The 101,879-nt window shown below is 39.4% G+C and overlaps 2 protein-coding genes across 2 annotated transcripts in view; one reads left to right on the plus strand and one right to left on the minus strand.

The window, feature by feature from the left end:
* The window catches only part of LOC114667361 (gastrula zinc finger protein XlCGF57.1-like), an 11,010-nt gene extending 8,390 nt beyond the window's left edge, over nt 1-2,620 (plus strand). Inside the window, exon 3 of the mRNA XM_028822635.2 lies at nt 350-2,620. Coding sequence (XP_028678468.1) covers nt 350-1,452 — 1,103 coding nt within the window. The 3' untranslated portion in view covers nt 1,453-2,620. The remainder of the gene's footprint in view (nt 1-349) is intronic.
* A 22,593-nt stretch (nt 2,621-25,213) lies between these two features.
* Nucleotides 25,214-95,854, minus strand: LOC114667189 (gastrula zinc finger protein XlCGF57.1-like). The gene is made up of 3 exons (XM_028822405.2): nt 95,461-95,854; nt 90,354-90,529; nt 25,214-27,159 (listed from the first exon to the last, which is right to left on the minus strand). Exons 1-3 carry the CDS (start codon nt 95,852-95,854, stop codon nt 25,903-25,905), a joined length of 1,827 nt encoding a protein of 608 aa, XP_028678238.2. The 3' UTR covers nt 25,214-25,902.
* Between the last annotated feature and the right edge of the window lie 6,025 nt (nt 95,855-101,879).

Raw genomic sequence — 101,879 nt, forward strand, 5'->3', positions numbered from 1 at the left:
ACTCAGTCTGATGGACTTGGTTGTTCTCCTCTGCTCTTCAAAGGGTGCTACGTCTTTCTTATAGCGTGGTGAACTACACACATATTCCTAGATGTGCTCTCACTAGTACATTTTATAGTCTAAGAATAACATCACTTCTATCATTATTTAGACCTCATCAGCACATTTGCTGATGATTTGTGTTCTTCTATCTTAGTGAAACTGTCACCGGTTTATCAAAAGCTAGTATCAGGGTTGTAGCATTGTTATGTGTTGGGTTTATTAGCCAAGTTATCTTACACTAAATTGTTTAGCTTTTGTCAGATCTGTGTTTAAATATTGTTCTAAAATTGTGTGTCAATTTCTGCAGATTTACAAGATGGTGGAAGATCCTCTTTGTCTTCGTTTCCTCAGATTTCCTTCCACTGCAGATCAAAACAGACGGTGCTTGAAGAAAACATGATGAAAACAACATCGGGATCAGAGTTTTCAATACCGACCAATCTACAATATCATTCTGTGCCTGTTGAGGATTTAACAAATACAGACACTGTGAACATTGACAACAAAGACAATCAGGGGAAACACTTATGTTCTGAGTGTGGCAAAAAATTCTCAAAAAAGGTCTATCTTGAAATCCACGCTAGAATTCACACTGGAGAAAGGCCATTTCAGTGTATTGAGTGTGGCAAACGATTCTGTCATAGAAGCTATGTCTGGCTCCACACAAGAACTCACACTGGAGAAAAGCCATATTGCTGTACTGAGTGTGGAAAACAATTCTCAAGGAAGAGTCGTGTTGAAACCCATATGAGAATTCACACTGGAGAAAAGCCCTATGAATGTAATGAATGTGGCAAACAATTTTCAGTCATGAGCAATCTTCGGAGACACACACGAATTCACACCGGGGAGAAACACCATAGCTGTTCTAAATGTGGGAAACGATTCTCACTATTGGGTAATCTTCTGAACCACAAAAGAACCCACGTTGAAAAGCCCTATCACTGTCATGAATGTGGAAAACAACTTGCAAGTAGGAGTAGTCTTCGAAGACACACAAGTATTCACATTGGAGAGAGAAAATACTGCTGTTTTGACTGTGGTAAACAATTCTTACAGTTGGTTGATCTTCAGGCCCACAGAAGAACTCATACTGGAGAAAAGCCTTACCACTGTAATGAATGCGACAAACAATTTTCAGTTAAAAGCAATCTTCGAAGACACATGAGAATTCATCTTGGAGAGAAGCTGTGTTGCTGTAATGAATGTGGCAAACAATTCTCTACCAAACACAGTTTGCAGAAACATTTGAAGTCTCACTTAGGGAAGAAAATGAGAAAACTGACAAAAAGGAAACTGGAACATTTTGGAGAAACCAACACAAAGATCCCCAAGAGTGAAGTGAAGAGGCAGGATGGAGAAGTAAACTATACACAGACGGAAAACGCACAACTGAAAGAAAAGGAATAGTTTGAGGCAGCAGCCAAAGTAATAAAACACATTGTCAGAAGAGCTAACAATTGTAAGACAACAGGTTCAGACATCATGCCCAACTTGTGGCTTACTCAAAACTAACATGGCCAATTGTGAAAAGAGTCTAATGTGGCCAACTTCAGGTGATACCACAGTGGCCTATCACAGGAGCAACTTCCTTGTGTTCAGACTGAAGCAAACCAAAGTGCCAAAAAGCTTCCATTCCCGCACCCTGCCTCTCCACTGTACATAAACCGTCAACAGTTGTCAATAGGTACAGAACATATAATAACCTGCATCAAAATAAGTAGATGTGGCAGAAAAACAGAAGGGAAATTAAAAATGACATACTACACACATTAATTCTTCAGTGGCTAGAACTTATACTACTGTCGTAAACATTATGTAGATCACTATGCTACACTGGCAAACAACCATGCAGCTTTACCTTGACAAAGACCAGATTACAATTCCAAATATTTAGATATGATGCAGAGTATTCCTTGGAGATGCTTTATTACCTTTCTTGTGCTAAACCCACAAAAGCACCCTTCCTTAATGACCTCTTTCATGGAATTAACATCAGCACTTGAAATCGATGGTCTCTCTTACTTGTTCATCACCTGCAACTGTCCAGCTCCAAAAACTGACACCTCGACTACTCATCACTCTTACTAAAACAAATCCCAAATGACATCCTAATATTAAATTCATCCAGTAAAAATTACTATCATGCGAAAATATAAACCTGGATGAAGAACGTCCTTGGAGATCTAAAGCCAATGAATACCTGGGGGATAAAAGACAGTGAAGACGTGATTCACAAAGCCCAAAATGTCTAATGAATGTAACCCTTACAGTACATCACAAAAATCAAGCCAAACACCTTCATGCCATCCTCGTCTATTTAACAGCTTCAGGTAGGCCACCAAGTGACCTTCATAAACTGGAAACTAAAATAAGAAAATTTAAGTTAATCAACTAAATGTGTAAGAATCAACACACTTGAAGAACCTATATCCATAGATCTGAAGGTGAAATAGGCCTAATGGACTACAGATACATACCGAGCAGCAAATGCTAGACTGCAGGTCTACCTGATGTATTCTCAACATGCACAGAAGGAAACCCACCATAACGTAAAAACTTTGAGTAACTGTTCCATTTAAAAAAAAAAAGTACAACAGAAAATCCGCTACTTTTATTACCTCTGTGCAGATCTTGGCAATACATTTTCATTCGGCAACAGAAGCAAGATTTTTAAAAACTGGAGCAGCAGAAAATGGAAAAACCATCAAGACCCACTAGTATATCACTAATTATGCTGACCTCCTTCCTCCAACTCACATGGCCCAAGAGCTTATTCATTGATGGCTTCAAAGAGTTGAAATAAGATGGAAAAATCAGTAAGTGGTGGTTCTGTTGGACAGGGCTGGAGACAGTAACCATTCTGATAGTTGGTTGCAAGGTATTGATGGGCACACCAAGGATGACACAAATTTGACAACTCTTATACTTGACAATCTGTTAATATACAATATACCATCACCAGAGAGACATTGAGACAAGACCCCAAACTAGGAGCTGCTCGTCACAAAAGACACAACAGTTGTGACTAACAGGAAAAACTGATCTCAACAAATTGGACAAAACCTCAGCTGTGAAGTAAAGGGTTGGATTAAACCAGGCTAGTAAAATTTTCCATCTAAAGAGACTACTTAGTGATGAGGCTGGAGGGGCAAACAGAAATTTGAAAAATTTTGGGGGAAAATACCAAGATTATATCAGTGGTGCTGGGATTAACAGAACTAATCAAAATAAATGTCTGGGCTATTGTTGATATCCTACCAGTAAACCTCAGTCTGTATGCACTGAAAATAATGCAGGAGCCACACTGAGCTGTTGTAGCACATTCGGGGTGGTGCGAGGAAACGGGAAATGTTCAATGCATGAATAAACACATTGAAAAATACATTTAATAATGAAATATACAGGATATGCAATTAATGATGGTAATCAATGTTCCTGATGAGGGTGTTGTCTCTTTCTCCATACACATTCTGACAACCTGGTGTGTAAATTCTGCATTGCTCGACGTAACACGTCAAGAGGAATGCCTGCGATTTCCTCTTCAGTCCTCCTTTTTAAAATCGGCAATGTTTCCAGGATGTGTGCAGTACCACTGTCCCTACAGAAAAAAAATCACAAACGATGAGATCTGGGGATCTTGGAGGCCATGGAATATCATCGTTGTGTGAAATGATGCGCCTTCCAAACAATCCTCGAATAGCTGCCACTGATTGTCAGGCAGTATGCAAAGTGGTTCCATGGGGGGACTTTTTTTTTTTTTTTTTTTTTTTTAAGGCTGAACCCATTTCTTCAAAATTACGCAGTTGTAATTGCATGAGCAGACGGGACACGATCATGATGTCCTAACTGGTAATGATGTTGAAATTCCCTTTGCACAGCCGTCACACTATCGCCATTCTTATAAAAGTCTTTCACAGTGACTGCTCGTTGTGCACCACTCCACTGCTCCGTTATAACTAATGGCAAGGGGTTCTAAATGAGGTCGCATTGGTCCCAAACAACTGCCGATGTTCCAGGGTCGCCAACACCTAGTTCCAAAATTTCCCATTTCCCTGCACCATGACTAACCAGTGAAGCTCAAGCCTGTCTTAATGGTGCACAAAACAGATATTTCTGGAGAAAGTAATGACTAAGAGAAAAGAGGTATAGCTGTTCTGAATGTGGAAGATCATTCTTTACAACGGGGACTCTTCCAAAAAAAGATATTGTTTTGACTTGGGCAAACAATTCTTAATAATGAACAATCCCGTGAGATCTAAGGACCCTAACCCTGAATGTTCAAATTCCCATCTGACTTCCTTGATGAACTGTGACGCTAAGCTGAAGGTGGAGCTACTTATCATTTGGGGATCAGTCATCTATAAATGAATTCATTCTGATCAAATTTGCTTTATAGTCTTCATGTTGCACAAAAAATATCAAGAGCCTCCTTTAGTGTTAGTGTTGCAGCTCCAAGGTACAGAAAAAGCCATTTGACTTTATGAATTGGACCTTTCTCTGGAAGTGTGTTACTGTAAATCCATTAGGGTTTACTGAGAATTTTATTATGAGCCAAGACCCTTTAGTCCTTTCCTAAATAGTTATTTTTACTCTTTTGGATGGTTCCTAACCTTTTCGAGTTTAGAAAGGTGTGAGACAAGGCTGTCCATTATCCCCTTAATGCCCCTTTTGTGCAACAAATTTATAACATAAGAAATTTAACAAATGAAAAAATTCAGTCCATCCAGCTTGTTTGTTTAGCTAATAGCTAAGCTGGCCCGTAGTCTGACGACATTTAAGTATCTGGGTCAAAGTTTCTGCTTCAACTACATCCTTCTGTAGTTTAAGATTCCCACAGTTCTTTGTATAAAGAAGTGCTTCTTAGCTTCAGTCCAAAATGCACTTCCCCTTTATTTCAACTATGTGATTAACCATTAATACTAGATCCCCTAAAGCCTGCAAATTTTCATTGCAGCTTCTTAGCGCCATGCCAATTGATACGCGTTTTTATTTTTTGTTTCCCTGCATTTAGTGCTTTGAGTACTGAGCTGCTATTATTATTATATAATAAAAACAAACATTTGATTTGAGTCTAACAGCCTGTGTAAATATATGGTACTTGTAAAAGTTAGCGCTGAAGGGATAAAAGCAGACAGATATTACTACTGCTATTTTCCAGGTAGAAGGCAATTCACCTAATCTCCAAATGATACTATAAAACTCTGTTACTTTAAGAGATGTTTTTGAGCATGCCATAGCAAATTTAATCTTTTTCCAGAGAACTCTGACCCATACTTCCTTCTACCTTTTTAAATTATACATAGAGAAATCAATATCTATAATACTATCACTAAAAGAGCTACCGTATATACTCAAAGATAAGTCAAGACATAATTTTACCATATAATTTCTGGTGTTTATAATGTCGGTCGTATAAGTCGAATGCGTAAAACTGACGCTATTGGTCCAAGAGATTATGCTATGCTAACGCACACCTGAGAGAGTAACAATGCAGCACACTGCCTTTATTTTCTATGTGTTGTGCCTACGTGGTGACCACATGGTAATACCCAAACTATTCTGAAGCGACATTGGTACTGTTTTCTCACACCCTCATACACCTTTATCATAAGAGCATCCCTTATCTACGATGGAGCGTTCGATCAGAAGAAAATATGAAACTGGTTTTAAATGAAAAGTCGTTGAAGTGGCGAAAGAAATTGGTAACTGCGCTGCTGCAACAAAATTCGATGCGTCTTTTGTGTTGCATTTTTGAACGGGCATATAAGAAGGGGTCTGATTTTATGATCAATTTTTTTGGGTTTCAAGACCCAACTTATACTTTTTTTTGTTCTTTATTTCGCCTTGTACAATGTCTTGTTTTAGGAATTTGTTAGTTTTCGCATACCCCTTGTGGTCAGAGTGCAGGGTCAGCCATTGTATAGGGTGGTCCAGATCTAACTATGCAACTTTTAATGCAATGCAATAATTGCATAGTTAGATCTGGACCACTCAGTATATACGTGAGTATATACGGTAGTTTGAATTAATTTTGAATATTATAAAGTTAATTTCCTACATTCTTTAGGTTCATTACTTAAATTCTCCATGCTATGAACAATAACAAAAAGATTTAGCTAATATTTCAGCCTTCTCATCATCTCCCTGCTCAAGCTTCCTCAGCTCTCACGATAAATAGCCAAAGTGAGGGGGGCTCCATCCACAAAACACAAAGAATATAAGGATATTTAAAGTGACAGAAAACAGTAAAGTAACAGAAGATAATACAAGTATAAGACACAGTATAATTCCTAATTAACAAAAAATGTACATAAATACCCAATGCTGAAATTCATCTTCCTCTGCTCTTCAAGTGCTGCTATGTCCTTTTTGGATTATGGTGACTAGAACCGCACACAATACTCCAGATGCAGTCTCATCGGTGCATTATGTAGTCTGAGTGTGATGTCCCTCTATTTGTGTGTAACAGTTTTTCTGATATAACCTAACATTTTATTACCCCATCACTCTGCAGAGTGTCCACTTACAATACTATAAAATGATGTCCTATGTTTTTCCCCTGTCAGATCTCCCCTAAAGCTTTAACCTGACTAGTTTGTATAACGTCATGTCTGATTACAGAATCAAGTGATATAAATCTGTTCTCCTCCCCTTCTTCACAAATTTATATATACAGTGGTGTGAAAAACTATTTGCCCCCTTCCTGATTTCTTATTCTTTTGCATGTTTGTCACACAAAATGTTTCTGATCATCAAACACATTTAACCATTAGTCAAATATAACACAAGTAAACACAAAATGCAGTTTGTAAATGGTGGTTTTTATTATTTAGGGAGAAAAAAAATCCAAATCTACATGGCCCTGTGTGAAAAAGTAATTGCCCCTGAACCTAATAACTGGTTGGGCCACCCTTAGCAGCAATAACTGCAATCAAGCGTTTGCGATAACTTGCAATGAGTCTTTTACAGCGCTCTGGAGGAATTTTGGCCCACTCATCTTTGCAAAATTGTTGTAATTCAGCTTTATTTGAGGGTTTTCTAGCATGAACCGCCTTTTTAAGGTCATGCCATAGCATCTCAATTGGATTCAGGTCAGGACTTTGACTAGGCCACTCCAAAGTCTTCATTTTGTTTTTCTTCAGCCATTCAGAGGTGGATTTGCTGGTGTGTTTTGGGTCATTGTCCTGTTGCAGCACCCAAGATCGCTTCAACTTGAGTTGACGAACAGATGGCCGGACATTCTCCTTCAGGATTTTTTGGTAGACAGTAGAATTCATGGTTCCATCTATCACAGCAAGCCTTCCAGGTCCTGAAGCAGCAAAACAACCCCAGACCATCACACTACCACCACCATATTTTACTGTTGGTATGATGTTCTTTTTCTGAAATGCTGTGTTCCTTTTACGCCAGATGTAACGGGACATGTGCCTTCCAAAAAGTTCAACTTTTGTCTCATCAGTCCACAAGGTATTTTCCCAAAAGTCTTGGCAATCATTGAGATGTTTCTTAGCAAAATTGAGATGAGCCCTAATGTTCTTTTTGCTTAACAGTGGTTTGCGTCTTGGAAATCTGCCATGCAGGCTGTTTTTGCCCAGTCTCTTTCTTATGGTGGAGTCGTGAACACTGACCTTAAATGAGGCAAGTGAGGCCTGCAGTTCTTTAGACGTTGTCCTGGGGTCTTTTGTGACCTCTCGGATGAGTCGTCTCTGCGCTCTTGGGGTAATTTTGGTCGGCCGGCCACTCCTGGGAAGGTTCACCACTGTTCCATGTTTTTGCCATTTGTGGATAATGGCTCTCACTGTGGTTCGCTGGAGTCCCAAAGCTTTAGAAATGGCTTTATAACCTTTACCAGACTGATAGATCTCAATTACTTCTGTTCTCATTTGTTCCTGAATTTCTTTGGATCTTGGCATGATGTCTAGCTTTTGAGGTGCTTTTGGTCTACTTCTCTGTGTCAGGCAGCTCCTATTTAAGTGATTTCTTGATTGAAACAGGTGTGGCAGTAATCAGGCCTGGGGGTGGCTACGGAAATTGAACTCAGGTGTGATACACCACAGTTAGGTTATTTTTTAACAAGGGGGCAATTACTTTTTCACACAGGGCCATGTAGGTTTGGATTTTTTTTCTTCCTCTTCCTCTTTTTTCTTCACTGTTATTAATCATTAGCACTAATTTTATTACTGAGGACGTTGTTATTTAACTCCACCATGTTTTGAAGGATGTTAAGAAGCCTCTCTCAGCTTGCTCATCTCTCCCCAGTCTTTCACCTGCCAGTTGGCAGTTATCAAGATGAATATTGCTTATCATTTTAAATTTTTTCAGTCCCATAACCCCCCACCCTTGTCCACTCAGCCATATGGAGGGTCTGCTTTACCTGATTTAGAATTCTATCTTTGGGCCTACACCTCCATCCGATTTGGAGTTAACCCACCATTTTAATTCCCTGCTGAATATAATTTGGTATCCTACCCTAACACATTCAATCTGTATCATTCCTTTCTATTTTTTGAAATTAGTGTCACACTTCTGTAAACTCAGTGTTTTAATTTTCTATTATCATAGCATATGGCATTCGATTGAAGGACACCAAGGCTCCTAACCGAGCCGGCACTCCTACTTGCCTGTCCTTTTACAACAAGGTGTTTCAAGTCGGCAGAGAATTAATGTCCTCCCAACTTGGGCATCAGCACACTCGCCGTGCCAGTTCTGTAAATCAGGGGGTCCTCAAGTTCAATCCAACCATACGCTGCTGTTTTTAGTCCCAACCATTTTCACAGTCTGTGAGTAATTTTACCCTTCAGTATTAATCTTCTTGTTTTAAACCGGTGACCATTTATCTTCTGTTATTTTGCGCTCTGAAAAGTGCAGTCATGTAAGGTTTACAATTACAGAAAACATTATTTAGGTCATAGCTTTAAGTGTTTAGCTGTGTTTGGTCATTTTCTTACTAATTCACTTTTTGCTGTGGAGTTGCTCTCTTAATTGTATCTGAATACTGACAATAAACAATTAGCGGAGTGGACACTGGTGCAAAGGGCACTGAATGCTAAAGGGCTGAAGCTGCTTCTGCTTTACCCACTTTTGAGTTTATTAACATATGATGACTTTAAAAAGGAAAAATGTCATTTTTGGACATTTTTTGTTACTTTGATTTAACTGGCTATAACTTCATCATCCTTCACTCAATATTCACCCCTCAAAATAAAGGTGAGACATTACTCCTTCAGCTGCAACATAAGTTATGTTGTTCACATACGTTAACAGCAGAATACATTGCAAAATTCAGTAACATTTTCAAGCTTCCAAACACTACAAATGTGCCAGTGAATGTGTAGAAAGCAATAGAAAACAAATTGTTATGAAATATCTGCCAATAATGTGTCTAGTTTTACTGTTTGAAGCAGTACAAAAAAGTTTTTTCTCTGCGTTTACTGTTTTCAAATAAAGCATCCATAACATTTTATCCATTATTAAAAACCCATGGCCTTTGTATCATTCTAAAGGGCAGATCATACTCCATCAGAATGTATAGAATTGGTAAAGAAAGTACAACACCAATTACAACAGCAATTGTGGTACAAGATTCAAAAATATCTTTACAAATATACAGTGGGTTCGGAAAGTATTCAGACCCCCTTCAATTTTTCACTCTTTGTTATATTGCAGCCATTTGCTAAAATCATTTAAATTAATTTTTTTCCTCATTAATGTACACACAGCACCCCATATTGACAGACAAAAAAAGAATTTTTGAAATTGTTGCAGATTTATTAATAAAGAAAAACTGAAATATCACATGGTCCTAAGCATTCAGACCCTTTGCTGTCACACTCATATATTTAACTCGGGTGCTTTCCATTTCTTCTGATCATCCTTGAGATCACCTTCATTTGAGTCCAGCTGTGTTCGATTATACTGATTGGACTTGATTAGGAAAGCCACACGCCTGTCTATATAAGACCTTACAGCTCACAATGCATGTCAGAGCAAATGAGAATCATGAGGTCAAAGGAACTGCCTGAAGAGCTCAGACATAGAATTGTGGCAAGGCACAGATCTGGCCAAGGTTACAAAAAAATTTCTGCTGCACTTAAGGTTCCCAAGAGCACAGTGGCCTCCATAATCCTTAAATGGAAGACGTTTGGGACGACCAGAACCCTTCCTAGAGCTGGCCGTCCGGCCAAGCTGAGCTACCGGGGGAGAAGAGCCTTGGTGAGAGAGGTAAAGAAGAACCCAAAGATCACTTTGGCTGAGCTCCAGAGATGCAGTCAGGAGATGTGAGAAAGTTGTAGAAAGTCAACCATCACTGCAGCCCTCCACCAGTCAGGGCTTTATGGCAGAGTGGCCTGTCGGAAGCCTCTCCTCAGTGCAAGACACATGACAGCCCGCATGGAGTTTGCTAAAAGACACCTGAAGGACTCTGAGATGGTGAGAAATAAGATTCTCTGGTCTGATGAGACCAAGATAGAACTTTTTGGCCTTAATTCTAAGCGGTATGTGTGGAGACAACCAGGCACTGCTCATCACTTGTCCAATACAGTCCCCACAGTGAAGCATGGCGGTGGCAGCATCATGCTGTGGGGGTGTTTTTCAGCTGCAGGGACAGGACGACTGGTTGCAATCGAGGGAAAGATGAATGCGGCCAAGTACAGGGATATCCTGGACAAAAACCTTCTCCAGAGTGCTAAGGACCTCAGACTGGGCCGAAGGTTTACCTTCCAACAAGACAATGACCCTAAGCACACAGCTAAAATAACGAAGAAGTGGCTTCACAACAACTCTGTGACTGTTCTTGAATGGCCCAGCCAGAGCCCTGACTTAAACCCAATTGAGCATCTCTGGAGAGACCTAAAAATGGCTGTCCACCAACCTGACAGAACTGGAGAGGATCTGCAAGGAGGAATGGCAGAGGATCCCCAAATCCAGGTGTGAAAAACTTGTTGCATCTTTCCCAAGAAGACTCATGGCTGTATTAGCTCAAAAGGGTGCTTCTACTAAATACTGAGCAAAGGGTCTGAATACTTAGGACCATGTGATATTTCAGTTATTCTTTTTTTAATAAATCTGCAACAATTTCAAAAATTCTTTTTTTTGTTTGTCAATATGGGGTGCTGTGTGTACATTAATGAGGAAAAAAATTAATTTTATATATATATACAGTGCATTCGGAAAGTACTCACAGCACATTTTTTCCACATTTTGTTATGTTACAGCCTTATTCTAAAATGGATTAAATTCATTTTTTTCCTCAGAATTCTACACACAACACCCCATAATGACAACGTGAAAAAAGTTTACTTGAGATTTTTGCAAATTTATTAAAAATAAAAAAAAATCGAGAAAGCACATGTACATAAGTATTCACAGCCTTTGCCATGAAGCTCAAAATTGAGCTCAGGTGCATCCTGTTTCCCCTGATCATCCTTGAGATGTTTCTGCAGCTTAATTGGAGTCCACCTGTGGTAAATTCAGTTGGTTGGACATGATTTGGAAAGGCACACACCTGTCTATATAAGGTCCCACAGTTGACAGTTCATGTCAGAGCACAAACCAAGCATGAAGTCAAAGGAATTGTCTGTAGACCTCTGAGACAGGATTGTCTCGAGGCACAAATCTGGGGAAGGTTACGGAAACATTTCTGCTACTTGAAGGTCCCAATGAGCACAGCGGCCTCCATCATCCGTAAGTGGAAGAAGTTCGAAACCACCAGGACTCTTCCTAGAGCTGGCCAGCCATCTAAACTGAGCGATCAGGGGAGAAGGGCCTTAGTCAGGGAGGTGACCAAGAACCCGATGGTCACTCTGTCAGAGCTCCAGGGGTCCTCTGTGGAGAGAGGAGAACCTTCCAGAAGGACAACCATCTCTGCAGCAATCCACCAATCAGGCCTGTATGGTAGAGTGGCCAGACTGAAGCCACTCCTTAGTAAAAGGCACATGGCAGCCTGCCTGGAGTTTGCCAAAAGGCACCTGAAGGACTCTCAGACCATGAGAAAGAAAATTCTCTGGTCTGATGAGACAAAGATTGAACTCTTTGGTGTGAATGCCAGGCGTCACGTTTGGAGGAAACCAGGCACCGCTCATCACCAGGCCAATACCATCCCTACAGTGAAGCATGGTGGTGGCAGCATCATGCTGTGGGGATGTTTTTCAGCGGCAGGGACTGGGAGACTAGTCAGGATAAAGGGAAAGATGACTGCAGCAAAGTACGGAGACATCCTGGATGAAAACCTGCTCCAGAGCGCTCTTGACCTCAGACTGGGGCGACGGTTCATCTTTCAGCAGGACAACGACCCTAAGCACACAGCCAAGATATCAAAGGAGTGGCTTCAGGACAACTCTGTGAATGTCCTTGAGTGGCCCAGCCAGAGCCCTGACTTAAACCCAATTGAGCATCTCTGGAGAGACCTAAAAATGGCTGTGCACCAACGCTTCCCATCCAACCTGATGGAGCTTGAGAGGTGCTGCAAAGAGGAATGGGCGAAACTGGCCAAGGATAGGTGTGCCAAGCTTGTGGCATCATATTCAAAAAGACTTGAGGCTGTAATTGCTGCCAAAGTTGCATCGACAAAGTATTGAGCAAAGGCTGTGAATACTTATGTACATGGGATTTCTCAGTTTTTTTATTTTTAATAAATTTGCAAAAACCTCAAGTAAACTTTTTTCATATTGTCATTATGGGGTGTTGTGTGTAGAATTCTGAGGAAAAAAATGAATTTAATCCATTTTGGAATAAGGCTGTAACAAAAACAAAATGTGGAAAAAGTGATGTACTGTGAATACTTTCCGGATGCACTATATCTATATCTATATCTTATATATATCTCTATAGAGAGAGAGAGAGAGATCTCTATATCTATCTATCTATCTATCTATCTATCTATCTATCTATAGTCCTCCCTGCGTGGAGTTTGCATGTTCTCCCCGTGTCTGCGTGGGTTTCCTCCGGGCGCTCCGGTTTCCTCCCACAGTCCAAAGACATGCAGGTTAGGTGGATTGGCGATTCTAAATTGGCCCTAGTGTGTGCTTGGTGTGTGGGTGTGTTTGTGTGTGTCCTGCGGTGGGTTGGCACCCTGCCCGGGATTGGTTCCTGCCTTGTGTTGGCTGGGATTGGCTCCAGCAGACCCCCGTGACCCAGTGTTTGGATTCAGCAGGTTGGAAAATGGATGGATGGATATACACTGTAGAAATATATATGATAGAGAGATTAATTTCAGGGATGCTGTGGCTCACCATGCCTTTGATTTACAGAGCAAGTTAGCCCGTGCATAAGTCCACTTGTGAGGAAAACTAGAAATACTTTTTGTAAATTATTTATTTTTCACATAGTCTTTCAAGCTTCTTTAATTGTTTTGAAAAGTTTTAATTTTTCATCTCAGTTTTATTAATTATTTACCATTTTATATGAATAGTTTTCACTTACAATAATTACCTTGTTCCTTACTCTCCTTGGTTCTCTTGGTTCCTTGGAATGGGTGATGGATATTCAGGGCACATCCTGTCCATTTCACTAAAGGTCTATCGCTAAGGAGGATGAAGAAGAATGGGTTATTCAGAGATCCGGGTTGTCAATTATAAAATTTTGCATGATTCTGACAGTAAAAACATGCACACTCCAACAAAGTAGGAAAATTCATATACCAAAAAAAAAAAAAAATCAGATTTATTGAATGTGACATACACACATTTTTACACGATTTACCTTTAGAAATCACAATCATCTCATAAATGTACATATGTGATCCCTGCTAAATTGCTATCCTGGGACAACCATGCATGGACTATGCCAATGAACCTCATACATATGCAATCACAATGCTGCAGACCTTCATTAGTGGTGAGAGCCGCCTCCAACCTGACACATCCACTTACCGCCTGCTGAGTTTGAGGTATTGTATGGCACTCTTTTCACCGTATTGAAGCTCCTCTCCTCTGCGCTCTGGGAAAAGCATAAGTTACCAGCATCTAAATGGGTAGCCACTATCACCTGGCACATGCAATGACATAATTGCAGTTAGAATGAATGATAAATTGTGGGTTCACCAGTTACATTACCATTAAGCCAGCCATCATGTAAAGCACCTTAAGCAATCTGAATTTTGCTTCAAAAAAATGATTCCTAAGTTGAACCAGCTGAGTGAACCAAGACATTTGTCAGTCTCACCCTGGCATCACAGTTGACTTGTGTATTTAATTAAATTAACTGCTTATGGTTAATAATAGCAGCTTCATTCTTGTTAGGTTCCCTTATTGCAATATGAGTGTTGTCCATTGCTCTTATTATGTTGGGTAAACTGGACACGGCTGCTAATTGCCTTTTTATCAATGCAGAACCACATTATGTTTCATGTATGTACACCTACACCAAATGAAAACTGAATGTTCTTCCTTGGTCGGTTAATGGCTTCCAGCCCAGTGGGTATGGCGGAGTGAAGCTTGGCTGAGATATTCCTGACCTGCCATCTAGTTCCCTGAGAAATGGCAACAGGCAGCCAATATAAACTGATAAAAAACTCAAAAAGTTCTTCAGTGGAAATACTCAGCATTGGCCATCTTTTAAAGGAACTAAAATAGTCTATATATCATATGTACTGTATCACTTTTGAGGTTTACTGTGTTTGTCACACCAAACAAGAACGGCCTTGTGATATGAATTATTATGCATGCGAGTCATCATTTAGGTGGTCATCCTGCATTTCCCTACCTGATCGAAGGTGCCATCAATTACAAGTTTCTCCACGATATTGTCTACACATGGATCAGAGCTGATGTTAATATATGCAAGTTCTCCTGTCTGATTTTCTTTTATTAATACTGACATTTGTGTGGGTAGCTACGTACATGCATTTCAAGCCTTTTTGTGTACACATAAGTTTTATACATGTGATCCCTAGATTTTTACCTCCCCATTATTAGTTACTTTGTGACTGTACTTGAGTATGTTTAGAGAATAATTCTGCTTTACTTGAGTATCACAATTTTGGTCTACTTTTACTTTAGTACATTTTCACACACAAATGGCTTCTCTCTCTCTCTCTGTATACATACATACATACATATTATATATACACACACATTACTGTGCAAAAGTTTTAGGCAGGTATGAATAAATGCTATACACAAAGAATGCTTTCAAAAATGCAAAGTGTTAATCATTTATTTTCATCAATCAACAAAATGCAGTGAATGAACAAAAGAGAAATCTAAATCAAATCAATATTTGGTGTGACCACCCTTTGCCTTCAAAACAGCATCAATTCTTCTAGGTACACTTGCACACAGTTTTTGAAGGAACTCTGCTGGTAGGTTGTTCCAAACATCTTGGAGAACTAACCACAGATCTTCTGTAGATGTAGGCTTCCTCACATCCTTCTGTCTCTTCATGTAATCCCAGACACACTCGATGATGTTGAGATCAGGGCTCTGTGGGGACCATACCATCACTTCCAGGACTTCTTGTTCTTCTTTACACTGAAGATAGTTCTTAATGACTTTGGCTGTATGTTTGGGGTCGTTGTCCTGCTGCAGAATAAATTTGGGGCCAATCATATGCCTCCCTGATGGTATTGCATGATGGATAAGTGTCTGCCTGTATTTCTCAGCATTGAGAACACCATTAATCCTGACCAAATCTACAACTCCATTTGCAGAAATGCAGCCCCAAACATTCAAGGAACCTCCACCATGCTTCACTGTTGCCTGCAGACACTCATTATTGTACCGCTCTCCAGCCCTTCGACGAACAAACTGCCTTCTGCTACAGCCAAATATTTCAAATTTTGACTCATCAGTCCAGAGCACCTGCTGCCATTTTTCTGCACCCCAGTTCCTATGTTTTCATGCATACTTGAGTCGCTTGGCCTTGTTTCCACGTCGGAGGTATGGCTTTTTGGCTGCAACTCTTCCATGAAGACCACTTCTGGCCAGACTTATCCGGACAGTAGATGGGTGTACCTGGGTCCCAGTGGTTTCTACCAGTTCTGAGCTGATGGCACTGCTGGACATCTTCCGATTTCGAAGGGTGATAAGCTTGATGTGTCTTTCATCTGCTGCACTAAGTTTCCTTGGCCAACCACTGCGTCTACAATCCTCAACGTTGCCCGTTTCTTTGAGCTTCTTCAAAAGAGCTTGAACAGCACATCTTGAAACCCCAGTCTGCTTTGAAATCTTTGTCTGGGAGAGACCTTGCTGATGCAGTAGAACTACCTTGTGTCTTGTTGCTGTGCTCAATCTTGCCATGACATGAAACTGTCTTCCACAACCTCACCTTGGTAGCAGAGTTTGGCTGTTCCTCACCCAGTTTGAAGCCTCCTACACAGCTGTTTCTGTTTCAGTTAATGACTGTGTTTCAACCTACGTGTGACATTGATGATCATTAGCACCTGTTTGGTATAACTGGTTGATCAGACACCTGACTAGAATCCTACAAAATCCCTGACTTTGTGTAAGTGTACCTATAAGAATTGATGCTGGTTTGAAGGCAAAAGGTAGTAACACCAAATATTGATTTGATTTAGATTTTTCTTTTGTTCGCTCACTTTGCTCACTCTGTATATCCAATTCATTATAATAACTATTCATGGTGGCTCTAAAATCTGTACTAACCCCTACTCTCTCTTCTGTTTCCTTTTCTGGTGTCCTTTTGGTGGTGGCTTGTGCCACCACCATCTACTCAAAGTACCATGATGTTTCAAAAATGATGGATGGATTAAAAGCCAGAAGTCTGTGTAACCATCACCATCAAGTGACTCCGTGAGAACCCTAACTACAAAGAGGACCATTTCATTTATGTTAGGTAGAATGCCCAGAGGGGACTGGGCGGTCTTGTGGCCTGGAACCCCTACAGATTTTATTTTTTTCTTCAGCTTTCTGGAGTTTTTTTTTGTTTTTTCTGTCCACCCTGGCCATCGGACCTTACTCCTTTTCTATGTTAACTAATGTTGTTGTATTTTAATTTTGTATTTGTCTTTTCTTTTTCTTTTCTTCATTATGTAAAGCACTTTGAGCTACTTTTGTATGAAAATGTGCTATATAAATAAATGTTGTTGTTTGCATTTTGTAAATTGATAACAATAAACAATCATTATTTATATTTCTGAAAGCATTCTTTGTTTACAGCATTTTTTCACACCTGCCTAAAACTTTTGTACAGTACTGTATATACATACACACACACACACCCACATACAGTGCGTATAGAAAAGAATCGCCCCCTTTGAAATATTCCCTTTTTTTTTTGCTTTACAGCCTTAAATGAAAACACACAAACCAATATTTTCTCCCAGCTTTACTTACTCAATGCAATTTATAACATCCAAGTGAAAGATATCACAGCTACAGTTCAGAAGAATTTTAAAAAATCAAAAACAAGAAATCCTGAGATTAATAAAGGATCACCCCCATCCTAAACTCAATCAGGTGTCAGGTGTGTGTATGTGTATATTATATATATAGTAAAGCTTTAATATTGTATATATTTGCTTGACACATACAGTAAGTTACTACAATATTAAACCAGAAAATAAAAGGGCTATGCCAATACTCACAAAGTTCTATTCAGTCAATTACCTAAAATACGGCTTAGAAAAATTTGCATCTACTGTGCAATGCCATGATTTTTAAATGTGTGCTGTTGATACTAACAGCCGATTATCCACACAGCCACTCCATGTAGGCCTCACTACAGAATGGGGCAGAGCCAAATGGTTTAGATCAGCTCATCCTTAAATGGGGGTACAACCCCTTATTAGTGCCCTCCTCACTTAATTAGGATGTCTGCTGGGGCTGAATGTCACTGCTTCAAGTTATAGTTACTTGCTCATAATTTACGTGATTGTAATATGACTCATACGCAGAAAAGGTTGTGATTTTTTTCTTAAGTTAGCAAGAACTTTTAATTTTATATATATATATATATATATATATATATATATATATATATATATATATATTTATATTCACGGCATTCGTAGTCTGTGTCACAATCTGATTGTATGGGTGGTTACCTACCAGGTAACGCTTGTGGTTGGCCAGCAATCTGCTAACATCCGCCACGGTGCCCTCAGTTTGTGAGGAGCAGATCATAGAATGGTTGAAATAGTTTACTGTCAAATAAATGCAAAGAGTACGCGACACGTGTTTCGCCCTCATGCCGTGAATGTAATTACCCCGATCTACATGCTGTCAAATAAACGAACCACACGCCGTGGTGCAACGTTAGGGGCATCGCCTCTGGCGCTGACGTCCGAGGTTCGATTCTCGAGAGGGAGTGCAGTGGAGTGTGTACACCTGATGAGCCCAGAATGAGGGCGAAACACGTGTCGCGTACTCTTTGCATTTATTTGACAGTAAACTATTTCAACCATATATATATATATATATATATATATATATATTGTTCTTAATTTTGCCTTATATCTATCTATCTAGATATCTACAATTTCTTGTATTAGGAATTTGTTAGTTTTTCACATACCCCTTAGGGTCAGCCATTGTACAGCGCCCCTTGAGAAAGTACAGGTTAAGGGTCTTGCTCAAGGGCCCAGCAGAGTAGGATCTCTTTTTGGCAGTGACGGGGATTCGAACCAGCAACCTTCTGGATACCAGCGCAGATCCTTAGCCTCAGTGCCACCACTCCACCCCTAAATATATACGCTAATATAAAATAGTGCACAGCAAAGCAGTCTAGTGATAGCACTCCTACCTCACAACAAGGAAACTGGGGTTCAAGTCCTTGGTGTTCACTGAATGGAGTCTCCATTTTTCATGTGGACTTCATCTGGGTGCTCCACTTTCCTTTTACAGTCTAAAATCCTGGACTGGCAATGTTAAATTGGCCTCATTCTGTCAAGGATTTGTTCCTGCCTGGCGCCTGATGCTTGCCGAGATGGGCTCCAGCTTACGTGTAAACCTGACTTGCATATTTAGGTTTCAAAAAAGGATAAATTGATATAAAACAGGGAGAGATCCCACACTTACTTGTACGTTTAATACTTTAACATACAAATATTGATTACTTTAAAATTTCTACTGGAGTAGCCTGCTCAGGGGCAAACTTACTTTTACATGACACACTTTTCAGTAATGTATCTCTATTTTCACTCAAGTATGGCTTTACACATCACTGATAGCAAAACATGGCTGTGTGGCTCAGAATGTATTGAAAAGGAATGATCTGCAGTCTTCTTGCCTAGAACATCCAATTATAGCTCCAGCATTCTTTTTAAGTTTGAACTTATACTATTAGGGTGTTGTAATGTGTTACCCATTATGGATGTAATAAAAAGTCAAGCAAAATGACACATTTTATTGGCAAACTAAAAAGATTACAATATGCAAGCTTAAGTTAAGTTTGCAGGTGATACCAAGAGAGGTGGATTAGCAGATAATTCAGAATCTGTTAAATTATTACAGAAGGACTTGGACAGCATACAGGCTTGGGCAGATTTGTGTCAGATGAAATTTAATTTCAGTAAATGTAAAGTATTACACATAGGAAGTAAAAATGTTATGTTTGAATACACAATGGGCGGTCTGAAAATCGAGAGTACACCTTATGAGAAGGATTTAGGAGTCACAGTGGACTCGACACTATCAACTTCCAGACAGTGTTCAGAAGCCATTAAGAAGGCTAACAGAATGTCAGGTTATATAGCGCCTTGATGTGTGGGGTACAAGTCACAGGAGGTTCTGCTCAAGCTTTATAACACATTGCTGAGGCCTCATGTGGAGTACTGGGTGTAGTTTGGGTCTCCAGGCTATATAAAGGACATAACAGCACTAGAAAAAGTCCAGAGAAGAGCGACTAGGCTGATTCCAGGGCTACAGGGGTTGAATTATGAGGAAAGATTAAAAGAGCTGAGCCTTTACAGTTTAAGGAAAAGAAGATTAAGAGTAGACATGATTGAAGTGTTTAAAAATCATGAATGGAATCAGTAGAGTGGATCAAGATTACGATTTTAAAATGAGTTCAACAAGAATGCGGGGAAACAGTTGGAAACTTAAGAGTAAATTTTGCACAAATATTAGGAGGTTTTTCTTTACACAAAGAATGATAGACACCAGGTAGTGTGGTAGACAGTAAGACTTTAGGGACTTTCAAAACTCGACTTGATGGTTTTTTGGGAGAAAAAAGTGGATAGGACTGGTGAGCTTTGTTGGACTGCATGGCCTGTTCTCGTCTAGAGTGTTCTAATGTTCTTTTGAGACAACTCAGGCCCCTTCTTTAGGTAAGATTCGAAGAAGGGACCTGAGTTGCCTCGAAAGCTTGGATATTGTAATCTTTTCAGTTAGCCAATAAAAGGGGTCATTTTGCTTAACTTCACATAGCTTTGAATATAGGAAACCCTCATGATCTTGTAAGCTTTAGTGTTCTCACTCTTGTTATGCTTAACCTCCCTTATCTAATATCTCTGCATCTCTGCCACTCAATAAATTCAGTTTGTCACAACAGTTTAATTTACGTGTCAATCAGCTACAACAGTAGATTAATATTTGTTATAAATGGTACTGTGTGGCAAATCCTATGCCTAAGGCCCTTTCTTGTGTGTAGCTCTGCTCATGGACAGTGGTGTGGTAGGTAGGCCATGAGGACTTTTCACCAGTTGACTGCTACTTTTCACAGTCTGACATGGTGTGCAATGTAAACACAACTATTTTCTCACAATGACCCTGTGCAAACGTAGCACCAAAATCATTATAAGATAGATATGTGGTCACATCAAAGACTAAAAGTTCATCTACCACAATCACTGGTCTGGTAACATTCAGTTGCATGACAGAACTTTAGTTGTTTTGTGCAGCTTTTTTTGTCCAGTAAAATGCGGATCAATTATATGAAGAGGTTAGCCAAAAGCAGAATAACTGTGAATTAACTTGGATTAGAAAGTATTCAGCCTAAGAAAATGGTACAACAGAACTGAGGAGATAAAATGCTAAAATGGCAAGCCATAGAGCAAAGGTGGCCAACTCTGATCCTAGAGAGCCGCAGTGGCTGCAGGTTTTTTTCCAAATCAGCTACTTATTAGAAGTCAATCCTCACCAATCTTATTTAATTTCACGGCTTGTAACTGTTTTAACTCTACTATGTCATTCTTAAATCACAGAGTTTCTATTTTTTTCCCTTTCTAATGATACTTGTATCATCACTTTCTCTTCAGTTTCCTTCCGAGGACTTAGACCAAAAAGTGAACAATGAATACACAGGAGTGGAAACGGAGACAAGCTAGATGGAGAACTGCTGCTTCCTTTGTCTTTTGCATCTTACTGCTAATAAGGAGCAGTTGAAACAATGAATACTGCTGTTTAAGAATAAAATGAGCAATTAAGGGTGCAAAATCTTAACAAGAGAGACAAGTAAAATGAAGCAAAAAAATCAAAACTTGAGCAACAAGTGCTTCACCAACAATGAATGATTTGTCATGAAGCAACTGGGTTGGAACAAACATCTGAAGCCACTGCGGCCCTCCAGGACGGACGTTGCTCAGCCCTGATTTAAAGGGTCTGAGTCTTAAATAGCAAATAAACTGAAAGTAGCTAATTAGTAGTAAAAACTAGTCACTAATTAAGAAAATGGTTAGAATGAAAACCTGTAGCCACTGTGGCTCTCAAGGTTCAGAGTGGGCCACTCCTGGCATAGTGTGTCAAGCAGAGTATCAGTAGGGGCAAGAATTTAGCTACTGAATATCCTAATCCACAAATTACACTCATCGGCTCTTGTATTTGTTAAAAGTCCCAGTGTAGCCATTAGTGTGACCAATCTGATGGACTGGCTTTGGGACTGCCATTGTGGTCTAAGTGGACATAGGAGGTGAATACAAGAGCTTTCTGCTGTTTTTGATGCTCCAAAGTATCTGAAGTTTATTGTACAAAAGTAATGAGCATACTTCTCTCACAATTAAAGTTTTTTTTTTTTTTTAAATAATGATGAAATGAAAAATTCTCATTTCGATACGTAAAAATAATAATAAAAAAAAAACAACTAATTGTCACCTATTCTCTCGGAGGCACTGGTGGGTGAAGGTTTTTTTTTTTTTTTTTTTTTACACACACACACACACACACACACATTATATATATATATATATATATATATAGTTATGTAAAAAGTAGAAAAAAAAAGATAATGTATAAAAAATACGCACTCCCTTGGAAGTTTACTAATTTTACTTTACTTATTATCACCTAACACTGCATCACAGTATATTTCATTTTGCTAAATCAACAGAAAAAAAAGACTCTTTAATGTCACAATGAAGTACTAGGGAGTTGTACCGTGTTAGCCATTATGAACGTAGAGAAAAGCCAAGCAAAAGGACACCTTTTATTGGTTAACTAAAAAGATTACAATATGCAAGCTTTCGAGGCAACTCAGGCACCTTCTTCAGGCAAGTTGTAATCAATTAGCCAATAAAAGGTGTCATTTTGCTTGGCTTTTCTCTGTGTCACAATGAAGAAAGATCTCTGCAAAATTGGCCTGTTAGTTACAAACATAACACCCAAAATAGTTAATTGAATGAGTATTCAGTATTTAGCAGAGGTGGCTTTGGCAGCCATGACAGTCTTGAGTGTGTGTGTGCGCGCAGAGGTCTCTCTCTCTCTCACCATCTCTTATTTCTCCCCAATGTTCTTACCAAAGCTGCTTGAGCTCTATCAGGTGTCATAGGGACTGTGAATGAACAGCATTTTTCAAGTGCTGCCACAAATTTTCAATTGGATTGAGATCTGGACAATGTTGATATCCTGGTGTGTGTGAAAGAGTCAATGAGGTTTTTAACCCATTCCTGCATGGCTTTGGCTTTATGCTTGGTGGTGTTGTCTTGCTGGAAAACAAATCTTCTCCCAGAGCACATGTTTCTCACAGACTCATCAGCTTCTCCTCCAGGATTTCCCAGTGTCTTGTGGTAAAGCTGCAACTACTGAAGCACCCAGGTAACAGCTGTCTGCACAGTCTCTCCTATGTCTGTCACTGTAGCCTGTAACTTCTTCAGAACTATTACAAGTCTATGGATGGCCTCCTTCACTAGTCTCCTTCTAGGATGATTATTTAGTTTTTTCTGGACTGCCTACTCGAAGCAGATTTCCAGCTCTGCCATACTCTTTCCAATTCTAAATGATTGATTTAACTAGATATTCTGTGTGAGATTTTCTTGTCTCCAAACTCTGCCTTCTGCTAGTCAATCTAGTTTTTATGAATTTGCTTGGAGTGTTCTTTTGCCTTCATTGTGTAGGGTAGGCCACCATATTGACTCAGCACTGGCCCTTCCACATAAAGGTGCATTTAGACTACAACCAGCTGAAACCTCAGACAGGTGACCTCCACTCAACTAATTCTGTGACTTGTAAAGCCTACTGGCTGCACCGGTTATGATTAGGTGTGTTATATTAAAGGGGGTGATGCAATCAATTATTTTTGTTTTAGATTTGTTTTCAATTTGGATCAATTTACAGAGATCTGTTTTCACTTTGACACTAAAAAGAGTCTTTTTTGTTGATCACAGTCAAAGAAATTTCAGTGTCGTAGAACAACAAAATGTGAAACTTCCAATGGGGTGAATACTTTTTATTTTATAGGCACCATACACAGGAATTCAATAAAACTAAAAGGATTAAAAGCTCTCTGTGTCACCAGTCATTTAACTCTCAACCAGCCAGCCACAACCAGAGAGGGACTATGCCCATAGAGGCCCGTGGTCACCGCCAGGGGGCACCTGGACGTCAGTACCAGGGTCACCCAGAGTGCTTCCAGGTGCTCATGCGGCACTTCCGCCACACCAGGAAGTGCAGCAGGAAGCTTACGTCCGGGTGGACATAAAAGGGGCCGCCTCCCTCCAGTCATCAGCTGGAGTCAGGTGGAAGAGGATGAAGCTCGGAGGAGAGGAGAGGACAAGAGTTTGAAAGGCCTGGACTGAGGGTGTATGGTGCAGAGGCACTGGGTTGTGTGCAGGACACTATTTATTTTAAATATTGTAAATAAACGTGTGTGGCGATTTGAACATTGGTGTCTCCCTGTCTGTGTCGAGACTGATCTTTCCACACAGTATTCATTATTTAAGCAAAGTTAACGCCTTATCTGTAAAATGTAACATACATACTTTAATGTATTTCATCATGAAAGTGATATCAAGTATAAATCTAAGAATTCTAAATGTGCAGCGAGCTGGAATATTATAAATTGAATGTGTTCTGTGTGGCTATCTATTGCTGCTTGTCGCTGCCGTCAGTGCAGTAGGAAGTCCCAGAAGCGCGTTGCGATTTAACAACTGGGTTGGTTTTAAGATGACGTTTACGACGGTCTGCTTTAATGATAAACTACGGGATTAAAGTGGACATTTCGAGATTCTATCTGAAATTTCCACTTTAACCACAAAATAGACATTTTCATTATGTCCTTATTTTTTTTTTCTCTGTGGCTCAAATATGCCGGTGTACATTCTGACGGTATTGAAAGGTACAAAAAAAAAAAAAATTAAAAAAAAAAAAAAAAAGATGGCACAGAAGATGGTGAGACTTTTAAAATGTATTGTGTCATTACAATGGGGAATAGGCGACGCTTGAATATCAAAACACCACAAATGCAATTGTATGTCAGCTTTTTGCTTCACCACATCGAACTGCGCACATCGATCCTGGAGGATCCTAAAAGTGGCTTGGAGTGGCAAGAAATTCAGGCTGGAATTCAGGGTTTGAATGTGGAGAGTTGTGATGATATTCCAGAAGAAGATGACATGACTGTATTTGGATAAATGTATATTGTTGTATATGAATAAATAGAAGATATCCCCTGAAAATAAGCCAGTGTGTATATTTTGGAGTAAAAATTAATACAAGACCTGGGAAACACTGTATTATATATATATATATATATATATATATATAAAAATAGCCTTTGGGTAAGATATTCCTTTAACTCCAGACAGAATGCCAATTAAAAAGTTTCCTTGGAATATTCCACCATTTCATTTTTCCTTTTATAATTGTGGTTTGGCCTTTGTCGTGGTGGAGAATCAGGGATGTTTGCCAGTGATGCCTAGTGATATAAGTGAAATTTTTCGGAACTGAGAATATTTTATCCAGTTTAACGCATTTGAGTATACAGCTGTGAGGTAACTTATCAAAGGATTTTTATGCTTGATCCACACCACACTATTACTGTTGTTGCTGTTTTTTTTCCCCTTTCTTATAGCACCCTTACTTTAGTTCACAATAACTGTTCTTTTGTGATTTATGACCTTCTCGTTGTTGTTCTGTTTAATTGCCAATCACTTAGATCCTGGTGATTGTAAATCCTATCTGTGTCCAATGTGAATTCTTGTCTAATCCATCAAACAGTTAATTCACAAAAATCATTTACCACATTCATTACACTGATATGGCAAACAATTGACAATGGACAAAAGCCCTATTCAGAATAAAAATGAGGGTTCTCTTTAGCATGAATTCTTTGGTGGTTCTGCAGACGGCATTGGGGTTCTGCCTTTCTTGTAGTATTCAGTGATGTCCTTAGTTACCTTAACAATATCTGGTCTGAGGCCTTCTTTGATCCTCCTTCTACTGCTACATTTTCTAATTCTGATCCAAGTGACTGTAAATTCTTATGTTAACTGCTTTTAAGAGAGTCAGTTATAGGGTTGGTAGCTTTTTGCTACTTGGGCTTTCTCCAGTTTGGTCAAAGGAAAGTTGCTCCTGTGATGGGTCACTGTGGTATCACCTACATTGGACACATTAACCTCTTTTCACACTTGGCCATATGTTGATATTGGGGGTTAGTTTTGAGTATGACACAAGCTGGGTATGGTGTCAGGATCTGAGTCAGTAGCTCTTCTTGGAGTGCTATTTCTATTACTTTGGCTGCTGCTTCAAACTATTTCATTTCTTTTACTTGTGTGTTTTCTATATCTGTGTATAGATTACTTCTCCATTCTGCTTCTTTTGTACATTCTTGGGTAGTGTTGTGTAGATTTCTCCAAAATGTTTCAGTTTCCTTTTTGTCAGTTTTTTCATTTTCTTTACTCCAATGTAGCTTTGAATGTCTCTGAAAACTACATCTGGTAGAGAATCGTTTGCCACAATCGTTACAGCAATATGGCTTTTCTCCCATGTGAAGTCTTATGTGTCTTCGAAGGTTACTTTTAACTGAAAATCGTTTGCCACATTCATTACAGTGATAGGGCTTTTCTCCAGTGTGAGTTCTTTTGTGGCTGTGGAGATCATCCATTTGTAAGAATCGCTTACCACATTCAGAACAACAGTATTTTCTCTCTCCAATGTGAATTCTTGTGTGTCTTCGAAGATTGCTCTTATTTGAAAACTGTTTGCCACATTCATGACAGTGAAAGGGGTTTTCTCCAGTGTGAATTCTTTTGTGGCTGTGAAGATCATCCAACAATAAGAATAGTTTACCACAGTCAGAACAGCAGTAATTTTTCTCTCCAATGTGAATTTTTGTGTGTCTTCGAAGATTGCTCTTATTTGAAAATTGTTTGCCACATTCACCACAGTGATACGGCTTTTCTCCAGTGTGAATTCTTCTATGGGCCTGAAAATTACTCCTGTTTGAAAACTGCTTGCCACATTCAGAACAGCAATATGGCGCTGCTCCAGTGTGAACAATTGTGTGGTTCTGAAGAACACTCCAGTGAGTGAATCTCTCACCACATTCAGGACAGCGGTACGGCTTCTCTCCAGTATGAATCCTTGTGTGACTTCGAAGACTGCTCATTACTGAAAACCGTTTGCCACATTCCTTACACTGGAATGGTTTTTCTCCCGTGTGAATTCTTGTGTGGGTTTCAAGATGACTCTTTACTGCAAATCGTTTGCCACATTCAGAACAGCCATAAGGATTCTCTCCAGTGTGACTCCTTGTGTGGAGCAAAAAATAGCTTTTATCAGAGAATCGTTTGCCACATGCATTACAATGATATGGCTTTTCTCCAGTATGGATTCTCATGTGGGTTTCAAGACGGCTCTTTTTTGAGAATTGTTTACCACATTCAGAGCAGAAGTGAGACTTCCGTTTTGTAGGAATACAATGATTACGTTCTTTTTTAGATTTGCATTTCAAACTTTTTGTTTGCTCATGTTCAATATACAAATCAATTGAATTTGTGCTGTTCACCTCATGTTGAGAGTTCACAGCAGTCATAGAATGATATTGCAGGGTTGTTGGTATTGAAATTTCTGATACAGACATTGCTTTCTTCACGTTTCCTTTAAGTGCTGTCTGTTGCGATCTGCAGTGAAAGGAAATCTGCCGAAATGAAGACAAGGAGGTGCTCCCATCATGTTGAATACCTGTAGAAATTCACAAATGCACAATTTTAGAAGAATGTTTAAAATAAGATCCGACAAAAGCCTACTATTTAGATTAAGATAGCTAATTCCTGCTCAAATTAACCCAACTCATAACAATGCCCCAAACACTGATGCTAACTTTTGTTAAACTAATGACAGATCCACTAAAATAGAAAAAAATGAATTAACAGTGACTGATAACATCAGAAAATGCATGTAGGAGGTCTAAACAGAAAAAACAGAAGTGCATAATCAGAAACAGTGAAGTCTATTCTCTGGTAAAAGCCACAAGAGAGAGCATATAAAATTGAGAAAGAATAAGTCAGAAAGAAATATGCATTAAAAAAAGAAAAAAAAGAAAAAATTCTCTTATATATAAACATCTATGCGTGGAAGTGTGTGTGTCAATCTGGCCCGGAAGTGTGAGGCTACAGCACGAAGCTCAAAGAAAGTGACTCTGTTGCCAAAGTGAAACCGCCAAATAAAGTGAAAGTTGCTTTGCCGCTAATACACAAACGTGGTGAGCCCGTCGGCAAAACGAAACCTCGGAGGAGAGGGAAACTTGCTTAGCCGCTGACAGAGAAGCAAAGCGTGCATGTTAGCAAAACAAAACCGCAGAGGAAAGTGAAAGTTGCTTAGCCACTAATACACAAGCGAGGCGATTGATTGATTGAAGTGCCAGAATCCATGGTTTCTAGGACCCTGGACTTTTTACAGCTAGTCAAAAATAAAACTGCTTCAGTATAAAAACTTAGAATTATAATGAACATACACAAGCACTGCGGTGGGTTGGCACCCTGCCCGGGATTGGTTCTTGCCTTATGCCCTGTGTTGGCTGGGATTGGCTCCAGCAGACCCCCGTGACCCTGTGTTCGGATTCAACGGGTTGGATAATGGATGGATGGACATACACAAGCAGTCATAGAGTCCAAGTGAGAATGTGGTTGGATATTTCAAAGGGATTTTATTTCATACAATGTTGTTTTGTTATACACTGATGTCACTTTGTGTTTCAGTTTTATGGGTACTACCATCTTGTTTATGGTTACTAGGGCCATTGCCAGTCACATGACCTATCATGACAAAATTTCTATTCCTTAATATAAGATGACAACAAATAAAATTGAACATAATTTGCAAATCTAAATAACAGGTTCAGAATTTCAAATCTAGTTTCGCCAGTGACTTTTTATCTTGTGTATTTAGATTTTAGGTTAATGGCAATTTTTGTCTTTCAGTTTTGACATTGGCCTACTTTTTCCAACTATCCCCTGCACTTTACTCTTCATCACATGCTTATCTTGAAAATCATTGTCCCTTAGGAGATGCCTTTTAAACCACACTACAACACTAAGAGCAAAGTCACCTGTCAAATAACCATTTACATCCTTCTCGCCTAACAGCTCTGTTGACAGTATGCACAGTAAAGCTCCAGGTCCAGGCAGCAGCTCCAGTTGCATACTCACAACATGATCTTCTTTGACACCTTCAATATGTCCCTAACTCTCACCGTAATCACCAGCTGCTTTAAGACAACCAACATTGTTTTCTAATTCCAAAATGCCCTTCTAGTCACATGTCTCAATGAGTATGCTTGTTATACCGCACATATGAAGTCCAGGGTACCTGATGCAGAGAACTTGTGTCAGTTTTGCAATCACATAAACCATGATATTTCCAGAGCCATTAACGCAGCAATAACCCACCTGGACAACAAGAATATGGGGTTTAGTTCAGCATTCAACACCATGAATCTCCAGATGTTAACATCTTGTGTGACTGGATTGGCAGGCTTCTGACTACTTGAGTTATGGAACACACATCTAGGAATAGAACTCAGTCTACCTGAGCATCCTGCAGCGGTATGTTTAGTGCACTCCTACTGTCCTCCTTCATTTGTGACCTGAACTCCATTTTCAAGTTTACAGATGACAACAATAGTGTGGCTGAGTGCTATCATTCAAGAGGCCACCTATTGCAAGGAGGTTCAGCTGCTTACTGACTAGTGTAAATACAAAAATCTATATGTCAAACAAAGAAGCCAATCATCAACTACAGGAGATTTAGTGGTTGCAGTGCTTCTATTTACATTCTGGGAGTCAGCACTTGAAAGTGGAAGCATTGGGGTCCACATTACTGATGATCTCCTATGGTCCCTCAACACCCTCTATCTTCTTAAAGACTCACCACAGTCCTCACTTTTTGGGAAGTCTGGGAATATTAACCTGCTATCAGATGCCTTCCTAATTTCAACAGAGGCACAGTGGTGGTCATACTGAGGAGGTGCTATGACAGACACCACCATGTTTGTCCTTAGCAGCATTTTACCTAACAATTTCTATGAACAGCTGATTTATAGCGGAACCCACGATACCAAAGGATTTTCTGGAGAGACACAATACCAAAGTCCAGTCGTCTCCTCAGGTCACTGGATAGCGTCCATGTCTCGCAACTATGTAGCAAGACAGGAAGCACCAGGACTCTAAAGACTTGGACATTGGTCACACACACCCATTTCCAGCGGCCTTATGACCCCCCCATGCTCTCCCAATCCCAATCCATCTACTGACTTCATAGGAAGAGTCATCAGAGACATGAATGTCACTGCCAAGTTAAGTAAACCTCTCAACAAGGTCAACACTCTCTCTGCAGACAGACACACTGCTGATGGTTGTGCCCAAGAGGTCATTAAAGGCCTGGATCTTGGTTTTTATCCAGGACACTCACAAACCCAGACACTCAGACTCCTCGCTTACTCTCTCGAGCGCCCTGATCAGAGCCTCCATTGACTCTGTTAAGATCATAGAATCGTCAGCAAAGTCAAGATCTGTGAATCTTTCTTCACCAACAGATGCCTCAGAGCTGCTGGACCCCACGACCTTGCCCAACACCCAGTCCATGCAAGCATTGAACAGAGTAGGAGCAAGAACACACCCCTGACAAACCCTAGAATCAACTGGGAAAAACATAGAGGTTCCACTCTGCACAGCATCAGAGTATAGGCTGGGCATGACATCCAGCAACCTCAAGGGAATCCCGCGACCCTCAGGATGTCCCACAGGGCAGCTCCATCAACTGAATTGAACGCTTTACGAATATCGATAAAGGCTACAAAGAAACTCTACTGATATTTGTGTTTGAGCTCCATTAGAACCCTCAGTGCCAGGATGCGGTTGATGGTAGACTTCTTAGGCGTAAAACCAGACTGTTCCGGTCGCTGGTAGGTGAGCAAGTGATCACGGATCCTATTGAGGATGACTCTAGCAAGGACCTGACCAGGCCCCAAGAGCAGTGTTATCCCCCTGTAGTTGCTGCAATCCAGGCGATCACCCTTCCCTTTCCAGATAGGGACGACATGTCCCATTTTCCAGTCAGCTGTGATGATGCCAGTTTCCCAAATGGAAGCAAAGACTGCTTGCAATGCCCAGAGGACAGCCTTACCACCTGCCTGGAGAAGTTCACCCCAGATACTACAGATCCCTGCAGCCTTTCCCCCGCCTCAGCTGGTTCACCACCTGTGCAATCTCAGCGAGACTGGGTGGTTCACAGCTAATTGGAGGATCAGCCTCAAGGACCATGGACCCAGAGATATCCAATGTTCTAGCCAGAGGATCAGTTTTGAACAACTGCTCAAAGTAGCCAGCCCAGCGAGTCACAACTGCAGTGTCATCCGTAAGGACCATCAGCCGACCAGACTGCGGCTCTCCGAGGAACAGATTTAGATGTGCGTAATGCTTCGATTCCTCTGTAAGCAGGACGTGGGCCTCTAGACCACAGATGGTGTGTCACTTGCGCACAGATTCCTCTAACAAACGCCTCTTTATCTGCCCTCGGAGCCCTTGCAGCCATCCTTTTCAGTTCCCGGTACAAACCAGAGTTGCCACTGAGCCATGCGCTGTGACTCCTCTCAATGATATCTAGGGGGCCCTGCAAGATGAAACGCCTCCTTCTGGGAACACCAGTAACACCAACACAACCCTCAACAACCTTCAGGGTCTTGTCACGGAAGGTCTCCCACATCACATTAGGATCAGCATTTACACCCAAATCTGCAAGTTCCTCACACAAACTGCGTACAAACTCATCACTACATTAACAACTTTACTTTTATAATCATATGTTAGTTTTTGTTTTTCAGTAAGATATTTTTTCTCATATATTTGAATTAGATTGGAATATTGAACTTCAATCTGACAGCCCTAGTTTGAATATTCAGTAAATATTCAAATAAAGGTTAAATATTCTAGGTGCTACGTGTACTGTATATTTGCACTTCAGTGCATTTAATATTATTAGTGATTCCCCCAACCAAGAGGTGCATCTGCAAAGCGTGAAATGTTTAAGATTTAGGCACTGTTGTTTAAAAGATGCAAAACAAAAAAAGTGCAGCCTTCAAATGAATGGGATGCTTGAAAACAGAGTGATTTACAAAAAACAGAGCTCTCTGTGCATACAAAATGATAAGATCAAAGTGGAGCTTTTTGGTTTTTGAACAGTGAGCTTAACACTAGAATTACCAAAGCATACGAAAAAACTTGTAAATCCGGCCCACCTTAAATCCCTTCGCACCTCTCCGTCAGAGAGGTTTTTGTTAACATAGTGATGTTTATTTTATTGCAAAAGCGTAAAAAAGAGAGAGAGAAATGAGTACACAAGAATTACCAAAGCCTATGAAAAAACTTGTAAATCCGGCCCACCTTAAATCCCATCGCACCTCTCCATCAGCGTCTTTTGTCCTGTAAATGTGCCAATAAAGACAAGCTGCAAGCAGCCTGCTATTCTAATCCCCCCACCACTGCAAAACGTGCACAAAGTTCTGCCAACTCATGCCTTGATTACCTGGGAGTGAAAACTGAAAATGGTAAATATAGGAGGCAGTCAGGATTGAACCGGGGGACTCTTAATTATCGTCCTTGAACCTTTTGTGAAAGTTTTATTTGATCTTTGGACTTCAGGTTTCACACATTCTATAGTTTATGCCTACATTTTGTAACATTTATTGTAACATTTATTACTAAAATATGACAAAGTTTCTGTTTTAACAATGTGTTTATACAGATTACTGTAGAAACGAAACACACATGAAATGCATGTGTTCCAAATAACGATCTATTATTTCCATTCTAAAACTCCAGCACTTCACTCCCATATAATCAAGGCATGAGCTGGGAAAACTTTGTGCATGTTCTGCGGCTGTTGGGGGGATGGAATAGCAGGCTGCTTGCTGCTTGTCTTTATTGGCACATTTACGGGACAAAAGACGCTGACGGAGAGGTGCGATGGGATTTAAGGTGGGCCGGATTTACAAGTTTTTTCATAGGCTTTGGTAATTCTAGTGTTAAGTATTGTGTACTCATTTCTCTCTCTTTTTTTTACGCTTTTACAATAAAATAAACAAGAATAATATTAAATACACAACAGTTCCACCTTAGGTAAATAATAATTCTTTATATTTATATAGCACTTTTCTCACTACTCAAAGCATTCTTCACACAGGGTGGGCCTGGGAAGCAAACCCACAACCTCCTTACTGCAAAACAGCAGAGCTACAACTGCACCACCTGCATGGATCTTACTGGCAACCCCCCCCCCCCCCAAACTTGTATTATTTTTTCCCCCCACTTACTTTCTCCAGATTTATTTGATGATGGTTGATTTTCCAAGGCCCTATTTGATGACATTTCCTCATCGGAGTCAGATTTCACTTTGACTGAATACACCTCAAATGAACAGCATCTCTCTTGACATTCATACCAATGAGCAGACTCTGAATGGAGGTCTTCTCCTTTGACGTTGTCAGTAAGTACATGTTTCTGTGTATCAATCAGGAAGGACTTGACACCCTCTTCTTTAATGCCTATTGTTTCAGAGTCACAATCCTCATCCTTAATGCAGAGCCTCTCCGGTTTAGGGTGATCAGATTCCCACTCACAGTCCTCCTCCACCTCCCTTTTAATATTAACAGCAATTTTCTCTACAGTATACATGTCAGCATGGCACATCTCTGTTGTATCCATCTAAGAGTTATTGAAAATGTCAGCTGCCTCTTGCTCCCTGCAAAAAAACAAAAACATTTAATTCAATCTGAACAGTACCTTCAGGATGAGAATAGCAGAAACAGAGCTCTCAAATACCTCCTTCATCAAGCTTTAGGGCATGTCAGACACTTTACACACACCCTACCACATCTTGTCCTCAGTAATTCATAAAGTTTCATGTCAAATTATGAGGAATAAAATAAGTGTAGTGTTCAGGTACAACAGATTAGAAGATGAATATTTGTGGGGCAGAACTGTGAGAGACTGCCAATATTTGACACATAACGTGGGTAGGAAAAGTGTAATATGGCAGGCCAGCAAAATAGTTTCAGGTGCAAGTTTAATGCAAATTGCGCTTGCTGTGATCAGAGTATTTACTTTATTCATATTATTAATGGCATTACCGCATATACTCGTGGATAAGTTCTTCCGCGGATAAGTCAGGACTTGATTTTGCAGTATAATTTTTGGTATTTTATAATGTCGCTCATATAAGTCGAATGTGGAAAACTCACACTATTGGCACAAGAGATTATGATATGCTAACGGCCACCTGAGAGAGTAACCATGGAGCACACTGCCTTTTAATTCCTATGTGGGTGCGGCAATGCGCTGTATCATCGTGTACTCCAAACCCCTCTCTCTCTATTGTGCCCACGTGGTAATAACCAAATTATTCCAAAGTGACGTTTGCACCATTTTGTGTTCTTTGTATCTCACACCCTCATACACCTTTATCTTAAGAGCATCCCTTATCTATGATGGAGCATTCGATCAGAAGAATATATGAAGCTGGTTTTAAATTAAATGTCGTTGAAGTAGCAAAAGAAATTGGTAACTGTCCTGCTGCAACAAAATTCGATGTGTCTGAGAAACTGAGGAGGCAAGAACATGCAAAAAAAAAAAAAAAATTAAGTGTTGTATATTTGAACGGGTGTCTAAGTCGGGTCTGATTTTATGTTCGATTTTTCAAGTTTCAAGAACCAACTTATACGCGAGTATATACGGTATGTCAAATCCATTTTGTGTCAGTACTTGCTTGTCCACAGTCATGCTGTTTACTGCTGCAATTCAAAATATGTTTGTCATAATTTAAATGCTATTTACATGAGGCCAATGAATATACCAGATTATCGCCCAGTCTTACTACTTGTTATTTTCCTTTTGGTCACTTGTAACACTGTATTTCTATCAAATCATTTTTTCCATTTAATCTTTTACAAGGAATAATAATCTAATCTTCCCACTCGACTATTGTTTCTTAGGACTTCTGCAAAACTTTGACACAGACTCATTAACAGTGCACATTCTCACTAGGCACTATATACAACAAGCAAGGGTTTGGGTATTTCTAAAATATTCAGCTGGACAAATCCTCCCCTTAAACATCACCGACTGACGATGTTATCACTGGAGCAGAGCATCACTATTTTAACTGGGTAAGTTAACATTGGTTTTCTGAAATTCCTGTAACTTTCATTTTGACCACAGGGTGTCCTTATTGGTAATGGCTGTGCCTTGTAACAAGGCATTGAAATACCTCCTTTACTATTGAAAAATCACAAAGGAATGGATTGGTGGCGAAGAAGAAATCAACCTCACCAGTCTGGCAACACTTTAGCTTTAAAGTAAATGAGCATAGTGAGCTAGAAGAGCAAGAAAAGGTGCTGAGAAGAGCGACTAGGCTGACTCCAGGGCTACAGGGAATGAATTATGAGGAATGATTAAAAGAGCTGAGCCTTAACAGTTTAAACAAAAGAAGATTAAGAAGAGATCTGACTGAAGTGTTTAAAATTATAAAGTGAATGAGTCCAGAGGATTGAGACTGTTATTTTAAAATGAGTTCATCAAGAACACAGGGACACAGTTGGAAACTTGTGAAGGGTAAATTTCACCCAAACATTAGGAAGTTTTTCTTTACACAAAGAACGATAGACACTTGGAATAAACTACCAAGTAGTGTGGTAAACAGTAGGACTTTAAGGACTTTCAAAACTCGACTTGATGCTATTTTGGAAGAAATAAGTGGATAGGACTGGCGAGCTTTGTTGGGTTGAATGGCCTGTTCTCGTCTAGAGTGTTCAAATTGAAATCATTTCATCATTGTTAAGCAGAAAAGCACAAAGGTTGTTGCAAAAGATAAACTAACAGTCATTTGCACAAACACCATCCATGTGTACATGTGTAGCTTCCCTTGTGGAAGGCCAATGCAAGTCTCCTGCAGAGCTGTTCGGAGAACAAAACCCAATTCCCAAATGCACAAGTTTACTGATGGTTTGCGAATTCCAAAGAGAATTAAAAAGATGTTACAGCCAGCACCAGTGGCAATTAACCATCATGTTGGCTTCTGATGGGAATATATTTTTGAAATCTCAGCAAAAGATGCCATCTTTCACAAGTACAGAAAAATGTGAGGCAATGCATGTCAAGACTGGGTAGCCAGCACCAGTCAGTGAACGATGAGAGCAGGTTTTTTTTTGCCACCAGTCTCCTTTCCATTCATGAGTCCAGATAGACTATGACACATGCACTGGTTTTGCAAAAGCAGTCATAATTGCAGCACTACAGTATATCCGCTCTGCTTGTTGTCTTCACTTATAATATCCCAGGCAGCCTCTTCCATGAGCCATCATTATCAATAAAAACAGAGTACAAAATGGCACACCCACCACTTTGAACCCCACAACAGAGAAGGTTGTCAGATTGTATTTTAAAAGAGGAAAAATGTAAATTAGCAATCAGATTTCAAGTTTTAAGAAGAAGCATTTCTTGTTCTAGTGTAAATATGATGCATTCACAAGCCTGTCTTTAAACAATTTGAATACAAGTATATTATTTGAAACAGTGTAATCACGTTTCAAATCATTGGCAAAGGAACATTCATCGGTGATAATAAGTAATCATTCAGGAATTGCCGATAATATCACTTATCACCACAAGCAAACAACAAGCAAGAGTAAAGTACATTATCAAGTATACACTGAACATTCACCCTTCTGCAAACCCAGTTAAGATTCTGAGACACATGGAGGATGCAGCTCAATTTGGCTTCACTGGATGAAAAGCAGGAAAGGAACCTGGATAGGCCATTATAGCACAACTGGTCAGTAGAAATAAATCTAGAGAGCAAAATAAAACACACACCGCAAGACAAAGGAAGTAAAATATATATTGTTAGCTCTTAAAAAGGTACTTAACACCCAATCATAATAAATACTGTAACATAGAAAACACTTTGTGGGTGTAAATATTAAACACACACACGCACAAGCAGAGTATGCACTCTGACATTCCAAAAACTTTATGAACACTGACATGACATCACAAGTGGTTCCATGCCAGGGGTCTCTTTAATAAAGCTTTGCTTGGATTCAAGTGTGAAAATATGCTTACACCAAAAAGTGGATGTGAATAACACGTGCAATTTCAAATCTTATCTAATATTTCAGAGAGGGATAGGGGTGGAGAAGCCATCTGTGAAGCATTGTGTGCCATGAGAAATTGCCACATGATCGCCAAACACTTTGGGGCAGGCTGGAGGAGTACCCCATAAAGCATTGTGTGCCGCTAAGCAACTAAACACAGTCGATGAGCGTAGTCTCTGTGAAGCAACACAATAAAACCTACACAGCGGTTCAGAAGTGCTGTGCTGCACCACTAAAACTGCATATGATTGGGTGTTAATGGAATGTCACTGCTAACAGTTAACAAAAGCAGCTTCATTCTAGCTAAATGCCCTTATTGCAATGACTGCAGGAAATTGCTATGAAGATGTTAGGAAAACCAGACGCTGCTGTAAATTGCCTTGTTATGTTGGCAAAAACTCATCATGTTTTATGTATGTATACTGACACCATACAAAAACTGAATGTGCCTCCTTGAGTGGTTAATTGCTTTCAGAACAGCAGGCATGATGGAGTGAAGCCTGCCTGAGATATTTCCAAATTGTCGGTCAGTTCCCTGAGAAGTGATAACAGGTAGCCAATATAAGCTGACAAAAAACCAATAGTGTTCTTCAGTGTAAATATACAATCTGTAGTACATACTATTCTTAATTTTTTAGGTTTAATATGCTTGTCATGTCAATGCATATTATAACAATGGCTGGGTGGTATGAATTATTACACGCATGAGTAATCATTTGGCTGGTATGGCTGCATTTCCCTACTTGATCAAGGGTGTTCCCTAGATATCTTATTATGCAAATGCAAATATTCTAAATTCCAAAAATATCCAAGTAGTAACTATAAATTTAGTAAACTTATATTGTCATTCATAAAAATCAAATTACAATGAAGGCCTTCAATACTCTAAAAACAAAGGGGGGGGGGGGGGGGGGTTATAATCATTGGGGTATTTCAGCGTAAAATTTATAAAGAATGATATCCAAGAGCCAGTTTGATGTATCTTATCCTGTGCATGTTGTAAATTTTTACTTTTTTATCCGTTAACTGTTTGTCTGTGTTATGTTTATCTCTTACTCCTTGATTGCACCAGAGTCTACTTCGTGAATTAACGGAGAATTTTGCCAGTCTTTTCATATGTATATACAGTGCATCCAGAAAGTATTCACAGCGCATCACTTTTGTTACAGCCTTATTCCAAAATGGATTAAATTCATTTTTTTCCTTAGAATTCTACACACAACACCCCATAATGACAACGTGAAAAACGTTTACTTGAGGTTTTTGCAAATTTATTAAAAATAAAAAAACTGAGAAATCCCATGTACATAAGTATTCACAGCCTTTGCTCAATACTTTGTCGATGCACCTTTGGCAGCAATTACAGCCTCAAGTCTTTTTGAATAGAATGCCACAAGCTTGGCACACCTATCCTTGGCCAGTTTCTCCCATTCCTCTTTGCAGCACCTCTCAAGCTCCATCAGGTTGGATGGGAAGCGTCGGTGCACAGCCATTTTAAAATCTCTCCAGAGATGTTCAATCAGATTCAAGTCTGGGTTCTGGCTGGGCCACTCAAGGACATTCACAGAGTTGTCCTGAAGCCACTCCTTTGATATTGTGGCTGTGTGCTTAGGGTCTTTGTACTGCTGAAAGATGAACCGTCGCCCCAGTCTGAGGTCAAGAGCGTTCTGGAGCAGGTTTTCATCCAGGATGTCTCTGTACATTGCTGCAGTCATCTTTCCCTTTATCCTGACTAGTCTCTCAGTCCCTGCCGCTGAAAAACATCCCCACAGCATGATGCTGCCGCCACCATGCTTCATTGTAGGGATTTTATTGGCCTGGTGATGAGCGGTGCCTGGTTTCCTCCAAGCGTGACACCTGGCATTCATACCAAAGAGTTCAATCTTTGTCTCATTAGACCAGAGAATTTTCTTTCTCATGGTCTGAGAGTCCTTCAGGTGCCTTTTGGCAAACTCCAGACGGGCTGCCATGTGCCTTTTACTAAGGAGTGGCTTCCGTCTGGCCACTCTACCATACAGGCCTGATTGGTGGATTGCTGCAGAGATGGTTGTCCTTCTGGAAGGTTCTCCTCTCTCCACAGAGGACCTCTGGAGCTCTGACAGAGTGACCATCGGGTTCTTGGTCACCTCCCTAACTAAGGCCCTTCTCCCCCAATCACTCAGTTTAGATGGCCGGCCACCTCTAGGCAGAGTCCTAGTGGTTTCGAACTTCTTCCACTTACGGATGATGGAGGCCACTGTGCTCATTGGGACCTTAAAAGCAGCAGAAATTTTTCTGTAACCTTCCCCAGATTTGTGCCTCAAGACAATCCTGTCTCGTAGGTCTACAGACAATTCCTTTGACTTCATGCTTGGTTTGTGCTCTGACGTGAACTGTCAACTGTGGGACCTTATATAGACAGGTGTGTGCCTTTCCAAATCATGTCCAACCAACTGAATTTACCACAGGTGGACTCCAATTAAGCTGCAGAAACATCTCAAGGATGATCAGGGGAAGCAGGATTCACCTGAGCTCAATTTTGAGCTTCATGGCAAAGGCTGTGAATACTTATGTACATGTGCTTTCTCAATTTTTTATTTTTAATAAATTTGCAAAAATCTCAAGTAAACTTTTTTCACGTTGTCATTATGGGGTGTTGTGTGTAGAATTCTGAGGGAAAAAAATGAATTTAATCCATTTTGGAATAAGGCTGTAACATAACAAAATGTGGAAAAAGTATTGCGCTGTGAATACTTTCCGGATGCACTGTATATATATTGAAGATTGTGCGTATATTTAAAATTAACCTGTTTCATATCGTGGAGCCTCAGAAAAAGAACCTCCTTCATAAGAAGATAACTTCAAAACTGAGATAATAGAGTGGTAGCGCTCACTTTATTTAAATCACTAGGTGGCGTAGTCGACTGTACTGTTAATTATATTTCTGTCCTGCGGTACTTACGGTTGTGCCACACCGGCACGTCAAGAAAAATACTGATGGAAAAACCGCACCAATCTCAGTGAACTCCCCCGGGATCCACTGCTGCAGATGCTTTCCGCCATCAATGGGCGTCATTTCTGGGCGCTATGGAGTGAAGATGAGATTCAAAAATGTGAAACGAAGTGAGCCGTGGACACGCGAACACACGGAATGGTTAGGTCGACTTTCGAACACAGACGAAAGATATAAACAGAGCGGACATTAGACATATCTGTGCAATCTGGTTTTAAACAGAATGGTGTACAAACAAATTCAGAAGCAGGCACAATCCTTTATCTATAAGCAGCTCTAATCGCTTACCGTTATGTCTCTGGGCGACAGGATTCCTTTTAAATCTCTTTGCCCCGTTGCCTCAAACACACATCCAACTTTCATACAGCGAACATTTACTAAAACTTTAAGACTGGGGAGGTTTGCTGCTGCTAGACTCCATTCACGTCATCTTCAGTTGCTTCCGCGAGTCAGCGGCGCCACTAAACAGCCAAACAGATTGCGTGTTTTAGTCACATGATTGGGCTAGCGGTGCTCCGCAGAACAGTCAATCAGGTTGCGCCTTTATGTCACATGATTTAGATAACTCAATCCAAAGCTGAGGTACGGGTTGTGTATATGATTGGGAGACTTCAGGCACGGAGAACTATATGGGGTAGGAAAGGAAAAAAGACAGACAGTTAACTGCATTTCAAATCAGCGTAAAACTCCTGCTTATAACGCACAAAGTCACTTAAAGAAATCCGTTTTGCTAGGTGTAATTGTAGTGAAAAGATGAGTAAATCTTTGGGTCGCGAGTTGTTATTGTTTATGGCGGTAAAGTGCGGTGAGTTGTGCACAGTCCTCACCATCGGCTCTGATGTCTGCGATCTATTTACCAAGGTAGACCGCCTTGCGTGGTGTGTCGCGAAACCAGAAAGACAGCCGACCCTAGCCAAACTGGAGCCGTATGCGGAATCTTCTTGCCACAAATCTACTACTGTAGTATTTCTTATAACTGCTTTAATTTGACCAATTAATATATAAATACGGTGTTGTGCAAAAGTATTCAATCCCATAGAAAGTCATGATCATTTTCTGCACGACAAAAGATTTGTACACATATTTAGCCATTCAATATTTTTAATATGAACGCTTACGCTCTAACATTACACTTCCAAAGTCAAAATAAACCATTTTCTGTAGAAATCTGACTGAAGAAGAAAAACCCAAAAGGCTTTGTTTGCAGAAGTATTCAAGCCCTACACATTAATACTTTGTCAATAACCCTTTTGCTGCAATAACAGCCTAAGGATTAGCATACCTACCGCCTTCGCCCCCCTGTGACCAAACTTCGTACAATAGGTGACCAAGCCTTTGCAGTCGCTGCTCCACGGCTCTGGAATGTCCTACCAGAAAAGCTGAGAACACAGCAGATTGTGGGCTATTTAAAAAAAAAAACAGCTAAAGACTTTTCTATCTAGGAAAGCATATTAACAAGAATGCCACTATTTATTGTTGTTTTTATCTTGTTTTGTCTGTTATATATTTTTATGTAGCACTTTGAGATTTACTACTAATGTAAAGTGCCTTATAAATAAAATGAATTATTATTAATACTTATGGGGTATGTCCCAGTTTTGCACTTCTAAACATATAAAAGAAGCCTGCAGACGGTACTCGGGGAGCCAGAGTCGAGAGACATAGCTTGCCGAGGAGAAGAGATAGGAAAGAGTATAAAGAAAAAAAAGAATATTGTGCTGTGATTGTGCTTAGGACTGTGTTGCTGTGTTTTTCCCGCAAGAAAGAAGAAAATAAAACTACGTGTGTTTTTACAAGCGTGCCTCCTGCGTCCGTCTGTGTCGATTGATTGGCTGGTGCGCCCTCTGGTGGTGTCACAATACATATATTATATATATATATATATATATATTATATATGATCTGCTCCTCACAAACTGAGGGCACCGTGGCGGATGTTAGCAGATTGCTGGCCAACCATAAGCGTTACCTGGTAGGTAACCACCCATACAATCAGATTGTGACACAGACTACGAATGCCGTGAATATATATATATATATCAGTATTTAGTTATAGATTTTAAATATTAAATATTACTAGGGTGGCGCAGTGGGTAGCGCAGCTGCCTCGCAGTTGGGAGACCTGAGTTCGCTTCCCGGGTCCTCCCTGCGTGGAGTTTGCATGTTCTCCCCGTGTTTGCGTGGGTTTCCTCCGGGCGCTCCGGTTTCCTCCCACAGTCCAAAGACATGGCGATTCTAAATTGTCCCTAGTGTGTGCTTGGTGTGTGTGTGTGTGTGCACACCCTGTGTTGGCTGGGATTGGCTCCAGCAGACCCCCGTGACCCTGTGTTCGGATTCAGCGGGTTGGATAATGGATGGATATTACTAGGGTTTGTTTTAATGACCGATAATATTATTAAAATAATTCTGGCAATTTTTATGTAGTTCAGTTTAATTTAAACAAAAATGGGGGTTATTTTCGGGGCAAGGGAATGCTTAAAAATATTTTACATTTAAATTGCAATTAGATTTATGAAAATTCACTTTTTCAAGGTGTTTTCAGGTTTAGATCAGCTCATCCTTAAATGGGGGTACAACCCCTTATTAGTGCCCTCCTCAATTAATTAGGATACAATTATTAAGATGTGTGCTTGCACTAAATGTCACTGCTTGAAGTTATACTTATGTGCTCATACTTTAGTGATTGTAATACGACTCATACACACACAAATATTTAAATATAAACAGTTCCCAGTAAAGCAGCCTAGTAATAGTGGAAGGAAGGAAAATGGGGTTCAAATCCTTGGTGTTCACGGAGTGGAATATCCATGGTCATGTGGACTTCATCTGGGTGCTCCACTTTCCTTTTACAGTCCAAAGACCAGGACTGGCAATGTTAAATTGGCCTGGTGTGTTTGTTCATTCCATCAAGGATTTGTTCCTGCTTAGCGCCTAATACCTGCAGAGAAGAGCTCCAGCTTACCTGCAACACTGACCTGGATATTTAGGTTTCAAAAATGGATGAATTGATATAAAACAGGGTGAGATCCCACAATTATGTGTACTTTTGATACTTTAATATACCTAATATCAGTTACTTTAAAATTGCTACTGGAGTAGCCTGCTCAGAGGAAAATATACTTTTACCCGAGTAACTTTTTAGTAATGCATCTCTATTTTCACTCAAGTATGGCTTTATACATCACTGGTTGCAAACAGCTGGCTGTGTGGCTCAGAATGTACTGTAAAGGAAGGAGCCGTAGTCTTCTTGCCTAGAACAACTGATTATAGCTACGGTATTCTTTTTAACTTTGAATTTAGGAAACCCTCATGATCTTTTGAGCTTCAGTGTTCTCACTCTTGCTGTGCCAAACCTCCCTTATCTAATATCTCAGCATCTCTGCCACTCAATAAATTTGTCACAACGGTTTAAGTTATATGTCAGTCAGCTACAACAGTAGGTTTATACTTACTTTGTGTAGCTCTGCTCATGGACAGTGGTGTGGTAGGTAGGCCACAATGACTTTTCACCTGTTGACTGCTACCTTTCACAGTCTGACACTGTGTGCAAAGTAAGCACAACTATTTTCTCAACATCACAATGACCCTGAGCAAAAGTAGCACCAGAATCATTATAAGATAGATCTGTGGTCATATCAAAGACTAAAACTTCATCTACCACAATCACTGGTCTGGTAACATTCAGTTGCATGACAGAACTTTAGCTGTTTTGTGCAGCTTTTTTTGTCCAGTAAAACACGGATCAATTATATGAAGAGGTTAGCCAAAAGCAGAATAACTGTGAATTAACTTGGATTAGAAAGTATTCAGCCTAAGAAAATGGTATAACAGAACTGAGGACATAAAATGATAAAATGGCAAGCCATAGAGCAAAGGTGGCCAACTCTGATCCTTGAGAGACACAGTGTCTGCAGGTTTTTTTGTTTCCAACCCAGTTGCTTATTAGAAGTCAGTCCTCACCAATCTTATTTAATTTCATGGCTTTTTGCTGTTTTAGATCTTACCATGTCAGTTCATTCTTATATACTTTTTTTCCTTTCTAATGATACTTGTATCATCACTTTCTCTTCAGTTTCCTTCCAAGTATTTAGACCAAATAGTGAATGATGAATACACAGGGGTGGAAACAGAGACAAGCTAGATGCTTCCTTTGTGTTTTGCATCTTACTGCTAATAAGGAGCAGTTAATTGCTCATTTTATAAACAGCAGTATTCATTGCTTTAAGGGATCCAAATCTTAACAAGAGAGGCAAGTAAAATGAAGCAAAAAAATCAAAACTTGAGCAATAAGTGCTTCACCAACAATGAATGATTTGTCATGAAGCAACTGGGTTGGAACAAACATCTGAAGCCACTGCGGCCCTCCAGGACGGACGTTGCTCAGCCCTGATTTAAAGGGTCTGAGTCTTAAATAGCAAATAAATTGAATGTAGTTAATTAGTAGTAAAAACAAGTCACTAATTAAGAAAATGGTTAGAATGAAAACCTGTAGCCACTGTGGCTCTCAAGGTTCAGAGTGGGCCACTCCTGGCATAGTGTGTCAAGCAGAGTATCAGTAGGGGCAAGAATTTAGCTACTGGATATCCTAATCCACAAATTACACTCATCGGCTCTTGTATTTGTTAAAAGTCCCAGTGTAGCCATTAGTGTGACCAATCTGATGGACTGGCTTTGGCTGCCTGGGACTGCCATTGTGGTCTAAGTGGACATAGGAGGTGAACACAAGAACTTTCTGCTGTTTTTGATGCTCCAAACTATCTTACGTTTATTGTACAAAAGTAATGAGCATACTTCTCTCACAATTAAAGATTATTATTAATGTTTTTAAATAATGATAAAATTCCTCATTTCAATAGGTAAAAGAAGTCAAATAATAATAAAAAAAAAATCACCTCGCCCCACCAGTGCATCCGGAAGAAAGGGCGACAATTATATATTTATATAAAAAGTGAAAAAAGGATAATGAATAAAAAAACACACACTCCCTTGGAAGTTTACTAGTTTTACTTTACTTCCCTTGGAAATTATTGTCACATAACACTACATCACAGTGCATTTCATTTGGCTTAATCAACAGAAAAAAAAGACTAACATCAAAATGAAGAAAAATCTCTGCAAAACTGGCACACGTTTCTCAGACTCATCAGCTTCTCCTCCAGGATTTACCTGGGTGCAACTACTGAAGCACCCAGGTAACAGCTGTCTGCACAGTCTCTCCTATGTCTGTCACTGTAGCCTGTAACTTCTTCAGAACTATTACAAGTCTATGGATGGCCTCCTTCACTAGTCTCCTTCTAGGACAATTATTTATTTTTTTCTGGACTGCCTACTCTAAGCAGATTTCCAGCTCTGCCATACTCTTTCCAATTCTAAATGATTGCTTTAACTAGATATTCTGTGTGATATTTTCTTGTCTCCAAACTCTGCCTTCTGCTAGTCAATCCTGTTTTCATAAATTTGCTTGGATTGTTCTTTTGCCTTCATTGTGTAGGGTAGGCCACCATATTGACTCAGCACTGGCCTTTCCACATAAAGGTGCATTTAGACTACAACCAGCTGAAACCTCAGACAGGTGACCTCCACTCAACTAATTCTGCTACTTGTAAAGCCTACTGGCTGCACCGGTTATGATTAGGTGTGTTATATTAAAGGGGGTGATGCAATCAATTATTTTGTGTTTTAGATTTGTTTTTAATTTAGATCAATTTACAGAGATCTGTTTTCACTTTGCCATTAAAGAGTCTTTTTTGTTGATCACTGTCAAAGAAAATTCAGTGATTCAGTGTCGTAGAACAACAAAATGTGAAACTTCCAATGGGGTGAATACTTTTTTTTTTTTAATAGGCACCATACTTAGAAATTCAATAAAGCTAAAAGGATTAAAAACTCTCTGTGTCACCAGTCATTTAACTCTCAACCAGACAGCCACTTGTTAATATCAAAACTGGATAACCCCACAGACCAAAAGACAGTGAGAGGCCAGCACCAAGTAAACCACAATAGTGACCAAAGAGAAGAGTCTTTGCTATAAAGAGGAAAGAGGAAGGACAGAGAAGTCAAGGAATGGAAAGATAAGGATAGAATTGAAAATCAACATCAAGAAAACAGAGCCAAAGATGAAGGACCACAAACAAGAGATTAGTGGCATTCAGAAAAAAATAAATAAATAAAATGAAGTTACTTGGTATTAAGAGAGCAGACATGGAACTAGGTGTTAGTGAGGAAACCTACAATATAATGCTGTTGAAGTGTAAAATGATGGTAACAAATAAGTGGCGCAGTGGTAGTGCTGCTGCTTTGCAGTAAGGAGACTGTGGAAGATTGTGGGTTCGCTTCCCGGTTCCTCCCTGTGTGGATAGCGCTTTGAGTACTGAGAAAAGCGTTATATAAATGTAATGAATTATTTTATTATTATTATGTGGAGGAAAAGGGTCTTTAGAGGAAAGGGAAATGGTTTTAGAAACAGCTCGAGGATAAAACAAGAGGGTAGAAGATCCGAATGGAAAATGGCGAGGAGGTGCAGGACCAAGCTCTGTATGGAGAAGGTTGATCAAGCACAAGAACCTCATGCAGAAGTGGAAAAAGATGAATAAGAAGAAGACTACAGTGGTCACATTTCCAAACTGATTGTACTGTTGAAAGGCTGTACCTAGTCTTGTACAAAGCAGCCTATAGGGTGTAGTTAGGCTTTCAAAAAGATAAGCAAAGGAAATCAAAAAGAGGGTAAGAGAGGAGATCACAGAACACCAAAGGGGGTTTTAAAGATAGACCTCAGCTGGAAGAAAAAAATAAAAGAGGAGGACAGGAAATATAACTTGGGTTGCAGGCACTGGAGCATCTCAAGCCTGAAGTCATTGAAAATGTCTATTTACAAGTAAGTTCTAGGTTTAGTTCTCTGATAATACAATCTTCATTAGGGCTGATGTTTTCAATGGTTGTTAAGTTTTCCTTTAAAGAGGCCACTTTAATACTCCTAATGAGTCAAAACATCTAAGCATGTTGTTTGAGAATTGTAACAAGAAAACCTAACAAAACACACGCACAGCGAGATTAAAGATGAAAAGTTAAAGAAAAGAGACTGAAAACATTGTCAGAAACAAAATATGCCTCATTTTGTACAGATCCAAGACGCTTCAACAAGAAGAAGGTCAATTCACCAATGCAATTTCTGAATCTGATGCTAATATAATTCAGAGGTTGTTTAGTTGTAGATATGAATATAAATGTAATGATCAGAGGTGGGTCTACACTATGCTTGTTCACATCTAATGTTTAACGATAGTTTAGTGAAAAATAAAGCATGTTTGAGACGTCATGAGCATACGACTAGATGACCTGATGTGTAGATTATGTGACACAAGTAACAGATTTTTTTCATTTACTTTTTTTACATTGTTTTCTGTTGTACAATGTTGGGCACCAGAGACACCTATTCATTTTTGAAATTCTGTTGTCTCTGCTCTGCATGAAAACATCAGATTGAAAATCCTCTGCCATCTAAAACTACATGCGGTAACACACACATTATATATAAATATATTATATATAAACAAACAAACAAACAAACAATAGCCCTTGGGTAGGGTATTCTTTTAACTCCAGACAGAAAGCCAATTAAAAATTCTTCTTGGAATACTCCACCATTTCATTTTTCTATTTGGAATTGTGGTTTGGCCTTTGTCATGGTGGAGCATCAGGGATGTTTGCCAGTGGTGCCTGATGGCTTTAAATGGAAATTACAGGAACAGAGAAGATTTTCTCCAGTTCAAGGTATTTGAATATGTAGCCGTGGGGTAACTTATCAAAGGCTTTTTTATGTTTCATCCACACCAGACTGTTGTTGTTTCCGTTTGTTTTCCTTTCTTATAACACCCTTACTTTAGTTCACAATAACTGTTCTTTTGTGATTTATGACCTTCTCATTGTTATTCTGTTTAATTGCCAATTACTAAGCCATAAAAACCTGGACACAAATAAATGCACATACCCAGGCTTGGTCTGCAATAGAAGTAAAATCCTGTAGTACTTCTTTATATTCCCTGCTCTGCTCTCCAATAAATGAAAGTTATCGCAAATATACTAATAACCCAATTGTGCTTTACTCACTCAGAATATGGAACCAAATTAGGAAGCATTTTAAGATGGAAAATCTTTTATCAGTGGCACCTCTGCAAGGGAACCACCTCTTTCAACCTTCGCAAGTATATCCAGTTTTTAATACCTGGAAAAGTTTTGGGATTAAAATGCTCAGAGATCTTTATATAGACAACATATTTACATCTTTTGAACAATTACGTTCAAAATTTAACCTCCCAGCTACACATTTCTTTTACTATCTTCAAATTAGAAATTTTGTTAAACAGAAATTGCCCGATTTCCCCCACCTTGCACCCTCCACAATGCTGGAAAAAATACTGCTCAATTCCGAGGAAACAAACACTATTTCCGCAATATATAAAATCTTATTAGAGTCCCTACCTTTCAAAGACCCAAGAGGACATTGGGAAGAAGATCTCTTAATCAATATTATCAGAAAAGGAGTGGAAGGTAGCAAAGCAGAGAATTCACTCGAGTTCTATATGTGCAAAGCATAGAATTATTCAACTAAAAATTATATATCGAGCTCATCTGTCTCGCTTAAAACTGTCCAAAATGTTTCCACGCCAGGATCCAACCTGCGAGCGCTGCAACCAAGCTCCTGCCTCACATGTTCTGGGCCTGCGCCAAACTAACATCATTTTGGACAAAAATTTTTAAGTGCCTCTCAGACAGCCTTAGTATCACAATCCCTCCTAACCCACTAACAGCTGTGTTTGGTGTCCATCCAGATGGACTGGAATTGGAGAAGGACAAGCAAACGGTGATTGCATTCACTACACTTTTGGCACGCAGACTTATTTTGTTAAATTGGAAGAATCCTAATTCTCCTCTTATAAGTCAGTGGGAAACCGATGTTTTATATTATTTGAAATTGGAAAAAATCAAATTTTCAGTTAGAGGATCTGTACAAAATTTTTTCAAAACATGGCCGGATTTAATCAATATTATTTTAGAATAAGAGAAATAACTATTATTGCATTTAACTCCCTTCTCCATCTCTTATTTATATAGATATTTACTTCTCCCCTTCTTTTGCCTAATGTTGCCTTATTAAAAAGCTTAAAGAAATTTTCCTTTAGCTAAGCTCTCCTTCTCAGGGGTGGGGTTTGATTTGTTTTCAAATTTGTTGGGTTATAAATTGATCTGTTTGTATGGAATGATTACAATGAAAATTAATAAAATAAAAATATTAATTGCCAATTACTTAGAACCTGGTGATTGTAAGTCCCATCTGTGTCCAATGTGATTTCTTTTGTAATCCTGCAAACAGTTAATTCAAACACATCATTTACCACATTCATTACACGGATAGAGCAATATTCACACTGGAGAAAAGCCCTTTCTTGTGAACTGTTTGCCACATTCAGAATAGAAATAAGGGTTTGTCTTAGCATGAATTCTTTTGTGGTTCTGCAGAAGGCATTGGGATTCTGCCTTTCTTGTAGTATTCAGTAATGTCCTTAGTTACCTTAACAATATCTGTTCTGTAGTACTCTGTGGCCTTCTTTGATCCCCCTTCTCTTTTACTGGCACATTTTGTAATCCTGATCCACGTGACTGTAAATTCTTATGTTGTCAACTGGTTTTAAGAGAGTCAGGTTATAGGGGTAATAGCTTTTTGCTAACTGGGATTTTTCAAATTTGGCCAAAAGGAAAGTTGTTCATGTGATGGCCCACTGTGGTATCACCTGCAGTTGACATATTAACCTCTTTTCACATTTGGCCATATGTTTATATTGGGGGTTAGTTTGGAGTATGACACAAGCTGGGTATGGTGTCAGGATTTGAGTCAGTAGCTCTTCTTGGAATGCAGTTTCTATTACTTTGGCTGCTGCTTCAGACTATTTCATTTCTTTCACTTGTGTGTTTTCTATGTCTGTGTATAGATTACTTCTCCATTCTGCTTCTTTAGCACATTCTTGGGTAGTATTGTGTAGATTTCTCCAAAATGTTTCAGTTTCTTCTTTACTCCAATGTAGCTTTGAATGTCTCTGAGAGCTGCATCTGGTAGAAAATCGTTTGCCACAGTCATTACAGCAATATCGCTTTTCTCCCCTGTGAAGTCTTATGTGTCTTTGAAGATTACATTTAATTGAAAATTGTTTGCCACATTCACTACAGTGATAGGGCTTTTCTCCAGTGTGAGTTCTTTTGTGGATGTGGAGATCATCCATTTGCAAAAATTGCTTACCACATTCAGAACAACAGTATTTTCTTTCCCCAAAGTGAATTCTTGTGTGTCTTCGAAGACTGCTCTTATTTGAAAACTGTTTGCCACATTCATGACAGTGAAAGGGGTTTTCTCCAGTGTGAATTCTTTTGTGGCTGTGAAGATCATCCAACAATACGAATAGTTTACCACAGTCAGAACAGCAGTAATTTTTCTCTCCAATGTGAATCTTTGTGTGTCTTCGAAGATTGCTCATATTAGAAAATTGTTTGCCACATTCACCACAGTTAAACGGCTTTTCTCCAGTGTGAATTCTTCTGTGGGCCTGAAAATTACTCCTGTTTGAAAATTGCTTGCCACATTCAGAACAGCAATATGCCGCTGATCCAGTGTGAACAATTGTGTGGTTCTGAAGACCGCTCCAGTGAGTGAATCTCTCACCACATTCAGGACAGCAGTACGGTTTCTCTCCAGTATGAACCCTTGTGTGAATTCGAAGACTTCTCATTAACGAAAAACGTCTGCCACATTCCTTACATTGAAAGGGTTTTTCTCCTGTGTGAATTCTTGTGTGGGCTTCAAGGTGACTCTTTATTGCAAATTGTTTGCCACATTCAGAACAGCCATAAGGATTCTCTCCAGTGTGACTCCTTGTGTGGAGCAAAAAATAGCTTCTATCAGAGAATCGTTTGCCACATGTATTACAATGATAGGGCTTTTCTCCAGTATGGATTCTCATGTGAGTTTCAAAACGGCTCTTTTTTGATAATTGTTTACCACATTCAGAGCAGAAGTGAGACTTCCGTGTTGTAGGAATGCAAGGATTATGTTCCATTTTAGATTTGCATTTCAAACTTTTTGTTTGCTCATGTTCAATACACAAATCAATTGAATTTGTGTTGTTCACCTCATGTTGAGAGTTCATGGCAGTCATAGAATGATACTGCAGGGTGGTTGGTATTGAAATTTCTGATACAGATATTGCTTTCTTCACGTTTCCTACAAGTGCTGTCTGTTGCGATTTGCAGTGAAAGGAAATCTGCTGAAATGAAGACAAGGAGGTGCTCCCATCATCTTGTATATCTGTAGAAAGTCACACATGCACAATTTTAGAAGAATGTTTAAAACAAGATCTGACAAAAGCCAGCTATTTAGTTTAAGATAGCTAATTCCTGTTCAGATAAACCAAACTCATAACAATGCCCCAAACACTGATACTAACTTTTATTAAACTAATGACAGATTCACTGAAACAGAAAAAAATAAATTAACAGTGACTGATAACATCATAAAATGCAGAAATAAGAGAAGTGCATAATCAGAAACAATGAAGTCTATTTTCTGGTAAAAGCCACAAGAGAGAGGATTTAAAAATTGAGAAACAAGGAGTCAGTAAGAATTCTGCATAAAAAAAAAAAAAAAAAAAAAAAAACACAAATTATCTAATATATAAACGTCTACGTGTGCAAGTGTGGTGTCTGTCTGGCCCAGAAGTGTGAGGATACAGCACAAAGCTCAAAGAAAGTGACTCTGTCACCAAAATGAAACAGCGAGAAAAGTGAAAGTTGCTTAGCCGTTGATACACAAGCGAGGCGAGCACATCGGCAAAACGAAATCGCAGAGGAAGGTGAACCTCGCTTAGCCACTAATGCACAACCGATGCGACTGATTGAATGAAGTGCCAGAATCCATGGTTTCTAGGAGCCTGGTCTTTTTACAGCTAGTCAAATATAAAAGAAAACTGCTTCAGTATAACAACTTAGAATTATAATGAACATACACAAGCAGTCACAGAGTCCAAGTGAGAATGTGGTTGGATATTTCAAAGGGATTTTACTTCATGCAATGTTGTTTTGTTATATTGATGACTGATGTCACTTTGTGTTTCAGTTTTATGGGTACTGCCATCTTGTTTATGGTTACTAGGGCCATTGCCAGTCACATGATATATCATAACAAAATTTCTGTTCCTTAATATAAGATGACAACAAATAAAAATGAACGCAATTTGCTAATCTAAATAACAGGTGCAGAATTTCAAATCTAGTTTCGCCAGTGACTTATCATCTTGTGGATTAAGGTTTTAATTGAAAGGAAATTTTTGTCTTTCAGTTTTGACTCTGGCCCACTTTTTCAACCACCCCCTGCACTTTATTCTCTCATCAGATGCTTATCTTGAAAATCATTGTCCTTTAGGAGGTGCCTTTTAAACTACACTACAACACTAAGAGCAAAGTCACCTGTCAAATAACCATTTACATCCTCCTCGCTTAACAGCTCTGTTGACAGTATGCATAGTAAAGCTCCAGGTCCAGGCAGCAGCTCCAGTTGCATACTCACAACATGATCTTTTGTGACACCTTCAATATGTCCCTAACTCTGACTGTAATCACCAGCTGCTTTAAGACAACCAACATTGTTTTCTAATTCCAAAATGCCCTTCTAGTCACATGTCTCAATGAGTATGCTTGGTATTGCGCACATATGAAGTCCAGGGTACCTGATGCAGAGAACTTGGATCAGTTTCGCTATCACATAAATCAATCCACAGAAACCACAGATATTTCTAGAGCCATCAACGAAGCAATAACCCACCTGGACAAAAAGAATATGGGGTTTAGTTCAGCAATCAACACCATGAATCTCCAGACGTTAAAAATGGAACTCAAGGCTCTTGTGTGACTGGATTGGTAGGCCTCCGACTACTTGACTTGTAGAACACACATCTAGGAATAGAACTCAGAGTACCTGAGCATCCTGCTGCTGTATGTTTAGTGCACACCTACTGTCCTTCATTTATAACCTGAACTCCATTTTCAAGTTTACAGATGACAATAATAGTGGGACTGAGTGCTATCATTCAAGAGGCCATCTATTGCAAGGAGGTTCAGCTGCTTACTGGCTAGTGTAAATACAAAACTCCTTATGTCAAACAAAGAAGCCAATCATCAACTACAGGAGATTTGGTGGTTGCTGTGCTTCTATTTACATTCTGGGGGTCAGCACTTGATATAGGGAACACTGGGGTCCACATTCCTGATGATCTCCTATGGTCCCTCAACCCCCTCGATCTTCTTAAATACTCACCACAGCCCTCACTTTTTGAGAAGTTTGGGAATATCAACCTGCTATCAGATGCCTTCCTAATTTCAACAGAGGCACAGTGGTGGTCATGCTGAGGAGGTGCTATGACAGACACCACCATGTTTGTCCTTAGCAGCATTTCACCTAACATTTCTATGAATAGCCGATTTGTAGTGGAACTCAGGTGTAAAGTGCCTTTATTTAATTAAACTTTGTGTCTTTGTCAGAATTACATGGATTTGGTAAGAATACTAGCTCCACTAGCATCACCCAATGGATGGACACAATGTACCTGCATTATGAATCATTTCTTCATCTTGTACTGCTGTTTCCTCACTTTCAATTTCCAACCGACTAATGGTGTGAAGATGCAATTTAACTTGCTGGCTACTTACCAGATATGCTGTAGCACTTAATTGTCACCAGTGCTCTGTCACTAACTAGTTAGTTAAACACATGAATGCCAGATCAACTCCCTCTCAATTTATTGCTTTTGTGTGTTAGCTGTGACAATCCTGACACAACACTTAGCTGTTGAGAAGTTTTATTGGCCACTTCTGACAGGATGTGCTTGTGAACTAAAAAATAGATCTGTATTGCTACAGAGTCCAAATTAGCTCTTTGCAACACAGAGCCTAAGATAATTAAGGAGTTTACATTTTGTACCCTAACTGAAATTCTCGGCTTTAAATTACATCTCACCATTTTAGATGTACGTGCCAATGTGGACATCTAGACTACAGAATACAAACAGAATGAAATGACCCATCAGACAATTATCATCGAGGAACTTAAAATATTAAACAGTTAACTGTGCTACCCGACTTTGTCCAGGAAAGCTGAATGAGCCTCAGTTATAGTGCCATTGGTTATTTGGATGTATACGAATGTAATCAGAATATAAGTTTAATGTCACTGTGCTCTGTGCAAATATTAATCTGTTTCTTCTCACATATACAGATAAAGGCCAGATTTAGCACACAGGGGCTCATCATTTAGAATTGCTAGGCAAGCATTAGAAGACAAGAAAGGGACATTGTACTATTGCTGTGTGTTAAGAATCATCATGACATTGGATCTTCTCTTTGCCTTGTTTGGAAAGGCATGATTTACCTATATAAGGGCCTGCACATGGAGAAAGAGTATAATGCCTTGGAACATTGCCCGGTACACCTTTGAAGCCGACGGACGGATAGGAGATACAGTGATCCCTCGCTATATCGCGCTTCGACTTTCGCGGCTTCACTCCATTGTGGATTTTAAATGTAAGCATATCTAAATATATATCACGGATTTTTTGCTGGTTCGTGGATTTCTGCGGACAATGGGTCTTTTAATTTATGGTACGCGCTTCCTCTGTTGGTTTGCCCATTTGATTTCATACAAGGGACGCTATTGGCAAATGGCTTAGAAGCTACCCAACCGAGAGTGCGTATTACGTATTAAATAAAACTCCTCAATGATATACAATATGATTCCCACACGGTGTTTCGCATACTTGAAAGCCCGAACAGCACATATTGATTTTTGATTGTTTGCTTTTCTCTCTCTGTATCTCTCTCTCTCTCTGACATTCTCTGCTCCTAACGGAGGGGGTATGAGCAGAGGGGCTGTTCGCACACTGGCCTAGAAGAATACGGACGCTCCTCTAAAAAATGCTGAAAGACTACTTTCACATTGCTCCCTTCCTTGCAGCTGCTTTGTCCGGCGGTGCTTCGCATACTTAAAAGCCCAAAAAGCACCTATTGATTTCTGATTGTTTGCTTTTCTCTCTCTGTCTGTCTGTCTCTCTCTCTCTCTCTGACATTCTCTGCTCCTGACGCGCACTCCTTTGAAGAGGAAAATATGTTTGTATTCTTTTAATTGTGAGACGGAACTGTCATCTCTGTCTTGTCATGGAGCACAGTTTAAACTTTTAACTAAAGGGTGTTATTTCATGTCTAGAGGGCTCTAATAATGTTAAAAAACGTATTTAGAAGGTCGTAAACAGGTTTTCTATGCTCCAACTGTGAAAATATTCGATTTATAAATAAAGAATCCTACTTTGTGTAAATTCATTTATGGCGGTAGACTCTGGAATGGATTAACCGTGATAAACGAGGGTTTACTGTACTGTCATCTGATCCTGAAAATCCTTCCAGCGCAGCGACGAAAATGGCAGACTGTATACATCGAGATCCCACTTCGATAATAGTCTTGCTATGGCTTCCTCGTCTGTTATGCCATGTACTGTAAATCGTCATTAAAAAAAGCTAAGTTATTTTGTCTTATGTGATTTCTTACTGTCGTATCACTAAGGGAGGGGTATTGCCTGTTTATAATATATCTATATAGGTTTAGGTTACTTAAGACGCTGCAATTATAAAAGAACTTATTCCAACCAGGGAGCTAGCGCCCCCTAAAGGAAAACAACAAATTACTATGTACAGTAATATTTATTTATTTATTTTTTTAAACCAGAGGCTAATATTAGGAAGGCATGTCAGCGGGATTTAGAAGATTCTTAAAGTGTTCCTTCCACTGCCCGACTGTACAGATAAACCCATGCTTTAAACCACATGGACGAAGCACTGCTTCTCCCTCCTTAGTCACCTAACAGGTTGCCAGAAACGTTTTACAGCTAACTGAAAGTCACTTTCCATGGCCTCAGCTAATTCCTCCAATACCCATGTTTTTACTTCCACAGCCACCATTGTTGCACTCTGTTTTGCTTGTCAACTGCTTCTGGACTCCCACAAGCTAACCAAGCTCGAAAGGCCTTCTTCTTCAGTCTGACAGCTTCCTTTAGTGCCAGCATCAACCACTGGGTTTGGGGATTACTGCCATGACAGGCACTATTAACTTTACTTTCAAAACTCCACACAGCCACCTCAGCAATGGAGTCATGGAATGAGCACGGATGGTCGGGCCTTTACTTAGGCAACCTGTCTGGGTACAGCCCAAAGAAGCAACATGGATTAGTCTTCTTTTGGGCCCACCACCTGCAGGAGGAATCATAAGGGTCTAGTGGTTTGCAGCTTGGGTGGTGGTGATTGAAGGCAGGCGCCTTGGTGAAACGATCCCCAGCTACGAAAACTAGATCTAGGGACATGGAATGTGACAACTATGGTGGGGAAAGAACATGAGCAATTGTGGGAGATAGAGAGGTACTGTTTAAATACAGTCAAGCTCACCTCAGTGCAGGCTCTAAAACCAAACTCCTGGAGAGTGCCTAGACTCTGTTCCACTCCGGGGTAAGAGGCGTCGGGCAGGTGTGGGTTTACTTATAGCCCTCCGGCTCAGTGCGTGTACTGTGGTGTTCACCTTGATGAAAGAGGGTCACCTCCCTACAACTTGGCTCGGACTCTCTGTCTGTGCTTATATGCTGACAACTGGGTCAAAGTTTTCAAAACTTGATCATTCTGCTAGGAAACTTCAATACTCATGTGGGCAAGGAGAGTGAAACCAGGAAGGGTGTGACTGGGAGGAATGGTCTACCGGATCTGAACCTGAGCAGGATTATAATGGTGTAGGCATTTCACCCACATTATAATTATTTATTTAGAAGATAACTTTATTTGCAGGAGAACATTCTGTAAAAAGATTGAGTGTTTATAATTACTATACTAACAAACAACAGACAACAAAATATTAAAGAAAAACACAAGAAGTGTAGGCGGTATATCAGTTCTGCTGGACTTAGCTTGGCACATAACATTGTGAGAAGCCAATTCAGTGCTATGGGTGGGAGCAGGCAGTCAAGGACTAGCATACAAAACTAAACTAAGCTGAGCTTGTCATAACCCTCATCCTTTACAGTTACAGCAAAAATATAATCCAGGTGACAAGAATATATATTTTTAAATTAAGCCTCATTGTTTTAAGCAACTTGTGTCAAGCCGTCAACCAACTCAGTTTGTGCATGAAACCGTGTGTTAACAGAGCTAGTTACATAAGCATTGCTGACAAAGAAAAGCCTCTTTAAAATGGTAATTTTTGTAACTGTTATAAGAATTAAAGCAAAAATAAGAAATACAGCAATTATTTACTATTTTCAAAAGCAAACTGGCTTTGCTTGAGAGTTCTATAAGAAAGCAAATACAACTCAGGGGTTTAACCTTCAGGAGTGAAACAGAAGCTGCGGTGGGTTGGCACCCTGCCCGGGATTGGTTCCTGCCTTGTGTCCTATGTTGGCTGGGATTGGCTCCAGCAGACCCCCGTGACCCTGTGTTCGGATTCAGCGGGTTGGACAATGGATGGATGGATGGAGTGAAACAGAAGGATCATTTTGGGGGTATGTTTTATCACACATAAGCCATTAGGGGGCAGCTAAAGGGCCTGACAGAGCACGGGAAAATGCTGGATGGGGAGCTAAGGCAACATGTTGATGCTTCTCTCTTTATTTTATCAGAAAATACGAAGAATAAAAGAGTACCGCACAGTGAATTCTTCACAAAGACATCGTCCCAACATCTGAAGAAACTTCCCACATTCCTCCCCTGATGACTTCACCTCCGGTCGCCCTCTGATGATGTCACTTCCGTCAAGATCAATCTATGTCACCTCCTTCCTGCTCAGTTTACTTCCTCTCCACATCACATAAATTGCTCCGTCTATCTGCCAAGTTTTGTCAACGGTTTTCAGAACTTGACTGTTTTTTCTGTATCACAGCCAAGTGATTTTTTTGGACTGCTGACACTATACGGGGACGTATCCCAAACATTTTATCTGTGTCTCGGTTTGGTTTTTTCACAGTTTAAAAGGTAAAAAGAAGTCAATTTTACTAGTAAAATCATTCAAAATCATGAAAAGCCTATCTATGAAAGTGATATGCAAATACTGGAGGAACACAATGGTGAAATAATTTGGCAGGTGACATTAACAACTTCTCTTTTAAAAATCATGTCAGTTTTTGTTTTCCAGGAAGATGTTTTTTTTCTAATAGATTGCAATTATATTGGAATATTAACATTCAACCTGAGAGCCCTAGTTTGAATATTCAGTTTAAAAAGATTAAATATTCAAATATACGTTAAATATTTTAGGTACTACATTTACTGTGAATTTCCCCTTGGGATTAATAAACTATCAATCTACTGTACATTTGTACTTCAGTGCATGTTATATTATTACTGATAATTTTTACTTTTTTTTTTGGTAGAGGTGCAATTGCAAAGCACGAAATGCTTAAGACTCGTGCACTGTTGTTGAAAAGATACTAAACAAAAAAAAGTGCAGCCTTCAAATGAATGGGATACTTGCAAACAGCAATTTACAAAAACAGAGCTCTCTATGCATACAAATGCTAAGATCAGAGTGGAGCCTTTTGGTCCTTGAACAGTGAGCTTAAGTATCATGTACTCGTCTCTTTTTAATTTTTTTTTAACCTTTTACAATAAAATAAACATCCCTATGTTTCCAAGAATAATAAAAAATACACAACAGTCCCACTTTAGGTAAATAATAATAATAATAATTCTTTACATTTATACAGCACTTTTCTCACTACTCAAAGTGCTCTCCACACAGGGAGGACCTGGGAAGCAAACCCACAACCACTGCACCACCTGCATGGATTTCACCGGCAGAGCCCCCACCAAAACTTGTATTATTTTTATCACTTACTTTCTCCAGATTTGTATGATGCTGGTTGATCTTCCAAGGCCCTATTTGATGACATTTCCTCATTGGAGTCAGATTTCACTTTGACTGAATACACCTCAAATGAACAGCATCTCTCTTGACATTCATACCAATGAGCAGACTCTGAATGGAGGTCTTCTCCTTTGACGTTGTCAGTAATTACATGTTTCGATGTATCAATCAGGAAGGACTTGACACCCTCTTCTTTAATGCCTATTGTTTCAGAGTCACAATCCTCATCCTTAATGCAGAGCCTCTCCGGTTTAGGGTGATCAGAACCCCACTCACAGTCCTCCTCCTCCTCCCTTTTCATATTGACAGCAATTTTCTCTACAGTATACATGTCAGCATGGCACATCTCTGTTGTATCCATCTAAGAGTTATGGGAAATGGCAGCTGCCTCTTGCTACCTGCAAAAAAATCAAAAACATTTAATTCAATCTGAAAAGTACCTTCAGGATGAGGATAGTTGAAACAGAGCTCTCCAATACCTCCTTCCATCAAGCTTTAGGTCACGTCAGACACGTTACAGACACCCTACCACATCTTGTCCTCAGTAATTCATAAAGTTTCATGTCAAATTATGAGGAATAAAATAAGTGTAGTGTTCAGGTACAACAGATTAGAAGATGAATATTTGTGGGGCAGAACTGTGAGAGACCGCCAATATTTGACACATAAGGTAGGTAGGAAAAGTGTAATATGGCAGGCCAGCAAAATATTTTCAGGTGCAAATTTAATGCAAAATGCATTTGCTGTGATCTGAGTATTTACTTTATTCATATTATTGATGGTATTATAGTATATACTAATGGATAAATCGGGACATGATATTACAGTATAATTGTTGGTATTTGATAATATTGCACGCATAAGTCAAATTAGCAACATTCACATAAATTGGAGACAGTAAAATTCTACCTCAAACTTTTCGCCAAGCGTTAATCACCGTCTTTCCTAAATAAAATAACGACTTATTATAATGTGCATCATACAGACCAATTTCAATTCTGAATAATGATGTTAAGATACTCTCCAAAGTCCTTGCTAGAAGGATGAAGAAAGTGCTGCCATCGGTAATATCACAATATCAAACTGAATCTATTAAAGGTCGACACTTAGCTTCCAATCATCAACGCCTGCTTAATGTAATATATTCTCCCACAAAGTCAAACACCCCACAGAAGTTATTATCCTTGGATGCAGAAAAAGCATTTGCTATGATTGAATGGAACTACCTTTTCACTACATTGGAAAAATTTGGGTTTGTCCCGAACATTTGTGCATGGATCAAACTTCTGTATACCAGTCCAGAAGCTTCAGTGTGTATTAACAACATTAATTCAGACTACTTTAAACTAGAATGTGGTACCAGACAAGGTTGCCCCTTGTCACCACTGCTTTTGGCAATTACCAATGAGCCACTGGCAGTTCACTGTAGAAGTACTGAGAAAAGCGCTATATACAGTGCATCCGGAAAGTATTCACAGCACATCAGTTTTTCCACATTTTGTGATGTTACAGCCTTATTCCAAAATTGACTAAATTGATTTTTTTCCTCAGAATTCTACACACAACACCCCATAATGACAACGTGAAAAAAGATTACTTGAGGTTTTTGCAAATTTATTAAAAATATAAACACTGAGAAATCACATGTATAGAAGTATTCACAGCCTTTGCCATGAAGCTCAAAATTGAGCTCAGGTGCATCCTGTTTCCCCTGATCATCCTTGAGATGTTTCTGCAGCTTAATTGGAGTCCACCTGTGGTAAATTCAGTTGATTGGACATGATTTGGAAAGGCACACACCTGTCTATATAAGGTCCCACAATTCATGTCAGAGCACAAAACAAGCATGAAGTCAAAGGAATTGTCTGTAGACCTCCGAGACAGGATTGTCTCGAGGCACAAATCTGGGGAAGGTTACAGAAAAATTTCTGCTGCTTTGAAGGTCCCAATGAGTACAGTGGCCTCCATCATCTGCAAGTGGAAGAAGTTTGAAACCACCAGGACTCTTCCTAGAGCTGGCTGGCCATCTAAGCTGAGCGATCGGGGGAGAAGGGCCTTAGTCAGGGAGGTGACCAAGAACACGATTGTCACTCTGTCAGAGCTCCAGAGGTCCTCTGTGGAGAGAGAAAAACCTTCCAGAAGGACAACCATCTCTGCAGCAATCCATCAATCAGGCCTGTATGGTAGAGTGGCCAGACGGAAGCCACTCCTTAGTAAAAGGCACATGGCAGCCCGCCTGGAGTTTGCCAAAAGGCACCTGAAGGACTCTCAGGCCATGAGAAAGAAAATTCTCTGGTCTGATGAGACAAAGATTGAACTCTTTGGTGTGAATGCCAGGTGTCACGTTTGGAGGAAACCAGGCACCGCTCATCACCAGGCCAATAAAATCCCTACAGTGAAGCATGGTGGCGGCAGCATCATGCTGTGGGGATGTTTTTCAGCGGCAGGGACTGAGAGACTAGTCAGGATAAAGGGAAAGATGACTGCAGCAATGTACAGAGACATCCTGGATGAAAACCTGCTCCAGAGTGCTCTTGACCTCAGACTGGGGCGACGGTTCATCTTTCAGCAGGACAACGACCCTAAGCACACAGCCAAGATATCAAAGGAGTGGCTTCAGGACAACTCTGTGAACGTCCTTGAGTGGCCCAGCCAGAGCCCAGACTTGAATCCGATTGAACATCTCTGGAGAGATCTTAAAATGGCTGTGCACTGACGCTTCCCATCCAACCAGATGGGAGCTTAAGAGGTGTTGCAAAGAGGAATGGGTGAAACTGGCCAAGGATAGGTGTACCAAGCTTGTGGCATCATATTCAAAAAGACTTGAGGCTGTAATTGCTGCCAAAGGTGCATCGACAAAGTATTGAGCAAAGGCTGTGAATACTTATGTACATGGGATTTCTCAGTTTTTTTATTTTTAATAAATTTGTAAAAACCTCAAGTAAACTTTTTCACGTTGTCATTATGGGGTGTTGTGTGCAGAATTCTGAGGAAAAAAATTAATTTAATCCATTTTGGAATAAGGCTGTAACATAACAAAATGTGGAAAAAGTGATGCGCTGTGAATACTTTCCGGATGCACTGTAAATGTAATGAATTATTATTATTATTAAATGCTTATGAGATAAAGGGGATTATCAGAGAAGGACTTGAACAGAAAATTTCTCTATATGCAGATGATATGGTACTGTATATATCAGATCCACAAAATACTGTGCCTGCAGTCCTAACAGCACTTACAGAATTTCAAAAGATTTCTGGTCTCAGAATTAATTTGAATAAACGTGTGCTCTTTCCCGTGAATTCTCTAGCACACAATATTAGATTGGACACCTTCCCTTTTATCATCGCAGGTCAGTTTAAATACCTAGGGGTAAACATCACAAGTAAACATAAAGCTCTTTATCAAAAAAATTTTGCCGTCTGTATGGAAAACATTAAGAAAGACTTGCATAGATGGTCAACCCTTCATCTCACTTTGGTTGGAAGAATTAACATTATTAAGATGAATATCCTTCCTAAGCTTCTCTTTTTATTTCAAAACATTCCAATATACATCAATAAATCGTTTTTAAGAAATTTGATTCAATAATAACCTAATTTATTTGGAATTCAAAACATCCACATATCCAAAGGGTATCCCTACAAAGGCCTAAGGCAGAAGGTGGCATGGCTTTATCTAACTTTCAATTTTATTACTGGGCAGCAGATATACAAGATATAAAAACCTGGACATGGACACAAATAGACGAACATACACAGGCTTGGTCCGCAACAGAAATAAAATCCTGCAGTACTTCTTTAAATTCCCTACTTTGTGCCCCAATAAATACAAGTTATCGCCAATATACTAACAACCCAATTGTGCTTCACTCACTCAGAATATGAAACAAATGTAGGAAGCATTTTAAGATAGAGAAGCTTTTATTTGTGGCACCTCTGCATGAGAACCACCTTTTTCCACCATCTCAAACATATGCAGCTTTTAATGTTTGGAAAACATTTGGGATTAAATCACTCAGAGATCTGTACATAGACAACATCTTTGCATCCTACAAACAATTACATTCCAAATTTACCTTTCCAGCAACACATTTCTTTCACTATCTTCAAATTAGAAACTTTGTTAAACAGAACCTGCCCAATTTTCCTCACCTCCCACCTATCTATAAGCCAGAAAAAATACTGATCAATCTTGAGGACTCAGGCAGCATTTCTGCAATATATAAAACCATTTTACAATCCCTCCATTTCAAACATCCAAGAGGACAGTGGGAAAAGGATTTCTCACTCAACATATCAGAAAAGGATTAGAAGGTAGCAATGCAGAGAATTCACTTGAACTCCATATGTGCACAGCATACAATTATTCAACCCAAAATTATATATCGAGCACATCTGTCTTGTTTAAAATTGTCCAAAATGTTTCCAGGGCAAGATCCAACCTGCGAACGTTGCAATCAAGCTCCAGCCTCACTGGGTCACATGTTTTGAGCCTGCATCAAATTAACATCACTAGCCAACCCGCGGCGTACCATGCGCCGCATAATCAGGCCGCTTTTTTAATGATTTTTAAGCACAGGGAGAAAATTAACATTTGAAAAATTGGTAATGTAATAATTCACCAAGAAATGTAACATTTCATGTGCCCACCCCCAACTCGTCACCTGAGTCATTTTCCTCTTTGCACAGTCCACATGCACATGTGAGTCACGTAGACTTTTCATTGTTGTTTGCGGTTTTGGCTGCTTTTCTATATATAATCCACCAAGTCACCCAACCATGGTAGTACCGAGGGGGGTGTACAAAGGGCAGGGACGTAATCAGTGCGAGCGTATGACCCGCTATCCATGTTTTTGAAAGTTTGGCCCTGTGCCTTATTAATTGTCATCGCAAAGGCAAATCTAACAGGAAATTGTCTTCGTGTTAAAGTGAAAGGCAAATTATCCGCAACAAACAAACTGTTTTACACGCTGCATACCAACCCGCGGCGTAGTATATGCCACATAATCACGCCGCTTTTTTAATGTTTTTTAAGCAGAGGGAAAAAAATGAACATTTGCAAAATCCGTAACGCTGCTTTCAGTAAGAACAATGCACACATGTTTAATTTGTCAGCCACTTTTTGCCAGCTGTCTTTTCTGGTTTGGGCTGCTTTTGCAGTGTTACCGCTTGTGCATATTAAATCTTGAAATCCTTCAAGTAACTAATTAACTAACTAACACCCACCCACCCAGCTTGTGTGAAAAAAATGCGCCCGTTCTTTCATCATTTTGTTGCAGCCTGTCAAGGACTTGCTGATCATGTTTTCTAGACTCAATATACATTGGCTTTTCACTCAGCGCGAGGGCGTGCATTCATCTCGGATTATTACATCCAGCTAATCTGCTAGACTAATCGGCTGCGTTTGAAAAACCGACTTATCCCGGATGAGTTTCACCGGCATTAATGATTAGGAATCTGGTTGGAAGAAAACCCTGCATCCACCGGGGTTCACCAGGACCGAGTTTGGGAAACACTGCTGAACAGAGACGAAACCGACTCAGGTGAGGAGTGGGGGTGGGCAAAGTAGTTGCAGCTATTGATTATTCAGTGTTGTTTGCCTGGGTGTTTGATCTGCATTGACTGACATGGCTATTTTATGCGTATCCCATGGTTGTCTTCCAGCAGTGTGAATGCCTCGAGAGACAGGGCGTCCTCGTGTGGCGAGTTGTTGCAGTTTGTGACCACCTCGCCGATGTTTTCCCAATGTTGGCAAACAAAGCCAACAGCCATGTTGCGAAGTTTGAGAGCAACAGTTTCGTCAATGACATTTTTCCCAAAAAACCCGACTGATAGAAACAAACAGTTATCTTATGCAGGAATTTCTATAACATTGAAAGAAGTGTTGTTTCCATGAAAAACATTTGAAGCCGTAGCCATGGAGGGCAAAAGAACAGTCAATGTGGCTCACAGCTGGATTTGGACAGCAGCACAGACCAAAGCGAGTATGTGTTTGATGAGCTGTTCGAGTTGGCGGAGGGGTAGAGTTTATGGACGGGGCTTCGTTGTTCATTTCCCATGGTTTTCGATGGTGGACGTGGTCGGATGTCGTAACCGAAACGAATAATGAAAAGTCAACGTTGCTCAGAGGTGCATGTGGACTTCTAGCACAGACGAAAGGGACTAACTGGGTGGTCGGTGAGTTTTTGCATCCGGGCATATGAGCAGGCAGTGTGAAAGCCTAGAGAGCGAGGGTAGATGTGGGCCGGGGAAAACGAAGTGTTGGTGGGCAGGGAAACGTTTTTTCCGAGTCGTCGCGTCCGAGTTGGTGGGCGTAGCTCTGCGAGTTGTCGTCGTATCCAATGGTCTTAGAGTTGGTGGGCGTGGCTCCTTCCTGCGTGTGCCATGGGCGTCTTACTTGTTGGCGGCTTAGTGAATTATATATATGGATTCTGAACCAAAATCTTTAAATGCCCATCAGACAGCCTGTGTGTCACAATCCCTCCTAACGCACTAACAGCTGCATTTGGTGGACTTCCAGATGGGCCTAAAGTGGAGAAGGACAAACAAACTGTGATCACCTTTACTACACTATTGGCACGTAGACTTATCTTGCTAAACTGGAAGAATCCTAACTCTCCTCTGTTAAATCAGTGGGTAACTGATGTTATATATTATTTGAAATTGGAAAAAATCAAATTCTCACTTAGAGGATCTGTGCAGAAGTTTTTTTCAAAACCTGGCAGGATCTAAATCAATAGTATTTTAGAATAAGCTCTTAAAGCACTGAGTTAGTAGATTCTCTCCCCATTTCTGTTTCTTCTCTATTTATCTTTATTCACTTATAAATTCATCTATTTACTTATTTTTACTAGCTTTTTAAGTTTTACTCTGCTGGCCATGCTCTCTTTTTCAGGGGTGGGGGGGTGATTTGTTTTCAATCCTATTTTTGTAAAAATTGATCTATTTGTATGGAATGTTGTGCAATTACAATAAAATCAATAAAGTAAAAAAAAAAAAAAAAAAAAAATAAGTTGAATGCAGAAAACTCACACTATTGGTACGAGGGATTACAATATGCGAATGCCCCCCATGAAAGAGTAACCACAGAGCACACTGCCTTTATCTTTTTTTTTTTGTATTGAGTCTACGTGACCACACGGTAATACCCAAACTATTCCGAAGCGACGTTTGCACTGATTTGTGTTTTTTGTATCTCACACCCTCATAAACCTTATCATAAGAGCATCCCTTATCTAAGATGGAGCGTTCGATCAGAAGAAAATATGAAGCTGTTTTTAAATTAAACGTCATTGAAGTAACAAAAGAAATTGGTAACAGCGCTGCTGCAACAAAATTCGATGCGTCTGAGAAACTGGTGCGAGATTAGAGGAGGAAAGAAGATGTTAAAAAAAAAAAAAATTAAGTGTCATATTTTTGAACGGGCGTATAAGTCGGGGTCTGATTTTATGATCGATTTTTTGGGTTTCAAGACCCGACTTATACAGGAGTATATACGGTATGTCAAATCCATTATGTGTCAGCACTTGTTTGTCCACAGTCATGCTGTTTACTGTTGCAATTCAGAATAAGTTGTCATAATTCAAGTGCTATACATGAGGCCAGTGAATACACCAGATCATCGCCCAGTCTTACTACTTGTTATTTTCCTTTTGGTCACTTATAACACTATTTCTATGAAATCATTTTTCATTTAATCTTTTACAAGGAATAATAATCTACTCATTTTTTTTTTTCTTCCTGCTTGACTATTGTTTCTTAGGACTTCTGCAGAACTTTTGATACAGACTCATTAAAAGTGCACACTCTCATTAGGCACTATACACAACAAGCAACGGTTGCGCTATTTCTAAAATTTTCAGCTGGATTAATCCTCTCCTTTAACCATCAGCAACTGAAGATGTTATCACTGGAGCAGAGCGTCACTATTTTAACTGGGTAAGTTAACATTGCTTTTCTGAAATTCCTGTAACTTTCAATTTGACCACAGGGTGTCCTTATTGGTAATGGCTGTGCCTTGTAACAAGGCATTGAAATACCTCCTTTACTATTGAAAAATCACAAAGGAATGGATTGGTGGCGAAGAAGAAATCAACCTCACCAGTCTGGCAACACTTTAGCTTTAAAGTAAATGAGCATGGTGAGCTAAATCATTTAACCAAAGTTATTTGTTGAGCAGAAAAGCACAAAGGTTGTTGCAAAAGATAAACTAACAGTTATTTGCACATACACCATCCAAGTGTACATGTGTAGCTTTCCTTGTGGGAGGCTGATGCAAGTCTCCTGCAGAGCTGTTTGGGGAACAAAATCCAATTCCCAAATGCACAAGTTCACTGAAGATTTGTTAATTCCAAAGAGAATTAAAAAGATGTTACAGCCAGCACCAGTGGCAATTTACCATAATGCTGGCTTCTGATGGGAATATATTTTTGAAATCTCAGCAGAAGATGCGGTCTTTTACAAGTACAGAAATATGTGAGGCAATGCATGCCAAGAATGGGTAGCCAGTTGAATGATGTAAGCAGGATTTTTTGCCTCCAGTCTCCTTTCCATTCACAAGTCCAGATGGATTATGACACATACACTGCTTTTGCAAATGCGGTCATAATTGCCGCATTACAATATGCGTTTGTTGTCTTCACTTATAAATATAAGTAGTCTGAATTAATTTTGTTAATACAAACTGGTCAGTAGAATTAAATCTAGAGAGCAAAATAAAACACACACTGGGAGACAAAGGAAGTAAAAACACATTGTTAGCTCTTAAAAAGGTACTTAACACCCAATCATAATAATAAATAATGTAACATATAAAACACTTTGTGGGTGTATATATTACACACACACACACACACAAGTTGAGTATCTTCTCTGAAATACCAAAAACTTTATGAACACTGACATGACATCATAAGTGTAAAAATCCATGCCAGGGGTCTCTTTAATAAAACTTGGCTTGCATTCAAGTGTGAAAATATGCTTACCACCAAAAAGTGGATGTGAATAACATATATGCAATTTCCAAACTAATGAAATATTTCAGAACAGGATGGGGAAGCCCCCTGTAAAGCATTGTGTGCCATGAGAAATTGCCACATGATCGCCAAACACTTTGGGGCAGGCTGGAGGAGTACCCCATAAGGCATTGTGTGCCACTAAGCAACTAAACACAGTCGATGAGCGTAGTCTCTGTGAAGCGACACAATAAAACCTACACAGCAATTCAGAAGTGCTGTGCTGCACCACTAAAACTGCATATGATTGGGTGTTAATGGAATGTCACTGCTAGCAGTTTACAAAAGCAGCTTCATTCTAGCTAAATGCCCTTATTGCAATGACTGCAGGAAATTGCTATGAAGATGTTAGGAAAACCAGACGCTGCTGTAAATTGCCTTGTTATGTTGGCAAAAACGCATCATGTTTTATGTATGTATACCCACACCATACAAAAACTGAATGTGCCTCCTCAAGTGGTTAATTGCTTCCAGAACAGCAGGCATGATGGAGTGAAGCCTGCCTGAGATATTTCCAGATTGTCGGTCAGTTCCCTGAGAAGTGATAACAGGCAGCCAGTATAAGCAGATGAAAAACCACTAGTGTTCTTCAGTGTAAATATACAATCTGTAGTACATCATATTCCTAATTTTTTAGGTTTAATATGCTTGTCATGTCAATGCGCATTATGACAATGGCTTGGTGGTATGAATTATTACACGTGTGAATAATCATTTAGCTGGTACGGCTACATTTCCCTACTTGATCAAGGGTGCTCCCTAGATATCTCATTATGCACATGCAAATATTCTAAATTCCAAAAATATCCAAGTAGTGACTAAACTATAAATTTAGTAAACTTGTATTGGTATTCATAAAAATCAAGATACAATGCAGGCCTTGAATACTCTAAAAACAAATAGGGGGGAATGTTATAATCTTTGGGGTATTTCAGCGTAAAATTTATAAAGGATGATATCCTCGAGCCAGTTTGATGTATCATATCCTGTGCATGTTGTAAATTTTTACTTTTTTATCCTTAAACTGTTTACAATATACTGAAAAAAAGCATTATTAAATCCAAACTGTTAAATTAGTGAATTCTGAGATAATTCCAGATATTTTCATTTACACAAACACTTTAAAGATCTTTTTATAACAATGCACTTTGAAATTTTGGTCTGTCTGAGAATCACTCCGGTTAGGGTTTTAAAAATTTTCTATAGTAAAATTAACTGCATCAGAGCTATTTAAAAAAAAATCTAAAGAGTTAGGTTTAATGGATTAATGAAAGGGATGAAAATTTCAAATGTCACAAATGTCTCATGTTTTAGTTTTCCAAATATCTGCCAACTTTAAAGGTTCCTGTGTAAAATCAAACTGTCTAGTTGTACATTACCCCATTATTTTAAAATTCCTTGTAAAACAGTCTTTGTGATCACCATTGACTTGTATTGTATCAGAAACCTTGTCTCCAGTCTTCATGGATAGATGAGATGAAAACGTTTTCTTGATATTCACTTCAACCTACCTGGAGTAAGTAACATAAACGTTATGTGCAGTATTCCTTTGAGATTTTTTTTTGTAGGTTTGTAATTGTAGTGACATTCAAGTCTTTATTTTAATTTGAAAATTGCACAAAATTGAAATTTTACTTTTAATGGATGGTAACTGAGAAAAAAAGATGGACTGGTACTGTGAAGTGCAGGAGTTGGATTCTTGTGTTTGAAGCAGCACAAAAGCCCAAGTTTGGATACTACGCTAAGGAGGAAGACTGTGGACAGAATCCAAGCGATACAAGGCTTAATCCAGATTAAGTTACAGGTAGTCATGCAGAATTCGTTCAGTGTTATGTTTATCTGTTACTCCTTCATTGCACCGAAGTCTACTTCGTGAATTAGCGGAGAATTTTGCCAGTCATTTTTATATATATTTTTGGAGATTGGGTGAATATTTAAGATTCATTGGTTTCATATCGCGGAGCCTGAGAAAAAGAACCTCCTTCATAAGAAGATAAACAACTTCAAAAACTGAGGCAATTGAGTGGTAGCGCTCACTGTATTTAGATCACTAGGTAGCGTAGTCGACTATACTGTTACTTACATTTCAATCGTACGGTACTTACCGTTGTGCCACACCGGCACGAGAAGAAAAAATACTGAGGAAAAAACGCACCAATCTCAGGGAACTCCCCCGGGACCACCTACTGCAGATGCTTTCCACCATCAATGGGCGTCATTTCTGGGCGCTATGGAGTGAAGATGAGATTGAAAAGTGTGAAACGAAGTGAGCTGTGGACACGCGAACACACAGAATAGTTAGGTCGACTTTCGAACACAGACGAAAAATATAAACAGAGCGGACATTAGACATATCTGTGCAATCTGGTTTTAAACAGAATGGTGTACAAACAAATTCAAAAGCAGGAACAATCCTCTATCTATAAGCAGCTCTAATCGCTTACCGTTATGTCTCTGGGCGAAGGAATTCCTTTTAAATCGCTTTGTCCCGTTGACTCAAACACACATCCAACTTTCATACGGCGAACATTTACTAAAACTTTATGACTGAGGAGCTTTGCTGTAGCTAGACTCCATTCACGCCATCTTCAGTCGCTTCCGCGAGTCAGCGGCGCCGCTAAACAGCCAAACAGATTGCATCTTTTAGTCACATGATTGGGCTAGCTGCGCTCCGCAGAACAGTCAATCAGATTGCGTCTTTATGTCACATGATTTAGATAACTCCAAAGCAGAGGTACAGGTTGTGTATATGATTTGGAGAATTCAGGAGCATATAGGTCAGGAAAGGAAAAAAGACAGACAGTTAATTGCATTTCAAATCGGCGTAAAACTTCCGCTTATAACGCACAAAGTCACTTAAAGAAATCTGCTTTGCTAGGTGTAATTGTAGTGAAAAGACGACTAACTTCGTCTATTAGGTAAGATAAAGCCTCTTTTATCTTCTAGGGCTCTTGAGATAGCTACTCATGCGCTTATTTTTTCTCGCCTCGATTACTGCAACTCGCTGTATTCTGGGCTTAACAAATCCTCGATACACAGGTTACAGTTGGTACAAAATGCTGCCGCTCGCTTTCTGGTTGGGGCAAGAACGTATGACTCTGTCTCTCCTATTTTAGCTTCTTTACACTGGCTGCCTGTCAGTTTTCGAATTGATTTTAAAATCCTGGTGCTAGTTTTTAAATCTTTACATGGGCTTGCTCCTGCCTATTTATCCGAACTGTGTGTTTTACATCAGCCATCTAGAGTGCTTAGATCTTCTGGTCAGCTGTCTCTGGTTGTCCCTCGTACCAAGTGTAAAACCAAGGGGGACAGGTCTTTTGCAGCTGTCGCACCTCGCCTGTGGAACTCTTTACCTTATCATATAAAGGAGTCGTCTACAATTGAACTGTTTAAAACAAGATTAAAGACTCATTTCTACTCACTTGCATTCAGTGACCTTCAGTAATACTGATGGCTTCCTCTTTGTGATTATATTACATTACTTCTATTTAAAGTATTATGTATTTTATTTTATGTTCATATATTTTATTTCTATTTATGTTTGATGTTAATTTGTTCTATTTTTGTAAAGCACTTTGGCCACAGCATTACTAAGTTTGTTTAAATGTGCTATATAAATACATTGACACTGACATTAAAACTTTAGGTCACGAGTTGTTATTGTTTATGGTGGTAAAGTGCGGTGTGTTGTAGAAAGTTAAAAAAAAAAAAAAACAACTCAGAAATAAGAAAAGTATGACAGAGTAAAAGAGACTTTAAAGGTTAAAACGAGACAGAGAGAAAAGAAGCACCCTTATTCAACCTATTTATTTTAAGGATTTCGTTTGATTTCACCATGGTTTAAATGAGTTAAGTGCTATTCCACCTCCAAGTCATTAGATGTGCGCTTCTTGCGCAAGCAGCATAGAGCAGAGTACTGCAAATAGGAAGAATACATCCTCCTGTGTGAAGCTGATGCCATCTCAATGCGTGTGCTCTCTCAGTTCTTTATCACAGGTTAGTAAATTCGCCAGAATTGCAGTGCACATTACAGGCTTTAAAACGGTAAAATATTTTCAATGAGATTTTAACCCGATATAATAAATTGACTGCATCTCTGAGGGAAAAGGTTTATGTAGTTGATAGTGACCTGGGGCCTCATGTATAACGCCGTGCGTAGAACTCACACTATAACATGGCGTAAGCACAAAAGCGGGATTGTGCGTACGCACAGAAAAATCCAGATGCAGGAATCTGTGCGCACGCAAACTTTCACGATCTTCCACTACATAAATCCCGATCAGCGTGAAAAGTAACGCATGTGCACACGCCTTCTGTCCCGCTCCAACTCCTCCCAGAAGTACGCCTCTTTGAATATGCAAATCAATATAAATAGCCTTCTGTGAAAAGACAATGGGGAAAGCACAGGGGAAAATATAAGAATTTCAGCGAATACCAAGTGGAGGCAAAGGAAAAACGTACTATTTGTTGGTTTAAACAATGGTATAATCAACAAAAGGAAGTTGATTGAGTGACAGAGTGTCGGAGAAACTAGAAAGATCAAGTTCACAAAGTCGCACAGTGCCCGAAATAAAAAAGAAATCACATATCAAAGCCGCCGTGAAAAGGCAGGTCGTAGCCCACCGTCGTAGTGTCATATGAAAGCTTATTAGGGAACAGACAAAAAAAAATAGGCACACAGTGGGAAAAAAGCACGAAATGTCAACTTTAATCTCGAAATTTCCACTTTAATCACGTAGTTTATTTTGCCATTAAAGTAGAACATCATAAACTTCATCTTAAAATCGTTTATTTTACTAGTTTCTCAAGTAGCACGTTAAATGCTTTGTTCTGTATTTGATCTTCTATGTGCTCTATGTGTGTGAATCACTACGTGCTTCCGTTCTTTCCCTTTCTCCGACAGGACACAGAATCCATTACATTCGTGATATTACAGCTCTCTGAATAATTAAAATACTGAGATGTATACGTGATATCATTTTCATGATGATAGGAATGAAAGCATGTTATTAAACATGGTAACATGGTGGCGCAGTGATTGTTCATATCTCACACAAGAGGCTTGCTGCGCCATGTGCGACCTTCGATGAAATAATTTATTACAGAAGTACTGACTCTTTCAAACGTACTAACCTCCAATTCCTGTCCTTCCTTTTCTTTCTCCAAATACCCAATCGCCACACAATCAGCTCTGTAATAGACGTGAAGCCATCTGTAAGCTTAGAATGCCGATTCTTCAAAACTTTTAAGGAACATTGAAATATCTTCGTAGTACATGTTTAATTATTCTATTCGTCTATCCTTCCTGTGTCACGTCAGCACCAGCAATAATACAGCGCAAGGCAGGAGCTATCCGGGAACTAGCTAGCGCTGCGGCACCGTGTCCTCACATGTTTAATTATTAACAATACAGATTATTTAAATGAAGTTAAAGTTTTATCTGTATACTATAAGCAACATATTTTTCTGCATTTCATCTTAAAAATGATATTGTCATCATATGCGCTTTATAAAGTGGCGCAGGTTGTGCAATATTATAACTGTAGTGTAAGTTTACAGTGAGGTGATTGTACTTACAGTGGTGTGAAAAACTATTTGCCCCCTTCCTGATTTCTTATTCTTTTGCATGTTTGTCACACAAAATGTTTCTGATCATCAAACACATTTAACCATTAGTCAAATATAACACAAGTAAACACAAAATGCAGTTTTTAAATGATGGTTTTTATTATTTAGGGAGAAAAAAAATCCAAACCTACATGGCCATGTGTGAAAAAGTAATTGCCCCCTTGTTAAAAAATAACCTAACTGTGGTGTATCACACCTGAGTTCAATTTCCGTAGCCACCCCCAGGCCTGATTACTGCCACACCTGTTTCAATCAAGAAATCACTTAAATAGGAGTTGCCTGACACAGAGAAGTAGACCAAAAGCACCTCAAAAGCTAGACATCATGCCAAGATCCAAAGAAATTCAGGAACAAATGAGAACAGAAGTAATTGAGATCTATCAGTCTGGTAAAGGTTATAAAGCCATTTCTAAAGCTTTGGGACTCCAGCAAACCACAGTGAGAGCCATTATCCACAAATGGCAAAAACATGGAACAGTGGTGAACCTTCCCAGGAGTGGCCGGCCGACCAAAATTACCCCAAGAGCGCAGAGACGACTCATCCGAGAGGTCACAAAAGACCCCAGGACAACGTCTAAAGAACTGCAGGCCTCACTTGCCTCAATTAAGGTCAGTATTCACGACTCCACCATAAGAAAGAGACTGGGCAAAAACGGCCTGCATGGCAGATTTCCAAGACGCAAACCACTGTTAAGCAAAAAGAACATTAGGGCTCGTCTCAGTTTTGCTAAGAAACATCTCAATGATTGCCAAGACTTTTGGGAAAATACCTTGTGGACTGATGAGTCAAAAGTTGAACTTTTTGGAAGGCAAATGTCCCGTTACATCTGGCGTAAAAGGAACACAGCATTTCAAAAAAAGAACATCATACCAACAGTAAAATATGGTGGTGGTAGTGTGATGGTCTGGGGTTGTTTTGCTGCTTCAGGACCTGGAAGGTTTGCTGTGATAGATGGAACCATGAATTCTACTGTCTACCAAAAAATCCTGAAGGAGAATGTCCGGCCATCTGTTCGTCAACTCAAGCTGAAGCGATCTTGGGTGCTGCAACAGGACAATGACCCAAAACACACCAGCAAATCCACCTCTGAATGGCTGAAGAAAAACAAAATGAAGACTTTGGAGTGGCCTACTCAAAGTCCTGACCTGAATCCAATTGAGATGCTATGGCATGACCTTAAAAAGGCGGTTCATGCTAGAAAACCCTCAAATAAAGCTGAATTACAACAATTTTGCAAAGATGAGTGGGCCAAAATTCCTCCAGAGCGCTGTAAAAGACTCATTGCAAGTTATCGCAAACACTTGATTGCAGTTATTGCTGCTAAGGGTGGCCCAACCAGTTATTAGGTTCAGGGGGCAATTACTTTTTCACACAGGGCCATGTAGGTTTGGATTTTTTTTTCTCCCTAAATAATAAAAACCACCATTTACAAACTGCATTTTGTGTTTACATGTGTTATATTTGACTAATGGTTAAATGTGTTTGATGATCAGAAACATTTTGTGTGACAAACATGCAAAAGAATAAGAAATCAGGAAGGAGGCAAATAGTTTTTCACACCACTGTATAAGTACAAACAGTTCTACAAGGAGCACTTGATGGACTGATTGGGTGCATTTATAGTTCTTGGGATGAAACTGTTTCTGAAACGCGAGGTCCGTACAAGAAAGGCTTTTGACGCTTTTTGCCGTGGTTGAGGTAGTGTGTACTTGAAACTGTATACCGATAATTCTCTTTCCGATCAATTGCTGCTGTGATTCCCCACTCAGATACAGTGATATAAATACTCCGAGTGGTGAAAAAGATGATCCGCAGTGGCAACCCTTAACGGGAGCAGCTGAAAGAAGAAGAAGATGCAGTGAGAGTAACAACGCTAAAGCAGTTATGGTATTTGGAATACTATGGCTATTCCCTGGCCCATTATATTGCTGCAGGTTAATTACAATCAGATGCATTACACTAATAAACAATATGCAGTTAATTTCAGTGTATTTATAAAGCCGCGTCAGGAACATGGGTCTAAGAAAGGGTGACCACACAGGAACAGTAGCACTGCTTTGATGCTGGGTGCCACCAGTCTGCAAAACCGAGCGGAGAAATTGCATACGCCAAGGTATGAGTTACCGTGGAAATGTGCGTGGCTTTACGCCAAGTTTAGGTTTTATACATCGCAATTTGAGCGTGGAAACATTCGTACGCAACATTTCTGTGCATACGCACCGTTTATACATGAGGCCCCTGATGACTGGAGATGGTACTAAAGTGAAAATTCTTTACACAATAAAGAAATATTTTGGTGCTGTATAAATAAAAATTCAATTTTGTCTCTGTTAGACATTACATGTCCAATAGTTTGTTTTATTGTACTGATTTTGTTCAGTGTTTATTAGAACTTCATTTTCTTTCTGTTTATGTGTTACTTTGCAAAAATAAATGTTTTGTTAAAGGAGGAGACCAGAACGATAGCAATTATGTTGTAGTATAATAAAGAGCCATTTCACATTGTTAGAATAGTTATATTAACACCTGTTGTGTTATATTGGTTACAAGCAAATTTACTTATAGCATTTAATGAATCCAGTAAATATACCGTACATTGTAATGAACCTAATACACATAGCTGTTTATAGATGTGTATTTTGTCAAGTGAAGGTGTTACTGTGATATTGTAATATGAGGTTGTGTTAAAAGGTCAAATGAGCATAAACAAATTAAATTGTTGGATTGTAAATGTAAAGAAACTATTCTAGTTTTAAGTCAGGGGTGTTATGGCCATGTTTTGTGAATAGGGCTGAACTGAAGGCTATTAGTTTCAGTGATTTTATTGATACCTGAAGTATGTTGTTTTAAAAAAGAGTAAATCCTCCTGTGTGAAGTTGACGCCAGCTCAATGCTTGCGCTCTCTCTATTCTTTATCACAGTTTCTAAACACTAGCTGGATGAAAGAACAGCAGCTCTCTGACTCTGAATGTTGCAGGGGTAACATTGTGCATGGTCCCCACCCTCCGTTCTGATGTCTGCGCTCTATTTACCAAGGTAGACCGCCTCACGTGATGTGTCGCGAAACCAGAAAGACTGCCAACCCTAGCCAAACTGGAGCCTTATGCGGAATCTTATTGTCAAGTCAAGTCAAGTCAACTTTATTTATAAAGCACTTTACATACAACAGCCGCTGACCAAAGTGCTGAACATAGGCTAAAATAAATTTTAAACAAAAACAAAATAATAAATAAGTAAAATAAAATACAATAAATGAAACTAATTAAAACATAGTAAACACAAGTAAACAGAGTTAATACAGAGTAAAATCAACTGCTCACACAGGATCCAACACCAAACCAAAGAGGTAAGTCTTAAGAGCAGACTTAAAAATGGGCAGTGAGGAGGCCTGTCTAATGTGGATCGGCAGTGAATTCCAGAGCCTTGGAGCCACAACAGAAAAAGCCCTATCCCCCCTGAGCTTTCGCTGAGTCCTAGGCACATCCAGAAGCAGCTGACCAGCTGATCTGAGTGAGCGGGAAGGAGAGTGCATATGCAGCAGCTCAGCGAGGTAGGACGGAGCAAGCCCATTTAAGGACTTAAAAACAAATAAAAGAATCTTAAAATTAACTCTAAACTGAACAGGCAGCCAGTGCAGTGAGGGTAATACAGGTGTAATGTGCTCATTTTTTCGCGTGCCAGTTAAAAGGCGTGCAGCAGCATTTTGCACGAGCTGGAGCCGAGACAGGGTGGACTGGCTAACACCAACATACAACGAATTACAATAGTCCAGCCGGGTTGTAATGAAAGCGTGGATTACTGTTGTAAATTGATCTTTGGAAAGAATGTTTTTTATCTTCGCCAAACGTCTCAGCTGAAAAAAAAACAAGATTTCACCACCGCGCTGATCTGACCGTCCAGTCTAAAATCCTCATCTATCCTAAAACCCAGATTTGTAATGACAGGTGTACCATATTGTGCAAGGGGACCCAAATCCACAGGAGCAGAAGTAGAAATAGACCCACTGGTGCCCCCAGGACCAAAAACTATAACCTCTGTCTTATTTTCATTAAAATTTAAGAAGTTTACTGCCATCCAAGCTTTCACCTCTTCTAGGCACATAACCAAAGTTTGTATGGAGTAAGCATCCTTGCGTTTGAGGGGTACATAAACCTGAGTATCGTCTGCATAACAATGGAAAGCAATTTTATGCTTTCTAAGAATAGAGCCAAGAGGCAGGAGATACAAAGAAAATAGCAGAGGACCAAGTATGGAGCCTTGTGGAACCCCACATGATAGTGAAGCAGAGGAGGATCTAAATTCATCTAGCCTCACTGAAAAAGTTCTTTGAGTCAAGTATGATTTAAACCACGCCAAGGCAGTACCACGAATGCCCACACAATGCTCCAGACGAGATAATAAAATACTATAATCTATAGTATCAAAAGCAGCTGTTAAATCGAGCAGAACTAAAATCACATAATCCCCTGAGTCTGTTGCCAAAAGGATGTCATTAAAAACCTTCAGTAATGCGGTTTCAGTACTGTGAAGCGGCTTAAAACCAGATTGAAACACTTCGAGCACATCACTTTTATCTAAAAAGGCTTTCAATTGAATATACACACTTCTCTCCAAAATTTTGGACAGAAATGGAAGCTTGGAAATCGGTCTAAAATTGGATAGAACAGTGGGATCTAGGCTTGGTTTTTTGATCAATGGTTGCACTATGGCATGTTTAAATAAATTAGGAACTATGCCTGAGGAAAGGCTGCTATTGATAATAGCAAGAACAGATGGCCCTAAAACAGAAATAATCTCTTTAAAAAGAGAAGGTGGGACAACATCAAAAGGAGAACCTGAGGGCTTCGATTGACCAACAATCTCATATTGCTCCAAATCTACTACTTTAGTATTTCTTATAACTGCTTTAATTTGACCAATAAATATATAAATACAGTGTTGTGCAAAAGTTTTCAATCCCATAGAAAGGCATGATAATTTTCTGCACGACAAAAGGTTTGTACACAGATTTAGCCATTAAATATTTTTAATATGAACGCTTACGCTCTAACAATATATTTCCAAAGTCAAAATAAACCATTTTCTGTAGAAATCTGACTGAAGAAGAAAAACCCAAAAGGGCACTATTAAATTGGCCTGGTGTGTGTGTGAGTTTCTTCATTCCATCAAGGATTTGTTCCTGCTTAGCGCCTAATACTTGCAGAGAAGGGCTCCAGTTTACCTGCAACACTGACCTGGATATTTAGGTTTCAAAAATGGATGAATTGATATAAAACAGGGCAAGATCCCACAATTATGTGTACTTTTGATATTTTACCTAATATCAGTTACTTTAAAATTTCTACTGGAGTAGCCTGCTCAGGGAAAAATGTACTTTTACCCAAGTAACTTTTTAGTAATGCATCTCTATTTTCACTCAAGTATGGCTTTATACATCACTTATTGCAAAAGGCTGGCTGTGTGCTCAGAATGTATTGTAAAAGAAGGAGCCGCAGTCTTCCTGCCTAGAACAACTGATTATAGCTACAGTATTCTTTCTAACTTTGAATTTAGGAAACTCTCATGATCTTTTGAGCTTTAGTGTTCTCACTCTTGTTGTGCCTAACCTCCCTTATCTAATATCTCTGCATCTCTGCCACTCAATAAATTTGTCACAACAGTTCAAGTTATATGTCAGTCAGCTACAACAGTAGGTTTATATTTACTTTGTGTAGCTCTGCTCATGGACAGTGGTGTGGTAGGTAGGCCACGAGGACTTTTCACCTGTTGACTGCTACCTTTCACAGTCTGACACTGTGTGCAATGTAAACACAACTATTTTCTCAACATCACAATGACCCTGAGCAAAAGTAGCACCAGAATCATTATAAGATAGATCTGTGATCACATCAAAGACTAAAACTTCATCTACCACAATCACTGGTCTGGTAACATTCAGTTGCATGACAGAACTTTAGTTGTTTTGTGCAGCGTTTTTTGTCCAGTAAAACGCGGATCAATTATATGAAGAGGTTAGCCAAAAGCAGAATAACTGTGAATTAACTTGGATTAGAAAGTATTCAGCCTAAGAAAATGGTTCAACAGAACTGAGGAGATAAAATGATAAAATGGCAAGCCATAGAGCAAGGGTGGCCAACTCTGATCCTAGAGAGCCGCAGTGGCTGCAGGTTTTTTTTTCCAACTAAGCTGCTTATTAGAAGTCACTCCCCTCCAATCTTATTTAATTTCATGGCTTGTTACTGTTTTACAGTAAGTCTTACTATGTCAGTTCATTCTTAAATTATAGGCTTTTGTTCCTTTTTAATGATACTTGTATCATCACATTCTCTTCAGTTTCCTTCCGAGTACTTAGACCAAATACAATATAATTTATTTTTGTACAGCCCAAAAATCACACAATAAGTGCCACAATGGGTTTTAATATGCCCTGGCTCTTAACAGCACCCCAGCCTTGACTCTCTAAGAAGACAAGGAAAAACTCCCAAAAAAAACTCTTGTAGGGAAAAAAATGGAAAAAACCTTGGGAATGGCAGTTCAAAGAGAGACCCCATTCCAGGTAGGTTGGGCGTGCAGTGGGTGTCAAAAAGAAGGGGGTCAATACAATACCATACACAAAACAGAACAAATCCTCAATTCAGTATAAAAATAAAAAATTTACAAGTACGGAGCAGAATTTAACAGTAGATGATATCACATAATATGATTTGGATTTGTTTAGAGTCCTGGAGACATCAGCCATCAAGTTGCCTCTCCCATTTGGCCATTCCACAGCTGAAACAGCACTGGGCCAGTCAATCCGATGAAAGGACCCCTCTATCACATGATTCCTGCGATCCTCCATCAGGGATGAGTTTACCTTAGGCAGTCAAAACAACTTGGCAGGTGGGCCATGGCACCAAGTGCCACATTTGAGTACCGAGAAGAGAAACAAAATAGGTGAGGGTTAGTATCCAATTACAACTCTCATGTTACTTATGCTTTAGTGCTAATGACTAACAACAGAGATACAGTCTGTACAGTTAATCAGCAGCTCTAGTCAGGGTATGCTAAACTGAAGTAGTGAGTCTTCAGCCGGGATTTAAAAGGTAAGACCAAAGGGGCGTCTCTTATAGGAGCAGGCAGACCATTCCACAGTTTTGGGGCCCTGTAACTAAAAGCTCGACCCTCCCCCCCTGTTATTTTATTAATCCTTGGAATCATAAGCAGACTGGCATCTTCAGATCTTAATGTGCGCTCTGGTTTGTAAGTCATGTTAGTTCAGACAAGTAAGCCGGACCGTTGCCATTTAATGCTTTATATGTTAAAAGGAGGATTTTGAAATCTGCCCTAAACTTAACTGGGAGCCAGTGTACGGATTTAAGAATTGGAGTTGTGTTTTCATATTTTCTTGTTCTTGTAATAATTCTTGCAGCAGCATTTTGGATTAACTGTATAAAGAGCAGTTTGAACATCCAGTGAACACCGCATTGCAGTAGTCAAGCCTACTAGAAATAAATGCATGAATTAATTTCTCAGAATCCTGTTTATTTAGAAAGCGCCTTAATTTCCCAACACTTTTAAGATGGAAGAAAAATGATTTGGACAACTTTGCAATATGCACTTAATGACATGCTATAGTCAAATATAACTCCTAGGTTGCAGGCTGATTCAGTAAAATTAATGGTGATTCCAACTGAATTAAATGATGACAAAATATTGTTGTGATCAGCGTCATTCCCTCCAACAATTAACATCTCTGTTTTATCTGTGTTTAAAGACAAGTAGTTCTCATCCATCCATTCCTTTAATTCACTAACACAACTAATTAAAGACAACATCACAGAAACTTCATTGAATCTAAATGAAATGTATAACTGGGTGTCATCTGCATACGAGTGAAAATTAACATTATGTTTCCTAATGATAGATCCCAGTGGAAGCATGTAAAGTGAAAACAGTAAAAGTCCCAGTGCTGAGCCCTGCGGGACACCATGTTGAACTTGTATATAATGATGGAGTGCTGTCAGCACATTTCTGTACATATTGGAATCAATTTGATAAATAAGAACTAAACCAAGTGAGCACAGTGCCTGTAAGCCCAACATCATTTTCTAGCCTGTGTAGTAAAATAGAATGGTCGATGGTGTTAAATGCTGCACTTAAGTCTAACAACATAATTACAGTGGAGATTCCTTCATCGGAGGATATCAGAATGTCATTTACAACCCGCGTTAGTGCCGTTTCTGTACTATGACCAGTGCGGTAACCAGACTGGAATTTCTTAAATAAACTGTAATGCTTAAGGTGTGAGTGAAGTTAACTGGCAACTACTTTTTCTAGTATTTTAGAGAGAAAGGATAAATTTGAAATAGGCCTATAATTATTTAGTATGTGTGGGTCTAGGTCTGACTTTTAAAGTAATGGTTTAATGACTGACACTTTTAGTGTATCAGGTACTGTGCCATGCAATAATGAACTATTGATAATGTTTAGAATAGGCACTGCAAGAACATCCATTGCACTTTTTACTAGTTTTGTTGCCACTGGATCTAGGAAGTAAGTAGTGGGTTTCATTTTAGAAATTAAAGTTAAGACTTCCTGCTCAGTTACAGGATTAAAATTACTAAAGTGCCGAATGCAATGTGAGGCAGAGTCTGCTAAGCTAGTATGCGGTTTGTACTGTGATGCTGAGATGTTATATTTTGAATTTTCTCATTGAAGAAGTTAATAAAGTCTGTACTGCTAATATCTGTTGGTATTTTGCACTGTAGATCTGAATTCCCATTTGTTAATTTAGCAACTGTTCTAAACAGTACCCGAGGATTCTTATTATTGGTATCTATTATTGTAGAATAGTATTCTGAGTGAGCTTTAAAGAGAGCTTTTTTATATTTAACACTCACTGTCCATGCAATTTGAAAAACCTGCAGCTTTGTTGTTCTCCATCTGTGCTCCAGTTTTTAACACTCTAATTTAATAGCTAGGGTATTTTCATTAAACCAAGGAGAGTTTCTATGTGCTTTGATCACTTTTGTTTTAAGGGAAGCCACTGTGTCCAGAGCATCTCTCAAGGTCACATTATAATGTGATGTTAGCTCATCTAAATTGTTCTCCATGTTTACATTTGATGTTAACTTATCTAAATTGTTTTCCACAATTACACTCGACTTACTCAAAGTGTCTATAAATTTTGAAGCAGAATTACAATCTAGATGTCGCACTGTCTTTGATTTAATCTGTGAGTGCGTTGGCAAGGGCAGGACTAAATTAAATGTAATTAAGTAGTGATCGGAAATAACTTTTAATGGAGTAATATTTAAATTTTGAATTTCAACTTTGTATGTTATAATTAAATCTAATGTGTGGTTATGATTATGAGTTGGACATTTGACAATCTGACAAAATCCTACTGAATTTAACAAATAAGTAAAACATTTGCTAAAAATGTCAGTTTCCACATCAATGTGTACATTAAAATCCCCCATCAATACTACGTGATCATAATTTATAGCCAAATCAGATAAAAGGTTGCTAAATTCAGTCATGAACAATGAATATGGCCCTGGTAGTCTGTAGACTAGCACTATAATTGTGTTGGAATCTGTTTTAATATTTAAAATGAATGCCTCAAAGGATGTAAAGTCGCCTAAATTTTTAGACATGATTTGCATTTTGTTACAATGAATTATTCCAAGTCCTCCTCCTCGACCAGAATTTCTAGACTTATGAAGGAACGAGTAGCCATCTGGTGACGCCTCAGCTAGGGGGACAGTGTCACACTTACTAAGCCAGGTTTCAGTGGGAAGAAACAGATCAGATTTTGTACTTAATATAATTTACCAAAACAGCTTTACTGCCAAGAGAGCGAATGTTCAATAAGCAGCATTTAAAACTGCATGCTTCTTTCTGAACTGGTGATATATTTTTTGTTATAATTTGAAGTAAATTTCTATTACAGATGCCCCTGGTGGAGGGTCTGGTTTTATCCCTTGATCTAATTATACACCTTATTTTTTGGTTATCAAGTAATTTAAGGTTTGCATCAAGACTAAACTTACTGGATGCCCCACAACAGGGATTATGGGTAACAGCTTCAGGATAGTAACAGGTGGGATAAACAACAGGCTGTGATTTAAGATCACATGACTGTGGCCTGGATGGTGCTCTAATCAGTCAACCAGGCAGTTTTGCTGCCATATTTTGGGATGATACATAAGATCCCCTCCAGTTAGGATGAAGACCATCTCTTCTGAAAAATCCAGGCCTTTCCCAAAAATCACCCCAATTGTTCACAAACACTGTTTTTATTTGCACAACAGGTTTCCAGCCAGCAGTGAAGGGAATGCAATCTGCTATAAATCACATCCCGTCTATATAATCTTGGTAAGGGGCCAGATACAACTAAATTCCAACATTTTCTTTTAGCTTTGGTGCACAAAGAGATGAAGTTCCTCTTTAATATCTCAGATTGCTGTAAATAAATATCATTAGTGCCGACATGCAGCAATAAGGTAGATACTTCATCGTCTGCAACACGATTCAATGCGGCCTCTATGTCAGAAATCTTGGCCCACGTGAGGCATTTAACATTGACTGCTGGTTTAACATAGTTTGGAATTCTAATATCCTGCGGTGGGTTGGCACCCTGCCCAGGATTGTTTCCTGCCTTGTGCCCTGTGTTGGCTGGGATTGGCTCCAGCAGACCCCCGTGACCCTGTGTTCGGATTCAGCGGGTTGGAAAATGGATGGATGGATGGATGGATGGAATTCTAATATTCCGCACTACGGAATCGCCAATAATGAGCACTTTCTTATTCTAAGTTTACAAAGGTGCGCTGCGGAGTGCTGATAATCTGTTCTGGCTCCGAATTGGTGACCTGGGTGCCGAGGGACTAAATTTTGGCTTCTTAGAATCCTGTCTTACTGTTACCCACTCGCCCTGTGGCTGAATTGGTGCTGCTGACTTTGGCCACGCACTGACTACAGTGGGACCTAGAGAGACTGAAGCCGAATTGTCTAAACAAACCGAGTTGATACAATTTTCAGTTTGCCTAATTGCTATTAGGTTCCTAACACGGTCCTCAAATTCACGTATTTTCCCGACCAACTCTAAATTAACTAAACACATTTGGCAGGTGAAGCTGTCTACACTGTCGGCTGGAAAACCTGAACTGTGCATGCTGCAGGACCCACATCATATAAACGGGCCCTCAATGGGCAGTGAGCAGACAGAACTTACGTTTAGCACTGATATCATCTTCTCCATTTTTGTAGTAACTTCGGTGCTTTCTGCGTTCAGCTGAATCACTAAGAGACCGTTGGCTTTAAATTTCCACCACCAACTGAGCGATCGAATAGTGAATGATGAATACACACCGGTGGCAATGGAGACAAGCTAGATGGAGAACTGCTGCTTCCTTTGTCTTTTGCATCATACTGCTAATAAGGAGCAGTTGAAACAATTAATACTGCTGTTTAACAATAAAATGAGCAATTAAGGGTGCAAAATCTTAACAAGAGAGACAAGTAAAATGAAGCAGAAAAATGTCACACTTGAGCAATAAGTGCTTCACCAGCAGTGAATGATTTGTCATGAAGCAACTGGGTTGGAACAAAAACCTGAAGACACTGCGGCCCTCCAGGACAGACATTGCTCAGCCCTGATTTAAAGGGTCTGAGTCTTAAATAGCAAATAAACTGAAAGTAATTAATTAGTTGTAAAAACTAGTCACTAATTAAGAAAATGGTTAGAATGAAAACCTGTAGCCACTGTGACTCTCAAGGTTCAGAGTTGGCCACCCCTGGCATAGTGTGTCAAGCAGAGTATCAGTAGGGGCAAGAATTTAGCTACTGGATATCCTACTCCACAAATTACACTCATCGGCTCTTGTATTTGTTAAAAGTCCCAGTGTAGCCATTAGTGTGACCAATCTGATGGACTGGCTTTGGCTGCCCGGGACTGCCACTGTGGTCTAAGTGGACATAGGAGGTGAATACAAGAGCTTTCTGCTGTTTTTGACGTTCCAAAGTATCTTAAGTTTATTGTACAAAAGTAATGAGCATACTTCTCTCACAATTAAAGATTATTATTATTATTTATTTTTTTAAATAATGATACAATTGCTCATTTCAATAGGTAAAAGAAGTGAAATAATAATAATAATAAAAAAATCACCTTCCCCCACCAGTGCCTCCATGAGAAAAGGTGACAACTATATATTTATATAAAAAGTGAAAAAAGGAAAATGAATAAAAAAAATAAAAAAAACACACACACTCCCTTGGAAGTTTACTAGTTTTACTTTACTTCCCTTGGAAATTATTGTCACATAACACTACATCACAGTGCATTTCATTTGGCTTAATCAACAGAAAAAAAAGACTCTAACATCAAAATGAAGAAAAATCTCTGCAAAACTGGCACATGCTTCTCAGACTCATCAGCTTCTCCTCCAGGATTTCCCAGTGTCTTGCGGTAAAGCTGCAACTACTGAAGCACCCAGGTAACAGCTGTCTGTACAGTCTCTCCTATGTCTGTCACTGTAGCCTGTAACTTCTTCAGAACTATTACAAGTCTATGGATGGCCTCCTTCTCTAGTCTCCTTCTAGGACGATTATTTAGTTTTTTCTGGACTGCCTACTCTAAGCATATTTCCAGCTCTGCCATACTCTTTCCAATTCTAAATGATTGATTTAACTAGATATTCTGTGTGAGATTTTCTTGTCTCCAAACTCTGCCTTCTGCTAGTCAATCCTGTTTTCATAAATTTGCTTGGAGTGTTCTTTTGCCTTCATTGTGTAGGGTAGGCCACCATATTGACTCAGCACTGGCCTTTCCACATAAAGGTGCATTTAGACTACAACCAGCTGAAACCTCAGACAGGTGACCTCCACTCAACTAATTCTGTGACTTGTAAAGCCTACTGGCTGCACCGGTTATGATTAGGTGTGTTATATTAAAGGGGGTGATGCAATCAATTATTTTGTGTTTTAGATTTGTTTTTAATTTAGATCAATTTACAGAGATCTGTTTTCACTTTGACATTAAAGAGTCTTTTTTGTTGATCACGGTCAAAGAAAATTCTGTGATTCAGTGTCGTAGAACAACAAAATGTGAAACTTCCAATGGGGTGAATACTTTTTTTTTTGTTTTGTTTTTATAGGCACCATACTTAGAAATTCAATAAAACTAAAAGGATTAGAAGCTCTATGTGTCACCAGTCACCAGCCATTTAACTCCCAACCACTCGTTAATATCAAAACTGGATAACCCCACAGACTTCCACAGACCAAAAGACAGTGAGAGGCCTGCACCAAGTAAACCACAATAGTGACCAAAGAGAAGAGTCTTTGCTATAAAGAGAGAAGAGGAAGGACAGAGAAGTCAAGGAATGGAAAGATACAAGGAGAGAATTGAAAATCAAGATCAAGAAAACGGAGCCAAAGATGAAGGACCACAAACAAGAGATTAGTCGGAAACAGAAAAAAATAATAAAATGAAGTTACTTGGTATTAAAAGAGCAGACATGAAACTAGACATTAATGAGTAAACCTACAATATAATGCTGTTGAAGTGTAAAATGATGGTAATAAATATAAACAATGTATGTGGAGGACTGGGCTCTTTAGAGGAAAGATAAATGGTTTTAGAAACAGCTCTTGAGAATAAAACAAGTGGGCAGAAAATCTGCAAGAAAATGGCGAGGAGGTGCAGGACCAAGCTCTGTTTGGAGAAGGTTGATCAAGCACACCAACCTCACGCAGAAGTGGAAAAAGATGAAGAAGAAGAAGACTACGGTGGCCACATTTCCAAACTGAGTGTACTGTGAAAGGCTGTACCTAGTCTTGTACAAAGCAGCCTATAGGGTGTGGTTAGGCTTTTAAACAGATAAGCAAAGGAAATCAAAAAGAGGGTGAGAGAGGAGATCACAGAACACCACAGGGGGTTTTAAGGATAGACCTCAGCTGGAAGAAAAAAAAATAAAAGAGGAGGACAGGAAATATAACTTGGGTTGCAGGCACTGGAGCATCTCAAGCCTGAAGTCATTGAAAATATCTATTTACAAGTAAGTTCTAGGTTTAGTTCTCTGATAATACAATCTTCATTAGGGCTGATGTTTTCAATGGTTGTTAAGTTTTCCTTTAAAGCGGCCACTTTAATACTCCTAATGAGTCGAAACATCTATGCATGTTGTTTGAGAATTGCAACAAGAAAGCCTAACAAAACACACGCACAGCGAGATTAAAGATGAAAAATTAATGGAAGGAGATTGAAAACATTGTCAGAAAGAAAATATGACTCATTTTCTACAGATCCAAGATGCTTCAACAAGAAGAAGGTCAATTCACCAATGCAATTTCTGAGTCTGAGGATAATATAATTCAGAGGTTGTTTAGTTGTAGATATGAATATAAATGTAATGATCAGAGGTGGGTCTACAATTCAAATGCCTGTTCACATCTAATGTTTAACGATAGTTTAGTGAAAAATAAAGCATGTTTGAGACGTCATGAGCATACGACTAGATGACCTGATGTGTGGATTATGTGACACAAGTAACAACAGATTTTTTTCATTGACTTTTTTTACATTGTTTTCTGTTGTAAAATGTTGGGCACCAGAGACACCTATTCTATCTGAAATTCTATTGTCTCTGTTCTGTATGAAAACATAAATAAACAATAGCCTTGGGTAGGGTATTCCTTTAACTCCAGACAAAATGGCAATTAAAAAGTCTCCTTGGAATACTCCACCATTTCATTTTTCTATTTGGAATTGTGGTTTGGCCTTTGTCATGGTGGAGCATCAGGGATGTTTGCCAGTGGTGCCTAGTAGTTTAAATGAAAATTACAGGAACAGAGAAGATTTTCTCCAGTTCAAGGTATTTGAGTATCCAGCTGTAGGGTAACCTATCAAAGGCTTTTTATGCTTCATCCACACCACACTGTTGTTGTTGTGGTCATTTTTTTTCTTCCTTTCTTATAGCACCCTTACTTCAGTTCACAATAACTGTTCCTTTGCAATTTATGACCTTCTTGTTGTTCTGTTTTATTGCCCATTACAGTACTTACATCCTGGCGATTGTAAGTCCCATCTGTGTCCAATGTGAATTCTTTTGTAATCCTGCAAACAGTTAATTCAAACACATCATTTACCACATTCATTACACTGATAGAGCAATATTCACACTGGAGAAAAGCCCTTTCTTGTGAACTGTTTGCCATATTCAGAATAGAAATGAGGGATCTTCTTAGCATGAATTCTTTTGTGGTTCTGCAGAAGGCATTGGGATTCTGCGTTTCTTGTAGTATTCAGTAATGTCCTTCATTACCTTAACAATATCTGTTCTGTTGTACTCTGTGGCCTTCTTTGATCCTCCTTCTTGTCTACTGCCACATTTTCGAATTCTGATCCAGGTGACTGTAAATTCTTATTTTGTCAACTGATTTTAAGAGAGTCAGGTTATAGGGGTGGTAGCTTTTTGCTACTTGGGTTTTTTCAAATTTGGTGAAAAGAAAGTTGCTCCTGTGATGGATCACTGTGGTATCACCTACATTTGACACATTAACCTCTTTTCACACTTGGCCATATGTTGATATTGGGGGTTAGTTTTGAGTATGACACAAGCTGGGTATGGTGTCAGGATCTGAGTCAGTAGCTCTTCTTGGAATACATTTTCTATTAGTCTGCTGCTTCAAACTATTTCATTTCTTTCACTTGTGTGTCTTCTATATCCGTGTATAGATTACTTCTCCATTCTGCTTCTTTTGTACATTCTTGGGTAGTGTTGTGTAGATTTCTCCAAAGTACTTCAGGTTCCTTTTTGTCAGTTTTTTCTTCACTCCAATGTAGCTTTGAATGTCTCTGAGAGCTGCATTTGGTAGAGAATCGTTTGCCACAGTCATTACAGAAATATCGCTTTTCTCCACTGTGAAGTCTTATGTGTCTTTGAAGATTACATTTAACTGAAAATCGTTTGCCACATTCATTACAGTGATAGGGCTTTTCTCCAGTGTGAGTTCTTTTGTGGATGTGGAGTTCATCCATTTTTAAAAATCGCTTACCACATTCAGAACAACAGTATTTTCTCTCTCCAAAGTGAATTCTTGTGTGTCTTTGAAGACTGCTCTTATTTGAAAACTGTTTGACACATTCATTACAGTGATAGGGCTTTTCTCCAGTGTGAGTTCTTTTGTGGCTGTGAAGATCATCCAACAACAAGAATAGTTTACCACAGTCAGAACAGCAGTGATTTTTCTCTCCAATGTGAATTTTTCTGTGTCTTCGAAGATTGCTCATATTTGAAAATTGTTTGCCACATTCACCACAGTGATCCGGCTTTTGTCCAGTATGAATTTTTCTGTGGGCCTGCAAATTACTCCTGTTTGAAAATTGCTTGCCACATTCAGAACAGCAATATGCTGGTGCTCCAGTGTGAACAATTGTGTGGTCATGAAGACCACTCCAGTGAGTGAATCTCTCACCACATTCAGGACAGCAGTACGGTTTCTCTCCAGTATGAACCCTTGTGTGAATTCGAAGACTGCTCAGTAACGAAAACCGTCTGCCACATTCCTTACATTGAAAGGGTTTTTCTCCTGTGTGAATTCTTGTGTGGTTCTGAAGATGACTCTTTATTGCAAATTGTTTGCCACATTCAGAACAGCCATAAGGATTCTCTCCAGTGTGACTCCTTGTGTGGAGCAAAAAATAGCTTCTATTAGAGAATCGTTTGCCACATGTATTACAATGATAGGGCTTTTCTCCAGTATGGATTCTCATGTGAGTTTCAAAACGGCTCTTTTTTGATAATTGTTTACCACATTCAGAGTAGAAGTGAGACTTCCGTTTTGTAGGAATGCAATGATTACATTCCATTTTAGATTTGCATTTCAAACTTTTTGTGTGCTCATGTTCAATATACAAATCAATTGAATTTGTGTTGTTCACCTCATGTTGAGAGTTCACGTCAGTCATAGAATGATACTGCAAGGTGGTTGGTATTGAAATTTCTGATACAGATATTGCTTTCTTCACGTTTCCTTTAAGTGCTGTCTGTTGCGATCTGCAGTGAAAGGAAATCTGCCGAAATGAAGACAAGGAGGAGCTTCCACCATCTTGTATATCTGTAGAAAGTTACACATGCACAATTTTAGAAGAATGTTTAAAGGAAGATCAGACAAAAGTCAGCTATTTAGTTTAAGATAGCTAATTCCTGCTCAGATAAACCCAACTCATAACAATTCCCGAACACTGATACTAACATTTATTAAACTAATGACAGATTCGCTAAAATAGAAAAAAATAAATTAACAGCGACTGATAGCATCATAAAATGCATGTATGAGGTCTTGGCAGAAACAAGAGAAGTTCATCATCAGAAACAGTGAAATCTATTCTCTGGTAAAAGCCACAAGAGAGAGCATTTAAAATTTAGAAACAAGGAGTCAGTAAGAATTGTGCATTTAAAAAAAAAAAAAAAAAAAAACACAAATTATCTAATATATAAACATCTACGTGTTGAAGTGTGTGTGTCTGTCTGGCCCAGAAGTGTGAGGCTACAGCACGAAGCTCAAAGAAAAGTGAAACCGCCGAGAAAAGTGAAAGTTGCTTAGCCGCTGATACACAAGCAAGGCAAGTATGTTGGCAAAACGAAACCGCAGAGGAGAGAGAATCTTGCTTAGCCGTTGATACACAAGCAAGGTGAGCATGTCAGCAAAATGAAACCGCAGAGGAAGGTGAACCTCGCTTAGCCACTAATGCACAACCGATGCGATTGATTGAATGAAGTGCCAGAATCCATGGTTTCTAGGAGCCTGGTCTTTTTACAGCTAGTCAAATATAAAAGAAAACTACTTCAGTATAACAACTTAGAATTATGAATATACACAAGCAGTCACAGAGTCCAAGTGAGAATGTGGTTGGATATTTCAAAGGGATTTTATTTCATACAATGTTGTTTTGTTATATTGATGACTGATGTCACTTTGTGTTTCAGTTTTATGGGTACTGCCATCTTGTTTATGGTTACTAGGGCCATTGCCAGTCACATGACATATCATAACAAAATTTCTGTTCCTTAATATAAGATGACAACAAATAAAATTGAATGTAATTTGCAAATCTAAATAACAGGTGCAGAATTTCAAATTTAGTTTCGCCAGTGACTTTTTATCTTGTGGATTTAGGTTTTAATTGAATGGCAATTTTTGTCTTTCAGTTTTGACTTTGGCCTACTTTTTCAACCATCCCCTGCCCTTTATTCTCTCATCACATTATTCTGCTCATCTTGAAAATCATTGTCCTTTAGGAGGTGCCTTTTAAACCACACTACAACACTAAGAGCAAAGTCACCTGTCAAATAACCATTTACATCCTCCTCACTTAACAACCCTGTTGACAGTATGCACAGTAAATCTCCAGGTCCAGTCAGCAGCTCCAGTTGCATACTCACAACATGATCTTTTGTGACACCTTCAATATGTTTCTAACTCTGACTGTAATCACCAGCTGCTTTAAGACAACCAACATTGTTTTCTAATTCCAAAATGCCTTTCTAGTCACATGTCTGAATGAGTGCTTGTTATAGCGCACATATGAAGTCCAGGGTACTTGATGCAGAGAACTTGCATCAGTTTCGCTATCACATAAACCAATTCACAGAATCCATGAGATTTCCAGAGATATCAATGCAACACCAACAATAACCCACCTGGACAACAAAAATATGGGGTTTTGTTCAGCAATCAACACCATGAATCTCCAGATGTTAACAATGGAACTCAAGGCCCTTGCGTGACTGGATTGGCAGGCCTCTGACTAGCCTCTTCTAAAAATAGAACTCCGAGTACCTGAACATCCTGCAGCTGTATGTATAGTGCACTCCTACTGTTCTTCATTTGTGACCTGAACTCCATTTTCAAGTTTACAGAGGACAGTAATAGTGGGGCTGAGTGCTACCATTCAAGAGGCCATCGATCGCAAGAAGGTTCAACTGCTTACTGGCTAGTGTAAATACAAAACTCCTTATGTCAAAAAAAGAAGCCAATCATCAACTACAGGAAATTTGGTGGTTGTTGTGCTTCTATTTACATTCTGGGGGTCAGCACTTGATATAGGGAACATTGGGGTCCACATTACTGATGATCTCCTATGGTCCCTCAACCTCCTCGATCTTCTTAAATACTCACCACAGCTCTCATTTTTTGAGAAGTCTGGGAATATCAACCTGCTATCAGATGCCTTCCTAATTTCAACAGAGGCACAGTGGTGGTCATGCTGAGGAGGCGATATGACAGACACCATCATGTTTGCCCTTAGCAGCATTTCACCTAAAATTTTCTATGAATGGCTGAATTGTGGTGGAACTCGGGTATAAAGTGCCTTTATTTAATTAAACTTGTGTCTTTGTCAGAATTACATGGATTTTGTAAGAATACTAGCTCCACTAGCATCACCCAAATTAGCTCTTGGCAACACAGAGCTTAAGTTCATTAGGGACTTTACATTTTGTACCCTAACTGAAGTTCACAGCTTTAAATTACAACTCACCATTTTAGATGTATGTGCCAATGTGGACATCCAGACTACAGAATACAAACAGAATGAAATGACCAATCAAACGATAATCATCACTGAGGAACTTAAAATATTAAATGATTAACTGTGTTACCCAACTTTGTCTTGGAAAGCTGAATGAGCCTCAGTTATAGTGCCATTGGATATTTGAATGTATACAAATTACTATGTACAGTAACTAAGTGCTTTTCTGTATACAATATTTTTATTTATTTATTTTTTTAAACCAGAGGCTAATATTAGGAAGGCGTGTCAGCGGGATTTAGGAGATTCTCAAAGTGTTCCTTCCACTGCCCGACTATACAGATAAACCCATGCTTTAAACCACATGGACGAAGCACTGCTTCTCCCTCCTTAGTCGCCTAACAGGTTGCCAGTAACGTTTCACAGCTGACTGAAAGTCACTTTCCATGGCATCAGCTAACTCCTCCAATACCCAAGTTTTTACTTCCACAGCCACCATTGTTGCACTATGTTTTGCTTGTCAACTGCGTCTGGAGCCCCACAAGCTAACCAAGCTCGAAAGGTCTTCTTCTTCAGTCTGACAGCTTCCTTTAGTGCTGGCATCAACCACTGGGAATGGAGTCATAGAATGAGCACCTGTAGGTCGGGCGTTTATCTAGGCGACCTGTCTGGGTACAGCCCAAAGAAGCAACATAGATTAGTCTTCTTGTGGGCCCAACACCTGCAAGAGGAATCATAAGGGTCTAGTGCTTTGTGGCTAGGGTGGTGATTGAAGGCAGGTACCTTGGCAAACTGATCCCCGCTACCAAAATTGGTATGAGTAAGTGTGGGAGGTAGAGAGGTACTGTTTAAATACAGTCGAGCTCACCACAGAGCAGGCTCTAAAACCAAACTCCTGGAGAGTGCCTAGACTCTATTCCACTCCGGGGTAAGAGGCATCGGGCAGATGTGGGTTTACTTATAGCCCTCTGGCTCAAACTTCAGCACTCATGTGGGCAAGAAGAGTGAAACCAGGAAGGGTGTGACCGGAAGGAATGGCCAACCTGATCTGAACCAGAGTAGGATTATAATGGTGTAGGTATTTCATCCACATTATAATTATTTACTTAGAAGATCAATTTATTTGCAGGAGAACATTCCGTAAAAAGATTGAATGTTTGTAACTACTATGATAACAAACAACAGAGAGCAAAATATTAAATTAAAACACAAGACGTGTAGGTGGTAGATCAGTTGTGCTGGACATGGCTTGGCATTTAACATTGTGAGAAGCCAATTCAGTGCTATGGGTGGGAGCAGGCAGTCAAGGAATACCATATACAACTAAACTAAGTTGAGCTTGTCATAACCTTCATCCTTTACAGTTACAGCAAAAATATAATCCAGGTGACAAGAATATATATTTTTAAATTAAGCCTCATTGTTTTAAACAATTTGCGTCAAGCCATCAGCCAACCTAGTCTGTGCATGAAACCGTGTGTTAACAGAGCTAGTTGCATAAGCATTGCTGACAAAGAAAAGGCTCTTTAAAATGGTAATTTTATAACTCTTTGAAGAATTAAAGCAAAATTAGAAATATAGGAATTATTTACCATTTTCAAAAGCAAACTGACTTTCCTTGAGAGTTCTTTAAGAAAGCAAATACAACTCAGGGGTTTAAACTGCTGGAAAAAAACAGAAGGATAGTTCTGGGGGTATGTTTATAAAGTAAAATGCAGTCAAATTTAATAATAAGGATACAAGCTTATAATTCAAAATCATGAGAAGCCTAACTATGAAAGTGATCTGCAAATAGTGGAGGAACCCAAAGGTGAAACAATTGGCAAGTAAAATTAACAACTTTTCTTTTAAAATCATATGTCAGGTTTTGCTTTCCAGTAAGATGTTTTTTCTCATATATTTGACTTACATTGGAATATTGACGTTCAATCTGACAGCCCTAGTTTGAATATTCAGTTTAAAAAGAGTAAATATTCAAATATAGGTTAAATATTCTAGGTACTACATGAACTGTACATTTGTACTTCAGTGCATTTTATATTATTAGTTATCATTTTTACTTTTTTTTTTTTTTTGGTAGAGGTGCATCTGCAAAGCACAAAATGCTTAAGACTCGTGCACTGCTGTTTAAAAGATGGACAAACAGAGCGATTTACAGAAACAGAGCTCTCTATGCATACAAAATGATAAGATCAAAGTGGATGAATGGTTCTTGAACAGTGAGCTTAAGTATTGTGTACTCATCTCTTTCTATCTTTTTACACTTTTACAATAAAATAAACATTTCCAAGAATAATATAAAATACACAACAGTCTCAGTTTAGGTAAATAATAATAATTCATATATATATATATATATATCACTTTTCTCACTACTCTAAGCGCTCTCCACAGAGAAGACCTGGGAAGCAAACCCACAACCTCCTTACTGCAAAACAGCAGAGCTACCACTGCACCACCTGCGTGAATTTCACTGGCAACTCCCCCAAACTTGTATTATTTTTTCCTCACTTACTTTCTCCAGATTCATTTGATGATGGTTGATCTTCCAAGGCCCTATTTGATGACATTTCCTCATCGGAGTCAGATTTCACTTTGACTGAATACACCTCAAATGAACAGCATCTCTCTTGACATTCATACCAATGAGCAGACTCTGAATGGAGGTCTTCTCCTTTGACGTTGTCAGTAAGTACATGTTTCTGTGTGTCAATCAGGAAGGACTTGACACCCTCTTCTTTAATGCCTATTGTTTCAGAGTCACAATCCTCATCCTTTATGCAGAGCCTCTCCGGTTTAGGGTGATCAGATTCCCACTCACAGTCCTCCTCCTCCACCTCCCTTTTAATATTAACAGCAATTTTCTCTACAGTATACATGTCAGCATTGCACATCTCCGTTGTATCCATCTAAGAGTTATGGGAAATGGCAGCTGCCTCTTGCTCCCTGCAAAAAAACAAAAACATTGAATTCAACCTGAACAGTACCTTCAGGATGTGAATAGCAGAAACAGAGCTCTCCAATACCTCCTTCATTAAGCTTTAGGTCACGTCAGACACTTTACACACACCCTACCACATCTTGTCCTCAGTAATTCATAAAGTTTCATGTCAAATTATGAGGAATAAAATAAGTGTAGTGTTCAGGTACAACAGATTAGAAGATTAATATTTGTGGGGCAGAACTGTGAGAGACCGCCAATATTTGACACATAAGGTAGGAAAAGTATAATATGGCAGGCCAGCAAAATAGTTTCAGGTGCAAATTTAATGCAAGATGCGCTTGCTGTGATCCGAGTATTTACTTTATTCATATTATTAATGGTATTACAGTATATACTCACGGATAAGTTCTTCCGCGGATAAGTCAGGACTTGATTATGCAGTATAATTTCTGGTATTTTATAATGTCGCTCATATAAGTCGAATGCGGGAAAACTCACACTATTGGCACAAGAGATTATGATATGCTAACGGCCACCTGAGAGAGCAACCATGGAGCATACAGCCTTTTTTTTTTCCCTATGTGGGTGCGGCAATGCGCTGTATCAGCGCGTACTTCTAACCTCTCTCTCTCTATTGTGCCTACGTGACCACACGGTAATACCCAAACTATTCCAACGTGTCGTTTGCACTGTTTTGTGTTTTGTATGTCACACCCTCATACACCTTCATTGTAAGAGCATCCCTTATCTACGATGGGGCGTTCTATCAGAAGAAAATATGAAGCTGGTTTTAAATTAAATGTCGTTTCTGATTGCTATACAGCACTTCCAACTTGAGACAATTCCCTATAAATAGTTTCAGCCAATCAGCGCCTTCTAAACATGAAGAATATCAGTGTGAACCTTTATTGTAGCAGCGCGGCATCTTCGTTTCATTCACTTAAATTTAGTTGTTAGACTATTTACTGTTAAGTGCTGCTTGAGCTACCATTTAGTACAACAGGTGGCCTACTTATTTCTTAAATCGATATTGAAACGCACATACAAGCCTCCTAAATTATTGATTGAAATGCCTATGTTTACAGTGTCTATTTCAGGAATTCGTAGTTTTTACTTGTTCCCGTTGTTAGAAATTATAAATTCTCAGTGTCACATATTATTTGTTACTACTCATGAGTCCCGCATCATTGAGATTCTGTTTTATATTCTGTATTTGCACAATTTTTAAAAGGAGCGTTAATTGAACTGACTATAGCAGACTTGTCATCTTCTTAAAATAGACTTTATTTATTTGATATTGACAATTAATCAAAAGGTCAAAAATCAAGGAGGATATGAGTTTGCATGGACTGTGCTGTTTCTTTTTTTTTGTGACATTGTGTCATACATGTTAACAATGTATTCTGTCTTAAATGACAGTGCATATTTTTTTTATATTTCCTAAAGGCCAATATGTATCAATTGGCTCATTAAAATATTTTGACAGTGTATTTTAATGAGAATTATTATAAACATATTACCCATGTAGATATGTAACATTTGGTGAGAATAAATCAAAAAAAGTAACACATATACAGTTAGGCTGCATTGTTTATGATTAACAAAACTCATCGTTTATCTGAAATGTTCTACTTTGTATTTTTATGTTTGGCAATGGAATGCTTCAGTATAGTCTCGATTTATTCCACTTCTGAAGGTGTACATTGTCAGTATTCTCCATTGCATTTGCCCCCAGTGTAACACGTGTAACTGAGGGAAGGCAGACCAGCTCATGTAATGGGAGACAAGGCACATCCTCACCCCGATCCCCAGGCTCTTCTCCTGAATATTCCCATCTTGTGCCTTTTCTCATTCCTGCCAGTTTACTATTATTATTATTATTATTGGACACATATGTAGAGGAAATGCGTGTCTAATTTTATGTGTATGACGGGAAGGACGGTAAAGCCTTCAATGAAAGTCAGTGTTGATGCTTTGGGTAACAAGACAGGTAAGGAGTAGGGAACATTAAATGTGACATTGACTGCGGGGGATTGTGTAACTGGAAGATGGTTTAAGAATACAGAAATGACAAAAGCTTAGTCTTTCAATAATTCTATTTCATCAATGATTTACTCTGTTGTGCTGCACTTCGGAAGACTACTTATTTAACCCCCACCGCTGCCTTTGATAAGATGCATTCACAAGGAAAGGATGTTGCAGACAAAGTCATGTGCTTTTTTTGAAAGTTTGGCTCCAGATGTGCTTATCCAGCTGTTCATCCTTGTTAGTACTTGAGTGATCTTTATGTCCACCTCTGGATGAATTCGCAAAGTTTCTTTTCAACATTTTTGTCGCATTAATGCAGAAATCCCGAGGCTTTCCCTAAATTGCAGAAGATGCTGTTGATGGCATTTATTCTGTTTTAAAGACCGATGTGATTAGTTATGCAGCACACGCTTTTACTCAAATGCTTTCTGGAAATCTAACCCAGCCACAGGGGATGCACAAACCATGACTGGTAAGGGAGAAGAGTTAGCAGATATGATGGAGAGAAGAAAGGTTGATATATTGTGCGTGCAAGAGACTAAATGGAAGGGGAGTAAGGCCAGGTGGATCGGAGGTGGATTCAAATTGTTTTATCATGGTGTGGATGGGAGGAGAAATGGAGTAGGGGTTATTCTGAAGGAACATTATGTTAAGAGTATTTGGGAGGTGAAAAGAGTGTCACAGAGTAATGATTATGAAGCTGGAAATTGGAGGTGTGGTGATGAATGTTGTTAGTGCATATGCACCGCAAGTTGGGTGTGCAATGGGTGAGAAAGAAGATTTTTGGAGTAAGTTGGATGAAGTGAAGAACAGTGTACCCAAGGACAGAAAGTGGTGATTGGAGTGGATTTCAATGGGCATGTGGGTGAAGGGAACAGAGGAGACGAGGAGGTGATGGGTAGATATGGTGTCAAGGAAAGGAATGAAGAAGGTCAGAGGATAGGGGATTTTGCCAAAAGGATGGACATGGCTGTGGTGAATACGTATTTTAAGAAGAGGGAGGAACATAGGGTTACGTACAAGACTGGAGGAAGATGCGCACAGGTAGATTACATCCTATGCAGAAGAGTCAATCTGAAGGAGACAGCAAAGTGGTGGCAGGGGAAAGTGTAGTTAAGCAGCATAGGATGGTGGTTTGTAGGATGACTTTGGAGATCAAGAAGAGGAGGTGAGTGAGGGCAGAGCCAAGGATCAAATAGTGGAAGTTGAAAAAGGAAGACTGCAAGGTTGAGTTTAGGTAGAAGGTGAGACAGGCACTGGGTGGCAGTGAAGAGTTACCAGACAGTTGGGCAACTACAGCAGATGTAGTAAGGGTGACAGCAAGAAGGGTGCTTGGCGTGACATCTGGACAGAGGAAAGAGGAAAAGGAAACCTGGTGGTGGAATGGGGAAGTACAGGAGAGTATACAGAGGAAAAGGATGGCAAAGAAGAAGTGGGATAGTCAGAGAGATGCAGAAAGTTGACAAGAGTACAAGGGGATAAGGCGCAAGGTGAAAAAAGAGGTGGCAAAGGCAAAAGAAAAGGCGTATGATGAGTTGTATGAGAGGCTGGACACTAAGGAGGGAGAAAAGGACCAGTACCGATTGGCTAGACAGAGTGACCGAGCTGGGAAAGATGTGCAGCAGGTTAGGGTAATAAAGGATAAAGATGGAAATGTACTCACTAGCGAGGAGAGTTTGTTGAGCAGATGAAAGAGTACTTTGAGATGCTGATGAATGAAGAGAACGAGAGAGAGAAGAGGTTGGATGATGTGGGAGATAGTGAATCAGGACGTGCAACGGATTAATAAGGAGGAAGCAAGGACAGCTATTAAGAGGATGAAAAATGGAAAGGCTGTTGGTCCAGATGACATACATGTGGAAGCATGGAGGTGTTTAGGAGAGATGGCAGTAGAGTTTTTTAACAAGAATGTTAAATGGAATTTTGGAAAGTGTGAGGATGCCTGAGGAGTGGAGAAGAAGTGTAGTGGTTGCCAATATTTAAGAATAAGGGGGCTGTGCAGGACTGTAGTAACCACAGAGGAATAAAATTGATGAGCCACAGCATGAAGTTATGGGAAAGAGTAGTGGAAGCTAGGTTAAGAAGGGAGGTGATGATTAATGAGTAGCAGTATGGTTTCATGCCAAGAAAGTGCACCACAGATGTGATGTTTGCTGTGAGGGTGTTGATGGAGAAGTATAGAGAAGGCCAGAAGGAGTTGCATTGTATCTTTGTGGACCTGGAGAAAGCATATGACAGGGTGCCTCGAGAGGAGTTGTGGTATTGTATGAGGAAGTCAGGAGTGGCAGAGAAGTACGTAAGAGTTGTACAGAATATGTATGAGGAAAGTGTGATTGTGGTGAGGTCTGCGGTAGGAGTGACTGATGCATTCAAGGTTAAGGTGTGATTACATCAGGGATCGGCTCTGAGCCATTTCTTATTTGTAATGGTGATGGACAGGTTGATAGTCGAGATTAGACAGGTGTCCCCATGGACTATGATGTTTGCTGATGACATTGTGATCTGTAGCGAGAGTAGGGAGCAGGTTGAGGAGACCCTGGAGAGTTGGAGATATGCTCTAGAGAGGAGAGGAATGAAGGTCAGTAGGAACAAGACAGAATACATGTGTGTGAATGAGAGGGAGGTCAGTGGAATGGTGAGGATGCAAGGAGTAGAGTTGGGGAAGGTGGATGAGTTTAAAATCTTGGGATCAACAGTACAGACTAACTGGGATTGTGGAAGAGAGGTGAAAAAGAGTGCAGGTAGAGTGGAATGGGTGGAGAAGAGTGTCAGGAGTGATTTGTGACAGACGGATATCAGCAAGAGTGAAAGGGAAGGTCTACAGGACGGTAGTGAGACCAGCTATGTTATATGGGTTGGAGACGGTGGCACTGACCACAAAGCAAGAGACAGAGCTGGAGGTTGCAGAGTTAAAGATGCTAAGATTTGCATTGGGTGTGACAAGGATGGATAGGATTAGAAATGAGTACATTAGAGGATCAGCTCAAGTTGGACGGTTGGGAGACAAAGTCAGAGAGGCGAAATTGTGTTGGTTTGGACATGTGCAGAGGAGAAATGCTGAGTATATTGGGAGAAGGATGCTAAGGATAGAGCTGCCAGGCAAGAGAAAAAACGGAAGGCCTAAGAGAAGGTTTATGGATGTGGTGAGAGAGGACATGCAGGTGATGGGTGTAACAGAGCAAGATGTAGAGGTCAGAAAGATATGGAAGTAGATGATCCGCTGTGGCGATCCCTAACGGAAGCAGCCGGAAGAAGAAAGCTTTTTGGAAATCAATAATACAAATCAGCTACAGATCTGGGAATCACTGAATAGTAAAAACGTTTAATGAAAGTGTCTTGCGCATATACTGGTGTAATGAGCACGTCGGTTTTAGTAAAGTGTGTCTTAGCCTCTATGATATGATCGACTTGGGGTAAAATAGATTCTGGATTGTTATACTACGTGCTGCCTTACGCAAAATATGCTCATTAATTTGTTACAGATTCTAGTTGGACGCGATTCCACACCAAGGAGAGAGGTGCCCAATGTAAATCGTTCATAATGTCTCCAAAATATATTTGTTAACTTACAGACAAGTACTACATAACTGTTTTAACTTTAGGCAAAGACCATGCGCGAGCCCCAATTAGAATTGGAACTCGCGTCAGCACACCTTACCGATGCAGCAGGGACCACTGCTTTTACGCTTTGAGCCAAATAAGTGACTGACCAAATCGGCTGCTGACTGCGCAGATGTCAATGACGACGTCAGCACGCTAGCGTGCCTCAAAAATCACGTGACGGGCGCATTTGAAACAAGGTTCGAAGCGGGGCTTCACGCGCCAGTGCTTCAAAAGCTCGACACAGTGTCGAAACCTCAGTATCTTGCGACTCAACACTAGTTGAAGATGTTTTCCGCCATCAATGGGCGTCATTTCTGGGCGCAAAGGAGCTAAGATGAGATTCAAAAATGTAAAAATAA

The sequence above is a fragment of the Erpetoichthys calabaricus genome, chromosome 1 (genome assembly GCF_900747795.2).
Source record: "Erpetoichthys calabaricus chromosome 1, fErpCal1.3, whole genome shotgun sequence".
Classification (NCBI taxonomy): domain Eukaryota; kingdom Metazoa; phylum Chordata; class Cladistia; order Polypteriformes; family Polypteridae; genus Erpetoichthys; species Erpetoichthys calabaricus.

Bases quoted from the DNA above. Each gene is read 5' to 3' on its own strand.
- LOC114667189 (XM_028822405.2), bottom strand. From the start codon at position 95,854: ATGGATACAACGGAGATGTGCAATGCTGACATGTATACTGTAGAGAAA. The intron at 90,530-95,460 runs GTAAGTGAGGAA...AACTTTCTACAG, and splicing joins ATCAAATGAATCTGGAGAAA to ATATACAAGATGGTGGAAGC. The intron at 27,160-90,353 runs GTGAACAACACA...TCTCAACATGAG, and splicing joins ACGTGAACTCTCAACATGAG to GTGAACAGCACAAATTCAAT.